Source organism: Triturus cristatus, chromosome 6, assembly GCF_964204655.1.
Source record: "Triturus cristatus chromosome 6, aTriCri1.1, whole genome shotgun sequence".
Classification (NCBI taxonomy): Eukaryota; Metazoa; Chordata; class Amphibia; order Caudata; family Salamandridae; genus Triturus; species Triturus cristatus.
In genome coordinates, this window is record NC_140589.1 from 1,911,012,358 (window position 1) to 1,911,154,925 (window position 142,568).

General features: G+C 48.3%; 1 pseudogene across 1 annotated transcript; it reads right to left on the reverse strand.

Moving 5' to 3' along the window:
• Positions 1–52,066: 52,066 nt before the first annotated feature.
• On the reverse strand, positions 52,067–121,651 carry LOC146822430 (uncharacterized; annotated as a pseudogene). Its single transcript, XR_014963300.1, has 2 exons — positions 121,471–121,651; positions 52,067–64,462 (listed from the first exon to the last, which is right to left on the reverse strand). The product of XR_014963300.1 is annotated as an uncharacterized LOC146822430 (transcript).
• Between the last annotated feature and the right edge of the window lie 20,917 nt (positions 121,652–142,568).

The window sequence follows — 142,568 nt, forward strand, 5'->3', positions numbered from 1 at the left end:
AACCTGCTCCCTCCGTTGGCGCGCCTGCGGCGGGACGTGGCAGGCTGGAGGCGGCTGCCGCTTTCCCTCCTCGGTCGTGCGGCGCTCTTTAAAATGATGTCGCTTCCCCGCTTTCTCTATGCCCTGCAGAACACCCAGGAGCTGGTCCCGGCCAGTTACTTTCGGGAGGTTGAGAGTCTACAGCGTTCGCTGCTGTGGGACGGCCGCCCGCGTATAGCGATAGCAAAACTAACTCTCCCTTGGTATGACGGGGGTATCGCGCTTCCCGACATCCGGAGATACTATTGGGCCTCCCAACTGAGCGCAGTCAACCACGGAGTCTACGGTCCTGCGCTTAGCCCCGGCTTCGCTATGGACCGGTGGTTGTTGCGGGGTGGTGGCTACTACAGAGCACTTTATTCAAGGGCCCCGGCTGGATCCCTCACGGGGCCGACCGGGGTGGCTGTGCACGTGTGGAAGGCAGTCACGAACTCCCTGGGGTGGAAGGATAGACTCACACTGGCCACTCCGCTGTTTGACTCGGACATGCTGGGGAAACTCTGGAACTCTAAGGGTTTCGACAAATGGGACCTGATTGGTATCTCCAGGGTGGGGGACATGCTGGCCAAGGGGCGGATTAAGTCGTTTACAGAGCTGCAGACGGAATATGCGCTGGAGGGCACGGAATACTTCCGGTACGCGCAGGTACGTCATGCGCTGCGGTCGGTCCTCGTTGAGGGGGAGAAGGTGCCCGAATCCTCTCCGTTGGAGGACCGGATCTTGGACGGCCATGTGCCGGAGAGCACAATCTCTCTCATTTACAAGAAGCTGGTGAACGTCCGTACCGATCTCCTCCGGGGGGTGCGGGACCAGTGGACTAGAGACGGTCTTGAGCTGGACGATGAGGACTGGCAGTGCGCTGTCTCCTCCCCGAAAGAGGTTGCCATCCCCGCCAGGCTGCGGCTGGTCCAGCTTAAGATACTCCACAGAGTCTATGTCACTGGCCCCCGGTTGGTCCACATGGGTTTCTCCGAGGACGGGCTGTGTAAGAGGGGCTGCGGGATGGTGGGCACCTTTCTGCACATTATATGGGAGTGTGGTGTGATTGCGGAATTGTGGAAGCGGATTCATGTTGTGATGCAGGAGGTCACGGGTATTGTGTTGCACTCAGAGGCGCGGCGCTGTCTCTTGAACGTGTGGGGCCCTACAGACTACGATGCTGCGCAGACTCAATGGGTGACCCTTGGTAATATGGTGGCCAAGCGGGATATTGCACGATTGTGGGGATCCCCTAGCCCGCCCACCCTGGATGCATGGAAGAACAACATGGACTGGTGCATGTTTCAGGAGAAAACAGTGTATTGTGCACGGGGGAGGCCCAAGAAATGGCACAAGGTGTGGGGGGGGTGGAACCAGTATAGGGGGTACATCTGCCTGCCTCCTGCCACTGACCCACCAGAGGAGCATCTTTCCCCCTAGCCCCACTTCCGACTTGAGTTTTGCGGATGAAATCTGATAGAAAGTTAGTGCCTCTGCCTCTCCCTCCCCTCCACACTTGAGGGCTGATCTGATGGTGGATATGGGGCCGCCTCATCGGTGGGATCTGACGCGAACACATGATGTATATTGCCTTGCTCGTTATATTTTTCTTTAAAAATTGAAACCTTTTTGCTCTCCTGCATGACAGCTATAGAAGACTACATATGTTGATTGACGAGCTGCCGAACCTCCGGGTTGTCGGCTGAATAGCTGTGTATCTGCAATATCCGAATAAAGGTTTTTAAAAAAAAAAAAAAAAAAAAAAAAAATAATTATATGATAAAGATTGTTGGCACTTGTGAGAGTTGTGTGCACGTGTCTAGTAAATTCTTTATTAGCATGGTGCTCTCCTCCTGTGGTGTGTTTGTGTACAATGAAGTGATATCCTCTGTAGCAAGCCCATCCGTGTCGATGCTGAAGGGCATATCTTCAACCAGGTTTCTCATAAATGTGCTGTCTTTCACATAGGTTTCTTGTATAGGTACAGAGTCTTTGAGAATGAAATAGATGTATGGGCCAATTAGTTCGAGAGCTGACCCACAGCCTGATAGTATTGGGCGACCTGGTGGATTGGTGACACTTTTATGTATTTTGGGTAAGTTGTATAAGACTGGGGTCCAGGGTGTTTCAATGTTGTGGTATTCAAATTCTTTCTTTAAGAATCCCTGTTCTTTGCCCTCAGTGGTCACTTTCAAAATTTTATTTTTAATAGTTGAGTAGGGATTTGATGTCAATTTCCGGTAATGTTTGGGGTCTGCAATCCGTGTCATACTCTGTACGATCTTGGATAGCGAACCCACCCCCTTTATCTGCTGGTTTTAGAATTATTGAATGGTCGTTTTTTTAGATTTTTTTAGTCCTTCTCTTTCGGCTAAATAAATATTGCTAGGAATGAAGCTTTGTTCGGATTTTAGTTTATCTATGCCGCTGAGAATCATTTTCTCGAAAGTTATTATTTCCGGTGGCATCATGGCATTGGTAGGGTAAAAGGTGGATGGTGGTTTTAAACCAGAGACCGAGTCTTGTTTAGATTAATCGTTATCCATAAAGTAAAGTCTTAGCTTTTGGAAAAATAAGCGCTAAATGAGCCATTCACAATGCCTTCTCCCCCTTATTGCTGTTTTGGCAGTTCAAGTCACTTTCCCAGATCACTTTATTCCAGGTGTTCCATATCATAAGGTGCGGATGAGACCCCCTCATTGCTCGTGGCATCAAAACGTTGTCAACACACTCTACAAACAAACCACCTTCACAGACCCTTAGCATTGTTCTAGAGGACCGATTGATGATCTGAACATATTGTATTGTGGTCGTTTGTTGTACATAGAAACCTTCTTAACACTCAGTCACACCCTTTTCAATTATGAGGTTCTATTTCACTTGGGATACCGCACACTTATGTACATTTTTTGTGAAAAATATCACTCAGTAAAACAGTCTGTTTTAATAACTATATCAGTATGTGACTGATTCCCCTTCTGACATTCACCGCCCGCACAAATATTTGCCATTGGCCGTCCTACCTATAAAGTATCGGATTGCAGAAATAATCAAAACATTCACCCCCAGCCAAGAGATCGGGTTTAATTCCATAATTCCTTTGCTCACCATGCTACCCCAGTTTAGACCCGGCCATATGCAAATCAGTCTTGACCCTGCACCCAATAAGAAGAGTCCAGCTCGAACTGCCAGGCCAGGTGCTCCCTGGACTGGAAACAAGCATCCTAGGACCGGTTTTGGGCTTTCAGTCCACATCAGCCAGGATGGCGCTGAGCAGGTGTGAGTGTAGCTTAATCTAAGGCTAGTGGGACTACTCAAAAGGCCAGGTCTTCAGTTTCTGCAGAATAAAAGAAGTGAGGAGGCTCTTATGTGCAGTGGAAGGTCGTTCCACTCTTCAGGAGGGAGGTAGGATCTTTGATAGGATCTTTGGGGCCCGCTACATTGGCCTGTCGAGATGGGTGCTCTCCCTCGGCCTTCTTTTGTTGAGGTATTGAGGTCCTATGTTGTGGAGGGATTTGAAGGCATGAGTGAGGAGGTTGAAGGTCACTCTCTTTTCGACAGGGACCCAGTGGAATGCTCGTAGGTGCTGGGTGATGTGGTGTTGTCGTGGGATGCCGAGGACCAGTCTAGCTGCGGAACTCTGGATTGTCTGGAGTTTGAGGAGTAGAGATTTGTTTATTCTGGCATAGAGGGCTTTCCCATAGCCCAGTTTGTTGGTTATGAGTGAGTGGGTGGCGATCTTTCTGGATCCGGGGGGATCCATTTGAAGTTCTAGCAGAAGATGCAGAAGGTGTTGAAGCATGCAGAAGATATGGCATTGATCTGTCGGTTCATGGGGAGGCTGGAGTCGAGTATAATGCCGAGGTTGCAAGCATGGTCTGTGGGTGTGGGAGGGTTGCCAAAGGTGGTGGGCCACCAGGTGTTGTCCCATGCGGAGGGGGTGGATCTGAGGAGGAGGACTTCTGTTTTCTCTGAGTTGAGCTTTAGGCAGCTGTTGCTCATCCAGGAGGTGATGTCTTTCATACCTTCCTGGAAGCTGTGTCTGGTGCTTTCGTGTTCGTTGGTGAGGGAAGAGGATGAGCTGGGTGTCATTGGCGTAAGATACAATGCGGAGTCCGTATTTTCTGGCGATGGTGGTGTGAGGAGCCATGTAGAGGTTGAAAAGCATGGGGCTGAGTGAGGATACTTGCGGTACTCCGCAGCGGATACCTGTGGGTTCGGAGAGGAAGGGCGGGAGTCTGATTCTTTGGGTTTGGCTGGTGAGGAAGGAGCGGAACCAGTCGAGGGCAGTTCCCCGGATGCCGACTTTGTGGAGTCTGGCGGTTAGTGTGCAGTGGGAGACAGTGTCGAAGGCTGCTGAAAGGTTTAGTAGGATGAGGGCAGCCGTGTGGCCCAGGTCGAAGAGGGTGCAGATGTCGTCCGTGGCGGCTAGGAGGCCAGTCTCGGTGCTGTGGTTGCTGCGGAATCCGGATTTTGCTGTGTTGTAGTAAAACATAGTCCACTTTCCACAGGGGACACAACCTTATAGATAATTGCGGTGTCCACAATCTGTTGGGTTGTAATTGAGATTCAGAACAAACAAAATCTGTTATTTTATTTCTTTTGAAATCATTCCCGGGCCAACCCTGCCCACTTTTTCAGTATTTCATGTTTGCGCACTGAAGACCGGCCAAAAAAGCCATGTGTCAAGGTATTTTTAAGATGCCAAAAGTCTTCAGCCTAAATCAGGGCCGTGGGGCTGGGGGTGTGACTGGGGAATTATCTGTGGTATTTCTAGTGTCTTCCCACATGTAAACACTAAAATCCAGTTTTAAGCAGGCACTGTACTCACAACAAACCTACAGACAGAAGTCTGGTAGTACAAAAAGCAAGGGTCTTCAGCAACCAAGCAGGGGCGCCACAAAAATTGTCTCGGCATCCACTTCTGTCACTTTGAAGTGTACTCCGAGTGTTACACTTAGTACAACAGACCTGCCAAGCAGGATTTAATACTGAGCTGGCAAATCAATAGGTCCAGGTGGCACTGCGGGTTTACACTGCAGCAGTCAGTTACATGGCATAGGCCTGTCGCGATGTTTACTGCCATGTTAGTAAATGGCACAATGGGTACTCCAGTCCACATATGCCACTTACCTTCCAGGCCCCAAGTGCAATTTTCTACATCATACACTAGTGGCTTACAGGCAAGTTAAATGCGCCAATTGTGAATAAGCCAATTTAACCAGGGTTAAAGGGGGGCCTACTGGTTTCGAGTGTATTGTGCACAGAGTTCTAAATCCAACAAAGATATAGAGTCCGGCAAAAGGTTAAAAGATCATGCAGAAAAGACAGATTGCCTTCCATGTTAAGTTCCTCTTCTTTGTGGTTACCCAGTCCTTCACGCTAACATTGTGAGTGTATTAAATGTGCTGTTTATGTGCCCAGTGTAGCACATGAATGCTGTGCATGAGTGAGACAGAGAAATGGATGGCAGTGGTATCCGTCTTGAATGCTCCTGGTCTTGCACAAGATGGAATAGTGAGGTCTCTGTTACCAGACAGAAGAAGTGTATTGCTCACACCCCTGTATCTTGGGTGAGGAGACTGTAGTATCCTGTGTGCTGCCTTTCCCTGTGTGTCTGAACTGGTGTCTGGAAAGCTAAGAGTGGAATACTGAGAGTGAATGTTGGTGGGTGGTCTGCAGTGGCAGCTGCGGGGATAGGCACAGTTGGTGAGGGATCGAGCCCCAACTGGACCTGCCAGGTAGTAACAACCTAGTTGTCTTGTTTCTTTCTTTGGTATGAGGTGTGTAGATCCTCATGTCTTAGTCTGTCACACATTTTATACAAATGCCATTGGTTGTTGTGGAGTCCATTTTACTAATGACTTGCTCTGTGATACTCAATGATGGCAGGACATGCAGAACGTGTGCAAAAGGCAAGTGACCTTCAGTGAATCCATGTACCCTTTCGTTATAAACAGCTTTTACGCAAGGCTAGATAAGAAAATGTAACTTATGACACACCACATTTAGACAGCCTAGCACCAGCTATCAGTCGCACCATATATAGACTGTGTTTAACATTCCTCCCTGATTGGGTAAAAGAATGTGGCACAATATGCTATTTTTAAAATACTTTGGAAAGTACATGTCTGAATCATTGAGCATGTGGAAATCACGAAGGCCACCAATTTGTAGCATGCCGGTGGCACAAGCCATTGCCTTTCTCTGATTGGTTATGTTCTTGATAATCATGCTGAACTATTCTCCTGATCAACAGCATAAGATGCAATTGTGCATGATATGTAGAAATGCTCCTTGTGTCTGTATGCTCATTGGATGTATATTAAAATGCCCTTTGTGCTTTACAACAATAAAAGACCGCACTGGACTTCTGCAAACTGGAAACTGGGTTGCTTAGCCTATGGTCCCCGTGTACACGTATGTAACATTTCTTGATAAAGTCTTGGTCTATTTTTATTCCAGCTTCTACATTGTCATTCAGTGTCTTCATGGGTACTGCAGAGTTTTAGAGATTGGTGTTGGGTGAATGTGTAAACGAGACATGTTGGAGATGGAGTGGTTGTAAATGATCATTAGAGTTGCTTTTATGCAATGGAATAGCTGTTTTTTGTTTTGTTAGTAATGAAGAGAGGTCTCTTGTATCCTGTGCTCCCTTTCCCTGTATGGCTGAGCGGGTGTCTGGAATATGTGGCGTATCCTGTATGCTCCCCTTCTCTTTATGTCTTATCGTGGGTCATGAATGTATGTTGTATCCTGTACACCTATTCCCTGTATAGCTGAGCTGGTGTCTGGAATGTGTGTTTTATCCTGTGCTCACATTCCCTGTAGGTCTAAGCTGTTGTCTAGAATGTGCGTCGTATCCTGTGCTCCCATTCTATGTATGTCTGAGCTGGTGTCTGAAATGTGTACCATATCCTGTGCTCCCACTCCCTGTATGTCTGAGCTGGTGTCCAGAATGTGTGTTGCATCCTGTGCTCACATTCCCTGTACGTCTCAGCTGGTATATAGGATTTGTGACATACCCTGTGCTCGCATTCACTGTATGTCTGAGCCAGTGTTTGGAATGCGTGCCACAATCTATGTGCCCATACCATGTATGTCTGAACCGGAGTGTGAAATGTCTTGTATCCTGTGCTCCCTTTCCCTGTAAGTCTGAGCAAGTTCCTGAAATGCTGTGAGTGAAGGTTGTAAAAGAATATTGGTGTGTGGTTGTGAGGAAATGGGGTATATTCTATGGTATGGTTGTGTGTCTGTGACCTCACCATGTAATACACCTACCAACCTGTTAGAACCGGCGGTCTCTAGTTGGCAGAGGTATACACTTCTGACAAATAGGGACCAACCAACTTTAGTCAGGGAAAGGGGATTACACACTCAGATAACCCCTGCTCACCCCCTTGGTAGCTTGGCAGAGCAGTCAGGCCTATCTCAGAGGCAGTGTGTTAAGCATTTATGACCACATACAGTATTAAGTGAATACACTACAGATGGACACGACACAGAAGTTATTATAAAATTGTATTTTTATATAAGGCTTAGCACAAGACCAAATAACGCCAAAAATAAACCACAGTCTTAATAAATACTCTTTGGAAGGAAAAATAACAGTTCAAGTAAGGTTTCTTCTTTAGGCAATAAGTCTTTTAGCAACAAAATAAGTATTCTTCTGAAACACAGTTCTTTGGCAACAATGTGACCCCCACAGGAGTCACACGACGTCGAGTCTACGATATTCCCAACGTTCGGCGTCGACCGCGAGGAGCGCTACGTCGAGCCTGGAGTTGCAACAGACCCCACAAACACAGTACCTTTGGAAATGAAGAAAACGATGATCCACGGCGTCGAGATGTCGGCGTCGAGGTCGGCGTCGATCGTGCCTCGGAGTCGGGTCGATCCGCAGCGGCGTCGAGGGCCGGAGCAGCGCTCACGGTGTCGAGATCGGTGTCGAGTCGATGCGATCAGCAGCGGCGTCGAGACGGGGGTCGCTTGGAGCTGGAGCCGAACTCGCTACTCACTGGCGTCGATACCGGCGTCAAGACGGGGTCACTTGGAGCTGGAGCCGAACTCACTACTCCTGGCGTTGCTACTGGCGTCGATCGGGCCCGGCGGCCGGCGTCGAAGGCTCGGGACACTGGAGCCGTTACTCACGATGTCGAGCTGGATACGGCGGCGTCGGCAGCGTCGACGGCGTCGAGACTGCAGATTTTCCCTTGTGTACTGGAAACAACACTTTCCAGCAATCAGCAATTCAGTAGAGGGTGAAGTCCTTTGGCCCTGTGACTTCAACAGGAGGCTGGCACTCTTCCAGCCCTTGGAGATTTTCTAGCAAGCTTTAGAGAGTACACACCAAGTTCCTCTCTCCTTGTTCCTTGGCAAAATTAAAGAAGCAGCTTCAGGTTCCCCACAGCAAACAGCACACTGGCAGAAGGGGGAGGCAAGTCCTTAGATCAGCAAGCTTCTTGTCCTTGGTAGAGGTTTCCTTGTCAGAAGTGATCTGAGTTCTTGGTTCAGGGGTCCTTCTTTTATACCCCATTTCTCCTTTGTTCCCTTTGTCCAAGCAGGGACATTCCCCCCATCCCAGGTTTGTTGTGGGTGTTGCCAGGCAGAGGCACCTGGTCTATTCACTGAGCAGGGCAGGGTCCTCAGCCGCCCAGCAGGGGGCGGAGCCAGTATTGTCACTGGCAGGAGCAGGGCTATCAGCCGCCCAGCAGGAGGTGGAGCCAGCATTGTGTCAGGCAGGGCAGGCTACTCTTCCCTCACTCTAAGTGTAAATGCCTCATTCACCCCACACTGACTCATTCAGACCTCTGGAGCCACCCAGCCCCTGACACACACACCAAACCAGCAGAGACCGGTGGATAGTTGGACAAGAAAATAGCCACTTTCTAAAAGGGCTATTTTCAAACATAGAATTTAAAAACCATCCATCCTAAAGGATGTGTTATTAAATTCTGAGTTCAGGGATACTAAACTCGACCTGCTACCATGCTCCCTGAGTCAGATAGATTATAATGGAGTTAATAATCGTTCTGCCCATTCTGGCCTATGGGAGGCAGGTAGCCCTTCAATAGTGAAAAACGAAAATGGCTGTAATTCACTATTAGGTCATGCCACACACATCAGGGCATGACCTACCTTTTACCAACAATGCACCCTGCCCTAGGGCCTACCATAGAGGTGTCTGAAATGTGGCAAAGTGAAGGTTTAGAGACTGGCAAGTAGGTTTCCTTGCCAAGTCGACATGGCAGTCAGGGACTGCACGCAGGCGCTGCGGTGGCAGGCCTGAGACACATTCTACAAGCTGCTTCTGTGGGTGGCACAACCAGTGCTGCAAGCCCACCAGCAGCAGTCAACCTACATGCCCTTGGCACACGCAGTGCACTAGACTAGGGTCTGAACAGTAAGTCAACCAAGCCAATCATGGTAATACCAATCAATGTAACAATTTAACATAGGGAGCACTTGCACTGTGGCACTGATCAGCAGTGGCACAGTGCCCAAAGCAATAAACCAGCAAAAACATCGTAAACAGAGGAGGCAAACATAAAAAAATGGAGGAGAGACTCATGCCAATGATGCCAGGTCTAACACAACCCTTTTAGGATCAGTAGGTTTAGTTTGTTAAATGTATGTCTCAGCTGGTGTCTGAAATGTGTATCATATCCTGTGCTCCCATTCCCTGTATGTCTGAGCTGGTGTCCGGAATGTGTGTTGCATCCTGTGCTCACAATCCCTGTACGTCTCAGCTGGTATATAGAATTTGTGACGTATCCTGTGCTCGCATTCACTGTATGTCTGAGCCAGTGTTTGGAATGCGTGCCGCAACCTATGTGCCCATACCATGTATGTCTGAACCGGAGTGTGAAATGTCTTGTATCCTGTGCTCCCTTTCCCTGTATGTCTGAGCAAGTGCCTGGAATGCTGTGAGTGAAGGTTGTAAAAGAATATTGGTGTGTGGTTGTGAGGAAATGGGCTATATTCTATGGTATGGTTGTGTGTCTGTGACCTCACCATGTAATACACCTACCAACCCTTTTAGGATCAGTAGGTTTAGTTTGTTAAACGTTAGCTCAACCGTGGGTGGCTGTGGCTCTTAACAGCAAGGTTTACACACAGGTACAAGTGTGAAGCATTTAAGAAACCACCAAAACAATTGAGAAAGAAATAACTTTTTTATATTTTATTATATTTTTTATATATTTGTAGAAACCGCAATGAAAAAGATCCACTGGAGGGATCTGGAATTTACAAGGCACAGTAAATCAGAAAATATGACTTAATCGCAAATAAGCAATGGCAAATCTAACGAATTAGGCACTTTTCACCAAAAAGTTGAACTAGTTGTAATGTGGTCAGTTAGAGTTACTTTGGGCAACGAACTTCAGCAGGGAGCCAGTCAAGGGGACCTGCAAGGCCCTCAGAAACCGTTCCCTTCACAGAAGAAGCAGTCTTCTGACAGTCCCAGGCACTTTATCCTCATTGCAATGGATTCCTAAGGCAGTGGTTCTGATGCGAAGGATACAGCATGCTGAAAATGCTCAAGGGTGGTGTGGATACGATGTGGTTGAAGGAGGTCTTCCTGCAGCTGCTCCCTGGCCTGCAGGTTTGGTGAGGTGATCCTGGCTACACGGTCAATGTCCGTTGAGGTCTTCACGGGCCTGGCAGAAGTCCAGTTGCCATGAACTGCCAGCTGTCCTGTGTCACTGTCAAGGGCAAATCCTTCCCTGGGCTGTAGCTTCTCCAGCAACCTTCCCAGGTCCAGCAGACTCAGATGCAACTTCTGACAGCCAGGTCCTGGTCCTTGGTCCTGCTCAGCGATGAGGAGCTGCGATCAGGGCTATCACTCGCCCTTAGCAGACTTCTTTAACTGTTGTGTCACTATGCTGCGAACAGGAGGTCTGCCAGATGCTCCTTCGAGTCTCTTGCCTCGGCTGGGCCCGGAAAACAACTTCTCCACTAGCAGGACACATCAGGCTACCTTAGGATGCACCATTCAATCCACTCCCAATAAGGCAGAACCCTTTTCTTGGTGCCCAGAACTTCTTAGCCCAACTCAGAGGAGTGGCTACCAAGGGAGCTAAATTCCCCATAAAAACTGGTTTGGCAACTGGTTCTCCCTTTCCTGTCCCTGGTGCAAGCCTGTCTATCCAGACAATGTAGCAGCCCCTCTCCAAAGTGGTTCCCATTTGCCCTTCAAAGGTGTTTTCTGCGTTGAAGCTCGACTTTTGGACCAACATCCTTGCGACTTCCTAGAGGAGGGAGAACACCTACTTCCAGTGAAGGCACCTATTGTATCCTTTCCTGGGAGTCGTTAACACGTCTCCCCAGGAAAGTGGAAAGCTGACTCAATGACAAGACTTCAAATGCAACTGTTAATGGCACAGGGGATTAAAGGCAACATAGTTGTAGCATCGCGCTACAAAGAACCACGGACACTTCTGGTGGTTTAACAGGAGCTTTATTCATCAGCCTCTTATCTCTGCCTTGTCCCTACACTAACTAACTCTTCCTATCGTGACTCCTCCTCTTCCCCTCACTCTACTCGCTCCGCCCCCCCAACTACTAGACTGCTGACTTCATTACATCTCCCCTTTTCTTGATAAAACAAACAAACAAACAGTGCTTCAGTCTATCTCTACAACGAGTCTCTTTGGTGGCTGGATATCGCGACTCGGCCGCAACGACGTGTTCCCAGTGGACACGCTCGGCACGGACTCACTCTGCTGACCTCTGCCCCCTGTATCACTAGGATCAGGTTCTTCAGGTGTGGGAGTGTCAGTCGGGTCCACCCCAGGTCCTTTTATGTCTCGCGGACACCTCTTGAAGTGGGATATGTTCCTGGTGATTCTGCATTGTTCAGATTTTGCCGTCAGCATCGTGCCCTTCTGCTGGGTAATTAATAATGGCTCGTCCCAGAATCGGGAATCAGTCTTTCTCTGCTGCTCCTGTCTAACGAAGACATGATCCCCTTCGTGCAAGAATGGAGACCTCGCCCTCCTTTTGGCATCGGCATGCGATTTCAGTCTGTCCTTGTTATGCTTGTCAGTCACAGCTATTTCCTGGTGCATGTACTTTGGTGATACCGCTTGCAGAGCACCTTCCTCTGTCGGGAAACGATTTCTCGCTGGCCGCCCTAGCATTAGGGTTGCAGGGCATTGTCCGGTTGTTGAGTGGGGAGTTGTCCTGTAGGCTCTGAGAACTTCATTCAGAGCTGCTTGCAGTTCTCTCCTCCCAGCAGTGGCTTGCTGAAATGTCTTTTTGAGCGTGGCCATAAATCTCCCAATGGTGCCATTCGCTTGTGGCCAGAGTGGTGTAACTTTTCTGTGCTCAAAGTCCATGTGTTTCGCGAAAGCACTGAATTCGTGTCCATTGAATGGGGGCCCATTGTCTGTTTTGACTTTCTTGGGGACACCCCATGTTGCAAATATCTCATCTAGCACCTTGAGAGTGCAGGAGGCGCTTGTAGACGATATTATTTGTGCGATGGGAAATCGTGAATATTCGTCAATTATGGCAACCACATATTTTCCAGACTGCAGCGGTCCATAGAAGTCCATGGCAACTTCTTGCCACACTCCACTGGGTAGGGTGGTCATCCTGGGTAGGGTGGTCATTTGTAATGGTGCCGGTGGATTGCTTTTGCTGGTCAACTGACAGAGATGCTCCACAGCAATCGATGGTTTGGATTCTGACAACGGTAGAGGGTGGCAGGGCATGTAGTCAGCCGGGTTCTCCGCCTTCCCCCGTTTGGGAAGTAATTTGGGAAGCTTGCTGACACAGTTCTTATTGTCGTTGACTGTGGATAAGACTTCCACCAGATGAAGACGCTCCGCAGTGGGGAGGCTAAGTAGGCAGTCGGCGTCAGGCCCCTTGATGACATGTATGACCGCCGGTACAGTGATGTCGTCATGGGTGAGAGTTGTGTGGAATTTACCCAGACAGGGGAGCGGTTTTTTGGACATCCACGTAAAGACACGGACTGGTGCAAAAGTTAGTGGGGGTTTCGGGACCATTTTTTCGTGTTCCGTAACTGAAATATAGTTCAGCGAGGCCCCGCTATCCCATATAAATTTGGTGTCATGATTCCCCACTCTAATATCTAGACGTGGATACTTTTTTAGTTGATCAGGGTCCGCAATCAGGTTCAAGTGTTCCACAGTGTAGGTCGAGTCTTTGGAGGAAGATGATCTCGAGTCCCGAGATGGGGATCTGCGTCCCCAGCGTGACCTGCGTGATTCCCGGCTGGAATGTGATGAACCTGGAGACCACCTGGGCTCTCCTTGAACAGCTCTAATGTGATGTTTTCTTGTGTCAGAGCGGGACGATCTCGTTGTCCCACTTCGCCTTTCTTTGTGATAGTCCCCACACATGGCTTCGAAGTGATTGGATCGCCCACATTTCCTGCATCGCTGACCCATGGCCGGACAAGTGTCTGTATGGGGATAGTCATAGCCACACCGATAACATCGGCCAGTCCTTTCCGGCTTTTGGTCCCTTCGCCCTGTTTCTCTTCTCCTGTACTCCGGGCATCGTTGGTGAGACGACGGTCTCTGTCTCCATTTATTCTCCCGCGAATTCTTCCTTCTGCTACGAGGTCGGTCTTGAACACGGTGCGCTTGCTCATGACTGACGTTGTGGCCTGTTTCAATGGTGATAGCGTGTTCCTCCGCTTGGTCATATATGCGGGTCATTTCTTCAATCTCTTCTAATTCGTGGGGTTTCCTCAGTAGCCGTCTCCTGAGTGTTTCTGAATGGCAACCGGTTATGATTTGCGATTTGATGGCAGCGTCAGGCGAGAAGGTTTCAAACTCGCAGTATCTCGACAGCCGTCGTAACCGGGTGATGAATGCACTCATTGCTTCCTCCTTCCCTTGGCGTGCCTGGTGGAATGCATGGCGCTCATAATCTACGTTTCTTTTATGAAGGAACTTTTTGTTCAGTGCCTCACGCACTTTGTCATACGTCCCCGTTTCAGCAGGCGAAAGATCCTTGATGATTTTGCTTATTTCCCGGCCTGCCAGGTTGCGGAGGGCAATTAACTTCTCTTTGTCTTCCGTCACCTTGGATCCCTCAATATAATCTTCGAAGTCTTCTAACCATTCTTGCCACTTGGGGCGCATACTCCCTCCTGTGGTCACTGTCAGAGGTTCCGGAGCTCGCAGGTGTGATCCTCCCGCAACAAGGAGCTTCCGCTGTGGTGAGGTCGCCATTGTGTCGTTGTCTTCTTTCCACTCCTTCGTTGGTGCTTGTTTCTTTATGTGTTCTCGCCAATGCTTGTTTACTTGCTCTCGTCAATGCTTGTTTATTTGCACTTGACAATGCTTGTTTGTTTGCACTCGACAATGCTTGTTTATTTCTTCTTACCAATGCTTGTTTGTTTGCACATATCAATGCTTGTTTACTTGTACTTGACAATGCTTGTTTACTTGTTCTCGTCACTGCTTGTTTATTTGTACTTGACAATGCTTGTTTGTTTGCACTCGACAATGCTTGTTTATTTCTTCTTGCCAATGCTTGTTTGTTTGCACATATCAATGCTTGTTTACTTGTACTTGACAATGCTTGTTTTACATCCCTTCGCCAATGCTTGTTTATTTGCACTTGACAAGGCTTGCTTATTTGCTGGGTGCCTGACTTCAAAATGGCCGCTCTGCAAAACTCAAGGGGACTGTCTCGAAAGCTGCCTGCCTCCAAGATGGCCGCCGTCCCTGCACACACACGAGGCTTTCTCTCCTGGCTCATTCAGTCCTTTCCATGCTGGACTCACCGGCGGGCAGCTTCAAGGGTGGCACTCTTCAGGCTCTGCTTATTTTCGACGGCGACAGCTATCAGGTGAGGTCGGGGTGGGCTCCCGCCTTATTCTGCAGCTTCCCGCTTTTCCCTCGCGACAGCGTGCCAAAGCTCACGCATCGGGCGTGAGATCAGCTGGCATCGACGGGCTTTCAGCTCGCATTTCAACGCGCTCAACGGTGCTCGCTGGCAGGCTTTCGGAGACAGCGTCTCCGATGTAGAGGCACTCCTCTCTTCGCTCTGGGGGCACAAGGCAGGGTCGGGGTGGTCTCCCGACTTCTGTACTCACTGGTGGCATTCAAATCTCACGCATCCAGCGTGAATCGCGCTTCGGAGCGATCGGTCACTTCAGGCAGGTCCACACCTGTTCCTGTGGCTGCTCCCGGCTCTTCAACAATCTCTGGGGCTCCTTGGACAGTGGGGCTTGCTCATCCCACCCTCGTCGCCAGTTGTAGCATCGCGCTACAAAGAACCACGGACACTTCTGGTGGTTTAACAGGAGCTTTATTCATCAGCCTCTTATCTCTGCCTTGTCTCTACACTAACTAACTCTTCCTATCGTGACTCCTCCTCTTCCCTTCACTCTACTCGCTCCGCCCCCCCCCAACTACTAGACTGCTGACTTCATTACAACAGTGGGTTCAACAACTGCCATATTCTCACTCTAGCAATGATATCTCTTGCTCTGGGTGTGACATTGTACCGCTCAGCAATATTAATATCCTGTGACTTTAGGTATGTATTCACCCCTAATCACTCTTTAAACACTTCCCACAACGTAGCCACAGAGGTAACAGAGCCCTGGTTCAACATGTAGTAGGATAAAATCCCTTGGTGGGTTTCTGTTTAAAGACTGGGTCTAACAACTCTGATGGTCGCAGCTGCTACATTATAAGTATCCCTGCATTGCTGGCGATGGTCAAAGTCATCAGAACCGGAGAATGATCGGACAGAGACCTAGGTAAATGTGTTAGAATTTCAAAATTACAAAATCCCAGAACTTTGGATGACGTATAACTCACACCGGCGGACCTCTAGGATAACAGCACCCCTCTGTGGGTCGGAAGGATCACCACAGACAACGTAGGTGAATTTTCCTTGCCTGCATGATTTTGCAGGTATTTTGAGGCAGATTAAGGTATGGACACAATAGTGATACTATCTTGTCTTTCTCACAATAGGGATAGATTAACGAAGAAGAAAGGCAGATATAGACCTGACAAATGTCTTCTTTTGGGATCTATACTTCCACTAAGCACTGTCACTTCGTAGCCATCACGCCCCACTAACTCACTTGATGTTAACTCATGGCACGCACAGCGTATAGGTGCGGACACTAGGAGCATTATAATTTTTCTTATATATACTTATTTTCTCCCCACATGTGATTCACTTCTCTCATACCATTTCCACTTGTGGTCTTTGGGATTGGATTCTTAACCCCTTCAGCGCTGCGCGGATTCCCCCGCGGTGTTGAAGGGTTCGAGCGCGGGCAGGGCCATGACGGAACGGTTCCGTCATGAGCACAGCTCAACCGATGCTCATGACGGAATCGTTCCGTTGTTGTAAATTGAAACAACGATGTGATTAAGCATTTACTAAAGACATTCATTCCTTTTCAATAGATCGTGTTTTCTCTGTTATGTTGACCGAAGCTTGGACTCCATTTTGTATTGTCATGCCTCCACGTGTTCCTCACGAGAAGAGTCCAACCTCTGTGTTAGTTGCCCTCGTAATCTGCCTAGTAACAGTCTATAAATAGCTCCTTTGTCCATCTGGCGCATGCCCAGACTTGACCACATCTGTTATCAGTTAGCCTTGCTTGACCATGTTTTCGCGGGCTCAAGGAGTGCGTTAGCTCCGCCCACATATTGTTTCAGTATCGAAAATGACCATAAATGGTAATGTTCTTCGTCTTCATGTTGTATCCACCCACTTATGAGCCCCTCTACTGTGCATAAAAGGGGACCATGTACGAATGTTCTTTGTGCTACTCTATGCAATACTGAAGAGTGTTGTGTGGATTGTAGGACCACCCTTAAGGGTTAATAAATGCTGTCTTTGTACTTTGCAGTTTCCGTGCCAACTTCCTTATAGATTCCACTACAGGAGAGCGAACCCTTGTGTCCTGCGGGCCTAGCTGGGGCCTGTATTCGTCAATTGGCGCCCGTCACGTGGGGCTCATCGGCGACTCGGATGCTCGAAGGATTGGTCGCGACGAAGGTGAGGAATTGGGCCGGGGACGTGATCACTGCCAGCGGCGTCTTAGCCCTGGCATCCCAAGGTTTTTCTTCCTTCCCTTCCGAGCTGACCGTCTGGGTGGCGCCGGTCCTCGACTGAGACCTCTTCTGTCGGTCTTGCCGTGAAAGCCGTTTGGGCGATTGTGGAGCTTGGCAGTTGGAATCTGGACTCTTGATTGGTAAGAACCGGTGTACGGTACTTGCTCCGAGTTTTGAAGCCTGATCTGGCTATTTGAGTTTGATTTGTGATGACTAGTCATATTTTGGATTTGTCTTTGTGAATATATATGCGTTGCAACACATATAGGCAGGTAATGTGGAGAGATTTCTCCAGAGCTGTGTAACTTCGAACGGCGCAACGATTAAGTGCCATTTTTTTTATAATATTGCATATTTTGCATTATTTCTGAGCATGCCTGCTTTTAGCGCACTCCGTAAGTGGTGCTGCTGTTTCGGAAACCGGTTGAACCTCGAGGAATCTACTCCAGCTCCCCCAGAGGGGACTCCTAATAGGGATATGTACGTGAAGCATGGTCTTTCTTCCATAATGTACAGCACAGTATGGAGGAAATATACAAAAAAAGATCCTGAGTTGCGATGGCCTTTGTATGGATCGTTTGATATACGTAAGATTGAGTATGTGGAACAGTGTATGTGTAAGCGGCGTGCTCGTCAGGATATGTTTGAGTGTGTGCGGTTGTGGGTGAAGGAGGTGCGTGAGCGAGAGAAGCGCGAGAAAGCGCTGTTTGATAAAGAACAACGGAAGAATGATCATGTGCGAGCACAGGAAGCGAAGCGCCGGGAGACAGAGAGCAGACGGACAGGCAAGAGAAGGAGCGTAGGCTACAAGTTTCGGGTCAATACGTTGTTCGGCAGCCACTTTATCCTGTCCTTAATAATCTTGATGATGATTTTTCTTTACTAGATCGCCCTCCGCCCCCTTATGTCGGCGCATCTGCTCCGAGGCCGCAAGATTCTGGCCCGGGTCCGGGTAAGGTAGATACGCGGTCCATGCTATCAGCTGACCAAATGGCTGAGCTTCGGCAAGTTTCCTTCCGTGCACTTAACGGCAAGATATCTATAGAGGACTTATTTCATACCTGGGGGTCGTGGCAGGAGAGAGATAAATTGTATTTTCTGAGTCATTTCGCGGATGAAGTGATTGATGCTTTCCGGAAACGTTCTGGTGTTTTTGAGCCCGACGAAGTATCGTCGGATGCTAAAGCATTGCGTAATGGTGTTTTCTCTTTTTCTAAGGCTCCAGATACGGCTCGGCGGCTGTTCGCCTTGCGGGACGAGGTGCTGGTCTTTAAAGAGAAAGCGCGTCAGCGAGCAGGGAAGGAGACGCAGTCGGATTCGTGCATTGCAGAGGGCCACTCATCCACCTCCCAGTCAGATAAGGATGATATAGTGCATGTTAAACCAATGCGGGAGGCAGCGCCTTTGTATGTTCCTCCTAAAGGAGCAGGGACTAGCTCGGACATTACCTCCGCCGATGCTAAGGGATATTTTGTGTATAATTGGGTTTACACTCCGTGGCATAGGGCTGATGTTATGGCATTGAAGAACGCGCTGCCCGACCCCCGCAAGAATCCAGCGGCCTTCTATGAAGAAGTCGAGGGGGCCTTGAATTCTTGCGTTATGACTTTAGCAGATATAGACCTGTTCTTTGGCCTTATTCTACCACCGGATATGTGGCGATCTGTACGAAAGGTAGATGATATAGTTGCCTTTAAGGCCCGGTGGTCTGACCTTGAGGATGAGGATAGGGAGCGGAAGCCCGCGCAGAAACCGCCGCAGAGTATTTTAGATCTCCCTGCTGCTATTGTGACTAAGTTGAAGACGATTATTCCCCCTAAAAAGATTGACTGGAATATGTTAGCTGCATGTAAACAGAAAGTTGACGAGTCAGTTGCGGACTTCTTTACGCGCTTTGAGGAGACGTTTCATGATTTTAGCGGACAGTCGCTTACCGACGATACGGGGCGCCACCTTTTTGCGGATAAATATGTAGCTAATCTGCTGCCGGCAGTTGCGGCCCGTCTAAAAGCGAGTGAGAGTTCCTGGTCCTCCGCTACGCCGACGGCCCTCCTGACTATCGCTCAGTATTATGAGCGTCAGGAGCAAGAAGCAAAGGGCCAGGAGGAAAAGAAATCGAAAGATTTGAAAACGAAGGTGATGTTGGCGCAAGTCTATGGCCCGCCTCGACGGGGTAGTAATAGAGGTAGGGGAGGATCCTATGGTCCTCCCACGGGCCGGTCTGATTTGAATAGGAATCAATGTGCGTATTGTAAGCAATCGGGTCACTGGGCTAGGGACTGCCCGGTGTTGCATGCATCGCGCCAGGGGCACACCCACGGTGGCCCGCGAGGTAGAGGGGGTTTCTCGAACTTTCGAGGGAATTCTAACGAACAGGCTCGTCTTGAGTCTGCTGGGCAGCACCGAGATAGATCAAATGTTTTCGATCGTCAGCATCAGTATCAAGCGTCAGGAGTTGACCGGTCGGGGTACCATGACTCTCAGCATGCATAGGATTGCGTTGGATGGGGGTTAGAATCAGTTGAGGTGCCGGTCGATCAGAAGGGCCCTTATGTATCGGCTCAGGTTTTGGGCTCTACTGATCAGTTCCTAGTGGATACTGGAGCGACACGTAGTGCGCTGTCTAAGCAATTGGTTCCGGGGGCTCCCCCATCCGGCTTAATGGTCACATCGGTAGGGTTTGATGGTACACTCTCCCGAAGCCCTCTTTCACAGCCCCTCATGTTTAAGGTTGATTCTTTTTCTGAACCCTGTCCGTTTCTGCTTGCCCCGTACACACCGGACAATATTATGGGTCTTGATATGTTAAAGCACTTTAGGGCTACTATCCGCTGCTCCCCTGCTGGTGTGCGAGTAATATTGAATGACAATTACCCCCGATCTGAACGGATGTGTACGATATCAGAGGATGCGCTGTTAGCTACCCTCCCTCATGCTTTGTGGGCAACTTCGGATACTGATGTGGGACAAATGGTGATTCCACCGGTCCACATTAGCGTCCAGGAGGGGGCGGTGTTACCACGCCTCCCACAGTACCGTATTTCCCAGGAGGGTGAGGAGGCTCTCATACAGATAGTGCAGGATTTGATAACGGTTGGGGTAGTTGAGGAAGTCCCCTACAACATTTGTAACAGTCCGATTCTTCCCATATTGAAAAAGGATACGGATGCCAGAGTTTATCGGTTTATAATTGATTTGAGAGAAGTGAACAAGATCGTGATACCTCAATACCCAGTGGTTTCCGATATCACGACGTTGCTTACCTTGGTCCCGCCTACGGCGACCATGTTCTCAGTGATTGATTTGAAGAATGCCTTCTTTTCCATTCCCATTCACCCTGATAGCCGATATCTTTTTGGATTTACACTGAATAATAGATCTTATCGTTTCTGTAGGATTCCCCAGGGCTATACAGAAAGCCCTAGCATTTACAGTCAGGCTTTGAAACGACAATTGGATTCTTTTGTTCTGCTCGAGGGTGTCGCCCTCATTCAATATGTCGATGACATCTTGCTGGCGGCTGACACCCGAGAGCTGTGTGAAAAAAGTACGTTATCCTTACTTTCCTTTCTAGCATCCCGCAATCATAAGGTATCTAGGAAGAAATTGCAATTCTGTAGACCAAAGGTGACTTATCTGGGTCACCTTTTGTCTAAGGAGGGACGTGCACTCACACCGGATCGTATCCAAGTCATTTTGGATACACCAAGACCGTCCACACAGAAGGATGTGCGTGCATTTTTGGGCCTTGTTTCTTTTTGTAGACAGTGGATATTGGGGTTTTCACACATAGCTAAGCCATTGTTAGCCCTCTTGACAAAGGACACGCCTATCCCAATCCCTTGGTCAGATGAGTGTGATACTGCCTTTCAGCAACTACGACAGGCCCTTTGTTCAGCACCAGTGTTAGGGACCCCTGATTATGCAAAACCCTTTTCGTTGTATGTGCATGAGAAAGATGGGTGTGCATTGTCAGTTTTAGTGCAGATGCACGGCGATAAGCAGCGCCCTTGTGCATATTTTTCGGCTGTACTTGATCCTGTCGCCCGAGCATTACCAGGGTGTTTTCGCTCGGTTGCGGCGACAGCTGTGTCAATACGCCAGAGCGAGGGAATTGTGTTATCTCATAAGCTGTTGGTATTAGTCCCCCATGCTGTTGATGCCCTGCTTAATCAGACAAAGACGCAGCATTTGACCAGTGCCCGTTTAACGGGATATGAGCTGACGCTTTTGGCTCCTCATATTACGTTGAAAAGGTGCGTAACGCTAAACCCGGCAACATTGTTGCCATACCCCGAAACCCAGCCTGAGGCGCGGAAAGCGCATGATTGTATTCTCGTGACTGAGGAACAGACAAAGGGTCGTATTGATCTCCAGGATACGCCCTTCCCAGATGTAGATGGAGAACTGTGGGTGGATGGATCCTGTCTGAAGCTACCAGATGGTACGGCTTCAGCAGCATATGCAATTACTACATTACAAACGATAGTGGAGACAGCACGCATACCACAGAAATCAGCTCAAGCAGCGGAACTGATAGCATTAACACGAGCATGTGAGCTCAGTACAGGACTATGTGTGAATGTTTATACAGATAGCCGTTATGCCTTCGGAGTAGCGCATGACTTCGGCCTACTCTGGAAGGAGAGAGGGTTTTTAACGTCACATGGAGTACAGATAATGCACGGAGAGTTAGTTCATAATCTTTTAACTGCATTGACATACCCAAAGAAAATTGCCATTGTTAAGTGTAGCGCCCATAGGAAAGTGGTTGATAAAGTTGGAGAAGGGAATGCGTTAGCGGATCGAGTAGCACGGGAGACTGCGATGCAGCCCGGTACTACTGCTATGTATGTAGTAAAGTCACAGGTGGAAAGATGGCGCGATGCGAAGGAGGAAGTGCGAGAAATGCAAAGGACCGCTTCTGACAAAGAGCGGGAACAATGGGCTAGCGAAGGAGAACTGGATGACGAGGGTTGCTGGAGAAATAAGCAGATGGATAGATGGAAATTACCCACAGCCTTTGTACAGCCTATGGTTCAGATGGCACATGGGCTAGCACATGTTGGAGCTTCCGCAATTGTGAAATTGCTTACCCAAGTTTGGGAGCATCCAGAGATTGCTAGCACGGCAAAGAGAGTGGTGCAGACCTGTATGATTTGCCTGAGGTACAACCCAGGAAAGGGGACTCGAACTCCAGCAGGAGGGTTTGTGACACCCACTGCACCCTTTGAGGTTCTGCAGATGGATTACATCCAGCTTGAGCGCTGTAATAATCTGAAGTATGTTCTAGTAGTGGTCTGCGCTTTCAGCAAATGGGTTGAAGCGTACCCTACGAAAGACAATACTGCAATGACTACTGCGAAGCTGCTGCTGAAGGAGTTTTTCCCCCGATATGGCGTTTGTAGACTTCTGTGGAGTGATAATGGCCCTCACTTTGTAGCGGATGTTATAAAGTATGTCTTGAAGGGTCTAGGCATCACCCAGAAGTTCCACGCCGTGTTTCACCCCCAGTCTGCAGGCCTAGTTGAGAAGTATAATGGTACACTGAAGCTTAAGATCGCAAAAATTCAAGCTTCGACATCTTTGACTTGGCCAGACGCTCTGCCACTGGCGTTATTGTCAATTAGATCAGTACCGCACTCTCGAACTGGCCTTACGCCATATGAGATCGTCTTTGGACGCCCAATGAATATTTGGGGTCCACCAAGACCTAAGGTTGTGTATGATGTACCTTGTGTAATGATGAGCGATTATCTGGCACAGTTAACGGATAACTTGGTTTCTATCCATCAACAGGTCCGAGAGGCGCTCCCTGATCGGTCTACCGGCGAAGGACATGGTCTCCGGCCTGGGGACCATGTCATGGTGAAAGTCTTCGACAGAACGAACAGCTTGGAACCGAGATGGGTGGGCCCTGAGCAGGTCCTCCTTGCAACGAGGACGGCTGTGCGAGTCTCCAACCGAAAGAATTGGATCCACTCTCTGCACTGTAGGAAGGTGCCGCCCGGATTGGTGGAACCTGCCGTGTTGACCGATCAACGAGATATTTTGGCTGCAGAGACAGGTCGTGCTGCGGAGCCAAACGCCACTGAGGAGCTCTTTCCGGACCACGCGACTTCTGGAGGAAGGCGATATCATCTTCGACCACGGAAGTGAGTTTTCCAGTACCGGGACACACTGTCAGAACGGCCCTTGGGTTAGTGAAACGGAGAGCCGATGAGGCAAGGGGGGGGGATCAGCCCTGCATTAGTGTAGCGACACCCGTCTTGGCCCGCTGGTGAAGAAACCAACCGCTGCCCAAGGGGAAGAGTTCTGACAGACTCTTAGTTTCAGGAAGATATTAGGTTTCATTTTTACTTGATATGGAGAAAAAGAAAATCCTTTGTGCATTAGGGTTCATGTTAACAGTAGCCATTGTTGGGATAACCACATGGTTCGTGGAGGATGTAACTCCCGCTCGGAAGATTCTTGTGTTGACAACTCCGGTGCCTGAGGAGCACTATTTTTATACATTACCGTATCAAGAGTTGAAGCATCGACAATCCTACTTGAATAACACTTTCATCCAGATGCTGCATCATACCCACGTTGCTACGAATGCAACGAACTGTTGGATATGTGGGATGATGCCAGCTCATCAGAAGAAAGGAGGAACGCCATTTATACCACTTCCTTTCTCTCATAATGGCTCTTGTAGAGCATGGTATACTTTGCTTTTTGCCACGCGGAAACCGACAGTGGGACGATTGCTTTTTAGACTCAATAAAGAATGTCATCAAGACAAGAATGGGTATCCACAAGCGAATGGGACAATTTGGGAGTGGGAAGAGTACCGACCAGACAATGAATCCATTCCCTACATCTTTACGAACACAAGAGACACTGTGGGAAAAGATAAATTTGTAATTCAAGTAGCACAAGCTCAAGCGGACCTGTGTGTCCAGAGTGTGGGTTTCATCCCTGTTGGTGTCAGTGATTGCATTACTGTTTTAAATATTGATGGGTTGAACAACAGTACCTTTTTAGCCTCCCATAATACGTACTTTGTGTGTGGAAATAAAGGTTATTACCGTCTGCCGGCTGGGTGGTCTGGGGTATGCTATGTATCATTTCTACTACCTCCTGTATTCTTAGCTCCTGCATCTTATCATAAGGATTTGAAATTATTGAATAATGTGACTGTAAATAGGTATAAACGTACTTTATCAATTGATGATGTAGATCAGACCGACACCAGTCTGCAACAGTATATTGATTTTAACTTAGGATTGTTTTTCTTTGTTGGAGCTGCTCTGAACAGTAGGAAGATCCGAAGATTAACAAGAGTGGTAGAAGCTGTGACAAATCAGACTGCTGCTGCTCTTGGGAATCTTACGGAGGAATTGCAGATCACGAGAATTGTTGCATTGCAGAATCGTATGGTATTAGACGTTATGCTAGCTGACAGAGGAGGAGCATGTAAAATTATTGGAAGTAGCTGTTGTGTGTTTATCCCTGATCATACGCCATCAGTTTATAATGCCATCAATAAACTGCATAAAATTGCAGCTGAGATCCATACAGAAAACGGCACTTGGTCTTTTTCTGGATGGTTTTGGGCGTTAATTACTGCCTGGGGATGGAAGGTTCTAACTGGTCTCTGTATTATTGTAGCGGTTCTGTTCTCATGTTGTATTTGTATCCAATGTGGTCCCTTACTCTGTTCATTATGTGTATCATTCTGTATCCCTGATAAGAAAGCTATTGCTGATGTTGCCCACCAAAAACGTTTAGCTAAAGAAGTTGAAGAAATGATGACAATTGATATATATGATGATTATCCTAACAAGCCGGATGTCTTCAGTAAATGCTGAAAGGGTCGTCTGTTGTAAATTGAAACAACGATGTGATTAAGCATTTACTAAAGACATTCATTCCTTTTCAATAGATCGTGTTTTCTCTGTTATGTTGACCGAAGCTTGGACTCCATTTTGTATTGTCATGCCTCCACGTGTTCCTCACGAGAAGAGTCCAACCTCTGTGTTAGTTGCCCTCGTAATCTGCCTAGTAACAGTCTATAAATAGCTCCTTTGTCCATCTGGCGCATGCCCAGACTTGACCACATCTGTTATCAGTTAGCCTTGCTTGACCATGTTTTCGCGGGCTCAAGGAGTGCGTTAGCTCCGCCCACATATTGTTTCAGTATCGAAAATGACCATAAATGGTAATGTTCTTCGTCTTCATGTTGTATCCACCCACTTATGAGCCCCTCTACTGTGCATAAAAGGGGACCATGTACGAATGTTCTTTGTGCTACTCTATGCAATACTGAAGAGTGTTGTGTGGATTGTAGGACCACCCTTAAGGGTTAATAAATGCTGTCTTTGTACTTTGCAGTTTCCGTGCCAACTTCCTTATAGATTCCACTACAGGAGAGCGAACCCTTGTGTCCTGCGGGCCTAGCTGGGGCCTGTATTCGTCACCGTCATGAGCATGGAAGGGGTTAATCCCTCTTTCATTTTGGACATTCATCTTCATCACTTTGTACAGTCCTTGTGCATGTCTGTAACTATACACATGTTGTATCACCAACCACAGGGTGATGTTTTAAATGAACAACTTTGCACAATGAAGCAAGTCACTAGGTGACACAACATGTTTCTCATTTTATCCACACAGCCTTGATAAAGTCGCGGGACTATGTCCCATGTTAGTGACGAAACACGTGTCGGCTGTTTGAAGACCTGAGGAAATAATAAAAAAGAAAGGAGAACAAGAATCCATATACTGGTGTCGAATTTGTGCTCACACTTTGCACTAAGACATCTGTACCATATTTTAATCATGTGCTGGGGAGTTTGTAATTTTGTATTGAAGTGACCCGGATCACTGATTTGGGGAGACGGGTGGTTCTCCCTACCTTGCAGCACAGAGATCAAGATATTTCTCGATGTAATACCAGTGTTACTCTCCTGAGTGGCGCCACTAGCCCTATCAAACAATACCACTGAAGCGTACTACAACGTGTTAGAATTTCAACCCAGCCCATCGCATCTCTAGATCCTAACCAGAAATCGATTCTGGAAGATATTGCATCCTCTCCGTAATGGAATGTGTACACTCTGGAATAAGGGCATTCAACATAGTACAAGTCTAGCAGTTTGCACTGGTGCCTAATATCCCATAGCTATTCCTGCGCTTAGGTGTGTCAGCTGGACCTGTGGACGGTGATAGCCAAATCAGCTTGCAGCATTAAACTATTTTCCATATATTACAAAGTGATGGGTGGTGAAGCGTCCACAAGCCTGTTTCTAACATTAGTGGAAAAAAAAAAAAAAAAAAAAAAGCAGGGTCGAAGTTCGGCTCATATGTACTGATCAGCGTAATGTGCACCGAACCCAACAACCCCTGTACAACCACACACCGGTCCTCTTCATCACAGAACATGTCACAGGCCTGAACCATAAGCCTTGTTTAACCAATATAGCCACTTCCGTAGCGACCGAGGAAAAGAAATGGAGGTACGAGCTCCAGATTTTGGAGAAATGATTAACCCCCACATAACCAGCATGCATCTCTGGAACTAATGAAAAACACACACCTTAGGCCTAATGAGGTATGCAGTTACCAGTCGGACCTTGCGATGGTCATTCACCCCTCTCACATTACAGAAGAGCAGCCTAGCCTTACATCCAGAGCTTGCCCCAGTCATGTGTGTTGTGTCTGCAATTTTGACCCCCTCTTTCTTCTAAGCTTTTCTGTCAAATCAGAACTATTTGATCAGAAGTATTTCTACCATCAAAACCCTGTGTCACCTGTGTTCTTGTAACAGTAGCCCAAACGGCCCTCCCAACTAACCTCTATCCACATTGTATGAGTAACCTTAGCAGAGCTTTACAGTCTAGCCTCAGGGTGGCTAAACTGGCATCAATCACATTGATGCCCAGACTCAAGTGATGCTCCGTTGTGTTAGATTTAACAGCAGTGTTACAATACTGTCCTTCTTGCATATCGATGAGAGATATAACTTATCTTGACACTGGGTGGTTATTCGAGGATTAGTAGCTGGTGAATTGTGGGCGGGGGAGACCTTTTCTAACTCTCACACTCCGCATACCCCAGTGAACTCAAAAACTACTGGCCAATCTCCCTGCTCCCATCCCCAGCGAAGGTAATGGGAAAGATCATCAACAATCAACTCATGACTCACCCGGAGCAGAACCAGCTACTTGACTCCTCCCAATCCGGCTTCCACAGCAATCACAGCTACGAAACTGTCCTGATCGCAGCCACTGACGACATCCAAACCCTCCTCAACCAAGGGGAAACAGCAGCTTTGATCCTCCTCGACTGCTCAGCAGCCCTTGACACCATATTCCACCACACACTGATCTAAAGATTCCACCATATCGGCATCCAAGGAGACGCGCTCAGATGGATCACCTCCTTCCTCACCGGATGAATCCAGAGGATCCACCTCTCGCCTTTCACCTCTGGACCCAAGGAGATCACCTGCGGTGTCCCCCAGGGCTCATCCTTCAGCCCCACGCTCTTCAACACATAAGACCCTGCTGGTCAACATCGTCAGATCCCATAGTCTCAACATAATTTCCTACGCAGACGACACCCAACTCATTCTCTCACTCAACGATGTTCCTACCACCACCAGAACCAACTTACACACAGGTATGGCAAAAATCGCCGACTGGATGAAGAAAAATTGCCTGCAGCTAAACGCAGAAAAAACGGAAGTACTGAACTTTGGCAACAGCAGCAACACATGAAATGACTCCTGGTGGCCATCAGACCTAGGACCCGCACCCACTCCTTCCAACCACGCCAGAAATCTTGGAATCATCATGTACAACAACCTCATCACGAATCAATGCCACCTCCTCTGCCTGCTTCCACACTCTGTGCATATACAGAAGATGTTCAAGTGGCTACCCCTCCACATGAGGCGCACCGTGACACAGACCCTCTTAACCAGCCGACTGGACTATGGCAACGCCCTCTATGTAGGACTTGCCGCACACCTCCTACAGAGACTTTAAACCATACCTAATGCCATAGCCAGACTCATTCTCTGCCTTCCCCGACAAACCCACATCACACCCCTCCTCAGGCAACTCCACTGGCTCCCTGTACAGAAGAGATGAAAATTCAAGCTACTGACCCACGCACACAAGTCTCTACACAACCAGGGACCCATATACATTAACCACTGCCTGAACTTCCACACACCGTTGACAAGACTACACTCTGCCTCCCTTTCACTTACCCATACTCCCCGCATCTACCCAAGCAGAAGTGGAGGACCCTCCTTCTCAAAACATTGCAGCAAACACCTGGAACAGCCTCCCCACACACACACCTCCGGACCATCACCTCACTTCCGAAATTCCAAACAGCCCTCAAGACCTGGCTGTTTGAATAAGCCTACGGGACCTGCAAGTGCCTGGACACCCTATCGGGTGATTAGCCATGCTTTATAAATCCTGTCGACTGAAGCCTTGATCACTGTGGAATTAACAGTTAGCCTTTCATAAACAACTGAAGCAAAGCTTCCAGTTTTTTATAGCCTCTATCCAAATATCAATGTCTTCAGGATGATAAAACACTGACCTATCAATTGCCCCTTCTGTCCATTCAAGGACTGAGAATTTATTTTCGTATACTTCCCACTGTTGCTCTTCGGTCACCAATTGGGCCCATACAGTTCAGTAGTATTATGTTTTTAATAATTGTTACTTGGTGGGAGCCCAGTCGGAGAGGAGCATGGTATAGAGCTATTGCCTTTGTCATGACAATTTATCATGGTAGACTCTGGAACAGGAAAAGGGCTTTGTCAAGCTGCGTAGTGACCATGAGTCGGCTTTGTAAACAGGACACATCACTGGATGTGTTATACCGTCACCACAACCAGCAGTGACATCGAAGACCACCTCAATCTAAGTATGCGGGCATAGAGTAGATAAAATTGATACAATGTCTCTTGCGTTTTGTTGCTGGTTTAAAATGTGTATTGTTCTTATATACGTAATCAAAAGAAACACAAATGATAGATGGAATTCGGAATAAATCAAACATTCACCCCCAGTCTGTCGTATAGTTCCTATTTCCCTAAATAGGTTCTGCGTGTCGGGATAACATACACTACAGGTTTGACAGAGGACGGAGTCAGTCTGCCCCTATCGAGAATGCTAACCTTGCTTACCGTGTACCAGCTAGCTCAGAGTCCACTAGAAACTTCGTGACGACAAGAAGGGAATAGTTTCTGGCAACCACATGAACATGAAAAACCCTGATCCCTCAGAATCGTGGAAACACTGAATAACGTTTTGCTCAGCTAATCGCGCAAGCTTGGTTTCTGAGAGTTACACAGAAATAACAGACGGGCGTTTCAATAAGTATTTATTGAACAGTCAGTTTTCTCGTGTAAGAGATATGAGCTGTTACAATCAGAAGACAGTATGCGAGATATATAATCATAGCGTGATCAGCATAAAGAAATATAATAGATCTAGCATTGTTCAATACTTATGAATACATTCGTATACATAAAAACATGTAGCTAAAAGTACGGATACTCATGAGATGCGTTCCTAATTCTACCCAAGTGTACCTAACCTAAGTGTAGGACAAGGAGAGAAGTAGGTGCTGTATGCTATAGGCTGATATGCTATAGTATAGGATGCCAAGAGTCCCCTCTAGGTTCTAGTCAGCTCCATACCTTAGAATGAGAGAGTTGTGGAATCTCTTCCCTGGTCTCGAATTCCAACACACCACGAAGGGAGTCAGAACACAGGGAGCTGGATCTCTGCGTGCAGGATGGCAGTGTCTCTGGTCAGTGCGTCAGGCCGGGAATAACGGGCTCCTCTGAAGTCGAGCTCTCCTCTAATTTGCTTGGGCAAAGGGTGAAGATTTATACCCAAAAGGTGCTATTGTTTGTTAGCATTGACGTAATGTTGTGCAGAGGAAGACGTTAGGAATGAACCCTAAGGGATTAGTGGTTCATGCATAATATATGAGTTCTTGTAGAAATCAATAATCCTGTGCTGGGGAGAATCCCTGGAGTGTAAGGGTCTGTTTCCATGAACTAGTTGTCACGTGGAAGGTGGTCGAATATAGGTGAAAGACCATGCCTATATTTGGAGTGCATGGCTCATGCCTAAATAAGGGTTGAGATTTCTAAGCCTAAATAAGGATAATATGAGTTATGCCTATATAAGGGCATGTTTAGATATTAGGACCCTTATGAGGGATACAACAGCCACTCCTCAATCGAAGAACGATATATACATAAATGCTATACAGAAAATAAAGTACCGTACAGGTAAAACGTAACACATGTAAAAGCAGTTTAAAACAATTCTAAAAACCATTTCAAGCAAGTAATTTAAATTGTAATGCAAACATGTAAAACATTTATCTTCCCAATAATTTCTAAACCATTATAAGTGAAACGATGTATAGTTGTTTCTGAATTCTATTAGGAATATTTGTTTCAGTTCATTTTATAAGAATTGTTCTACTGTAAGCAGATAGCTGTGCCATGAAAAAAAGTTGTTCATTTTGAAAATGTTCCAAGTTTCTGTTCTTTTGTTTTGAGAACATGGAAGCCGAATTCTTGTCTTTTTTTTTCCAGTACACTGTGAGACAATTCAAAAGTCAGTGTCTGGGCTAGGGGTAAACATGAGATCATCTACTGTTGCAGACATAATATCGTCTACTGTTGGTGACAGTTGGAATACCTCGTTTAGTAGGTCAACCACACATAGATGTGAGTCGTTGCTCTCAGCATCGGATGCTTCAGCAAGTTGTGCAGTCGTTGTTACCTGTGTGCCTGTTGATCCAGCTCGTACCTCAGCAGCAGGACATGGCGTTCGTAAGGTCTCAATGAATGCCATCATCAGTATTGGAAGCCATTGGGAAAACACAGAGCATGGGCCATAAGCGGGTCCAGCAGAGTATCAACGTCCATTGGCGTGACCGATGGTAATGTCAGACAGATGTCCAGCACGCATTCTATACCACAAAACAGGCAGCAGAATACAGGTATGATGCAATCCTGCATCCTTGGTCAAAAAGTCAGGACCCAGTATTTATTACGCTCCCATAGTCGAGGTGTTCCCAGCTGTTGTGCTATGCGCTTGTGGCACTTCCGTTCCAGGAGAGCTTTCTCCATGTCGCTGAGAGTGACGCTGTTCGATAGGCCGTCCATAGCGTAGCAGTAGGAATAGAATCAGAACCCCTGCAACAATAGCAAGAATTAAGGGCAGTCCACCAAACACCGAATGGACGAAGTTTGGAATGATTCCGAGGACTGTCTGGAAAGTGTTTAAGAGTCCGGAAACTATGGTCTTAAATACATGTACAATTCCGCTCGTATCAGAAATGTTGAAGATACGTACCATCATTTCTGCGAAATGTGTAGGGCAGTTTGTACGTATCAGAGCCTGTATCTCAGCCGAAGTGCTTGCGCCTTGAAGATCATAAGTTTCTCTGGCGGTGGTCAAAAATATGCTCTGTTGAAAAAGGATGGCTTTCATTCTGCTTAGAGTATCAAAACGTATAAATGAAGCATTCAGTGAAGGCCATTGTGGTGACTCCCTGACTGTGTTTGTTGGTGGAAACAAAACGTGCATACAACAAGTAACCCTGGAGTTGACGGTCACTAGATATGGGATGCCTGGTAACATGCCACAGCAACCTTGATCATTCAACATGAGGTAACTCCCTTTAGAGAGCAGGCCGAATGCTGGATTAATCACGGCAGCTGGTGCGCCTTGCAGGTGGCAGGACAAGTTTGCCACAGAACCATTATAAGCCCCGTGTAAAACAATGTCTTCACATATAAGTGAAGAGCTAAGTGCATTTTTACAGTTGGTACCGCTTAGAAACACTTCACGTCCCCCATGCCTACATCTGTAAGTATAAGGTAAAACCCATGATGTCCTAATGTACTCCTTACCCAACCTTTCATATTTGCCTGCTTGCTTTTGGTTAAGGCAATACTGAAATTGGAAAGTTGTGACCGGTAAATTGATACGGCCATGAATTAGCCATTCAATAGCTGAGTTTTCTGCTACCGTGAATGGTAATTTTTCCAGTTTTTCAATGCGCAGAATTGTAAACTTTGCTCCCCCTTGTGCCATTTCGATCTGTTTATCTGTGAGATTGTATTCAGAGAATAGAGATTACGTGTTGATAAAACGCCAAGGCACATAGCCTGCACGCAATGATTGCAGCATCCAGCCTAATAACATTACCGAACGTAACAGGGACTTGCCTTGTTGTAGCATGGCTAAATCCTGTTTGAGTATGTCAATGGCAGAGGATAAAATGTTGCCTAGAGAGTAAATTCTGGATGACAGAGTTGTTAAACCATTATCGATCACTGTGAGAGATTTTTCTAAATTAATACGATCAAGTTCACATATTCTCTCTGCGGCCTCTGCCTGTGAAACTCTCCAAACTCTATTATAAGCCGCATAGATGCCAGCATATATGAAACATTTTTGACGTGGTTTTCTTGGACCTAGCAAGAAATCCCTAAGGTCTGCGTCTTCTTTAAGTAAAGATAAGTGTTGTTTCACTTTGTCTAGTGTGGATGTTTGTAACCAATCTAGGCACAATTTCCCTACACTGTATGTTGTAACTACCCCCGGGTGCTGTCGTTGTAAATAACGGGGATCCGGCCTGTGGATGGTAAAACCCTGTGTTTTATTCAGGAATCTTTCCTGACAGCTGTTAGTGTCTGTGGACCAGATTAACCATTTTTCCCAATCGGGGTCTGATCTGTTGTATTGTAATACTGTATCTATGGTAACTGTTCCCGGCGTAGTGCTATTACTCTTGGAATATTGCAGGTGTTGGTACACTAGGCAAGTTCAGGTCTTTGATTTTGGCTAGGCCAAGGCAAGATGTTTGTTGCACAGTGTCATTCAAAAACATTATTTGCTGTGGTATGATGCAAGATCTAAATAACGCTTAATTTCCCTGCACTTGCCAGTCTCTAGAACCCCAGACAGATTTTGTGTCAACAGTGTCTTTCCAAAAGTCAAACCCTTGTCTAGACAGCAGGCAATAAAGGCTGCAGAATAGATCTGTTTGGTATTAGTTAACATATTTTTCTGTGCAGTTTTGTTCACATTTCTATAGTAATAAGAAGCTGGATCTGATGTAATAAATCCTGAAAAATATGGAAACTTATTTACAAAAGGTTTTGAACTGCCCTTAGGTGGTGTTGGACAATGTTCCCATTGATAAAACAAAAATTTCCAGGCATTGCAGATCTATGCAAAAAAAGATGACCATAGTGGTTGTGACAGTACATTTGATCATAGTCTGATGAACCTTCCAAGTTGTCATATTACTGACAGTCTCAAAGTGCCAATCATCAGAATAGGTACTGGAGGTAATAAAATCACTTAATGAAATTTTGAATAAATGTGGAATTTTTCAAAGTTCCGTCGGGCCAAATAAATCAAAATCGACTTTGTCCCAAACTATACCATCTGGTATAGGAACGGCTTTGATGTTCACTGCAGACAAGTCTCTTCTTTCACAATGTGACGATTTCTGTGGTTTTAAAATTAAGTTCACCTTTTCACTTGCAAAGTCTTATGAATGTATTTTCCATTTACAAGCATGCTCATAGTTATTACTAAAACTAGCCAGAAAAGAAAGAAAAATATCCCGGATATTATCCATAGTTTTGTCCATGGTGAAACCAGATAAGTCTCTTTCAGAAAGTGAAGTAAGTCTTGAACTTGCTGTTGAACTTGCTGTTTGTAAGTTGTTTTGGCTGGCGTTGTTTCAGTTACACTTGGATCCTCGGAAAACGTATCAAAGTCAATGAAATAGCCAGAAGCAGTACGATCAATTGTTGGAATTGCAGCTGAATTTGATGACAGTGTCCTTGTTTTTAGGTCTCGCATGCGCTGCGTAGGAAAGAGACCTTTAGTAATCGGCACAGCTTTCCCAGCACAAACATTCACGCGTTGTATTGCTTCCAATGGCAACGCGTGCACATCTGGCGATTGACTTGCGGGAGCGAGCTGCTGGCGCCATTTGTTATCAATTATCACGCGTTGCTGCCCGCTCCCGCAAGGGAATCGCGCAGGCCCCCTCCTCTCTCCCCTCCCCCTGCTACCATGCGAGGCGCGCACGCTTGTGCTTGTTAAAGTTAACTATTTCCTTTCCTGCTGCCCAGTAACGATTTACCACCGTATTATGAAAGCAGCTTTTTGACGAGGGTAATAATAATCATGCGCGGCATGAATGGTTGTGACTACATGTTCTTGACATTTACTTCTGATATTGCATTCTTTTGTGTTTTTTTTCTGTTGCTGCATACCTTCCTTACTGTAATGTGATGTACTGTGGTTGTTGTGATGTGCTCTGTTTTAACTGTTTAATGTTGTGTTTTTTAAATTGCGTTGCTTTGCTGCATTACGAGTTATTGTGTTGTGTTCTCTTTCTTACTTTTAATATGTCTACAAATGATGCTACATTTTCAGTCAGGAGCAGAACATTCATTTATAACTCCACTGACAATTCTTTACCTCCATCTAAGGTGATAAGCTGCTCGAGCTCTTCAGCTGTTTAACATACCTGTTAGGCTAATATCGAGCAGAAACCTGTGTTAAATTAGCACTTTCAGGGCTTGCTCTGTGTGTTATGCCTCCTATTCCCTAAATAAGGTTCTCCAATTGACCCTCCTTTTAGGCATCAGGAGATTTTCAGAGGCAGTTAATGCCTCAGACCTAAGGTTGCCATCAGGAAAGCAGCTAGCTACCCACTCTGTGAAAGTGCCATATGCTCCAGTGACAGAAACAAACACAACTGTCTACCCCGCGGACATTTCTGTAATCACAGGGCAATAGGCTACTTAAACACACACATTCCTAAATTGGGAAACTATTAGGGAGGACTTACATCAAGAGAGCTATTGTATTAAGTTCTGTGAAAACATGCGAGGAAGGGGCGGGGCTACTGTGGTGTCTGAGGATATACACTGGGATTAGACTGGTGGCATTGGTATTTATTTATTTTTTGCAGTTTATTATAGCGTGAACTCGACCCGAAGGTATTCAAGCGCTTTACATGAGTGCCAGTTACATTGAACAAGGACAAAGACTGGGGGAGGGGGCCATGTGCTGTAATCATATTCCAGAATCAAACTGATGCAGCGTACTGCATTAGAGTTGCCACTGTGTTAAGAACATTGTATCTTCTTCTGTGTGATACTGGAGTGTGCACGTGCCAAGATTTCATTAAAATATGTTCCGGAATTTCAGATAGGAGTGGATTTTACTTTCAGGGTAACATAAAAAGGAGGATCATTTGTAAAAAAAAAAAAAAAACTGACAATAGTATGTTAAGTGATCAATAAAAAGAACTAGTTTTACTTGACACAAGTTCCCTGTTTAGTGTTCACACAAACCTGCATGAGGGAGCCATTTTCGTAATAAGTTGTAACAAGAGATTCCCCAGACTATACATGAAACGCGGCTACTGATGATTTACATCAACAGCGCTACTGTATTAGTTTTGTGAAAATATTTGCGTGGTAGTGGAGGGGCTACTGTGGTGTCCAGTGAGATGTGCTGGGAACAGACTGGTGGCATTGCTTTCACTAAGATCTCAGAGCAAGAGGTTAAGGTTCCACAGTTGTAGTTACTGTGTTTAAAAGTTTATTATGAAAGCAGCTAGCTATCCATTCAGTGAAAGTGCCATATGCTCCAGTGCAGGGCTTTAAGAGGGATGAACAAGCTGGGGAGTCTCTCAGAGGGGTGTGACCGATGTAGTTAAGGGCGTGGCTTAAAAAGACATAAGCTAAAAATGTGTGCTTAGCATAGTGCGCCGCCCGAATTGTATTTTGCTGTTTCTGTCATTGCATCCAGATATATAATGCAACTAGTCACATCATACCTACAAAAAATCAGGACTATTGGCTTTGTCAATGGTTGTTAGTTGCTTAAGATAAATTAGCAGCAACTATGGCTTGTATATAATATTGAAAAAGCTTCCACTTAAAGCCCAGGTTACATCCCAACAATGTTGCTGCTCCTGAGTCTCAAAAAGAGAAGGGAAATCCAGTAAGAAAATGACTCTGTAAATGATTTCCCTTTTTCTACAACTTCAGCGGGCATGACGTCATGCCGTAACTTCCCCACTAGTGAGAAGTGAGCAGTGTGAGCATGCGCACATCAATGTGCCTGTCACTGCAGACCGGAAAAAAATGGTCTTCTGGTGCCAGGCCCCCTTTAAAAAACTGCCGATGCTCAGCACCGGTGAGGCCCAGACCACTTAAAGCTCTGCTCCAGTGACATAACCAAACAATTGTGTTCCCCTGCAGACATTTTAAACAAGCATTGGAAATGCAATAGGCCTCGCCTTTGATTAAGTTAAAGCCATTTGCATTGCTAATGGTATTGTATAGCAAAGCAAATGGCTTTAACTTAATGAAAGGCGAGACCTATTGCATTTATAATGCTGGTTTCATTTTCTCGCTGAATCAGATTCACTTGTTACATTTGTGGAGACAGGTGTGTCTGGACGAACGGTCACTTGAGTTTCAAGAGGGAAAAGTTCCATAGCATTGTTGCTTAGTCCTTCATTTCTCACTGGTGACTCTTCGATGGTGATAAGTCTTTCAGTTTGAACCTCTTGGATAGTAGCGAGAGGAGGGCGCCTGCTACTATGTTGGAGACCACGAGGCCCACTATGTAGTATGGGCCACATAGTGTGGTTTGATGAGGTCGATTAACACAAATCTTTTCTCCTTTCTTCCGGCAAGGGCAGGCAGAAGTACTGTTCTTGTTCCATGGATTGCTAGTACAGGTACTGGCTTTCTGTAGGAAGGGACGAACTCCTTATCCGCGATCTTCTCTCAGACTTGATCCCCAACTTTTGGGATCCAGACAGGCCTTGCCGGGACTGCCGATTGTTCCCCAGTGGCGATTGGCTTCAGGTCCACGTTGCTTAGTTTCGATCTTAGTTCATTCAGGTCCTGTAAAACAGCCAAACGATCTTTGATGTCAAAGGGTTTATTATCCGCCACTGTGCCTTCACATTCTAGATCAGATACCCACATTCTTGTCCCAAAAAGAACCTCATATGGAGTGACCCCCCTAGAGAAGCTCTTGGCATGTTGTTAAGTGCACGTTGAACCCCGTAAATGTGTTTGACCCAGCCATCTCCCGAACCTAATACCCTAGCTGTTATCGATTGCTTTATGTCCTGGTTTTTCCTTTCCACAACAGAATTTCCCTCTGGATGATATGGAGAGGAGTACCGCAATGCCGCGCACATTCCTTCCATGGCCTCCTTGTAAGCCCGAGAGCTAAATGCGGGTCCATGGTCAGAATGGATCGTGCCTACTGCGTATGCGCCGATAAAGACTCGCAAATCTTTTATTACAGTTTGAGCATCAGCCGAGCGCTGAGGCCACATCCATAGGAACCTTGGGCACGAGTCCACTGCAACCATTAAGTATTAATAATGGCCATCCCTTTGCAAGGGACCGCAGTGGTCCAGATAAACGCAAGCTAAAGGTTTGTTTGAAATTAACAGGGGCGTCTGCGCAGGATGTTTCACTGTGGAGAATTTCATCTGCTGGCATACATCACATTGCAAGACATAGTTCTTGGTCTGTTTTCTCATGCCTGGCCACCAATATCGTTGTTTTAATAGTGAAACAGTTGCAGAAACACTTGCATGAGCAGAGCCTATCCCCTCGTGTGCTGCTAGGATCAGTCCTAATCTACGTTCCGCGTTTGGAATTACTCTATCCACCACTCCTGGGATTCGAGCAAAAGGAACGTTGTTTGCATTAATTAAATAGGAGTATTTGAGTAGAAATTTCTTTGGTAACATTGTGCCACTGCCTTTGCTTGAAGCATTGACAGCCAACATTATCTCACTGTCTATTCTCGCTTTTGAATGAGTGATTGCAGCTACGGAAGCCGTGCAAAATGCCCCCTTTGCGGCTTCATCAGCCAATGAATTTCCTGCAACGTGAACGCCATCATGCTGGTGACTCAGTGTATGGATCACGTGAGCCTTTGGTAGTGCGTTTTTCAACAAAGCTACCTGTTCCCAAAGCGTTTTATGCTTAATTGTACCATCTTTGGCATCTTTCAATCAATTTTTAAGCCAATTTTGTAAATATTCATTGTATGACTGGACACAGTAATACGAATCACACACTAGGAGTGTGGGAAATTCTCGATCCGTGCTTACTAGGGCCAATATGAATGCTTTTAGTTCAGCTAACTGAGCTGTGCAATCACCTAGAGACTGTGTTTTAGTGATCATGGGACGAAATTTACCATCGCGCATGCGACCTTAAACGATTGCACACACCACTATAGGCTTGCTTACTCCCCGTTGGGGTTGCGCTGAGCCGTCACTATAAATTATAAATTCATACCGATCTAGAGGCAGGATTTCAGTGGGCAGAGGATATTCTTGTTTATATTGCAGGAATACTTGCGGTTTCAAATTTGGATCAAATCTGTATTCTACATCCGTTGCAGCAAGAGAATTAACCCATTGTATCCATCTGGGATGTAAGGTTTTTGCATTTGGAATGCAAGCCTTTGTAACAGCCTCTAAGGCTGGTTACGACAATAATACATTTCCCCTGAGCCAGAGCTCTTTCTCTTGCTACTGCGGTCTGCTCTGCTGTCAGAATTTTCTCTGTTGAAGTGAAATGTATTTCTGCTGTTGTGTACAAATGTGATTTGTATGCAATAGGTACTGTTTCCCCTTCATTGAAAGTTAAATATGTGTACCCGCATTGACCCGGAATTATTCGGATCACCAAATTGCATACATTTACGCGCGTTTGTAAATGATTTGTTGCTAACATGTTAGCTTGAAGTGAACGCAGGATTTATGTGTGTTCCTGTGTCCAATGATTTGCTGAGAAATCAGATTTAATTTGCTCGTAGAGAGGTTTAACACTTTCTGCGTAATCCAAAATGTATGTTCTGCCAAAATTCAGGAATCTCAGTATTGATTGCAAGTTCTTCAACATTTTTTGTGATTGTAGCAGCGCACACTTTTCTAAAAAGTTAGCTGCCAGGCTCTTGCCTTCATGTGAAAGTTCATATCCTAAAACTAGGATGCTAAGGTGGGTAATTCGTGATTTTTTAAAGTTGAATTTGTAACCCTCAGAGGTGATTCCCAGTATTACGGTGCTCACTCTGTTCAAGTGCCTATTTAAGTCATCGTCTGTTAGGTATATGTCATCGACATATGACAATGCCTCATCATCATAAATTTGTATTAACTGTGTTATTCTCACTGAGAATAACCCCGGGCTGTTCTTGAACCCTTGAGGTAAATGACAAAATTGACCCTGAGTCCCCATTATTGAGAATGCTGTTAAGTACCTACTTTCACACGCTATGTTTTGGCAAAAGAATCCATTTGAGATATATTAGAATTGGGACTCTCTGGTTGGCACAGGTATGCACCGGTGACAACCAGGGACTCTTACTTCTAAGTCAGGATAAGGGGATCACCCTTTCAAATAACCCCTGCTCACACTTTAGGTAGTGTGGCGCAAGCAGTCAAGTCTATTCTCAGGGCGTCATAGGTTAAGCATTTGTGAACACATCCAGTAATACAATGACACACCACAAATGGACACCAGTCAAGGTTATATAAAAATAGTTTTCTTTATATCAGGCTTAGCACAAGACCAGAGTAACGAGTAAAAATGACCACAGTATTATTTTAAAGTTCAACGTTCTTGTGGAAAGGCTTAAAAATACAAAAATAGGCTTCTTTTAGTCAATTCTGCTTCTTTTCAGGCTTTGTACGGTTCGTACCTGGGTGTGAGACTTGTCCGCATTAAAAACAAGGAAAGTACGAGTCAAACAATCGGTGCGGACTCCGGGGTCCGTAACATGCACGCTGCGGTGCGAACAAAACAAAGTACCTTAAGTTCGTGGGGTCCGCGACGAACAGTGCGGGACAAGTTGATGCATCCGGGTCGTAGTTCGGCAGCGTATTCAGATGCTGGTCGGGTCGCAGCGTCGGGACGCGGTGTTGGTACGGGACCTTCAGGGATACGTGCGGATGGCCCGGATCAGCTTGCAGAGTCCGTGGCGTTCGGCGTTTGAGCCGTACCTTCGGTGCGGATAGGCGGCGACACTTCTCGGTGCCGTACAGCGTACGGGGAGGATCAGCGTGATGCGGCTTCTTGGCTCTGAGTACGGCACGGTGCAGTACGTTAGCAGTGCACGGACCGTACCTGCGGGACAGCGAAGCTTGGGTCCGGCGTACAGGATTAGGCAGCCAGGGTTGTACGTCTCGAATCGGCGGGGAAGGTTAGGTGCGTGCGGCCGGGAGGAGTACGGTGCGTACTAACGCTTTTGGATCAGTGTAGACACACGGTGCCGGGCGGCAAAGACACGGCTTCGCGGGGGATGGGGTACGAGTCATACTGGGGCCAAATCCAGCAGGAAACAAGCAAAAATTGTCCAGGCAACTCAGTTTTGGAAGGCAGATGAGTCCAATGGTCCTGGGACTCAGTTCAGGGGGCAAGCTCTTCTTCCAAGCCCTTGGAGATTGTTGAAACAAAGTGCAAAGTCTCTCTTAGTCTTTTCCTCTCCTTTCTCAGCAAGGCACCCACTGCAGGTCAATCCCCCAGGTCAGGGAAAGTTTCTCCTCCTTCAGCTTCTTCCAGGTCCTTCTGGTCAGGCAGAGTTCCTTCGTGGATCAATCAGGATCTGATTTCTTAGGAGCAAGGCTCCTACATTTATACCAAGTTTCTTTTGTCTTTACAGGCCAGGGGGGCCTTTGCATAATCCCAGTCCAGTTCTTTTCAGTGAGGAGCACTTTGTTTTTGGGACTCTGGCTTCTTCTTTCAGCAGGCAGGGCAGAGACATCAGACGCTCCCCAGGGGGTGGAGCCAGCATTGTGGTGGCAGAGCACTGCCCTATTCAGAGTCAAGGTGCACTCCTCCCACCCATCCTGGTGTAATCTCTATTCACCACCTGGTAGCCCCAGCCTGTCTCCTGGAACTTCCCAGCCCTGTCACTCAAGCTACACACAAAGAAGATAGCCCTCCCCTCCAGAGGCGGACTGAAATGGTTAGGCACGCAAAGGCTAACTTTCTAAAAGTAGCATTTGCAAACCCAGGATATTAAAATAACCTTTGCTAAAAGATGTATTTTATTATTCTGAGTTCAGGCATACTAAACATGAATTTCTACCATGCTTCCTGAGCCTGCTAGGATTATAATCTAGCAGCCCATTCTGGCCTATGGAGAGCAGGTAGCCTTACAATAGTGAAAAACGAAAATGGCTGTAATTCACTATTAGGACATGCCACACACCTCAGGGCATGTCCTACCTTATCCTTACAATGCACCCTGCCCTAGGGCCTACCATAGGGGTGACTAATATGAAGGTAAGGGAAGGGTTAGGGACTGGCAAGTGGGGACACTTGCCCAGTCAGCATGACAGTACCAGACTGCATGCAGGTTCTGCAAGGGCAGACCTTAGATACATTTTACCAGGCTGCTTCTGTGGGTGGCACAACCAGTGCTGCAAGCCCACTAGCAGCATTTGGATATACAAGCCCTTGGCACCCCTGGTGCACTCTACTAGGGACTGATAGTAAACCAAATAGCCAAACATGGAAGTCAATTCACATAATACATTTTCCCATCGGGAGCACTTGCCCTGTGGCACTGGATAGCAGTGTCACAGGGCCCTGAGCAGCTAACACCAGCACAAAAATACATTGAGGCACAGACAAAAATGGAAGGGTGACCCACGCCAATGGTGCCAGGTCTAACACGTGTCCCCTCCAGCTGAAATGTGGGGAGAACTACCCTACCCCAGGGAGTTCTCATCACTAAGGCGGAAAAATCTGGAAAGACCATCAGCGTTGGCGTGGTCTGTACCGGGGCGATGTTCCACCGTGAAATCCATCCCCTGTAGGGAAATGGACCACCTCAACAACTTAGGATTCTCACCCCTCATCTGCAGCAACCATCGGAGGGGCCTGTGGTCTGTTTGAACCCGGAAGTGAGACCTAAACAAGTAGGGTCTTTGCTTCTTCAATGCCTAGACCACAGCAAATGCTTCTCGCTCAATCGCACTCCACTTTTGTGCCAGGGGAAGTAACCTCCTACTTATGAAGGCTACAGGTTGGTCCCAGCCCTCCTCAGTCATCTGTGAGAGAACAGCCCCTACACCATGCTCTGATGCGTCTGTCTGCACAAGGAATTCTTTGGAGAAGTCAGGAGCCAAGAGCACGGGCGCCGTGCACATGGCAGTCTTCAGGGTGTCAAAGGCCTTCTGACAGGTGTCAGTCCATATCACTTATCTGGGCTGCTTTTCGAAGTCAGCTCTGTCAAGGAGGCAACAATGCTGCCATACCCCTTGACAAACCTCCTGTAGTACCCTGCGAGTCCTAAAAAGGCCCTCACCTCTGTCTGGGTCTTTGGGGGCTCCCAAGCCAGGATGGTTTCAATCTTGGGTTGGAGGGGCGCCACCTGGCCGCTCCCCACTTGGTGTCCCAAGTACACCACTGATCCCTGCCCGATCTGACACTTGCTTGCCTTGATCGTGGGGCCTGCCTTGCGCAGTGCCATCAACACTTCCCAGAGATGTTGCAGGTGTTCTTTCCATGTGCCACTGAACACTGCGATGTCATCCAGGTAGGCGGCGCTGAACTCGGTCAGCCCAGCCAACATCTGGTTGACCAACCTCTGGAAGGTGGCAGGGGCATTCTTCATCCCAAAGGGCATAACCGGGAACTGGAAATGCCCATCTGGTGTGGAGAATGCGGACCTCTCTTTGGCCCCATCAGTCAAGGCGATCTGCCAGTACCCAGATGTTAAATCAAACGTGCTGAGGTACCGTGCAGCCCCTAACCGATCGATGAGCTCGTCAGCTCTGGGAATGGGGTGCGCGTCAGTCTTAGTGACTGAGTTGAGTCCTCTGTAGTCCACACAGAACCGGAGTTCGGGTGTGGCACCCGGCGCAGCAGCCTTTGGGACCAAGACCACTGGGCTGGCCCAAGGACTGCTGGAGGACTCAACCACCCCTAGAGCAAGCATCTTTGAGACCTCCTCTTTGATGCAGGCTCTGACCCTGTCAGTTACCCTGTAAGCTTTGTGCTTCACAGGTAAGCTGTCTCCTGTATCCACATCATGGACGCACCAATCTGTGATACCAGGAACCAGGGAGAACAGGTCAGGAAACTGCCCCAGCAGCTGGCGGCAGTCATCCTGTTGCTCAGGGGTCAGGGTGGGTGAGAGGTTAACTCCATCCACTGACCCGTCTCGCTCTGAGGCTACCAGGAGGTCAGGAAGAGGCTCAGACTCCTCCTCCGTCCCATCATCTGTGGCCAAGAGCATGCCCACTTCGGACCTCTCCAAGTGGGGCTTTAGTCGATTGACATGTAGGACCCTCAAGGGGTTCCTAGGAGACTGCAAGTCCACCAAGTAGGTGACAGAACTCTTGCGCTCCACAATCTCAAAGGGTCCTGTCCACTTGTCCTGGAGTGCACAAGGCTCCACAGGGGCCAGGACCCATACTTTTTGACCAGGTTGAAGCTCAACCAGAGTGGCATTCTGATCGTACCACCGCTTCATTTCCTCCTGGCTGGCTTCCAGATTTGCCTCAGCAAGTTGCCTGAAACGCCTAGTCTGGTTCCGAAAGGCCAGCATGTAACTATATACATTCTGGGGAGGTTTCCTGGGAGATTGCTCCCAGCCTTCCTTGACCAGACTAAGAGGTCCTCGTCCTGGGTGGCCGTACAGAAGCTCAAAGGGACTGAACCCCAGAGACTTCTGTGGCACCTCACGGTACGCGAAGAGAAGGCATGGTAAGAGGACGTCCCACTAATGCCTCATGGGCTCCTCAAGGCCCATAATCATGCCCTTAAGGGTTCGGTTGAATCTCTCAACCAACCCGTTTCCTTGGGGATGGTAAGGGGTGGTGAGCTTGTATGTCACACCACACTCTTGCCAAAGGGATTTCATATATTTCGATATGAAATTGGTCCCCCTGTCAGACACCAGCTCTAGAGGGAATCCTACTCGTGAGAAAATTCCCATCAGTGCCCGTCCCACCAAGGGGGCCGTCACTGTCCTCAGAGGGATGGCTTCAGGGTACCGGGTGGCATGGTCCACCAAGACCAGGATAAACCTGTTGCCCATGGTGTCTTGGGGTCCAGTGGCCCCACAATGTCAATCCCCACTCGCTGGAATGGGGTACTGACCACAGGGAAAGGTTGGAGTGGAGCCCTCAGCTTCCTTCCACTCTTACCACTTGCCTGGCAAGTCTGGCATGTCCTGCAGTGAGTGTCAGAACTCCTGCACATTTGAGGCCAATAAAAGTGGGTGACAAGCCTTTCGAAGGTCTTGACCTGCCCCAAATGCCCTGCTAACGGAACGTCGTGAGCCAGCCCCAGTAGGAAAGCTCGGAACTTCTGGGGTACCACCAGCGCACAGGCTGACCCAGGTTCAGAAACCTTAGGCTCTGAGTACAGGAGGTCGTTCTCCCAGTAGATTAAGTGAGTACCGGACTGATCACCATTGGCCTGGGCTGCAGCCTTCTGCCGCATACCCACTAGAGAGGGGCACTCTTTCTGCTCCCTGCAGAATTCCTCCCTGGTGGGGCCTCCTTCTTGCTGCCAATGGGTCAGCTCAGGCAGGTCCCCCAGTTCGGCTATCTGTTCCCCGGTAGGCTCCAGCGCATCCCCCTCAAGGTCTGCTTCCTCCTGGGCCGAGGGAACTTCAGGAGCCGGTTTCCCGTGCCTCCTGCGCCCTCTCCCTAAGGCCGGTTCCTGGGCCTCTCCTTCAGGCTCCAGGGTCCCTTCAACACCCCTACTGGCTGCCATCGACCGGGTGGTCACGCACGCCCAATCAGGTAAACCCACCATCCGCAGGTGAGTTGTCTTCTCCACCTTTTCCCAAGGGGAGCTCTCCAAATCATTCCCTAGGAGACAATCAACAGGCATGGCAGTTCTCACAGCGACTTGCAGAGTACCAGAGATCCCCCCCACTCAAAGGGAACTTGAGCCATTGGACAATGACTCTCTGTGTTGTCAGCGTTGACAACACGGCAGAATGCATGTGGGACCACCTGCTCTTGAGACACCAGGTGTTGCTTGACAGCAGTCACACTGGCTCCTGTATCTCTAAGAGCCCCCACCCTCTTGCCATTTATGGTCACCCACTGCCCATACATTTGAGTATTGGGGGCAGTTGGGCCTCAGCGACCATCTCACTGTCTCCTAATGAGACTAGGGTCATCTGTACGGGAACCCCCTCCCCTTGGACATCTACCTCCCTCCCAAAGGCTACACTAGCCACCTGCTTGGGGGGTGGAGCACCAGGGTGTGCTGGTTTACCAAACATGGGGCACTTGGGATCCATGGAATAGTGCCCCAGGTTGTTACACTTGTAACATCTGGGGGCCCCTCTTTGAACAGGGTTACCTGTCGGGGCCCCGGTCTGCTTCGGGGGTGGGGGTGGCTGAGAACCTTTCCCTTGGTTCCCCTGGGAATTACTTTGGGGCCCTCTGTAGAACTCCCTCTGTTTACCCTTGTCCCCCCCACTCTTCTGCTGGGGACCCTGACCACCTTTGGCGGGGCCTCCCACTGGACCCTTGTGGACCCTGGTGCTGATCCAGCGGTCCGCCTCCTCAGCTAACTTCCTAGGGTTAGTCAGCTTGCTATCGTTCTGGTGCTGGCGTAGCTCAGGAAAACAATTATCAGACAAGTGCTCCCATGCAATTAGATCAAACAGCCCTTGGTAATCATTTACTTTGCTACCCTTAACCCAACCATCTAGCGCTCTGGAAAAAAAAGTCACATTCTACATAAGTGGTACCAGGTTTCTTGGTGCAATCCCTAAACCTCTGCCTGTACAATTCAGGAGTTAACCCATACCTTGTCATCAGAGCTTCCTTCATGTGTGGATAGGATGTGGTGACATCAGAGGGGAGATCCAGCAGTGTGTCCCGCTACTCACTCAGGAACCTTCCCCACAACCCCGCTCCCCAATCTCTCTCAGGGACCCGGTGGGAGGACATGGCTACTTCATAGGCCCTGAACCACTGCCCAATATCATCCTGCTTGTAATACTCTTTCACTACATCTTTAGGAATGTGCACCCTTGACTCTGTTAAATTCCTGCCACCAGAGGGAGAGGGGTCTAAACTCTTGGCCTTGAGATTCAACTCCCTCATTTTTACCTCATGCTCCATGGCCAGCCTTTGTCTTTCCATTTCCATTTGCAGTTTTGCCATCTCCACTTCATGTGCTCTTGCAGCAATCCTGTCAGCCATCTCCTCTGGCGACAGGCCTCTGCCAGGCTCAGAAGCACCTTCTGGGGGTATCACCTCCAGCACATTCTCTGGGAACTTGGATTCGTACCAGGCCCTCAGCGCCTTTGTGTACTGCTCCTTGTTTTTCAATCCAGTTTGGTTAATTCTGTACTTGGAGAGGTATCCTTTCAAGACTTAATTTGTGCACTTCAGCAGTGCCCTCTCCTCCCAATCTATGTCATCAACCCCAGAGAATATAGAGGACTCCCCGCCTCCATTGACTGAGCTAGGCATGGTTTCTTAAAGTGGAGATTCTTCAGCAAAACAAAAATCAATACTGTGTGGCTGCGTTATCGGTCTGAACTCACTACGTGGCGTTCACTCAATCACTGTACATGAATCACAAATGAAAATTCAAATCCTCACCGCTGACCACCAATGTTAGAATTGGGACTCTCTGGTTGGCACAGGTATGCACCGGTGACAAGCAGGGACTCTTACTTCCAAATAACCCCTGCTCACCCTTTAGGTAGTGTGGCGCAAGCAGTCAAGACTATTCTCAGGGCGTCATAGGTTAAGCATTTGTGAACACATCCAGTAATACAATGACACACCACAAATGGACACCAGTCAAGGTTATATAAAAATTGTTTTCTTTATATCAGGCTTAGCACAAGACCAGAGTAACGAGTAAAAATGACCACAGTATTATTTTAAAGTTCAACGTTCTTGTGGAAAGGCTTAAAAATACAAAAATAGGCTTATTTTAGTCAATTCTGCTTCTTTTCAGGCTTTGTACGGTTCGTACCTGGGTGTGCGACTCGTCCGCATTAAAAACAAGGAAAGTACGAGTCAAACAATCGGTGCGAACTCCGGGGTCCGTAACATGCACGCTGCGGTGCGAACAGAACAAAGTACCTTAAGTTCGTGGGGTCCGCGACGAACAGTGCGGGACAAGTTGATGGGTCCGGGTCGTAGTTCGGCAGCGTATTCAGATGCTGGTCGTGTCGCGGCGTCGGGACGCGGCGTTGGTACGGGACCTTCAGGGATACGTGCGGATGGCCCGGATCAGCTTGCAGAGTCCGTGGCGTTCGGCGTTCGAGCCGTACCTTCGGTGCGGATAGGCGGCGACACTTCTCGGCGCTGTACAGCGTACGGGGAGGATCAGCGTGATGCGGCTTCTCGGCTCTGAGTACGGCGCGGTGCAGTACGTTAGCAGCGTACGGACCGTACCTGCGGGACAGCGAAGCTTGGGTCCGGCGTACAGGATTAGGCAGCCAGGGTTGTACGTCTCGAATCGGCGGGGAAGGTTAGGTGCGATGCGGCCGGGAGGAGTACGGTGCGTACTAACGCTTTTGGATCAGCGTAGACACACGGTGCCGGGCGGCAAAGACACGGCTTCGCGGCGGATGGGGTACGAGTCGTACTGGGGCCAAATCCAGTGGGAAACAAGCAAAAATTGTCCAGGCAACTCAGTTTTGGAAGGCAGATGAGTCCAATGGTCCTGGGACTCAGTTCAGGGGGCAAGCTCTTCTTCCAAGCCCTTGGAGATTGTTGAAACAAAGTGCAAAGTCTCTCTTAGTCTTTTCCTCTCCTTTCTCAGCAAGGCACCCACTGCAGGCCAATCCCCCAGGTCAGGGAAAGTTTCTCCTCCTTCAGCTTCTTCCAGGTCCTTCTGGTCAGGCAGAGTTCCTTCGTGGTTCAATCAGGATCTGATTTCTTAGGAGCAAGGCTCCTACATTTATACCAAGTTTCTTTTGTCTTTACAGGCCAGGGGGGCCTTTGCATAATCCCAGTCCAGTTCTTTTCAGTGAGGAGCACTTTGTTGTTGGGACTCTGGATTCTTCTTTCAGCAGGCAGGGCAGAGACATCAGACGCTCCCCAGGGGGTGGAGCCAGCATTGTGGTGGCAGAGCACTGCCCTATTCAGAGTCAAGGTGCACTCCTCCCACCCATCCTGGTGTAATCTCTCTATTCCCCACCTGGTAGCCCCAGCCTGTCTCCTGGAACTTCCCAGCCCTGTCACTCAAGCTACACAGAAAGAAGATAGCCCTCCCCTCCAGAGGCGGACTGAAATGGTTAGGCACGCAAAGGCTAACTTTCTAAAAGTAGCATTTGCAAACCCAGGATATTAAAATACCCTTTGCTAAAAGATGTATTTTATTATTCTGAGTTCAGGCATACTAAACATGAATTTCTACCATGCTTCCTGAGCCTGCTAGGATTATAGAGCGTTATAATCTAGCAGCCCATTCTGGCCTATGGAGAGCAGGTAGCCTTACAATAGTGAAAAATGAAAATGGCTGTAATTCACTATTAGGACATGCCACACACCTCAGGGCATGTCCTACCTTATCCTTACAATGCACCCTGCCCTAGGGCCTACCATAGGGGTGACTAATATGAAGGTAAGGGAAGGGTTAGGGACTGGCAAGTGGGGACATTTGCCCAGTCAGCATGACAGTACCAGACTGCACGCAGGTTCTGCAATGGCAGACCTTAGATACATTTTACCAGGCTGCTTCTGTGGGTGGCACAAACAGTGCTGCAAGCCCACCAGCAGCATTTGACTTTACAAGCCCTTGGCACCCCTGGTGCACTCTACTAGGGACTGATAGTAAACCAAATAGCCAAACATGGAAGTCAATTCACATAATACATTTTCCCATCGGGAGCACTAGCCCTGTGGCACTGGATGGCAGTGTCACAGGGCCCTGAGCAGCTAACACCAGCACAAAAATACATTGAGGCACAGACAAAAATGGAAGGGTGACCCACGCCAATGGTGCCAGGTCTAACAAGATATCTAATGTTGTTTTGTATTTTTTCCGCACAATGTTATTCATTAATGCTGCACTGTGTGCATTTGGCAGGCAAGTGTTGAACATGTGTTTAAATCTCTGTAATCCAAAACTAGAAGCTATGTATTGTCTGGTTTTGCCACAGGAAACAAAGGATTGTTCATTGATGAGGTGCAAATTTCAATCACCCCCTGGTATTCAAATTGATCTAAGATCTCCCTGACCTGCTTTTTAGCTTCTTGCTTCATTGGGTACTGCCTTTGTGCAGTTGGTTCATTTTTTAATGATATTATGTGGTGGGATGAATCCTCATCCCATCCAACATGGTTTTTGTATTATGCTAGGGCCTGGGCAATTGCCCATTTCCTGGCATGTGTGTATTTAAGGGAATTGGGATTAGGTCGGAGAAGGCTGGCACAATTATGTCCTCGCCATGTGGGCACTCCCTGACAAATACTGGTGGCCAATCACATTCAGCTAGCAGGATATTATAACCCTTTGATAGTCTTTCCCAGAATACCCCTTTAATTTTCATGGGCTTTCTCCCTCGATTCGGAGTGTTATTTCATATAACCTTTGTGGAGCAGTAACCCTGGTATCAGCAGTATCTACTGTGACGTATTCATTCAGGTCCACTATCTCCAGAAGTTCCTTCAGGTTCTGGCGAGCTATTGAGATTTCTGCCACACTGTCCAGCCTCGTCTGAGCCCATTCCCCGTTCAGTAGCTGTGTCCTCAGGATTCTCTGCATGTCTGATTTTCAGACCTGCTACCTTTTTCCTGATGAATTGAGGTTTTGTTTTATTCTCCTGAACGTGCTGTTTGTCTTTCGACTCGGTGTTTTCTCCTTTGTGGTCTGACTTTGCTCTTCTTTCGGATAAAGGAATGAGAAGAACGTGTATCACTATCCTGATACCTGTCCGGTTTCTTCAAATTATCCCTATTCCTGAGGTTATACCTCTTTCCAGAGGGCTACCTTTGAGGAGACCAACCTCGGGATTGAAATCTTATCTGTTTAGTATTTTGTATATAAGTTTCCCACTTCTTTTCAGAAGGTGCAGTATTTTGTTTAAAAATGTCCTTCTCAGGACTTTCTGACAATTGTGGTTTTGATGCTTTTCCACCCAAACAGTCTCTTCCTAATTCTGCATATGATTGTTCTATAATTCTGGGTAGTTCTTGTGGTTGTTCGATTAAGTCGAACTCCGTTAGGCGTTGGCGGATTCCCACTGATGCTTCTTCTCTTTTAACCCGTTGACCGCGGCGCGAATTCCGCCGCGGTGTGGGTGATTTATGAGTGGGCGTGGTTAGGACGGCCAGGGGCCCTCCTCCGCACACGCCCACCGTGACGTCGGACGGCCGGGGTCCATCCGACGCACGCAAAGGGTTAATATTGGATAATATTATGGTGGATACCTGGTCGAAATTATTTAGTAATTTCATACCTAAATTCAGGGCAGGTTCTGCCCTGTATTTGTTTTGAATTTGGTTTAGGACATCTGGTATCATTGCTAGAGAGGGTATACCATGAGTTTTAGTATATATTGCGGCAAAGACTTTTCCCCAAATGGTGTAGTCCTGCAGATGTGGTGTGAGCCCCATTGGCAAGCAGATTGTTAACATTCTGTGTTTTTCATAAGGGCTGGTATTTGGAAATACAGCTTCAATCTGTGTAATTTTTTGGGCTATTCAGAATGGAATTTGTTCACGTGTTGTGGGGATTTTACCCATGACTGCGTGTAAAGTCTGTGGAGTCATTTTGAGTGTACTCCCCTATTGAGGGGCAGCATTTGGTATAACCAATGGTGGCTGAACTGTTAATGTCCTAATGACATATAGTACTATTTGTCTATAGATTTTTATTAATTCTTTCATTTGAATTAGTAATTCACCTGGTGTAATTGTTTCAATGTCCGGATGTGGTGTATAGCCGGCTACAATCGGCCATGTAGCTCCTGGTCTTCCTAATAGACCGAGCCTTGTTATGTCTTTAGTATGTGTTAGGGTGCCATTAAACCAGGTAAAATGTTCCTGGTATGTAAGTGGAACTTCAATATCCTCGTAAGGAGTATATTCCGCGGGTGCTTCATCCTCTTTGAAGTGATGAAAGCAATGTGTTACTGCATTCCTCTGTCTGAAATGCCTTGTGTGCCTCTATCACAAAGACTACTCTACCACCCCTAGATGATAAGACCATATTTTATAAGTTTAACCGTAAGGGCTTTTCTTTTATTTTGAGGTATTACTTCCTACCCATCGTCTCCTTCCTCTAAACTTCTGTCTTGTGCGGCAGCTTGGAGGATCGGATCTGTATTTTCCACCCCTGACATTGTGTTTAGTACACAAACTGGGTTTCAAGGAAACAAAGATAAGGTTTACAATTTTTGGAACACTGTGTCCTTCAATATTGATAAAAACCAACAGCCAATACATAGGATTTTCCCACTAAGCTGCGGCGGACCTTTCTTTACCCACTCCAGATGTCTTTGGAGTATGTGAGTAAGGGTCTCTGAGAAAAGCCCGACTGAGCTACTCAGTATCTTCTGTTAAATTGGTGCCTTCCCAAACGTTGACGTTGGACGCCATGTCGTGTAGTTCCTATTTCCCTAAATAGGTTCTGCGCGTCGCGATAACATACACTACAGGTTTGGCAGAGGACGGAGTCAGTCTGCCCCCATCGAGAATGCTAACCTCGCTTATCGTGTACCAGCTAGCTCAGAGTCCACTAGAAACTTCTTGACGACAAGAAGGGAATAGTTTCTGGCAACCACAGGAACATGAAAAACCCTGATCCCTCAGAATCATGGAAACACTAGATAACGTTTTGCTCAGCTAATCGTGCAAGTTTGGTTTCTCAGAGTTACACAGAAATAACAGACGGGTGTTTCAATAAGTATTTATTGAACAGTCAGTTTTCTCGTGTAAAAGATATGAGCTATTACAATCAGAAGACAGTATGCAAGATACAATCAGAAGACGGTATGCAAGATACAATCAGAAGACAGTATGCAAGATATATAATCACAGCGTTATCAGCATAAAAAAATAGTATAGTTCTAGCATTGTTCAATACTTATGAATACATTTGTATACATAAAAACATGTGGCTAAAAGTACGGATACTCATGAGATGCGTTCCTAATTCTACCCAAGTGTACCTAACCTAAGTGTAGGACAAGGAGAGAAGTAGGTGCTGTATGATATAGGATGATATTCTATAGTATAGGATGCCAAGAGTCCCCTCTAGGTTCTAGTCAGCTCCATACCTAGGAATGAGAGAGTTGTGGAATCTCTTCCCTGGTCTCGAACCCCAACACCACGTGAAGGGAGTCAGAACACAGGGAGCTGGATCTCTGCGTGCAGGATGGCAGTGTCTCTTGTCAGTGCGTCAGGCCGGGAATAACGGGCTCCTCTGAATTCGAGCTCTCCTCTAATTTGCTTGGGCAAAGGGTGAATATTTATTCCCAAAAGGTGCTATTGTTTGTTAGCATTGACGTAATGTTGTGCAGAGGAAGACGCCAGGAATGAACCCTAAGGGATTAGTGGTTCATGCATGATACACGAGTTCTTGGAAAAATCAATAATCCTGTGCGGGGGAGAATCCCTGGAGTGTAAGGGTCTGATTCCAAGAACTAGTTGTCACGTGGAAGGTGGTCGAATATAGGTGAAAGACCATGCCTATATTTGGAGTGCATGGCTCATGCCTAAATAAGGATTGGGATTTCTAAGCCTAAATAAGGATAATATGAGTTATGCCTATATAAGGGCATGTTTAGATACAATCTATATTAGGATCCATATGAGGGATACAACAAGTCAAGAGATCTGGTTTAAATCCATTGTTCTTTTGCTCACCATGCCACACCAGTTAAGACCTAGCCATATGGAAATCATTTTCTTTGCTCCTCATGGGAACAGTCCAGCTCGAACTGCAAAGCCAGGTCCTCCCTTGACCATAAACAAGCATCCTGGGACTGGTTTCGGGGTATCACCCCTCATCAGTTAGATTGAATCCAGTGCAAAGTGAGCCCGGGACCCACAACTGGGCATACCCATGGCCCTTTATATGGTTCCTCCCCAGGGTGGGCTTTCCTATGGTACATTGGCTGTGCGGTGCCCTTCTAGTAAATGCCTCGTCACTTTCTGTACATTCATACAGTTACTTCATTAAGAACACTGTCACATTCTCCAGGAACTCACCCAGGTTCTGCAAAGCCATTCCTTGCTTCATCACCCAACTCGCCAGAGCCTCCGAACACTATATATTCTTAGCAGATCTCAACTACCACATGGAAGACCTTAGCGATGCCAGCACTGACAACTTAATAGAAAGCATGAGCAACATTGGCCTCATCCAACTCATCATCGACCCAATGCACATCGTAGGGAACATGCTTGACTCCAGCTTCATCTCCAGCAAAACAATCGAGTACTACCATGTCACAGAACTCACCTGGACTGACCACTCCATTGTCTACTTCGCCATCACAGGTCCCAATGCTACAGAAACCAACGCCAAACCACCCAGCACACCTCAGCGCAACTTGAAAACTGTCTCAGACGAGAACTGAACAACACTCTCCATGCCAACTGACCGGACACAGCTCCAGACCTTAAACAGGCCATCAAGAATTTCACAGCCTGGATCACCGACTATATAACCCTCGCTGAGCCGAACAAGAGCAGAGAATCCGCAAAGTGTGTCAACTTGTTTACCCCGGAACTTCAGACATCTCAATGAGACTGTCATTGGCTAGAAAGAAGATGGAGTACCAGTAAGGATCCAGTGCACTACACCACCTTCAGGACATCGATCAACCACTACCACCTCCTCCTTAAAGAAGAGTGCCCTCACATGCTGCATAGAGATCAGCTCAAACCACAGCAATGAGCTCTTCACCATCGTTAGGGAATTCAGCCACCCTGCGTCCACCGAGAATATCATAACTCCCTTCTGGGATCGGTGCGACATGCTTGCTGACAACTTCCATTAGAAGATCGCCATCATCTACAGGAATTTTGAATCTCAGCTCTCCGCCAGTGACAGCCTCGACCTCCTCACACACACTGGCACTAACTCTGACCTCCAGCCGGTTCCTGGGACCTCCTCATCGTACAAGACACCACCTCTATAATTAAGTAGATGCACTCTGGGGTACCCACTGATCCATGCCCCCACCTTATCTTTAACCTTAGGAGCAAGGTGATCAGCTTAGCGCTCACAAAACCACTGAACAGATCCATCGCCATGGCCTCCTTCCCAGAAGAGTGGTAACACGCAGAAGTGCAACCCCTCCTGAAAAAACCTTCAGCAGACCTAGAGCAGACTGATACCCCTGCTCTTGTTTCCGGCCAAAGTCTTCAGGAGGTCGATCCAGAGGCAGCTGACCAGACACTTGGAGCACAACAACCTCCTGGACTCCTCCCAGTTTGGCTTCCGAGCAAATCAAAGCACAGACACCGCCCTGATAGCAGCCATAGATGACACCAGAGCCCTCCTGAACCGCAGTGAGACTGCAGCCCTCATCTTCCTTGACCTCTCAGCTGCCTTAAACATGGTCTCCCACCAGATCCTCATCGACAAACTCCACCACATCGGAATCCAAAGAAATTACCTCAAATGGATCTGCTCCTACCTCACCAGAAAAACTCAATCTGACTATCGCCCTACTCCTGAACCCAAGGACATCATCTGCGGTGCCCCACAAGGATCCTCCGGTAGCCCCCCTTCTTCTACACTTACATGACACCCCTAGCCAACATTGTCAGTTCGCACGGGCTGAAGGTCATCTTCTACACCGACTAGACCCACCTCACCAACTCCAGACAACTTACATAGGTGCACTGCCAACATCACCGACTGGATGAAGCACAACTGCCTAAAACTGAACACGGACAAGACTTCAGTACCCATGCATCTCCTTGAAGCAACGCATGGCTCCAGCATTGTCCTGGACAACAAGCTCTTCATGAAGAAGCAAATCAACATGATCTCCGCCATCTGCTTCCTTACAATGCGCATGCGCACCAAGATCTTTAGATGGCTCCCCACCAGACACCTGCATTCCGCCTCCCTCTTCCTCGCTTAAACTTCTAGAGTCTAAAGCACCCGGCACGGAGGCCGCTCTTACTATCACCTGGCAGCAAAGACCTGGAATGAACTCCCCTTGCACCTGAGATCTGCCTCATCACTGAATCTGGAAAGGTCAAGACCTGGCTGTTCAACTGATCGGCCACTCAGGACAACAACTCCTCACCCAGCGCCTTAAGAACCTCACTGATGATTTGCCGCACTTAATACCCATTGATTGATTCTGTACAGTCATATAGATTTTTCTCAGTGGAGACTTTCTGATGCGGTTTTAACTCACACTTGCCAATAAATGCCTTGCTAAATTCAGTGCGGTCTTCAGGGTTGACTTTTGATGTCGAGTTAGTTCTCAATTTATGAGTGCATGGTCACATTCACTACATTTATAGAGTTTCTTCCCTGTGTGAACATTCTGACATATTACATTTTGTTTTGTCATCGATCCCTTGTCACATTATATTCATTAATAGGGTTTCTCCCTGGTGTGGATTTGTTTATGCTGCATTAGCTTATTTTTCCTGTGGAAGTCTTTCTTAAACTCTGTACATACATTGGATTTCTTGCCATGTAGATTTTCGGATGTCACTTCCATTTATTATAAATGCTTTGTGGCATTCAGTACATACATATGTTTTCTCCCCTGTGTGAACTTCCTGATCTTGTATTACATTTTGCATTCTAATGTATCAATCATAGGCTTGTTGAGCGTGACTACTCACCCGTAAGGGTCTCAAAGGCGCTGGGGGTACAGGTTCCAGTCTATCAAGGAGGGGATAAGTCAAAGAGCCAGGTTTTGAGGTTTCTTGTAAAGATGGGGAGTGATGTCTATCTGAGGTGGAGCGGAAGAGCGTTCCAGGCTTTGGCCAAGAGGAAGGCAAAACAGCGGCCTCCGAATCTGGCCTTTCCGGTGCGGGGGACCACGGCGTAGGAGAGCTGGGCTGATCATATGGTCCTTTGGGGTGAATGGAATTTGAGTCGGCTGTTCAGATATGCTGGTCCAGTGTTGTGGAGGGCCTTGTGTGCATGGGTGAGCATCTTGAAGGGGACTCTAGCCTCGATGGGGAGCCAGTGGAGTGTGTGCAGGTGCTGGGAGATGTGGCAGTGTCTTGGTAGGTGGAGGACCAGTCTTGCAGCAGCATTCTGGATGTTCTGTAGCTTGCAGGTGAGGTTTTTGTTTATTCCGGCGTAGAGTGCGTTGCTGTAGTCGAGTCTGCTGGTGACTAGGGCATGAGTGGCAGTCTTTCTGTGTTCGAGGGGGATCCATTTGAAGGTCTTACGTAGGAGGCAGAGGGTGTGGAAGCAGGACGACGAGACGGAGTTGACCTGGAGGTCCATTTTGAGCTCAGAGTCCAGGATGACTCCCAGGTTGCGTGCATGGTCCGTGGGGGTGGGCGGGCTTCAAAGGGTGGGAGGCCATCAGGTGTCGTTCTAGGCATCGAGGTTTGGGCCCATGATGAGTACTTCTGTTTTGTTGGTGTTTGGTTGTAGGCAGCTGTTTTTCATCCATTTGGCGACGGCTTCCATGCCTTCTCGAAAGTTGCGTCTGGCGGTGTTGGGTTCATTGGATAGGGAGAGGATGAGTTGGGTGTCATGTTCGTATGACACAATGTTGAGTACGTAGGTTCTGATGATGGGGTGAGTGGAGCCATGTAGACGTAGAGCGTAGGGCTGAGGGAGGACTCCTGGGGCACTTAGCAGGTGGTTGGTGTAGGGTCAGGGAGGAAAGGGGGGGTGGGGAGTCCAACCCGCTGCGTTCGTGTGGACAGGAGCGGATCCAGTTGAGGGCCTTGTCCTGGATCCCTGCGTTAGAGAATCTGCATATTACTGTGCGGTGAGACTGTCGAACGCCGCTGAGAGGTCACGGACTACTGTTTCTCCTTTGTCTAGTAGGGTGCGGATGTCTGTTGCGGCGAGGAGGGCGGTTTCCATACTGTGTTTTTTTCTGATGCCGGATTGGGAGGAATCGAGGTCGTGTTCTTCGATGAATGTGGCGAGTTGTCTGTTGATGGCTTTCTCAAGGACTTTCGCTGGGAACAGGGACAGGGAGATGGGTCTGTAGTTTGAGGTCGGTGGGTCAGCCGAGGGTTTTTTCCGGAGGGGGTTGATCTCGGCATGTTTCCAGTAATCGGGGAACGAGGCGGTCGCCAGGGAGCGGTTGATGGTGTGGCGGAGCATGGGTGCAATGGTGCCGGTGGCTCTGTTGAAGATGTGGTGGGAGCAGGGGTCTGTGGGGGCTCCGGAGTGGATTGACTTCATTGTCTTCAGTGTGTCTTCAGTGGTGAGGGCTGTCCAGTTGTCAATCGCTGGCTTTAGGACATCGGGGGTGGTTGGTGAGGGTTCAGTGTGTTGGTTCTCTTCGTCTAAGTTGTCATAGATGCTCTTGATTTTGTGGTGGAAAAAGGTGCTGAGTTTGTCGCAGAGGTCTTGGGAGGAAGGGATGTCGGTGGACTCGCTGGTGGGTTGGGCGAACTCCTTGATGATGTTGAAGAGGTATTTGCTGTTGTGCGCATGAGTGGAGATTCTGTCTTCAATCGCATTTTTCCTCGTTTTTCTGATGAGTTGGCAGTGGGCGTTGTTGGCGGCTCTGAAGTCGTTGTGGATTTGGTGTTCCTCCAGGCCATTTCGAGGCGGCGGCAAGTGCATCTGGAATCTCGAAGTTTGGTGGTAAACCATCTGGCTTTCTTGGCATGGGTGTTTTTCTTGAGGGGGCTATGGTGATCTATCTGTGCAGTGTTTGGGGTGCGATGTTCGGGTCGTCGTTTTCCACGATGGTTGGGGTGGAGTTGCTGAGTGAGGAGGTGAGCTGGTCATCTGTGATTCTGGTCCAGTTTCTTCGTGGGAGGAGAAGCTGGTGTCTGTGGATGGTGGGTGTTCCGAAAGTGAAGTGGATGCATCAATGGTCATTCCAAGGGAGTTCGGTGGTTTGGCTGAAGGTGATGGATGTTCCTGTTGTGAAGAGGTGGTCGAGGTTGTGTCCTGCTGAGTGCGTGGGTTCGGTCACGATCTGGCGGAGTCCGGTGTCACATTCTGTAAATTCATGTGGTTTCTCCCCAGTGTGGACGCTGATATTGCTTTAACTCTCCCTTTATAATACCTTGTCACATGCGATGCAGTTGAATTGTCACCCTCCATTTGGAATAAATGCTTTGTCACATTTTGTACAATTATATGGTTTCTTTCATGTGTGAACATTCAGATGTATTTTTAAACTTCGCTTTGTAATAACTGCTAAGTCACATTCAGTACAGCCATATCGTTTCTCACCAGTGTGGAATTTCCGATGTAGTATTTATCTTTGCCTAGTAATAAATGTCTTGTTGCATTATGTACATTATTATTATTATTGATTTTGTTAGGCGCGCAGCTACCCTATTAGGGTTTCCCGGCGCAGGTAAGTCTGAATCAGACTAAGTAACTAGGCCAATTGCTGAGTGAAGAGCCAGGTCTTAATGTCTCGGCGAAATTTTAAATAAGAAGGTACCTGCTTCACATGATTAGGAAGGGAATTCCAAAGTTTTGGTCCAAGGTATGAGAAGGAGCGTCCGCCCATTCTTGTCAATTTGAACCTGGGAAGCGTAAGGTTACCCTGGGCAGAGGAGCGCAGAGCGCGATGCGGTGTGTAAGGGCAGATGAGTTCCCGTAAATACACTGGAGCTGCACCTTGCTTTATTTTGAAAATATGACAAAGAGCTTTGAATTTAATGCGATTGCCAATGCAGAGCCAATGGAGATCCTGCAAAAAAGGAGTAACCGAGGCTCTCCTTGCAATGTGGCAGAGAAGGCGTGCTGCAGAATTTTGGACCATTTGCAGCCTCCTCAAAAGTTCCTTATTGCAGCCTAAGTAGAGAATGTTTCTGTAGTCGAATCAAGACATGATAAGGGATTGGACTACGGTTCTTTGTGTGGAAAAAGGAAGCATCCAAATTATTTTGCGCAGCCATTTTAGTATAGAAAAGCAGGTACCCACAGTGCTCACTGCTTGTTGCCGAATGGAAAGTTGGCTGTCAATAATGAAACCTAAATTACGGGCTTGGGTTACCGGCTGAGGAAATAGACCCATTTCTTGAGGCCAATGAGAATAGTCCCAAAGATGTTTATCTTTCCCCAAGATGATGACCTCCGTTTTGTCCCCGTTTAATTTAAGGCAGTTGGTATTCATCCATTTCGAAACTTGAAGCAGACCATTCTTTAGAGAAGATATCGTATTGTCTTTAGAAGAGGATAAGGAAAAAATTATTTGAGTGTCATCTGCATAGGAGTATAGGGTGAGCCCTGCGTCCTCAACGATGGAAGCAAGGGGACGCACATAGATATTAAAAAGTAGTGGACTCAAAGTAGAACCCTGTGGGACCCCATATGCAGAAGCTCGAGAGGTGGAAGAAAAACCAGAAGAGAATACCTGAAAAGAACGGTCGCTAAGAAAAGAGGACAGCCAGAGCAAGGCTGAGCCTTCCACACCTGCTAACTGAAGAGATTTCAGCAGGATAGGGTGAGACACGGTGTCAAAAGCTGCGCTCAGATCTAATAAAATGAGCGCCATGGTCTCACCCTGATCTAAGCAATGTCGTAGTTTTTCAGTTACTCCCAAAAGGGTAGTTTCAGTAGGGTGGTGTGTTCTGAAGCCCGATTGAGAAGGGTGCAGATAACCAGATTTTTCAATGTGAGTGGATAAGTGAAAATTGACATGTTTTTCCAGAATTTTAGAAAATACTGGTAGAAGTGAAATAGGGCGGTAATTCGCTAGGACCGAGGAATCGGCGTTGGGTTTTTTCAGGAGAGGAATCACCATCGCATGTTTCCAATCCATTGGAACATGTGACTCACATATTGAGGTTTTTAGGAGGTCTCTACAAAGTCCCAAAATGGTAGGGGAAAGTAGTTTTAAAATATTAGCTGGTCCTGAGGGGAGCTGAATTTACCTTGGATAGGCAGTAATTAAATGATTCCTCATTAAGGAGAGGCCACTGTGAAATTTTCACTGTGTCAAAAAGGGAATCCATTTGCACTGTGTCAGGGGGGGAATCCATGTACATCGTATCTGTGTCAGACGGATTTGAATCCTGAGACAAAGTAGGAACACATTTATTATATATTGTCTTCACCTTCTCAGTAAAAAAATTGGCAATGTTGTTGTATTTGGTGGCATCTAAGGCCTGTGGTACAGGAAGAGTATTTGCCCCTGACAGTTTTTTAACCATTGAGAACAGAACTTGAGGTTTGTTCAATGAGTTAGTAATGGTTTTGGAAATATGCATTGCTCTTGTTGCCTTACAGGCAGCATGATATTTATGAAGAGCTGTCTTATAGTCAATTTTACAGTTAGGAGCATAACAGTTTCGCCACTTTCTTTCTAAGACTTTGCATTGTGATTTTAGAATCTTCAAGTCTTCATTAAACCATGGAACTGGGGTGCGATGGGAAGAACAAATTTTTGACGAGGGAGGCAGGCAAAGGTTTATAGAGGAGAGTAACCAGTCCGATATTGCCTTGTTTAAAGCGGTGAGTGGAAGTGTCATATCTGGAAGATTCCCTTCAAGAAGATCATTTAACGTGTCTAGTTTCAGCTTGTGCCAGGGTCTCTTACTCCCCGAGTTAAATATAGGCCGAGACACTGGAGAGTCAAGAACCTTAAGTTGGAAGTGGACCGCATAATGATCAGACCAGCTTAGGGGCAGAGCAGGGCAGTTACATACAAAGGGAAGATTTGAAAAAATAGGGTCTAGTAAATGGCCTGCTTGATGTGTAGGTCCCTTATTGTGGAGAGACAAGCCAAGGGCTTCCAGATCGGCTAGAAGAGTAGAGTTGTCCGAAATCGTTAGGTCTTCCAAATGAAGGTTAAGATAGCCCAAAATCAGAAAATTAGCAGCGTGTAGAATGAAAGGGCCAATTAAATCTGGCAGGGAGGATGACCAAAGTTTAGCATAGCCAGGGGGGCGATAAATGAGTAGGCCAGAAATGGTAAGTTGCGAAGAAATAGCAAGTTTAAATAAAGCGGACTCGCAACCTGGGAGGGATTGGGACTCAAATTTACAAGAATAAACAGATTTAAAAATAATCCCGATCCCGCCGCCTCTTCCCATACTCCTATCGCTCCTGACAATGACATAGTCAGAGGGGAGAGCCTCAACAATATCCGGCCCAGAGCCATCATGGAGCCAAGTCTCAGTAAGAAAAAGGGCGTCAGGTTTATAATAAGGTATATTCATAGGGTTTCTCTCCTACGTGGACTATCTGATGTTGCATTAGATGAGACTTCCTAATAAATGCCTTCGCACATTCAGTGCAGTTGAATGGTCTCTCTCCGGTGGGGATTTTCTAATGCTGTCTATATTTTATAAATGCTTTGCCACATTCTGTACATTGATATGATTTCTCCCCTGTGTGGATTTTCTGATGTCGCTTTAGCTCTGTATTGGTTATAAATGCTTGGTCACAATCTATACATTGATATGGTTTCTCCCCAGTGTGGGTTTTCTGATGTCGCTTCATCGCTCCAATGGTTATATATGCTTTGTCACACTCTGTACATTTATTTTATATGGTTTCCCCCTGTGTGTAAGTTCTGGTGTCTTATTAGGTTTCCACCAGTAATAAATGCCTTATCACATTCCGGACATGTATATAGTTTCTCCCCAGTGTGGATTTTGTGATGATGTTTTAGCTGTTCATTTCTTACAAATGCTTTGTCACATTCTGTACATTTATATGGTTTCTCTCCAGTGTGGATTTTCAGATGTTGCTTTAGCTCTCCTTTTGATATAAATGATTTGTCACATTCTGTACATGGATATGATCTCTCTCCAGTGTGGGTTTTCTGATGTCGCTTCATCGCTCCAATTGTTATATATGCTTTGCCACACTCTGTACATTTATACGATTTCTCCCCAGTGTGTAAGTTCTGGTGTCTTATAAGGTTTCCACCAGTAAAAAATGCCTTATCACATTCCGTACATTTATATGGTTTCTCCCCAGTGTGGATTCTGTGATGTCGTTTTAGGTATTCATTTGTTACAAATGCTTTGTCACATTCTGTACATTGATGTGGTTTCTCACCAGTGTGGATTTTCTGATGTTGCTTTAGCTGTCTATTTCTAATAAATGCTTTGTCGCACTCTGTACATTTATACGGTTTCTCCCCAGTGTGTACTTTCTGATGATTTATTAGGTCTCCACTAGTAATAAATGCCGTGTCACATTCTGTACATTTATATGGTTTCTCCCCAGTGTGGAATTTCAGATGTCGTTTTAGGTTTCCATTTGTTACAAATGCTTTGTCACATTCTGTACATTTATATGGTTTCTCCCCAGTGTGGATTTTGTGATGTTGTTTTAGCTTTTCATTTGTTACAAATGCTTTGTCACATTCTGTACATTTATAAGGTTTCTCTCCAGTGTGGATTTTCTGATGTAGCTTTAAGTTCGGCCCCCATCTGAACACTTCATTACATTCTGTACATTTATATGGTTTTTCTCCATTGTGGGTTTTCTGATGTCGCTTCAGCTCTCCAATTGTTCTAAATGCTTTGTCGCACTCTGTACATTTATACGGTTTCTCCCCAGTGTGAATTTTCTGATGTTGCTTTAGCTGTCCATTTCTAATAAATGCTTTGTCGCACTCTGTACATTTATACGGTTTCTCCCCAGTGTGGATTCTGTGATGTCGTTTTAGGTATTCATTTGTTACAAATGCTTTGTCACATTCTGTACATTGATGTGGTTTCTCCCCAGTGTGGATTTTCTGATGTTGCTTTAGCTGTCCATTTCTAATAAATGCTTTGTCGCACTCTGTACATTTATACGGTTTCTCCCCAGTGTGTACTTTCTGATGATTTATTAGGTGTCCACTAGTAATAAATGCCGTGTCACATTCTGTACAATTATATGGTTTCTCCCCAGTGTGGAATTTCAGATGTTGTTTTAGGCTTCCATTTGTACCAAATGCTTTGTCACATTCTGTACATTTATATGGTTTCTCCCCAGTGTGGATTTTGTGATGTTGTTTTAGCTTGTCATTTGTTACAAATGCTTTGTCACATTCTGTACATTTATAAGGTTTCTCTCCAGTGTGAATTTTCTGATGTAGCTTTAAGCTCGGCCCCCATCTGAACACTTCATTACATTCTGTACATTTATATGGTTTTTCTCCATTGTGGGTTTTCTGATGTCGCTTCAGCTCTCCCATTGTTCTAAATGCTTTGTCGCACTCTGTACATTTATACGGTTTCTCCCCAGTGTGGATTTTCTGATGTTGCTTTAGGTGTTTATTTCTAATAAATGCTTTGTCGCACTCTGTACATTTATACGGTTTCTCCCCAGTGTGTACTTTCTGGTGATTTATTAGGTCTCCACTAGTAATAAATGCCGCGTCACATTCTGTACATTTATATGGTTTCTCCCCAGTGTGGAATTTCAGATGTTGTTTTAGGTTTCCATTTGTTACAAATACTTTGTCACATTCTGTACATTTATATGGTTTCTCCCCAGTGTGGATTTTGTGATGTTGTTTTAGCTTTTCACTTCTTACAAATGCTTTGTCACATTCTGTACATTTATATGGTTTCTCCCCAGTGTGGATTTTGTGATGTTGGTTTAGCCGTCCAATTGTTATAAATGCTTTGTCACATTCTGTACATTCATACGGCTTCTCCCCAATGTGGATTTTTTGATGCAGCTTTAGGTTCTGCTTCCATCTGAACACTTTATTACATACTGTACATTGATATGCTTTCTCCTCTACGTGGACACTCTGATGCTGCATTAGGTCTTTCTTTGCAAAGAACACTTTTTCAGTCAGTCATTGAAATATGGTTCCTCTCCAGTATGATTTTCTGATGTTGCACTTGCTCTTTCTCTCCCTAATAAATGTGTTGTCACTTTCTAGATATTCATACGGTTTTTCTTCTGTGTGTTCTTTCTGATCCAGGTTAGCTATTCCTTCGAAATGAGAACCTTATCAGACTTGCTTCAGTATGTCAGTGTGTTATTTCGTCAATGTAGATCAGGTGATCCCTAAGAGCCAAGTACAGACCACATTGAGCAGTTTGGGTTTTCTGCTTTAGAAACAAACTTTGGCGAGGCATTAGCCTTCAAGGGAAGAAATTTCGAGGTGCACTGTTTTTACATCACTTCCTACACAAGCGATGTTTAATGCCTTCACCTTTTTTGTTCATTACTGCATTTATTTCACCTGTTGAAAAAAAAAACCACTGGATAAGCTTAAATGGTGGGTCCATCACGAAACTCTATTGGCATTTAATGAGACATTTAATTGACTACATAGACAAGTGCACTGAAGAAAGTCTAGATTGCACTTTCAATGTAAAGATGCAATAGGCAGAGCAAGGGCATACGATCCTTCCTTGACGCCCTCCTATCGCGGAGTGTGGACTCAAGGAGAAACCAAGACTCCAGTTGAGTCTTTTGTGCAGCACCACAATTCTTCTGACAGCGGCTCTATGTAGATCCATAAGTGTCGGATTTGATGGGGGCCAGAGACTCAGCACTTACGTTTAAATGTGTCTTTGATGTGAGCAAAACTTCAAAGAGTGGTTTTGAAGTGCACCAGTATCTCTTTGAATCCCAGCACTCACTCCAGACTATCAAAGGGAGTTAACATTCCTTTGTATGGAGTCAGTCTACTACCCTGTGAAGGCTAAGAGTGGGCCCCTTCCTCCCATCTGCCCTGAAAGACCCATCGGGATGCAGATAAGTGCAAAATCACACTCCACCCTTGCAGTGTCTGTGGCTTTCTAAAATAGTAATGTTAACTCCGACTTTACCAGGAAAGAGGATTTATCATTACCATAGAAAAGATATGAAACATGAAAAGGCTACTCCTTTCCAATCAGGAATTACAGCTTAAAGGTATTCTAAGGAATTCCCAGTTCTAGCCAATGAGAGGAGTGGGCCTTACAGCAGTGAAAAAGTCATTGAGCTGTTTGTCACTACCAGGACATGTAAAACATAGAAGTATATGTTCTGCCTTTTACTCACATAGCGTCCTGTCCTTTGGGTTACCAAGTGCCTTCCTTAGGGGCGACTTATAGGTAATAAAACGGGAGTTTTAGGCATGGATAGTAGTTTTAAATGCCAAGTCGATGGGGCGGTAAACTTCACACACAGGCACTGCAGTGGCAGGCCCGAGACATGGTTTTAGGCTGCATTTGTGGGTTGCAGTCAGTCTTGTAGCCAACTAGCAGCAAATAATTTGCAGACCCTGGGACTATGTAGTGCACTTTACTAGGGACTTATAAGCAAATTAAATAGGCCAACTGCGTATGAGCCCATTAGGGGAGAGAGCAAAAACACTTTAGCACTGATTAGGAGTGGTAACGGGTGCAGAGTCCTAAAGCCATAAAAAACAAGCACAGAAAATGGAGGGAGGCAGGTAAAAAGTTGGGGAAAGACCACCCTAAGACTGTCAGGTCTAACAGAGCCTTTTCCAGTGAATGGACCACACAACACAGAGCATCACAATAACAGTGGGAAACATTATCAATTGCTGCAAGGGAGTCCTTTATACTATCAGAGCCCATGATAGGACCGGGACAATAATCTGAGCATCTTTCACATAGTGTAACTCCAGAGATCAGAGGCTCTGATCAGATCTACACAAGAAAAAGGAGGTTTACAGCCTCAATAAACACACTTTGGCAAAGTCAAGAAGTCACACCTTTTCGACATATAGGCTTTCCCAATGCTGCACAACATCAAGAAAGAACAAGCATTTGCAATGCAATAGGTCTCGCATTTGTTAGAGTTGGAGCTATTAGTGTAAATATTTGTTACTTATGCGTTTAGTAGTGGATGGATGTGATGGCAATTGCGTGTGTTACAATTAATTTATAAGCAATCGTATCAATTGTGTTTCTGGTGTATGGGGCATACTGGGATACAGTTTAAAGCAATCCTGGATTTGTTTTAGCAAATGAATACTATACAGTTAATAAGGACACAACAAGAATGCTTTATTACATAAAGGGAAATGCTGGGTATGGACATACTGAACAAACCACAATAAGGAGCTGAAGGGGCAGAGAACAGGTCGTTCCCCACTCAGAAATCTGTATACAATAAAGGACCTGTTACATCATCTGTGCTACTAGTAGCACAGATGATGTAATCACTTGCTTTACAGACTGTCTAAAATATATGACAACTGCAATGGATGTATGAATTATGTGCTCACTGTGTGAACAGGTCCTTTATTGTATACAATGGACAGACTGAACCCCAGAGAATAAGTCACCTGATTATTTTATTTGTTGGTTTTTAATAAACGCTAAGCAGTATGATGGTGCTCATTTTACCTGGTTTTTAACACCCCGTTGAATGTCTGCTATGAATCTGGTGCGATTATCCCTAGGGGCCCACAACGAGCAGAATAAAGAGAAATTTCAAGGTTGTAACTGGTAGGTTTGTGCACAGACTAATGAAACATAGCTAGAGGTAGTAAAGATAGGATGAGCATGGAGACAGAACCCTGGAGATGCACTGAATGCATAGGCACGGGGAGCAGAGACACAATGAGCAGGGCTACAGTAGACAATGTGGGCTGAAGCAGAAACAGGAATTACAGGTTATGAAGGCAGCCAAAGGGGGTGCATATGGGGGGTGGACACACACACATTGGAGCACGCGGTATCAACCAGGCACAAGGTAAGAAGAGGGGGATGAACACCCGTCAAGGCACAGAAACTGGGGTTGCATGCAATGGACACACAGTGGGAGCGAAGATAACTAGTGAGAGCATATTGCAGGGAGGCAGGGATACAGTTAGCACATACAGCTGAAGAAAAACCGAAGTGATGTATCTCTGTGAGAACCCATTAAAAGGTAGCAAAGAAGTGTCCTGAATTTTTACTCTCATCGTCCTAAATTTACACCAATGACAGTTGGTCACCCTAGGTGATAGAGATGCATAGAGTGCCTTGGTGGGCCAAGGAGAAGGGGCAAAGGCTAGTGCCCGAGTGGAGGGAAAGGAAAGGCAAGCAGAGTGCTTTAGGTGAAGGAGACAAAGAAAGTGCTAAGGGGAGAAGGGGCAGTGAGGATTGCTTCAAAGGAAGGGCATTGCAAAAGAAAAACCCAGTGCTGGTGAATCGCATTCTCAATGACATGGAGTCATCATGTAAACCTACCTGGTCAGTAAAGCCTTTGAGGGTGGAGCCATGCCAGGTTTTCACAATATCCACCTGAATCGTATTTACATGCGCTAATGAAAATGGTAACCAGAATGGGTGTGTAGTCTGGCCGTCATAAACCTGCGTTGGGTGACCCTAATTTATAAATGTTAGAAGGTGGTTCTGACACTATTGGCCGCCCAGATTTTTCACTTTTTGAGCACCTAATTGTTGAGCTTTTACTGTGGGGGAGCCTCATAAGTTGGGACTCACCCACAGTGAACTCAGGATGTAGGAGACTGCATGGGGATTTTACTTGTGTTCCCCTGGCTTGACCAGGCCACTGCGCAGCAGCTGGAGTAAGGGACACCGGGCTGGTTACATGCAGACACGTGTACATGTGTGTGCACACGTGTATGGGCTGCACAGGGGAGATTCCTAGCGTGCGCAGTCCAGGAGCAGCTACAAAGTGAATGGTGTGGCAGGACTTATGCAGTATTGGGTGGGGACATGGAATAGGCTTTATACGCTGGAAAGAAACATGCCAGGGAAAGTCAGTGTGTTTTACTATGTTTTCACTTCATTATTCCCCTAAGGGAATGTGGGGCCCATGGCTAGATTAACTTCCACAAGGCCTACAGTTTCCAAACACGCACTAAAGTCCATTGTATTGGAGGTGAAAATAAGTATTCTGCAGAGTCCAAAGTCATATTTGTACTGCTTTTGGGTCGTCCTGAAATGTCATATTTCTCTGAGTCTCTGGCTGGGGTCTGGCCCTGGCAGGTTAGATTAATGCCCTTTCTTCCCTGAGCAAAGATCTTCCCTCCAAGGAAGGGAGATAGATGGAGCTACAAGCCAATCCATCAACCACTGTCGGTGGGTGCCAGGCAACAAGCTGAACCCAGGTGAAGGCAGCACTGGGGGAAGGGGAGCATGTGGCCAGAGACACTGGATGACGCCATGTTTGAACAAACCCAGAGGCTGGACAAGAAGGAGGGAGCAGGGGCAGGGACGTGATGTGGCGCTGTTTGATAGGACCAACAGAGACTTCCTGCCAGCCCCCTACTCAACTTTTAAAAAGTGCTTGCACAGGAAGAGAAGCTCTCTGGGGTGTGGTCTGCTGAGGCTGAAGGTGCTGGAGCCTGGCGCAATGGGCAGTTGGAAGGAGAGACCCACTGACTGCCCCAGGACCCTAACAGCACCAGAAGAAGAGCCCAGGACCGGTGCGCAGTGGCCTCTGCGCAGGGAGAAGAGAGGCCACGGAGGAGAGCCAGGCGAAAGGCTGGCGCAGGGAGCCAGTGAATACAGCACCCTGCTGAATCAGAGACCCTGAGGGCGGAGGAGAGTGTTCCCAGTGGCTGGGGCTGGTAAAGAGGAGCATGAAGCGCCCCATAATGCCTCGCCAGGCATTTGGAAATCTGCCGTTTTGGTGCTTTGTGGCCCCCAGAGAAGGGGGGGTCACCCTCACTTGTGAAAAGGTGCTGGGGGAGCTGCTGGAGTAGCGCAGTCTTTCCCCAGCATAAAGAACAGTCAACCCCTAAGTTTCACAGGGCATCTGAAAGAATAACCCCTCAAGGGCTCAGCCAGCCTTTAACACCTTCTAGGCTGGAACTTATGTTCTACAGCTGAGGGGGTACTATGAAGTGCATCATGGAGTGAAGGGCTGAGTTGGGGATGTCTGGAGAAGGGCATCCCCTGGAGGTGAAGTGGTGTAATTGCACCGAAATGCATTTGATATTGGTTATTTCTTTTTAGGTGGACTGGAAGTCACATTCCTGCTAGGGGGTCTGGCTGTATTTACGTAATCCCATGCTTTTACCTGTGATTCCTTTTAAAGTGAAGAGGCGCACTGCAGGAGAAGTGTAGTTGCCAGGAGTACTTCTTTTGAAGGGGCTGTAAGTCACATGTGTAAGGAGATGTTATAAGCCAAGGGGGGCTATGTTGCCAGACAGTCCTGCTAGGGTGTCTAGCTGTATATGCGCAATCCTGTGATTTCATCTGTGACGCCCTTAGGGGCTGTAATTGCAATGCATTCAATTGATCAACCAAGGTGATGAGTACTGTCATTCTAAAGTGTGCGTAAACATGGATTCTTGCTGCTGCGCTTAGGTGAAGTCCCCAGACTGCTAGCCCTTAAGATATAGAGGTGCATACTTTATGGTCAGTAGGAGATGCTCAGTCAGGGTCATGTGTCACCAAGGCAGGTTTACCCCTTTTTAATGCTTGTTGAGGTAATGGGGTGGGTCGCCACTGGGATGGTGCCAGTGCGCAGGGCCCTCGCTCCAGGTTATGTTCAGCTATCTGCATTGGGGGCAAGTTGATGTGCATACATGGGAGTGGTGGTACTAGACCCCACCCCCCCTTTGCGGGAGGGGTGGAGAGGTTATGCAATGTCACAAAGTAATTCCAACAGCTTATATATATTTGTAAATTGGTGCATAGTATTGAGTAGTGTGTGTGTTTAATAAATGTACTCTTACTTTTATAAAGCAAAGTACAGACTGGACAATCAATTATTGAGCGTTATTTTTGTGCACCTGCAAATGGCGATTACCAGCCCACACCACCTCCCTTGAGTACGCCTCAGACTGCTCTGCAACGCTACCCTCTGAGGGTCATGCGCTACAATTGGGTGTTTGGTTCCCAGTGAAGGACAAATGTAGTCATGTTATTTGTGCAGGCCTCACAGATGCTGCTTCGTTTCCCAACAATAAACAATTAGAAAGCATTATCACAATGCTTCCACAAGAAGAGCAGGCATCATTTTGATGCTAATAATCATATCCAAAATTAAACTCACATTTATAAAAAATAAATGCTCTCTAGCTAGGAAGGCATGTGTTATTGATATGTATTGAATTACTAGATTATTGTCTTATTAAAAATACAAGCATTTTGAGAAGACAAGCTGCCTGCCAAGAGTGCTGGTTATTCTTTCCTCAAGTGTCACACATGGCTTGCCAGTCAGTCAGTCAATTTGGTCTTTCTTACGATTACCAAAATCATTAAAGACATCGTACATCAATAATTCAAAGTCTAACAAGTTCATATAAAACCGTTTGTTACATTCATAAAAACTTGTAGCAAAAATAGATCACAAGAATAAAACAGCGTTAAAACTAGTCAAGCGGAGGAGGAGCCTAGTGCGCAACCAAGATGGCCGCGTAGGTGCGAGGCTCCGGGGGACCTCCGCAACCTCCTATGACTATCCTGAATTTATCCTGTCTCGGATGAGGGGACTGTGTTGATGAGCCTGAGCTGAGGTGGCACCCGTTTCCCGTTTTCAAATCGGACCTCGGACACCGGAGTGAGCACCGATTGAAGTTTGCGGCCTTCTCCTCGCCAGACCCCGTATTTGCGCTGAGGGGTGACCCAGTGACAAAGTGAACAACAGCGGCGGGCCGGGCCTGGAGAGTCGCGTACCCCGCACTTTCGCTTTCGCACCCCCCTTGCCGTCTCTGCAGGGCTGGGTCGCGGGGCTCTTGGTGTTAGTGTGGCCTCGCTGGGAGACCCTGCCTGCCCGCCGGCTGTGACCCGCCCCGCCGACCTGAGGTGGCCCCCCCGGAGCTCGTGGCCCTGATTGTTAGCCCTTTACGACGTGGCTGGTGCGACTGGGAGACTTGTGGCCATGGCCACGAAACAAGATGGCGACCGGGCAAAGACCAAGTCGACCCGGCGTGGCACCGTCCATCAGGCCAACAGTATGGACCGCTATACCCTCCAGAAGGGATCTCCCGGCGGACCGCACAAGTCCCCTGAGGGCCCTCCTGATGCCCCGGACCTGCCCGCGGATCTGACTCTACGGGATGTCATGGGCGCCATTGCCGAGATGAAGGCCTCGGTGGGCCAGCGGTTCGACACACTGGCACAGAAGATCGACTCGGTCCTCGTGGATGTTGGTCTTGTGAGGGCCGATCTTTCTAAGACCAACGACCGAGTGGATTCTTTGGCCCACACCGCATCGGGCCTCACGACTGAGGTGGCGGCACTACAAACAGAGGTGCGCCGGCTTAGTCAGGCGAGCGCGCTTATGGATCGGCGCCTGGAGGAATCCGAGAGTCGGGCCCGGAGGAATAACATCCGCATCATCGGGGTGCCCGAGGGACGGGAGGAAGCGGCAGCGGACCTATTTGTGGAGGACCTGATCGCCACCCATCTCCAGCCACGGGGGCTGAGTAAATTCTTCGCCGTGGAGAGGGCCCACAGGGTTCCCGGGGGAAGGCCGAAGGTCGGAGCCCCTCCGTGACCTCTCATTGCCCGGATTTTCAACTTTCGGGACAGGGACGCTATCCTGCAAGCCTCCAGACTGCATGGGCCGGTTAAACTTGACAATATGGAGGTGAACTTTTACCCTGATTTCACCCCAGCGGTCCAGAAGCAGAGACTGAGCTTCCTATGCGTCAAACGCCGTCTTCGGGACCTCAACCTTAAATACGCTATGCTCTTCCCAGCCAAGCTGCGAGTGGAGGTAGAGGGTCGCACGCACTTTTTTGATCGTCCCGAAGCGGCCGGGGACTGGCTGGACACTCTGTCTGGGGATCGTGATCGAGGGGGCGGGGGGGGGGCGGCGGGGGGAGACGGCACGCTGGATCGAGACTGAGGGGTTCATATTGGGCCTCACTCTGGACAAAAATGATGCCACTTTCGCTTAGGCGTCTGTCTGTATAATTTCCCCTCCTATAGAGGTTGTGTGGGGTCTACTGGGGGTTCTCCTTCCTCCTCTAGGGGGTTTAGCTAGTTTTACTGTATATGGGGCGACAGGCACACTGCACGTTGGGGGGGCTGTCCGGGCTCATGCAGGGGTGCAGGGAGGGGGGAGTTTTGTTGGGGCGGGTGGGTAGGGATGGGGTGTGTTTCGTTTTTACCACAAGGCAAAAGTATCATTGTGTTAGCTCTATAGTGCTCTCGGGGGGACGATGGATGGCTTCTGTCTATGATGGGGGGTAGGGAACTAACTTTGTTGTCCTGGAACGTGAATGGACTGGGGGACAGGATTAAACGTGGTGTGGTCCTGCAGTTCTTGAAGCGAATCTCGCCCGATATAGTTTTTCTGCAGGAGACACACCTCATTGGCAACTCCTTCTGCGCCATGAATCGGCGGGGTTATCGCCTAGTGGCCCATTCGGGCTTCACGTCTGGCTCAAGGGGTGTGGGCATCATGGTTAAGAACTCGCTCCCGTTGGAGATTGATGAGGTGCTCCATGACGACAGGGGACGTTACACGGTCTTGGTGGGAAGACTGGAGGGCAAAGTGGTTGTTTTTGTGTCAGTATACGTCCCGCCGGGGCTGCAGTCGACTACCTTTGCGGACCTGGGGTGCCTCCTCCTTGGCCTCCCGGGGGGGATTCTAGTGGTGGGGGGGGATTTCAATGCGGTGGTTTCCGGGACTGTGGATCGTCACCCCCCTAGGGACCTCCCCCGGGCCCAAGCGTGGCTATCTGGCCTCTTGGATACTTTGGGATTGGTGGATTGCTGGCGTTTAAAACATCCCATGCAGCTCCAGTATACCTTCCATTCGGGGGCCCATGGTAGTCTCTCACGGCTAGATTATGTCCTGGTCCCGGCTGCCTATGTTGGGAGGGTGGGAGAGGTGCGCCATTTGGCGCGGGGTATCTCGGACCACTCCCCGCTTTTGTTACACTTTGATGTTTTTCCGAGGGGTGAGGGTAGGGTGGTCCCGATCAATTCCTGGTACCTGCGCGACCCCACCATTCGCGCTGAATTGATTAAATCCCTCCAGCGCTATTTTGACGAGAATGTGGGGTCCGTGCCTTCGGCTATCTCACTGTGGGAGGCATTCAAGACAGTACTCCGAGGTGAGGCCCTGTCCCTGATTTCCCACACCCGGAGGCGCGAGAGGGAGGAGGTGACCCGGGTGGAAGCTGAGATAGCCGAGTTGGAGGGTAATTTAGAAGATGGGGTGACGGAGGCCGCATTACATGTTCTCCAGCTCAAGCAAGCGGCCTATAGGGCCCTCGTCACGGAGGCGGCCAGGGGCCTCAGTAGAGAGCAACAGGGGAGACTGTATGATGTGGGTGATAAGGCTGGTAAATTGATTGCGTGGCTGGACAAAAAAGAGAGAGCGAGTCGTGTAGTTCCGCTGATTGAGAAAACGGACGGTGTGTGTGTTACTGAGCCGGAAGAAATTGTCTCCTGCTTCGCGGATTATTTCCGTGGGGTGTATTCCCCGGTGTCTTCCCGCTCTGAAGAAGATTCCCGTGCCCTGCTCAGGGATATCGCGCTGCCTTCCCTTTCGGAGGAGGACAGAGTGTCGTTGGACGCCGCTCCAACCTCCGACGAAATCGCCCTCGCCATACGCTCGGTCGCTTCCGGCAAGGCCATGGGTCCTAATGGTCTCCCCATCGAGTTATACAAGTTGCGACCGGATACGCTGGCACCACATCTCCGAGCTATGTTCCTGGCGGCCCACTCGGTGGGCTCCCTCCCGCTGGACCAGCGTCTGGCTACAATCGTGGTTATCCACAAGGAGGGGAGACCTCGGGACCGGGTTACATCCTATCGGCCCATTTCGCTACTGAACGCGGAGCCCAAAATTCTCGCCAAGGTACTGGCCAATCGGCTGGTCGGCGTAGTGGGCGACTTGGTTCACCAGGACCAGTCCGGCTTTATTCCCCATCGCAACACAGCCCTTAACTTGCGGCGTTTGCACGGGGTGCTTGCACGTGTGCCGTCCATACGGGAACCGGCCATTTTGGCGTCCTTGGACGCCACCATGGCGTTTGACACGCTTGAATGGCCATACATGCTTGCGAAGTTTGGCTTTGGCGCAGGATTCATCAGTTGGGTCAAATTGCTGTATTCGGGCCCATTGGCACAGGTGGTGGTGAACGGTAGAGTATCGGCTCCGTTCGAGTTGGGCCGGGGCACGCGGCAGGGCTGCCCCTTATCGCCGCTCCTTTTTGCGCTGGCCTTGGAGCCCCTGGCGGAGTGGCTGCGGTGGCATCCTTCAATTCGTGGTCTCCGTTGGACCCCCGAGTATGAGGACCGCGTATCCCTATACGCTGATGACATCCTCTTGTACCTAGCTTCCCCACGTAAATCACTCATAGTACTGGTTGATGTTTTGCATTCATTCGGTCGTAACTCCGGTCTTGTCATCAACTGGGCTAAATCGTGTGTGTATGTTCTCTCCGGGGAGGCTCCTATCCTCCCGCGGGGCTGTCCGATCCAGATCGCCCCACAGGGATTTAGGTACCTGGGTGTCTTCATTACTCTGGACCCGGAGGCCCGGTATGATCGGAACTTGCTTCCCCCCCTCCAGCGCCTGAAAGAGGATGTCGCGCGCTGGCGGCGCTTGCCGCTTTCGCCGCTCGGCCAGGCGGCATTGTTTAAAATGATGTCGCTGCCGCGTTTCCTGTACGCGTTGCAGAACACTATGGACCTCGTCCCAGCGCGCTACTTCCGTGAGGTGGAGAGTTTGCAATGCCGCCTGTTCTGGGACAGAAGGCCGCGTATCGCCCTGGCAAAGCGGACGCTCCCATGGTATGACGGAGGGATTGCCCTCCCGGATATCAAACGGTACTATTGGGCCTCCCAGCTGGCTGCGATTAATCACGGCCTATACGGGCCCGCCTGTACTGCTCGATTTTCCCGGCCTTCTTGTGTTGAAGGGTGATTAATGTGACTTCAGTCTCTTACCATCCAAGTCTAAGGGTTAGAGTAGTGAATGGAGTCTGTTTACTAGGCACTTCGACATGATCCTGTGCTCTTCCCCATGGATCAGGGCTTGCACACATAGCCTAGGGGATAGATTCGTTAGTATTAGGGATAACCTGTCCTGTAGGGAGGGTATTTCATGGAGCCGTGCTGAATTCAGGCCTGGTAGGCCTCAAACGGGAGAGACTCCATCTTTCTTTCTGCTCCGGCAGCTTGGGATGCTTCTAGGTCAAATGTAATGTTTTAGTTATGAGGTGTTATTCGCTTGGAGAGAACCGGTTCAGGCCGGCCCTTATCGAAGGATTGTATTTTTCTTCATGCCGAAGACACTACATCAGGCCGGCCGGCTGGGAACGTGTCCTTGGTACGGGGAGGTACAAGAATTTGGTGGGCGGCAGGTTACGGGCCGGAATTTTCCATGAGGCAATGCACCTCTATATTAGTGAAAGTCCGAGGCAGATACTTGGCACTTGCTTCAGTCCGTAGGCGGCATCTAGCCGTTAGCAGTAAAGCTACTACTTATTCCAGGGAAGACAGACGCCATCTTGAGGGCGGAGAAAAACCGAGAGACAGATACTCTCCTAGCAGAATAGCCATGAAAGGAGAGAGTAGCCGATAAGGAAGAGGTCCCAGTGACTCGGAGAAGGGTGACTTCCAGGCGAGCCGAGGCACAGACGAGAAGGGAACCTAGATGACCACGGAGTGCAGGCTACACACTACTAAGGTGATGTCGACCCTTTCTTATTTGAGTGTACAACTTAACCTTTCACTTTTCTTCGCAGGTTATGTGTTATATTGTAATGTTATGTGATTGAGTATGTAATGAGTAATAAAGTATCCAGTTTGTAGTGAACCAACATGTGCTGCGTGTTCTTGTATGAGAGGGTAGCCTATTCTTCTAGTCAGCTGTGACTTGACATGAACAGATGTTAACCCTGATCAGGTAAGTGGTAACTGAATAAGGGAGAGAGGAGCCCCTCGAACCAGAGAACAGGTCGTGCTCGAACTGGCAATTCTTGTGTGATCTGATGAATAGTGAGACTGATTCCCTTGTTGTATGTTATGGTGATCATAGGATGAACTTGTGCTGATACTGCCGTCTGGGTAGGAAGTCCTGGATCCGTGTGGGATCGCGAGGCCGCCACTTGTGTCTGAGGCTGCCGTCTGGGTAGGAAGTCCTGGATCCGTATGGGATCGCGAGGCTGAGGCTGCCGTCTGGGTAGGAAGTCCTGGATCCGTGTGGGATCGCGAGGCCGCCACTTGTGTCTGAGGCTGCCGTCTGGGTAGGAAGTCCTGGATCCGTGTGGGATCGCGAGGCTGAGGCTGCCGTCTGGGTAGGAAGTCCTGGATCCGTATGGGATCGCGAGGCTGAGGCTGCCGTCTGGGTAGGAAGTCCTGGATCCGTATGGGATCGCGAGGCTGAGGCTGCCGTCTGGGTAGGAAGTCCTGGATCCGTATGGGATCGCGAGGCTGAGGCTGCCGTCTGGGTAGGAAGTCCTGGATCCGTGTGGGATCGCGAGGCCACCACTTGTGATACTGTCGTATGGGCAGAGAGGTCTGGATCCGTATGGGATCGCGAGGCCGCCGATTATAAGAGGTCTTGGTATATATAGTAGGAATTCCCTGTCCTTAGGTGGTATATACATGTGGTTACTTATTGTGAATAGGCCCTAGGGAGGGGGTAACGTTCTGGCTGGGTTAGAGAGGCTCTGATGAGCGGGTTCTATCTGATCCGAAAACCCAAGCAGAACCCGGCATTCGAAATGGATAAGATGCTACTCCCGGGTGGGGACTATAATCGAGCGCTCTACTCCAGCGCGCCCGACGCTCGGCTGACCGGCCCAACGCGTGTCATGGTGAGAGTGTGGCACGCGGCTAATGTGGCGATGGGGTGGAAGGACCGTTTGACCCGGGCGTCACCACTATACGCGTCTGAGCAGTTGGGCTCCCTGTGGACCTCGAAGGGCTTCGAGAAGTGGGACATGATAGGCATCAGCAAAGTGGGGGATCTCTGGACGAGGGGAGGATTTAAAACGTTCGAGATGCTGCAGACGGAATTCCAGTTGCAGGACAGGGAGTACTTTCGGTACTTGCAGATCCGTCATGCACTATGCTCCGTCTTCCCGGACGTTGCCTCCATCCCGGAGTATTCCCCCCTGGAAGATAGAGTGCTGGATGGACACGTTCCGGACAGCACGATCTCACTGATCTACAAAAAGCTGATCAATGATCGCGTGGGATTGCTGACTGCCCTCCGTGAGGCTTGGGTGGCCGATGGACTGGAGCTGGACGACGAGGACTGGACCTCTGCGGTGGCCTCCCCGAAAGAGGTGGCCATACCGGCCCGCCTTCGCTTCGTCCAGCTCAAGATACTCCACAGGGTCTACATGATGGGGCCAAGGCTCCTGCGTATGGGCTATGCTGTGGACGGGTTGTGTAAGCGTGGGTGTGGTGCTTTGGGGACCTTTCTGCATATCTTGTGGGAATGCCCGGATGTGGAGCGATTCTGGCGTGGTGTGCATGAGGTCCTGCGAGTGGTTACGCATGTGGCGCTGCTGCCTGAAGTGAGGAGATGCCTGTTGAATGTGTGGGAACCTACCGACTACTCGGCGCCACAGACGTGGTGGGTGACTCTGGGATATATGGTGGCCAAGCGTGATATTGCTCAACTGTGGGGATCCCAGAGGTCCCCGACTGTCTCGGCTTGGAAGGAACATATGGACTGGTGCATGTTTCGGGAAAAGGTGGTGTATGTGGCGAGAGGTAAGCCTGGGATGTGGGTGAAAGTATGGGGCCCCTGGAACGCCTACTGCGGGGGAATCTGTGCTCCGCCGTTATTGCCTGATCCGTCGCCTGCCCCGTCCCCTTAGCCGACTCATCTCTCCGGTACCGGGCATTGAGTTTACCCAGCCCTAGTCCTGATCTCTTCCCCTTCTTGATACTCCTATGGACTGGTAGGGTCCCCCTTCCAGGGGAGCACATGCTGCTATTTCAGATTGTGGATTGCCTTGTGGGTTTGTTTTTCTGGTTGTTCTTTAAGCTTAAAATGAAACCGTACAGTGGGGTCCGGATGGTGTGGCTATCAACGCTGCTAACTCCTGTGCATCTTCCTTGCCGCAACATGCGCTTTATAATGTGTATCATATGCTCTTTTTGTTTACTAGCGGCCGGCCGGAAGGTTGTAGGCCCATCTTTGTAATTTTTTTGAGTCTTGTAATAAACGGTTTAAAAAAAAAAAAAAAAAACTAGTCAAGCAAGATAAATATCAATTTACATGAGCCACTAGTGTGCCACATAAGGGGGCTTTCACAATTTGGAAAACTACAACACTCGCTTTTTAAGTAGAAGGAGAATTTATATAAATGAGCAGTAAGATTAAGTGATTATAAACTCATATGTATTAAAGCTATCGTTAAAAAAAAGTTGTCACGACTATGGTGCCCTCAATTTTTGCTCAAATGAACCACATCCATCCCAAAAATGTAGCAACGGCAATTGATATGGGCTCACATGTGTCTGACATTAGAATCCTTGGCGCCTCTACGCCCGACCTTGTGCCGAGAATTGAACAGATTGGTTTGAGCCATCTCTTCCTGGGAAGCTGGGAAGCGGGCAAACAAACAGAACATGTGCTATTGTTTCCTTCTGTAATGGACACACAGTGCATTTGTCTTCATTCATGGAGTGCCATTTGCAAGTGAAGAATTTAATAGGAGGGGAACCCACACTAAACTGATGGTATAATTTCCTATCGTTAGGTACAGTAATAAAATCCCAATAGCATTCATACTTGTGCTCTTGTTTATGCTCCAGAAATTCCCTCGTCAGCATAGGCCTGGTTAGAGTTGAGATTCGCTTCAGCATAATCATGTTCCAGTAGGCAGCCTTAAATTCATTCTTAGATGGAAAAAGGTTTCCTGCGGGATTCTCCCATAAGCTACTCATCCCCATATCATTCAGGGTATCTTTTAACCTTCTTAACCAGGTGATCTTAAATGAGCTATCAGACCCCTGGTTTCAAGAAGTGCTTGGGCATACAGGGACAGTTCAGGAGTAACCCAGAGCCTCCTCCAATATGCCACGGGTCTGTAGTGAGCTATATCCTCGATTTTATGGCAGCCCAAGTCTAGATAAAGAGGCATCAAAGGTGTTGATTGTGGGAGACCTAACAGGGCCCTCAGAAATTTGTTTTGGGCCGCAATCAAGGGTGCTAGATCCTCAAAACCCCACAAGTCCGCCCCGTATAATACAGAGGTGCTGATTTTGGTTTTATAAATCTTTATAACAGGCACCACTGGCTTTGTATGGGAAAGTCTCTGCTCCTTCATGAGTACTCCTGTCAGTTGGGCGTGTTTAAGAGCCAGCATATCGATCTGGGGTTTCCAATTTAGTTTTCTTCCCAACGTGATTCCCAGTAAAAACGTCAGTCTGCTCTAGTTGATCCTTGTTCATTGAGACACTCCCTTTGATGACTTTACGGTTGTGGAGAACCATAAACTTGGTCTTCCCCACATTTACCACAAGGTCATGATCGTGGCAAAATACCTCAAACCTAGTAAGGGCTGACTGCAGCCCCTTCTGGGTCTTGGAAATTATCAGAGAGTCGTCCGGAAACATTAGTAGTGGTATCTTCATGCCTGCCAGGTAAGGGGCATCTGTGGGGTAGAGTTATACTGCACGACCTTGTTAATGAATAGAGAAAACAGGGTAGGTGTGAGAACACACCCCTTACGGACCCCCTTTGAAATGGGGAACTTGTCCGTATCTTCCCCATTTGTTCCCCAGCGAACCTGAGCGAAATTGGAATCATGTAGGGTGATTAGGATAGCCAGTATTTCCATAAAAGCTCTCCACATTTTTGCACAGGACACCAAGTCGAAAGCCAATTTAAAAATCGATGAAGGCTGCGTACAATGTACCCCATTCTATAATAACCACCCGCCAGTAAATAATCATAAACCTAAAAACCTGGTCTATAGTGCCAGTATGTGGCCAAAACCCTGCCTGTAATGGTGACACAATCTCGGTTTCATCCATCCACGTCTGGACTCTACATAGTAACAGCCTGGCTATGATTTTTTGGATGCAGTCAATGAGGCTTATTGGCCTGTAGTTCCCAGGTTTAGATCGAGCCCCCTTTTTAAAATCGGGATGATCTCTGCTCCAGACCACGTTTCCGGGATGGGGGCGCCTCTAGCTATAGCATTAGCTAGTAGCTGAAGATAGGTCACCCAATTATCCCCATCGTGCATAAACAGATCCGCTGGTATGCAATCTAGGCCAGGAGCCCTGCCTTTCGGGATTAATTTGTGGGCATTTTGGACCTCTAACCTAGAAAAATGCAGATTGGCGGTAGGGTTGGACATAATGAATTGGTCGCTGCTATCATCACTAGCAGCAAACTGGCCCTCAAAATGTGAGGTCCATAGCTCGGGAGCAACAGGATTGGCGGGGGCTTGGTTTGATACGCCACTGCCCCATTTGACAAGATGCCAAAAGTTAGCCATATTTTTTTCTCTACTGGCCCTAAGCTGATCTTGACATTGGTTTTCATCCCAGGTCCTTTTGGCTCGAGTTACCGTTAGCTTGTACCCAGCCCTTGCCTTTCTAATGGTGCATATGCTCTTTAATTTAATTTAATGGCTCTTGATAGTGTCCTGTAGGCCTCTCTGCAGGATTTATTGTACCACGGGGCTGCCTTTGGGCAATGTTCTTTCCTAGATGTTTTTATCTTTTGAGTAAAAAAAATGTGAGTTTTGTGAACAGCTCATTGTGAACCTGTAAAATGGTTGAATTTATGTCCTCCTGGGTATTGCTATTAAGGAGGGTGGCTGTCGAGCGCTCAACCAGCGCCTTCATCTGTTCTAGGTGCCCTTCGTTAGCAATGACCTTAGCCCTTTTGAATCTCCTGGAGTCATTAGTGAGCTTAACTTCAACAATAGCCTTCACAGTTCCGTGGTAGTTGTAGATTGGAAGACCTGGAACCTGCAGTGATAGGACTAGGGGATTGTGGTCACTTTCAGTCCGTTCCTGTACTACCATGTCTTGTAGGGAGTACCAGAACTCCAGGTTAAGAAAAATATAATCAATACGGCTGCTCCTCAACCCATTATTGAAAGTATGAGAGCCCCGCCTGTCTGACTTAGACCTCCCATTCACTGCCCCTACTCCCCATTCCAGGCATAACCCTTTCAACTGCAATGCAGACTCAGTCCATCTTTTTATAGGCAGGAGATCAAGGGACAGAATGTGCCATTGTGCGTCCTCCTCAATACTGAGGTTGCCATCCTCGTGGTCAAGGGGCTCAAAGGTGCAGTTGAAATCCCCTACTATTATCAAATTACTGCGTCCCCTGTGCTGATCTAAAAAGCTATCTAAGAGCGCCAATGTACTAGAACATCTACCCCCTGGGGTCCCTCTAGCGTAGACATTGATAGCCAATATATCCGGAACATTAGCCATCCGGAGTCTGCTGATTATTATATCCCTACTGTCGATCTGGACTTCCTCCACTTTGTAGCCTGCTTGCGGTCTGACCCAGAAGACGAGTCCCCCTATGGGTCTACCCCTCTGTCCCTCCATGGACGGTTTATTAAAAATGAAGGAACCCTGGGTGATAAGTTTGTTCTAGTGCCCAGGTTTCCTGAAATGCCCAAATGTCGTGGTTGTCAATAAATGCTGACCATTCAGATGAGGATTTTTTAGAAGAAAAACAAGCATTATTCCAACCAACTAATGATAAATTTGGTTTATTTGGCCCTTGATTTGCAATGTTGGGAGTAATCAAGGGGTTGGGAGCGTAGGCATTATCCAAATCAATCTCACCAGATCCGCTAATGGGCATGGGAAACTCTGCTTGAAGAGATGTAAAAAATTGGTCCACCATCACTGCACTACTCCTGTCCACCCTACCTTGTCCTTTGTCCCCCGAGATGTCAATGCCTCCCACATATCCTATCCCTACGTGTTTAGTGTTCCTGTTTGGAGTAAATTCCATGATGTTCGTAGAATTAGGTTCTAAAACGTTATCACAAATTTCCCTTAGATCGTATGTGCCTGTGGAGGATAGACCAGTATTAGAACCAAGTCAATCGATGTCATCTAAGAAGGCAAAAATGTCAAAACGGTTATATGTAGGGACTGAATAATTATGTTTGCCATACACTTGTAATACCACCCCGTGTGCTGCACCTGTTACCTGAAGGTGGGTGATGAAAAAAAGCCTAGCGGGAAGATGTTAATATCATTTGTCTTGATTTCCTGCCCTTTCCATAATATGTTGAACCAGACCCGGAGACCCAAAACTTAGAACCACACAGTCCCCAGCCAGGGACTTGTGTGATTTACCGATCCATGGTACCTTTCGAGCCATTTTAAAATTGCGGAAGAGGTCTTGCTTTATACTTGTCCCATTCGTCAACAGATGTAGTGCCCTGTTCCTCAATGTAGACCAGTGTTCCTGCTTGGTAGACGGTAACACTGGGACATTGGCCAAGACAACTGTGTAGGGTGTCGAGTCCGGAGGGAGATGTAAGGACATGTTGGCATTGGTATTGCTAATAGCACATTGCAGGGGAGCCCAAATACATGAATCACCCACTGTCTGAGCTAATGGAGGAGGTACACTGCTATGAGTGGGATGCAGTGATAGGTTGGCCACAGATACTGTAGCTGCGGGGGTTACGGGGCAATGAACAGTATTTGTGAGGGCCCTGGTGTGTGATACACTCACCAGCTGGGAGTCTGTCCCTTACCCCTGCCGCACATTGGGATTGGTTAGCAGGGTGCTCGAAATACACTGCTCTATTTTAGCCAGCCTTCCTTCTATCAGATTAAATTTGTCTAAGAGCGGGTTGATCAGGGCTAGGAGTTTGTTTTCTATCCGTGTTCAAAATGCAGCCTCAGTTGGGCATGATAATAGGTCAGTTATTGCAGAAGTGGAGGTGGTTATACAAACATTGCTGGGAAAAGTATTGGTCTTTAAACTTGCTTCTCTCCCATTTTCACCCGCCTTACGTTTGGTTGCTCTAGGTACCTGCTGGTTGGATTCGATAGGACCTCAGACTTACCTTTATTTTGAAGGCAGTCCCCCGCGGACCAGACTAGTCTTCTGGCTCCTCGTGTGTACCATGGGGGTCTCCGAGGTATGGGCTGTGCTCCCCAAGATGGAGAATGGAGAATGTGGTGGTGCCAATGACATCCGACTAGACAGTGGATTTACATAATCGGTGGCAATGCAGTCAGGGAGAGACGATGGCGCTGTACCACTCAGGGGTAGTTGGGGTTCCAGCGACAATCTGCGTTCGGTCAGCTGAATCTCATGAATCAATGCTGATTCAGCCCTAGAAAAGAACGCATCAAGTGTCTGCACAACACCAGAACTCACCCACGCCTTGCGCTTATTCATTATAGCCATAGCTTGTAATTCAGAAATGTTAGACGTCGACCTCAGAGGAGTCCGGAAAGGGGGTCCTGACTACCCTGAGACCCACCCTCGAAGTATCGTAGCCGGGCACTGGCGGGAGACTCCTCAGGGGGAGGAATCTCGTATCTAGGATCGTACCCCTGGCACCACACAGAGACACCACACCGTGCGTTCTTAGGAATCAATCTTTATCAATCAGATTAGCACTGCAGATATGTACAAGGAGAGCGCGGGCTCAATGAGTCTCGGAAGGGGTAGGGGGTAGCGGGACAGTCTCTGGCAAAGGTTCAAGGCAGGGGCGTACCCGGCGCACAGCTCACAATCCTTGAGCTGGGGGATACGCTTGTTGTAGTTGGGGGTCCGGCGGGACCGCGAGAGTCTGTGGGAGCCGCGAGTCACTCAGCAGGGCTCTGGTACGAGTTCGGAGGTCTTACGATCTTCAGGGAGCCGCGAGTCACTCAGCAGGGCTCAGGTGGTTCCAAGGTCCAGGAGCCGCGACCACGTCAGCAGGGCTCTCGTTGTTCCAGCGTCGAATCTGCCGGATAGTCCCCGAGCACCCCTTGTTATAGGTCGACCCCTCTTTGATGTCTGGAGTCTGTGCAGGCAGGGGTCTTGTCACCTGGGGGTCGCTTGTCGGGGTTTCCTGCCATTGTCTTTTGATCCTTTCAGAGCCGGGTCGGGAGGAGTCCCAGACACCCAGCAGGTGTGGAGCCAGCCCTCAGGGAGGCCGGAGGGCCGATCGAAACCCATCGTCCCAGGGGAGTTCAGAGGTGCGATAGAAACTGCTCCTCCCTCTCTCATCCCCTGGAAGCGTGATGTCCTCCAGCCGGAGTGGCGCCTCTAGGCCCGGGTCGCGTTGGGGCCGGGCGGCCATCTTGGTGCATGAAGTGGGCACGCGGGCCCGGCGTGTCCGAAGGGAGAGAGGCCATGGACGGGGACGTCCGGGTCGGGTGCGTGTGTTCTGGTGGGAAGGATCGGCTAGGCCGTGTGCTTGGGGCTGCAGGTACCAGGTTAGGTGGTGCGGGGACAAGTAGAGCCATGCCACGAGGCCGGGTCCAACACGCGTCCCCCCAGCTGAAAGCCGGAGAGAACTGCCCATCATCTTGGGGGGTTCTCTTCGCTGAGGCGGAAGAACCAGGAGAGGCCGTCAGCGTTGGCGTGGTCCGTACCAGGGCGATGTTCTACGGTGAAATCCATCCCCTGGAGGGAGATTGACCACCGCAGTAGCTTGGGGTTTTCTCCTCGCATCTGCATGAGCCATCGCAAGGGCCGATGGTCGGTTTGGACTTTGAAATGGGTGCCGAACAGGTAGGGGCGTAGCTTCTTGAGTGCCCAGACCACGGCAAAGGCTTCGCGCTCAATGGTGCTCCATCTCTGTTCTCTGGGCAACAGCCACCGGCTGAGGAAGGCGATGGGCTGGTCTAGGCCTTGGTCATTCATCTGGGACAGGACGGCCCCAATGCCATGCTCGGAGGCATCGGTTTGGACTACAAACTCCTTGGAGTAGTCGGGAGCCTGGAGGACGGGGGCCGTACACATGGCCTTCTTTAGGGCGTCGAATGCCTCCTGGCAGGCCGTCGTCCACTGCACTTTCTTTGGCTGTTTTTTGGACGTGAGTTCTGTGAGGGGGCCGACAAGGCTGCCATACCCCCGGATGAATCTTCGGTAGTAGCCAGTGAGGCCCAGAAAGGCTCGGACCTCCGTTTGGTGGTGGGTGGTTCCCAGGCTAAGATGGCGTCGATCTTCGGCTGTAGAGGGGCGACCTGGCCGCTCCCGACCTGGTGCCCCAGGTAGACTACTGATCCTTGCCCCATCTGGCACTTGCTGGCTTTTACTGTGAGGCCTGCCTGGCGCAGGGCGGTTAGCACCCTCCGGAGGTGCTGGAGGTGCTCACTCCATTCGGAACTGAAAACGGCGATGTCGTCTAGATAGGCCGCGCTGAACTGTTCCAGCCCGGCCAGGACTCTATTCACCAGTCGCTGGAAGGTGGCCGTGGCATTTTTCATTCCGAAGGGCATTACGCGGAAGCGGTAGTGCCCATCTGGGGTGGAGAAGGCGGACCGCTCCTTGGCTCCCTCGGTGAGCGCAATCTGCCAGTATCTGCAGGTGAGGTCGAAGGTGCTGAGGAACCGGGCTGCCCCGAGTCGGTCAATGAGCTCGTCGGCTCGTGGAATGGGGTGGGCATCGGCTCGGGTGACGTCATTGAGTCCCCGGTTGTCCACGCAGAATCGGAGCTCGGGGGCGACACCCGGGGCCGCTGCCTTTGGGACTAGGACCACGGGGCTGGCCCAGGGACTATCAGATGGCTCGATCACCCCCAGGGTCAACATCTTCGAGACTTCAGCTTGAATGCAGGACCGGACCCGGTCAGGGACTCGGTATGCTCGGTGTCTCACCGGCGGGCTGTCCCCGGTGTCCACGTCATGGACACACCAGTCGGTGACTCGGGGGATCAGGGAGAAGAGGTCGGAAAATTGTCCTAGGAGCTGGCGGCAGTCCTCTTGTTGCTGGGCAGTGAGGGCCGGGGAGAGGTTCACTCCTTCCACGGAGCCATCCTGCTCCTTGACACACAGGAGGTCCGGGAGGGGATCGGACTCATCTTCGGCCCCGTCATCGGTGGCCAGCAGGAGGCTCAGTTCTGTCCGCACGAAGTGAGGTTTGAGGCGGTTCACGTGAAGGACCCGAAGGGGATCCCGAGGCGACTGGATGTCCACCAAGTATGTGACTTGACTCTTCCGCTCAATCACTTTGTAGGGCCCGGTCCATCTGTCCTGGAGGGCGCCAGGCTTCACGGGGGCCATGACCCATACCTGCTGGCCCGGCTGGAGCTCGACCAGAGCGGCATTCTGGTCGTACCAGCGCTTCATCTCTTCTTGGCTTGCCTCCAGGTTGGCCTCGGCCAGTTCTCGGAACTTCCTGGTCTGGTTCCGGAGGGTTAGAACGTATTGGAACACATCTCGTGGGGTGGTCTGGGGTGCCGCCTCCCACCCTTCCTTAACCAAACTGAGGGGACCTCGGACGGGGTGTCCATAGAGTAACTCAAACGGGCTGAACCCTAGGGACTTCTGGGGGACTTCCCGGTAAGCGAACAAGAGGCAGGGGAGCAGGACGTCCCACTTACGCCGGAGGGGCTCTTCTAGGCCGGTGATCATCCCTTTCAGAGTCCTGTTAAACCTCTCTACTAGGCCGTTCCCTTGGGGATGGTACGGGGTGGTGAACTTATAGGACACTCCACATTGTTGCCACAGGGACGTCATGTATTTCGAGATAAAATTAGTGCCGCGATCGCTCACGACCTCGCGGGGAAAACCCACCCGGGAAAAGATCCCCATCAGGGCCCGGCCCACCACGGGGGCCGTGACGGTGCGTAGGGGGATAGCCTCAGGGTATCGGGTGGCGTGATCCACTAGGACCAGGATGAAACGGTGACCTTGGGAGGTGGGGGGATCCAGGGGCCCCACGATGTCGATCCCGACTCGTTCGAATGGGGTACTGACGACCGGGAAGGGTTGGAGGGGAGCCTTGCGCTTCCCCCCACTCTTCCCACTAGCTTGGCACGTGGGACAGGACTTGCAGTGGGCTTCTACAGCGGCTCTCATCCTAGGCCAGTAAAAGTGGGTCACGAGACGGCTGTAGGTCTTGTCCTGACCCAGGTGGCCGGCGAGGGGGGACGTCGTGGGCTAAGCCCAGGAGGAAGTCTCGGAAGCGCAGGGGTACCACCAGCACCCGGCCGGATCCCAGCTCCACCGACTTCTGCTCACTGTACAAAATGTTATTCTCCCAATAAACTCGGTGCGTTCCGGTTTGGTCGCCTGCGGCTTGGCCCTCGGCCTGGCGCCGCAGCCCGACCAGGGAAGGACAGGTGGCTTGCTCCCGGCAAAATTCCTCCCGGGTGGGCCCGCCCTCGTGGCGCCATTGGGCCAATTCGGGTATATCGCCTAACTCGGGGACCGGGGCGGTGTCGGACGGTGAGGGTTCGTCGCGGGCGACTGACCCTTCCGATGGGGGGACGGGAAGACCCTCGGCGGGGACTGTTCTGACTCCTTCGGTCGGGGCGTCTTCGACTTCTCCCAGAGGGGTGAGTCGGGCTGACATAGATCGGGTGGTGGCGCACACCCACTCGGGGAGTCCCATCATCCCTAGGTGGGCCTTGCGCTCGACGTGCTTCCAGGGAGAACTCTCCAGGTCGTTCCCTAAGAGGCACTCGACCGGCTGGGAGGTTCTTACGGCAACCCTTAGTTTACCTATCACCCCTCCCCACTCAAACGGCACCAGGGCTACCTGACACATACTCTCTCTATTATCTGCGGAAATTACCGGGCAAAAGACGTTGGGGAGGATCTGCTCCTCGGGGACTAAGTGCCTGAGAACACCGGTGATGCTGGCCCCGGTGTCCCGCAGGGCCTCTATTTGGTGGCCATTGATCTTGACGAGCTGCCCGTATTTCTTCGTGTTGGAGGGCAGGAGGCTACCAGGGACCATCTCTCTATCTCCCAGGGATACTAGGGCCATAGCTGCGGGTTCCCACTCCCCGGTTTCCTCAACCTCCTCCCCCAGGGCTACGTTGGCTATCTGTCTAGCAGGGGTTGCCGCAGGGGGGACTTGGGTGGCCATGGGGCACTCCGGGTCATTGGCGTAGTGCCCGGGCTTTTGGCAACGGAAACAAGTGACGGTTACCCGGTGTCCCCGTCTCCCGGGGGGTCCGGATACTGGTGGGGGGGGCGCTGGGAAAGGTGGAGGTTGGGTCTTTGGGGGGCTAGGCTGGGACTCTCTCTGCCCTCCCTGGTTCCCTCCCCCTCTGTGGCGGGGTGGTCCCTGACTGGCTCGCGGGTATTCTCCTACCATGCCCCGGGGGACCCGGGTGTTGGTCCAGCGGTCTGCTTCCACCGCCAGCTTCCTGGGATCGGTGAGTTTGCTGTCGAGCAGATGCTGGCGTAGTTCCACAAAGCAGTTCGCAGCCAGGTGTTCCCACAACATGAGGTCGGTGAGTTCCTCAAGGGTGGTGACTTTGCTGCCCTTGATCCACCCATCGAAGGCCCGACTGAAAAAGTTTACATACTCCACCCAGGTGGTGCCCGGGATCTTCCTGCAGTCCCGGAATCGCTGACGGTACATCTCGGGGGTGAGGCCGTACCTTGTGAGTAGAGCCTCTTTCATGTGGCTGTAGGAGGTCTGCAGGGAGATGGGTAGGTCGAGCAGGGTGTCTCTTCCTTCGCTCAGAAACCGTCCCCACAACCCTGCCCCCCAGTCCTTCTGCGGGACCCGATGGGAGGTCATGGCGACCTCGTAGGCCCTGAACCATTGTTGAATGTCATCGTTTTTATAATATTCTTTGACCACGTCCTTGGGGATGTGGACCTTCTGCTCCGCCGGGGAGGCCGCCTCTCGGTTTCCCGGGGGCCTCCCTTCCTCGCTTCTGGCCTTGAGCTCTATTTCCTTCAAGCTGCGTTCGTGCTCTAGTTGGAGCTTCCTTCCTTCGTGCTCCCGTTGGAGCTTCTTCTCTTCTAGTTCGCCTTGTACGCGCATTTGCTCTACTGCTAGCTTTTTTTCCGCTAACTTCAATTCGCCTTCGATTTTGAGTTTGGCTAACTCGAGTTCGTGATTGCGACTTCTCTCTCTGTCCGCGAGTTCTTCCGGGGATAGGCCCCCGTCTGGTACGATGCCTCGCACCTGATTGCTGCTGCTTCCGCCTTGGGGGGGTTCGGCTTCGTCGGGGCGCTCCCCCGTGCCTTCTGGGTGGGAGGCCCCGGCATCCACCTAAGCTTCCAGTGCTTTCTGCAAATCTTCTTTGGTGTTGAGACCGGTGGTAGCGATTTTACGTTCTTTGAAGAATTGCTTTAGTTCTTTGTGTGTGTATTCTTCTAGTTGTTCCACCTGGAACACCCTGTTGGCGTTGGTTTCTGCGGGGCTCATGGCGCTTCCTTCTGTCATCTTTGTCGGTAGTGCGTCCGTCGTTCACGGTACGATCTCTTGGTTATGGGCCCGAATCCCGTCGCTTGCCACCAATGTTAGACGGCGACCTCAGAGGAGTCCGGAAAGGGGGTCCTGACTACCCTGAGACCCACCCTCGAAGTATCGTAGGCGGGAGACTCCTCAGGGGGAGGAATCTCGTATCTAGGATCGTACCCCTGGCACCACACAGAGACACCACACCGTGCGTTCTTAGGAATCAATCTTTATCAATCAGATTAGCACTGCAGATATGTACAAGGAGACCGCGGGCTCAATGAGTCTCGGAAGGGGTGGGGGTAGCGGGACAGTCTCTGGCAAAGGTTCAAGGCAGGGGCGTACCCGGCGCACAGCTCACAATCCTCGAGCTGGGGGATACGCTTGTTGTAGTTGGGGGTCCGGCGGGACCGCGAGAGTCTGTGGGAGCCGCGAGTCACTCAGCAGGGCTCTGGGGCAAGTTCGGAGGTCTTACAATCTTCCAGGAGCCGCGAGTCACTCAGCAGGGCTCTGGTACGAGTTCGGAGGTCTTACGATCTTCAGGGAGCCGCGAGTCACTCAGCAGGGCTCAGGTACAAGTTCGGAGGTCTTACGATCTTCAGGGAGCCGCGAGTCACTCAGCAGGGCTCAGGTGGTTCCAAGGTCCAGGAGCCGCGACCACGTCAGCAGGGCTCTCGTTGTTCCAGCGTCTAATCTGCCGGACAGTCCCCGAGCACCCCTTGTTATAGGTCGACCCCTCTTTGATGTCCGGAGTCTGTGCAGGCAGGGGTCTTGTCACCTGGGGGTCGCTTGTCGGGGTTTCCTGCCATTGTCTTTTGATCCTTTCAGAGCCCGGTCGGGAGGAGTCCCAGACACCCAGCAGGCGTGGAGCCAGCCCTCAGGGAGGCCGGAGGGCCGATCGAAACCCATCGTCCCAGGGGAGTTCAGAGGTGCGATAGAAACTGCTCCTCCCTCTCTCATCCCCTGGAAGCGTGATGTCCTCCAGCCGGAGTGGCGCCTCTAGGCCCGGGTCGCGTTGGGGACGGGCGGCCATCTTGGTGCATGAAGTGGGCACGCGGGCCCGGCGTGGCCGAAGGGAGAGAGGCCATGGACGGGGACGTACGGGTCGGGTGCGTGTGTTCTGGTGGGAAGGATCGGCTAGGCCGTGTGCTTGGGGCTGCAGGTACCAGGTTAGGTGGTGCGGGGACAAGTAGAGCCATGCCACGAGGCCGGGTCCAACAAGAAACAACAAGGATTGGCAGTTACAATGCTTACAGTGGAACATTAGGGGGGTGGTCCAGCCCAGGCTCTGCCAGTCTCTGACAGGCAGAGATGGGCCTGCCCTTGGGCCGGGCTTTGTCCCGCACGCATCACGTGTTGCGGGTGGAGCAGCAGTGCTTTTATGCGCAGTGACCACGCCTTCCCCTCACTCACGGCAGGTGCATTTTTTATGATGCACCCTGGGGGTTGTAGTCTTCTTCCAGGGTGATCAGGCAGTTCCCAACGTGAGTGGCGGCACACGAGCGTCCCGCGTGCCGAGAAACGGCAATGGAAGGTCTCCCAGTGGTGCGGATAGCAAGGTAAAACAGGGGCAGCTGTGAGAAGGTGGCCTGATATATGCTTTCCACTAGTTCTAGTGGGCACCTTGTATCAGTCCAAACAACCCCTTATGGTGAATGGTTAAAGACAACCTTATTTGAAAGCTATCCTAGTGGCAGCTATGGAGAGCAGCCTTCAGGCGAAGTCTTGAAGGAATGTAAAGCAGCTTGTTTTACCCGTCTTTAATCTCTTGAATGATCAAATGAAAAAAGGCAACCACAACAGGTATATATTTAAAATATATGTATTTAGGTTAACACACACCCCCTCTAGTCTTTTAATGAGACTGGAGTTCAAAGTACTTAATTTACAAGATAGCAATCCTCAGTAATAGCACAAATACACGTTTGGGCCCTAGGGGCGTACCAAACCATATACCAAAAAGTGGTATAAGAACCACGACTGGGAGAGACACTAGGCCTATAGCCTGTAGAATTGCTGGGACCCCAAGGAACCACCCAAGGTAGTGACACAGATAAACACAACCGCGGGTTCCCGTTATCTTCTATGGGCAAAAATGTAAAAATTAGGGACACTTCTAATCGAGTCAGGACCAAACCCTTTTGGACTTAAGAAGTTCTAGGGCTAGCACCCACGTGAGCACCGGAGTACTCGAGTTACCTCACCCAGGAAAGCCGGGTGCATAGGTGTCTTTTGGTGTCTGGTCGCGTCGATTTCAATGGGAGCCTGCAAAGAACTGCTGCTGCCGTGAAGAGGAGAAGTGTCTGCAGAGATCCAAGCCTGGATCTGGGATGGAAGGAACCTGAAAGCAGAGAGGACAGAGTCTGGGTCACTTGCCAGTGACCTAGGGCAGGATGGACCAATACCCATAGATGTCGGGTGCTTCAGGTGAGTTGATGGGTGTCTTGACTCTTCAGCCACAGTGGTCCAGGAGGCGTTGACGAAGTCCACGAGCCGGACTCGAGCTGTCCCACAAAGTCTGTCGAGTGCTGCGGTGTCAGTGACCAGAATGGACCCAACAAACCATGGCAACGGTAAGTCACTGGAATTTAGAGAAAGGACTGCGGTGCAGACCAGCAAGGTCTGGGGGACTCACACAGCGAGGGTAAGTCAGGGCACATCTGGGGCAACCAGGAAAGCCCAAGCAGAAAAGGAGTTGCCTTTGTGGGGACCTGCTAGCCAACGGGCTAGTGATCGCGAAGGAGCCTCGAGAAGTCGCACTTTGAGCTGGCCCACGGGTCACTCGTGGAGTGGAGGCCAACAATCGTCGGTGCAGGAGGTGCTCAAGGCTGGGGTTACTCGCAGCCCAAAGCACAACTTCGAGGAGGACCAGGAAGATAGTGTTGCTGCAAAGGTTCATGGTGTCCAGGGGTCACGGTTCCACGTCACCCACTATAACCACGGGCCTCAGCTTTGCTGTGGACTCATGGTAGCCTCGGGGAAGTCTGGAAATCCACCTCTGGTGATGCAAAGACTTCGGATTCCGGCGGGAGCTTCAGCGATGCAGACCGGTCAGTTGCTTCTTTGGTGCCTGCCAAGCAGGGGAGTCACTCCTTGACCCCAAGGAAGATCTCTTCAGTCTTCTAGTCAGGATAGAACGTCAAAGGTCCAGGATGTATGTGGCAGAGTTTCGTCCAGGGTAATCTAAAGTCCTAGGTACTGGATTCCTATACTTATAGTAACTTTAGGGGATGAACTAACTCCAAGGCCCCACCTACGGGTGGGCCTGGAAAGAGGAGTGGTTACACCCATTTCCTTCGTCCAGTTTCGCGCCAGAGCAGGGGCAGGTAGCCCCTACAACCGGTTTGAACTGGGCTATGCACAGGGACAGCAAACATGCCCCTAGTGCAGGACTTCAAAGCACCAGAGAGTGCTCCCGCCCAGCCCCAATACACATCTGCCTGTCTGGGGAGCAGGTCACACCTCCCTTCGACAGGAAACCTATTGTCCAGGCCTCCCCTGCCGGAGTTTCGGTCAGCAGCAGGAGGCCAGACCGGTGTCTGTTGCAGAGGCATCCATTTTGCGATGCCAGGGCTCAGGAAAGTCCTACCGGGTTTAGCCAGTGTGAACATGTCTATCCCTCTAGAAGGGTGGAATGCTACCCCCGCCGCCAGAATTGGCGGCGGGGGTAGTATTCCAAAGTGTTTGACACCAAACACAACATGTTTTGATGCAGCCATCCCAAAGTTAGCATTTACCGCGAGGTTATAATGCACTTAAGAGTATCACAGAACAGCCATAAGGAAGTATTTCCGAAAGCTGCAGAGGAGCTCAGCTCATGCTTGGGCACCCTCTCACATAAAACCAAGCACTCTGCCTTCAGGATTGTCAAGGCCTGCCATAGGAGTGGCTTATAGGTTCATATGTGTCTGTATAGAGTAGTGCAATAGGTAGTCTATACCATTGCAAGGGGTGCAAGCACACCCTTACCCAGGCTGCAATAGCAGACCTGTGGTGCCATTTTGGAGTGCTTCCCAGGGGTGGCATAATATATGCTGCACTGGTAGGCCTCTGAGGTACCTATGTCCTAAGTACATAGTATACCATATACTAGGGGCTTATAAGGCACTCCGGAGTTCAATTAGTTATGTACCTAATGTACATGAAAACCATTTTAGAGAGGAAGCAGCTAGGCTGTGGTCCCGATTAGCAGGGCCACAGCCAGACTAAGGTCGAAAAACATTGAAACACCAGCAAAAAGTGGGGGTACCCATGTGAAGCAGATCCTACTCTCCTACAGCAGCTAATACTAGAAAGGTCTCCCACGCCGCGGGGGGAAGGCAGCGCTTTTATGCGCGGTGACCACGCCTCCCCCTCACTGGCGGCAGCTGCATTGTGGGCTGTAGTCCTCTCCCAGGGTGATCAGGCAGTTCCCAACGTGAGTGGCAGCACAGGAGCGTCACGCGCGGCCGACTGCCTGCAGAGCGGAAAAACGGCAATGGAAGGTCTCCCAGTGGTGCGGATAGCAAGGTAAAACAGTGGTAGCTAATACAAGAAAGGTCTCCCACTGTTGCCACTAATAGAAAAGTACCTGACTCCTGGAACTGGAAGGGATTTAGCGTATGACAACTCTACAGAGGGTTCATTTTTACAAAGTTGAGTTTTTAACACACCAGTGAGGTATAAGAGCCCACATCAGAGAACGGAGCATACTTCAGAGGTCAAGAGGCTCAAACGCCGGTGGGGCTGACTAAGACCCTCGTTTCAAAGGTCGTGCAAATTTAGCTATGATAATAATGCTTACATATCAAAGGGGGGGGGGGGGGAGTAGATGCGTTCTGGGGGCCCCACTCAGCTTCTGGATATATATCACTAAATCAAAAAGGAGTGGAGCCAAGAGGCCTCGAAGGATCTGGCACAAATATGTAGAAGACCCTCAACGGCCATTATCCGCCATTGGTATGTTTGTTGCCCTTGGTGTAATCTTGGCTGATAGCATCATCTTTGGGTCTTTCGTTGGCCTCCACCAGGAGGAGATCCTGAAAAACTGGTTAGGATCTAGTTTGTGCAGAATACAAAATTTAAAATGACCTCTTTATCATGTGGTGCAATTTATTCTAAAAAATGATAGGGTAAGATTAAAAACGGTGGATGTGAAATATGTGACGTTCAATGTGTCCTTCACATCACTTTGTCAACATGTTTCAGCCTGCAGGCGCCCTTGCCGGTTCAATGGCTTTCGTCAAGACCTTCTTGGGGAGAAAAACTAATCCCCCTTTAAATTTCTTACTCACGTCAGGTGGAGTGCTATCCCCTGGGCTTGGTGATACCACTGGTTATATTAATTCCGGTATCAACATTCAGTAAGTGGGAGAACGCACAGGAAGCTAGTGTCTGCGTCACAAGAGTGCAGCCAACGCCTCTCTCCAACAACCCTATAGGGAACTCCTAAAAATCTTAACAGCAGAGGAGAAATGCTTCCTTCGTACCCAAAGAAATGTGATACCGCAGGGTGCAGTATTTATTGGATGTAATATCACAACACTAGAGTGATATTTGGATGTATGAACGGGATAACTTATAAACAGCACACGTTTACCACTATTCCGAATTCCTCAGTCTCGGAGCTCGGGAAACGTGTCAATTCAAAGTCTAAAATAGGAATTCAACTGTTCGAGAATAACACTTATTTTACAAAAGATAATTACATTCTATGCACAATATAGATATGTGAGTAAACTCGGCATCTGTTTTTTTTTAGCTAGCCATAATTCACATTAGCCAAATCCACAGAAGTCGGTGCCGTAAAATAAAGATTTCATGAGAATTTTTATGCTTGTGGGAGAATGCACGTTCATCATATGACTGAGAAATAAAAACGTCATATTTGTTTTTTATTCTCGGAGTGACAGATTAAGGAATGAGTAAGGGCGTAATTACACAACGCGAGCTAATGGAAAAAAAATTTAAATTAAGAACATGCGGAAGACGGTCTGTAAATTCAAACATATGTTGTGCTGAGGTTTTTTTTCTGAAATAGAAAAAAAACACATCTGCGCGCGCATCCAAAAGGGGACCATTTTTAGAAAGTCCCCAAGGTTTTTCAAATTAAGCACAAAAAACACATGGATTGTGTTTCGATGCCACCCGGCATTTATTTGCGGTTCAATCTCGCCATTTCTCCCGTGCATTTTATGCCAAGGGAGAATGACATTTTTTGGGAACAGCGCTTGGTATTTTCACACTTAACTGCCACAGCCAGTCAGGCTTTTAACAGCCATTCATGGCCTCCAGATAACTGCGCGGCTCAGGGGAGGGTGATGCGAGCAGATCCCAGCCTTTGGTGGACTGGGAATGGAGAGGGGACCATGTGCCTGGAGCCCTGGCCCCCAAACTGCAGCCAGACGAGCCCAGTGGTAAGTCAGTGCAGGCAGACAGAGAGTACACAGTATACTCATCTGCTGCCCGTCGGTCCTGCAAGAGCAGCTGATGTCTAGATGTCTCTTCAACCCACTGCCAACTCACTGGGGAGTTGGAGCAAGGTTCATCCCTGCCGCAGCTCTCTGGCCAAGACTCATTCAATTTTAACTCACAAGGGTCATCCCTGCTGTATCTCTCTGGCCGAGACTCATTCAATGTTTACTCACAAGGTTCCTTCCCTGCTGTAGCTCTCTGGCCGATATTCATTCAATGTTTACTCACAAGGTTCCTTCCCTGCTGCTGCTCTCTGGCCGATACTCATTCAATGTTTACTCACGCTCTGCCTTGACGCCGCACATGTAGCGATCACCGGGTTTGCACAACTCTGCCGTTATCCCAGCTGAAGCGGCGGTGCTGCTCAAATTAAACAAGCATTTGCAATGTAATAGGTAACGCATTTGCGAGAGTTTAAGCAATTAGCATTGTAAATGACCGTGCCTGTTATTTATCTGTTTTGATAATTAACACATAAATAAAAGGCAGTGTCATTTAAAATGCCAATAGCTCAAACTCTTGTAAATGCGAAACCTATTTCGTTTCAAAGCAGCGGCCGCCATTATCCCGGGCTGCTTGGAAAGTGAAAGAGTGCATGGTTCGCTGAATGTTGCAGGAAAGCATGTCGTGCCTGCAGTAGGAGAAACTCATTAAAGAAAGTAGTGTTTACAGACTAAATAAGACATACCAGGTAACAACAGAAGTAAAAGGTTACAAACGAAGACAAGGCAGTACTTAGAAGGGACAAACAAGCCTGTTAACGAATCAGAAATCAGCACTTACGAGGAACATTGACACAAGCCAATGACAAATATTGGCAGACAGTGGGTAGTGCTTCACGTTTATTACTGTCTAATTGTGACCAACTGCAATAAGAAGACAACAGATCTACTCTACTGTAATAATGTATTAGATTCCAGCTGAGACGTCACGGTGCCCCCAGCAACATACAGTAGAGAATATGAAAGGCGGGTCGCTGGACAGAAATGTCGCTGCCATCTAAATAAAGTGAGACTTGACATATCCCGCTCTCTTTCTTCAGATCGTTTTCCCCTGGAAATTCTTCTTCAATAGCTAATAAGGATGCACTTATTGAAACAGGTTTACTCGCTGCACTGCTTTCATTTAATTTAATTTAATTGCGGGTTTATATAGCGCTAGGAATCGACTCCCGGGGGAGTATCTCCACGCTTCGACTGCTGGGGAACCCGTCCTGGCTCACCCTGAGAGATGGTCCCAGTTGGGTATCTCTAAGGTGCGACCAAGCATCCCCGGCGATCTGGGGGGGCCGTTGTGAAGATGAGGCAAGCTGATGCCCAGAGTTGCCGAGTGTGGTTTCTGACTAGAGTAGGCACCGAGGCGAGAATTATCGAGTCCGCTGACCCTGGTCCACGACCCTGCCGCGTCGGGAATCGAACCCTGGTCCCGGGCCGTTCTCTGCTTACGGGTCTGCCGCCTCTAACCAGTGAGCCACACTTCTTCACCTTGAGTTGCTAAACGACAACAAGAATATATCTAAGTCTTACCAGACATCATATACACGGTTTTGATACTTAAGCTACATAACAGGTTGGCTACAAGTGAAAAACAACTGATTGTTAATACTAAAGATCTCACATTTTACATTAAAAAGGTGCCACAAAAGTTTAAAAGAGCACTGAAGGAAAGAAGATTGAATGCATGACCAAGAACTATACATATGGTAGGGATAGATTATTTATGTTAAACAGTATATTGCAAGTCACTGGGAGGTCCATAACTTTATCTTGAAAAATCCTTATAACGTAAACCAGGGGCTAGTTTATACCTTAAATTATTCACAAAGTATTCACACATTTCTAAATACATCAGCAAATGTGTTCTGGTATATTCTGTTGCAAATTCCTTCACCGCAATAAGTAGTTTCCGCCTTCTGCATGGTACAGTCGTGTACAGCACCCAAAGAGATGAATGCCTCATATTAACAAAACCATACCACAGAATGCCTGAATCACATGTTGTTTAAAAAAAACACAGATAGGAATTCTTATAATGACAGCTGATTGACTCAGAGAGGAAGCTTCAGATCTTGAGGTAAAGCAAATGGACGTTAACCGTGTCAGTTATTAATGTAAGCAGGGGTGATTGCAGATGTGCCAGGTGGTCTATACACACAAGTAAATAAATAAATAAATCTGCAGGTCTTCAAGAACAAGGCTTGTTTTCATAGTTGCCCCTATTTATTTGCAAGACTGTTTTCCTGCTAGTGAGAGGCTGATTGCACAAATGTGTTAAGAGGGTGCTGTAATTAGCACACGCACACATGCAAATGCTATGTGGAAATCGGTCCTCATAGCACGCTAGTCCTCACAGTGGTGTGTGTCTTGTTTTGTCAGTGTTGACCAACACTGGGAGGAGCTACCAGTGTATGTGAAAAAAATAAAACACATACACACACACACACACACACACACACTAAAGATACTTAGACTTTGAAATGTACTGATTTATGCAAAGAAGAGGAATCCAAAAATGACCTGGGTGCAGGTTTGCATTTCTGCGCATGTTTAGAATATGTCATGTGGAAGGTCAGTGATGGCCCTCGAGGGAGTTAAACGCTGGCGAAGTATGTCAACAAGCAGCATCTCAGTCTGGCAGAATGAGTGACGTGCCTTGGAATTCCTGCCACGGATGCCTGAATCTCATGACCACGAACAGATGGCCCTCTGACCCACATATGAATGTGAGGGGAGGCTACCAGCAGCAAAACATGCGACAGGCAGGGAACCCATTACCAGAAGCTCCGTGTAAACAGGTCTGAGTGACGCTGCAGGAATGCGCCACAGCAGATGCCCAGCCTCCAACAAGATATCCCCACCCCAGTTCTTTTAATACTTGATTTTTTGAAAAATATTGCCCAAGGCATCAGATGTGTGCCAGGTTTCCCACAATGTACACCAAGCCAAACATGACAGCATTTAGACGAGAAGCAACACAGAGAGTAGCCTGTCCACATGTTGACAGAGGGCACACTATACGTCTCCCTGCTACAATTAGGTTAATAAAAAACGAGACAATGGTTACCTCTGGCCAAGAAATAGCGCAGAGAATTAAAGCAGAAAAATAACTGCAGAGATAAACCCTGGCGATTCCAGAGATACGTAGTGAATTAGACTCCATTATAGCTATAAACCAAAAAGGAAGCACCACGGAGATGAGTCGATCTTTACACGCAAGGCCGAGGCAGCAGTGACAGCATGCGGCCTCCTCTGAATTCACACAACTGAGAGGCAAGAGAAACTACACCCACCCTCCCTTCAAGCAAACGCACACAAGAAAAAGAAAATGAAGCTGTAGCAGACAACATTTATTTTATGTGAAAGTGGGACAGTAAATCTTCTTTTGATAAAAATGTTTACAAAATGCAATCACTGTATCTGTATTCTAATTTATATAGTGCTGAGTCTTGGTGTTGGGCGCTCCTTAACAGATTCGCAATAGAAAATGTAACAAAAAATAGAATACGGATAAGCGCCGCTAATAACCCTGATGGGTTATTACCAATAGTCTTCTCCACTTTCCCTTGCCCCCTCCCCCATCAAGCCCCTACATGTTGAAACAAGCACCCCAGTCCCTTTGAAGACCTTTAAACTATGGCTCCAGTTTGATCTTGAGCACATTTTAACAGCCATCTGATCTCTGTCGTTGATTGTGCTGCGGACATCACCCTCTGATAAAAACAGAGCCTGGCAAGGAATCAGAGCATTTCCTCTAAGCAGCGAGCACCAGTAACATTACCCAATGACATTCATGTGTTTTGAAGCCATGAGAAGATTAATCGGCAGCTCTGCTAAAGACAAGGAATGTCCTGAGCTGCCAAGTAATCTCCCATGTGTACCAAAAATATGAAACTGAAATGTGTAATGTAGCTGGTGCTTTTGCAAAGCACTACAGAATGAAACAACAAGCCCAAGAGCGAGCTGCTGCTAATGCGTGGCTTGAGGCGAACAAAGAGACTCCAGCAGGGATCCCCAGAGCGAGAGGACGTGGCTCAGCAGTCAGAGCTGCAGACTTCGGAGCTGGGAATTCGAGTTTGAGCCTCCGCAGTCGGTTCAACATCCTGTGAATGATCCTGGAAATGTTCTTCGCCCTAAAGTGCACTAAAAAAACAAGTAAAAAGCATTGATCGATATTGGAGGGGGTGGTGGGGGCCCACACAAGCACTATCGTGGGAGGGGTTGGGGGGTAGAGAGCACATGAATATTAAGTGCACAGGCGAATGATAAGTGAGCATGCAGCAAAAAAGTTTTTTTTTTTTTTTTAAATGCCAAATCCCACCTTAGAAGGAAGCCCACACCAAGCTATCCTACCAAAACAAAGCCCAACTGACGGCGAACTTCTAAAAGTCACAATAACAACGAGAGGGTGAGGGAAAATCACTCTTGATCCCCCTGGTTAATGATACATCAACAACAAAAGAGTGAACAATGTAAGGAGCAAACTAGGAGTAACAGCGTGAGCAAAAAGTAGTGTTTTTAAGAGAACCCTCACTCACCAACCTAGTTGGTGACATGCTTCATCATCGGGTTCCACCAGAGAGGCCGAATGCCTCTCTGGTGTGCTGCAACGCCTGAACTACAGCGGAGCTGGTTTTGATGGAAAGGGAAGTGAAAATTTAAAAGGTGAATGGTTTTAACCAATAACCAATTTAATCGTGGCAAACCAAATACCGAAATAAAAACAAGTGAGTTGGACAAGAGCCGGCCAATTAGGTGGGACAAGGCTCATCCAAAAGGGGGAAGGTCAACATGTTTCTGCTTAATGAGCCCAGTCGGCTAAGCATTCGTCAGGACCATGGGGAACACCACGGCGGTATGCACACGCTAAGGTGCACCCTAACCAGTGGTGTATTTGAGCGGTAAGACTCACTGTTTTACCGCGAAAGCCATCCTGTAATTAAGGGGCTAGTAACACCTGTAAGGGAAAAAAACAGACATAACACACATAAAGACATATACAGATAGACACATTGTGTCACTTGAATTGCTTATACTTTATGTGATTCAGGTGAACACAATTGGTAGGCCCATGCTGTGAAGCGGGAGTGGGTGTCAAATAACGTTATGTGGTTATCAAGACTCCCACAGTAAAGAGTGGTGCTCTGTGAGAGCTAGAGGACCTGTACTTATATCATTGTGTTTCGTTGTGGTCCTACGCACTAATTGTGCCAGTGAAAAAGATCAATAGAACAATGTATTAACTGGCCGGCCAGCGATGTGCTGTCGGCGTAGGCTGTATTAGCCGTAGTGTATGCCTTAAAAATATATACATATATAGCGGACTCGTGTAAGTGAAGTACATGCTGAAACGAGCACACATAGTATTTGCCAGGCGCCGTTGCTCCAGTGCATGACTATCAATAAGGTATGTTAAAAACAACAACAACATGGAAAAAAGGGGGCTGAACTCTTACTCTGTAAACCAGTATTTGTTGCGTCATGGGTCCGAGAGGGGGGTAGTGAGCTATAGTATCTGTGGGAGTAGATAAACAGGAGAGCCTTGTTTGTCTGGGTACTCGTAAATGAAACTCACTGGGACCAGAGGGACGCGATGGTGAAGGGAAACTACTTACTTCCATGCTCGCACACTCCCGTAAGATACCTGGATCAGTCCTGCTCGGCCCGGATCTTGGTGAGTGTGAAGCGAGAGCCGGAAGAAATACGAATGCCAACCCATCACGTGATGCGAAGACGCGTGTCACGTGATAGCAACAGCGTCCGTCAACGCGTGACATCATCATCAGGGGCGTGTATTATCGGACGTGCCCCCAGATCTAATCCCATTGGGATTGGTCATTTAAGATGGAATGAGGTGAGGGAGGACATGCCAGTTTTTTCCAGAGAACGGGACAAAATAATTGCGAAAACCCTCGTCCCGGTTATTTAAGTTTGGAAATGGCCGGTGACTGTTGACTATTTATAGATGCCACGTAATGCCTAAAAACCTTTCAAAAGATTACACATTGTGGGAGGGTCTCCTAAGTGACAGCTGTTTTCATGAGGACAATAAAGTGAGGCGCATTAAGTTTTACATCTATTGGTGACCAACTGCATTGGTCAGTTTAGATGAATGTTACAACAGAGGGGGTCTAATAAAATCCTAGGCTGTGCTACAAAGAGGCCATCAAGGTGTTTGTCCCATTGGTGGAAATCAACCCATATTTCAATTCTTCAAGACGGAGTTCCACGGGATGGTATCATTAAGACCTGTCAGGTGAGTGGAAAGGCGATAGACCCATCTTTGCTCTTTTTCAAAGAGTTGCTGCTGGGTGTTTTGTCCTGGTTTCAATTTTTCAATGATTGACCAAGTCATATCGTTCGTGGTATGATTGGCCAAAAGAAAATGTTCTGTCAATTTCGTGCTTAGTTTTCGACAGCGAATGGTACTGCGATGTTCGCATATGCGCTGCTTTATTTTCCTCCCTGTCATTCCGACGTATCTTAGTCCGCAGGGACAAGTAATGAGGTAAACAACGTCTGTAGAATTGCAGTTTGTGTGCGTTCTCTGCACCCATTGTTTCCCTGGTTCAAGTTCAAGGTATTTCGAAGGGGAAGTCAGGTGGCAGACACTACATGAACCGCAAGGGTAGTGGCCAACAATTAGGGGAAGGCCCCACGCACTAGTAATAGACTGATTTTGATCTTTGTCTGGTATCTTAGGGCGAGTATGGACCAAGGCATCCTTCAGACTCCTCGCTCTTTTGTAAGAAAAGAAGGGTTTTTCCCAGTTGTGATTATTGCTCGTCAGGATATTCCAGTGTTTTTTAATGGACTTACTGACTGCGTTTGATGCTGCATTGAAAGTAGTCACACAAGTGAGAGGTATGGAATCCTGGTCATCTCTCACATGGTCTTCTAATAGAGCGTCTCGATTTTGATTCCGGGCCCGCTTGTTGCTCCTGGAAAGGATCCTGTCAGGGTAACCTCGGGATTTCAATTTCCGTGTAAGTTCTTGTGCTTGTTTCTTGTATGTAGACACTTCGCTACAGTTCCGACGTAGACGCAAAAATTGCCCAAAGGGGAGGTTTTCCCTCAGAGGGCGGGGGTGGTAGCTGGAAAAGTGTAACAAATTATTTTTTGCCGTCGGCTTATGATGAGTTCTGGTTTGGAGGGTATCACCTGTTCTAGTGATTACCACATCAAGGAAGATCATCTCATCCTTGTTGTGTGTGTGGGTGAATCTGAGATGGGGATCGCAAGTATTTATCCATCCAAAGAAATCTTGGAGGCGATCCTCAGAGCCCTGCCAAATGATCAGCACATCGTCAATGTACCTTTTCCAAAAGAAGAGGTTTGACAGAAAAGGGTTGTGTGGAGCCAAAATGAATTTCCCTTCGAAATCGAAAACGTACAGCCCGGCTACCGAAGGCGCAAATGTGCTGCCCATTGAAGTTCCTGTGATTTGCTGAAAAAGGTCACCCTTATATTCGAAGAAGTTCCTTTTCAGTGCGAGAGTGGCACAGCTGACAATGAATTCTCACGGGGTCGTGTAGTTCCAGTCACTGGACTCAAGGGTGCGTCTCACGACATTGATGGTGTCATACTGGGGGATGCAGGTGTACAAACTTTCAATATCCATTGTCAATCAACAAGCACTTATCTCAAAGACACTAAGAGTCTGTTATCACTACTCCAAGGGATTGTTCTCCCGGAAGGTGTATCCTTCCTGGTGACAATGGATATTGAAAGTTTGTACACCTGCATCCCCCAGTATGACACCATCAATGTCGTGAGACGCACCCTTGAGTCCAGTGACTGGAACTACACGACCCCGCGAGAATTCATTGTCAGCTGTGCCACTCTCGCACTGAAAAGGAACTTCTTCGAATATAAGGGTGACCTTTTTCAGCAAATCACAGGAACTTCAATGGGCAGCACATTTGCGCCTTCGGTAGCCGGGCTGTACGTTTTCGATTTCGAAGGGAAATTCATTTTGGCTCCACACAACCCTTTTCTGTCAAACCTCTTCTTTTGGAAAAGGTACATTGACGATGTGCTGATCATTTGGCAGGGCTCTGAGGATCGCCTCCAAGATTTCTTTGGATGGATAAATACTTGCGATCCCCATCTCAGATTCACCCACACACACAACAAGGATGAGATGATCTTCCTTGATGTGGTAATCACTAGAACAGGTGATACCCTCCAAACCAGAACTCATCATAAGCCGACGGCAAAAAATAATTTGTTACACTTTTCCAGCTACCACCCCCGCCCTCTGAGGGAAAACCTCCCCTTTGGGCAATTTTTGCGTCTACGTCGGAACTGTAGCGAAGTGTCTACATACAAGAAACAAGCACAAGAACTTACACGGAAATTGAAATCCCGAGGTTACCCTGACAGGATCCTTTCCAGGAGCAACAAGCGGGCCCGGAATCAAAATCGAGACGCTCTATTAGAAGACCATGTGAGAGATGACCAGGATTCCATACCTCTCACTTGTGTGACTACTTTCAATGCAGCATCAAACGCAGTCAGTAAGTCCATTAAAAAACACTGGAATATCCTGACGAGCAATAAGCACAACTGGGAAAAACCCTTCTTTTCTTACAAAAGAGCGAGGAGTCTGAAGGATGCCTTGGTCCATACTCGCCCTAAGATACCAGACAAAGATCAAAATCAGTCTATTACTAGTGCGTGGGGCCTTCCCCCAATTGTTGGCCACTACCCTTGCGGTTCATGTAGTGTCTGCCACCTGACTTCCCCTTCGAAATACCTTGAACTTGAACCAGGGAAACAATGGGTGCAGAGAACGCACACAAACTGCAATTCTACAGACGTTGTTTACCTCATTACTTGTCCCTGCGGACTAAGATACGTCGGAATGACAGGGAGGAAAATAAAGCAGCGCATATGCGAACATCGCAGTACCATTCGCTGTCGAAAACTAAGCACGAAATTGACAGAACATTTTCTTTTGGCCAATCATACCACGAACGATATGACTTGGTCAATCATTGAAAAATTGAAACCAGGACAAAACACCCAGCAGCAACTCTTTGAAAAAGAGCAAAGATGGGTCTATCGCCTTTCCACTCACCTGACAGGTCTTAATGATACCATCCCGTGGAACTCCGTCTTGAAGAATTGAAATATGGGTTGATTTCCACCAATGGGACAAACACCTTGATGGCCTCTTTGTAGCACAGCCTAGGATTTTATTAGACCCCCTCTGTTGTAACATTCATCTAAACTGACCAATGCAGTTGGTCACCAATAGATGTAAAACTTAATGCGCCTCACTTTATTGTCCTCATGAAAACAGCTGTCACTTAGGAGACCCTCCCACAATGTGTAATCTTTTGAAAGGTTTTTAGGCATTACGTGGCATCTATAAATAGTCAACAGTCACCGGCCATTTCCAAACTTAAATAACTGGGACGAGGGTTTTCGCAATTATTTTGTCCCGTTCTCTGGAAAAAACTGGCATGTCCTCCCTCACCTCATTCCATCTTAAATGACCAATCCCAATGGGATTAGATCTGGGGGCACGTCCGATAATACACGCCCCTGATGATGATGTCACGCGTTGACGGACGCTGTTGCTATCACGTGACACGCGTCTTCGCATCACGTGATGGGTTGGCATTCGTATTTCTTCCGGCTCTCGCTTCACACTCACCAAGATCCGGGCCGAGCAGGACTGATCCAGGTATCTTACGGGAGTGTGCGAGCATGGAAGTAAGTAGTTTCCCTTCACCATCGCGTCCCTCTGGTCCCAGTGAGTTTCATTTACGAGTACCCAGACAAACAAGGCTCTCCTGTTTATCTACTCCCACAGATACTATAGCTCACTACCCCCCTCTCGGACCCATGACGCAACAAATACTGGTTTACAGAGTAAGAGTTCAGCCCCCTTTTTTCCATGTTGTTGTTGTTTTTAACATACCTTATTGATAGTCATGCACTGGAGCAACGGCGCCTGGCAAATACTATGTGTGCTCGTTTCAGCATGTACTTCACTTACACGAGTCCGCTATATATGTATATATTTTTAAGGCATACACTACGGCTAATACAGCCTACGCCGACAGCACATCGCTGGCCGGCCAGTTAATACATTGTTCTATTGATCTTTTTCACTGGCACAATTAGTGCGTAGGACCACAACGAAACACAATGATATAAGTACAGGTCCTCTAGCTCTCACAGAGCACCACTCTTTACTGTGGGAGTCTTGATAACCACATAACGTTATTTGACACCCACTCCCGCTTCACAGCATGGGCCTACCAATTGTGTTCACCTGAATCACATAAAGTATAAGCAATTCAAGTGACACAATGTGTCTATCTGTATATGTCTTTATGTGTGTTATGTCTGTTTTTTTCCCTTACAGGCGTTACTAGCCCCTTAATTACAGGATGGCTTTCGCGGTAAAACAGTGAGTCTTACCGCTCAAATACACCACTGGTTAGGGTGCACCTTAGCGTGTGCATACCGCCGTGGTGTTCCCCATGGTCCTGACGAATGCTTAGCCGACTGGGCTCATTAAGCAGAAACATGTTGACCTTCCCCCTTTTGGATGAGCCTTGTCCCACCTAATTGGCCGGCTCTTGTCCAACTCACTTGTTTTTATTTCGGTATTTGGTTTGCCACGATTAAATTGGTTATTGGTTAAAACCATTCACCTTTTAAATTTTCACTTCCCTTTCCATCAAAACCAGCTCCGCTGTAGTTCAGGCGTTGCAGCACACCAGAGAGGCATTCGGCCTCTCTGGTGGAACCCGATGATGAAGCATGTCACCAACTAGGTTGGTGAGTGAGGGTTCTCTTAAAAACACTACTTTTTGCTCACGCTGTTACTCCTAGTTTGCTCCTTACATTGTTCACTCTTTTGTTGTTGATGAACTTCTAAAAGTGCCACAAATTAAATAAAGCTAAATAAAATTCAAGCAACAGAGCGGGAAGCACGGCAGGGGAGGCAGCAGTAATATAACTGTGGCATTGAGAGGGGATAGGACTAACACATATTTAAATATAAGCAGGTAGGGAGCTGAAGTTGAACATTAACAAACGATAACAGGGCAGGAATCCAAGCAAAAAAATAGTCCCTCAAGAACAGATAAAGAACCATAGTGGAATGAGACAGTACTAATTCCCTGCTCTGTGGGAGGAACAGAAGAGAGAAAGGAGGGACAAAGAGGCAGGACTGACCGCTAGCAAGCAGGGATTTTTGAAGGACGCTGAAATAGACAAATGAAAAGCAATGTCAAGAAAGGGGATGGACTTTATGTCCACAGACCTATTACAGCAGGTCTCGAAGAGACAGCTGCGCTTTCTAGCTCGACCTTAAAAAAAGCATTGAGAGAGAGAGCGTTTCCTGCCTGCAACAGCAGGCAGTAGAAAACCAATTAAGAAAATAGTGCTCCCAGGCTCCAATTAAAGCATACGTGTAACAACTGAAGTAAAAGGGCCAGTCACCATGGGAAGTTACAATTGAGGACAAAGGAGGTACTAACAAGCCTATTAACCAACCAGAAGCCATATTAACGAAGGACAATGACAAATATGGTTGGGGCGTCAATTACATACAACAATACAGCATGCCTCCTGGAGCCGCGCATGCGCTGCCCAGGCTCGACCTAAAAACATTAAACATTTCACTGGGACTCATGCAAGATGGCTTCATCGCCGTGACCGTTCCTCATAATTCTGGTGAGATTTACTGTTTAATCAACACTACGTTAATCAGAACCTTAAACTCTAGTCCCAATCAGCACAACTTGCGGGAAACCGATTGAAGAATTTCTCCCTTCTAAATAAGGGGTGGGTAATTAATGAAGGAAACTTGGTCTAAAATTATTCGTTCTGGCAATAACATTTAGTATTTATTCTTCATTACAGATAAACAGGACAGTCTATGATTTCACTTACAATTTTCAGTAAACAAGTTTTCCCTGGGGGTGGGGAGGGCGGCCTACTTAAAGTAAACAAACTCAAAATAAACTTGACTTAACTAAAAAGCAAAAGACACGCAATTGATGGACTGAATGCAGAACAAATCAAAACATTCACCACCAGTCAAGAGATCTGGGTAAAATCCATCATTCTTTTGCTCACCATGACACTTCCAGTTTAGACCTGGCCATATGCAAATCAGTCTTGACCCTGTGCCTCATGGGAACAGTCCAGCCCAAACAAATAAGCCAGGTCCTCCCTGGACCGGAAACAAGCATCCTAGGACCGGTTTCGGGGTTTCGCCCCTCTTCAGCCAGGTTAGCTTGATTCCAGTGGCACAGTGAGCCCAGGACCCACGTCTGGGCATACCTGGCGCAAAAGGCACACAATTGATGGACGGAATGCAGAACAAATCAAAACATTCACCCCCAGTCAATAAAAAGGTCCCAAAGTGATGCCTCCATTATTAAAACAATGGAGTGTGTACACAACCAGCCAGGTGATGGACAACCGTCCAACGACACAAACAGCAGAGAATGCATGCAAGACCCGACAAGAACACACCCCTAGTCCTCACAGCCAACCTTCTGCCACGATCAATGTACACTACTAAGGCAATATATAGCTTGGGTGGAAGGAACTCCATTAAAAAAGGCTGACATCAAAGTATGTGCTCCGAGTGGGAGTAGGGTGCTCCTAATATGTGCTCCGAGTGGGAGCAGGGTACACCCAATGTGCTCCGAGTGGGAGCAAGGTACACCCAAAATGTACTCCGAGTGGCAGTAGGGTACACCCAATATGTACTCCGAGTGGGAGCAGGTTGCACACAATATGTACTCCGAGTGGGAGCAGGTAGCACACAATATGTACTCCGAGAGGGAGCAGGTTGCACCCAATATGTGCTCCGAGAGGGAGCAGGTTGCATCCAATATGTGCTCTGAGTGGGAGTAGGTTGCAGACAATATGTACTCCGAGAGGGAGTAGGTTGCACACAATATGTACTCTGAGTGGGAGTAGGTTGCACACAATATGTACTCCGAGTGGGAGTAGGGTGCGCCCAATATGGGGAGAGGATGTAGCCTTACGGCTAGAGCAGTCGACCTCAAAGCTGGGGAACCGGGTTCGAATCTCGGCAACGACGCTCAACATCCTGTGATCCAGGCCAAATCACTTAATCTCCCTGTGCCTGCCAAAAAATGAATGTGTCCTTCTGTTTTTTTCCTTTATTGTTAAATTTTGCCACAAGGTACATTTTGATCACAGAGAGCTTAAGTTCATTATTAACATTCCTTTCTTACAGTCCTTTAAGTTGAGTCACTTATCTTTAGCATACATTCAAAAACCTTATCATCATAGCAGGGCCGGTACACAAAACAATAACAAAGTCTATTACATTATATATATTATATACATTTATTTATTATTATTATTAGGAAAGTTTATAAAGCGCCTGGTTACGCAAAAGCGTGTCCCCGCGCTACACTTGCAAAACTCAGAACAGAGGAGAGGAGGGGTTCAGTTACTTTGAAAAGAGGTGAGTTTTTAGGTTCTTGCGGAAACTGGATTCCGAGGGGTCTAGGCGGAGATTAAGAGGCAGAGCATTCCAGCATTTAGCTGCCAGGTGGCGGAAAGAGCGTCCACCCATACGGGCCTTTCTGATTCTAGGGACCACCAATAGACCTTTATGAGAGGAACGCAAAGCACGTGAAGGTACGTGCTTGGTGGCTAGGTTCTGGAGCGGTACCGGCGCTTTCCGCGCAAGAATGCGATGGCATGTACAGAGGGCCCTGAATTCCACTCTGCGTCTTACAGGTAGCCAGTGAAGGCTATGAAGAGCAGCCTTGGAGTCTGATCTTTTGGGGAGTTTTAAGATGAGGCGGGCTGCCGCATTCTGTAATACCTGGAGGCGTTTTACTGCCTTACAGGTGGCACCTAGATAAAGTAGGTTGCCATAGTCCAGACGTGATGTCACAAGGGCATGTACCAGCGTTTTCCGTGCGGACATGGGGAGGAGGGCAAGGACCTTGCGTAAGATTTTTAAGACGCTGAAACAGACACCCGCTACCTGGTTTATTTGGGGACCAAAGGACAAATCAGCATCAAACCATACACCAAGGTTCTTAACCTCCTGACGAGGTACCGGAGCTTCCCCCAGGCAAGGGGGCCACCACGCAGACGACCAGGCGGAGGGGCTCCCCCCCACCACGAGCACCTCTGTCTTGCTTCCGTTTAGTTTAAGGCAATTGGTAGACATCCAAGTAGCAAGATCTTGCATGCAGGCCTTAAAACTACTTGAGGCAAGTCCAGGTTCTCGCGATAGGGAGATGACCAGTTGCGTGTCGTCTGCGTATGACACGATTTCCACACCATGACTAGCGGCAATCAAAGCCACTGGGGAGATGTAAAGATTGAATAGGGTCGGGCTCAGGGACGATCCTTGGGGAACGCCCTGTCCCAGATCCATGGCTTTCGAGTAATGGTCGCCCAGGCGGACTTGGAAGCTTCTTCCAGTCAGGAAGGATTGGATCCATAAGAGTGCAGCTTCAGATATTCCCCCATCATTTAAACACTGTAGCAAGTTGGCGTGAGCTACAGTGTCGAATGCTGCGCTCAAGTCCAATAAGATGAGGGCCATAGTCTGACCCTCATCCGCCCCCTGACGAAGAGCCTCCGCTGCAGTTACGAGAGCAGATTCTGTGGAATGACGGGGACGGAAACCGAATTGCGTCTTGTGCAATAATGCCGCTTTTTCGACGAAGTCCATCAATTGTGAGTTGACCAGTTTTTCGGCTACTTTGGCCAAGTAGGGGAGAAGAGAGATAGGGCGAAGATTCTCAAATCGTCCGGGCTTAACCGATTCCTGTCCTATTTACTGGCTCAACGGATCCTTTTTTAAACCAGTTGGTCATAGGTCCCCATATCGTACGTCCCTTCTCTCTTGCACGCCAACCCTTATTATATAATGCCATTTCCTGAACACGAATATTTAATACCAGATATAGCCAAGCAGTATATGGCAGGGGTTCTGCATCTTTCCATACTGAGGCTATCAAAAGTCTGGCTACTGTAATTGTAATAAACCCTAAATCTCTATGAATTGTAGATAGTTCAGCTCGGCGATCATACCCAAATAGCATCATAGTAGGGGTGATAGTAAGAATACGATTGGTTGTTTCTTGCCAAAAGTTCTCAATTCCCTTTTTTAATGAGTTGAGGAGGTTACATGAAAAAAAAACATATGGATAATATCAGCGGGGCCCTGGCAACATCTAGGACATTTATCCGATTCTCGTTTCCCCCACTTATACAGCTTTGCTTGGGTATAGTATCAATCAAAGATAGTTTTGTAATGTTGTGTCTTCAAATTGGCCGCCAAGAGAGTATTTCTCCCCAGTTCCAAGGACATGTCTGGATCTACCTCTGCGTCCCCGAGTTTCTCTGCCCATCGTGTCTGTTTTATCGAAATCATCTGGTACAGTTTCCAGCAGCATGTTACAGAAATCCCCAACCTGGGCGCCCCCCTCCCCCTCCCCGGTGTATTTCATCCAATATAGGTATTGTTCTTAGGCTAAATGATCCCCTTTCCAAGCTTTTTAAACACCCCTTCATTTGGATATACTTAAACAGAGTCCCTTTGTCGAATCCAAACTCCTCTACTAAATCCGAGAAGGGGATTATCTGTGCTTCGTCATTATATAAACACAAAGCCCGTATTATACCTGCCCGCTTCCAGTCCTTAGCCATATCATCCATTATTTCTGCTGTAAACAGTGATGAACCCCATAACGGTGTATATCTATTAAGTTTGGGAATTTTCAAAGTCTTACTGACTTATCCAGACCGACCTGGCTGCTTTGATACATTTAAAGCGGATGTTCTTATAGTAGCTCGACTCCCATGTCTAAGAAACAACCCTTCTGCTTCCTTTACTATAGCAAGCTGATAAATTGGAGGCAGGTCATCCTCTCTACCCGTCCTCTCCTCCACCAAGAGAGTACCCATCTGCTGCAAGAAAGCTGCCCAGCAGTAAAAAAAGTATGTTCGGGGCAGCCCAACCACCTCTCTCCCGAGGGAGGGTTAGTATTCTAAAAGCCCGTCTTATTTTATGATGGTTCCAAATGAAGTTCGAGAAAATAGCATTTATTTTCTGGATTATATTAGGCTGCAGTTCAAGGGGAATGGAACGAAACAGGTACAGAATTCTAGGAAATATTTTGTTAACACTTTTATCCTGCCAACTATAGTTAAATGTAATTTGTCTATTTGCCAAAGCTCCTCGTTAAAATCCTGAAGTATAGGATAGAGGTTATTTGCCCATAACATATCTAATTTAAATCCTATCCGTAACAGCAGGTTGCACCCAATATGTGCTCCGAGTGAGAGTAGGGTACACCCAATATGTGCTCCGAGAGGGAGTAGGGTACACCCAATATGTGCTCCGAGTGAGAGTAGGGTACACCCAATATGTGCTCAGAGTGAGAGTAGGGTACACCCAATATGTGCTCCGAGAGGGAGTAGGTTGCACCCAATATGTGCTCCGAGAGGGAGTAGGTTGCACCCAATATGTGATCCGAGAGGGAGTAGGGTACACCCAATATGTGCTCCGAGTGGGAGCAGGTTGCACCCAATATGTGCTCCGAGTGGGAGTAGGTTGCACACAATATGTGCTCCGAGTGGGAGTAGGTTGCACACAATATGTGCTCCGAGTGGGAGCAGGTTGCACCCAATATGTGCTCCGAGTGGGAGCAGGTTGCACCCAATATGTGCTCCGAGTGGGAGCAGGTTGCACCCAATATGTGCTCCGAGTGGGAGTAGGTTGCACACAATATGTGCTCCGAGTGGGAGTAGTTTGCACACAATATGTGCTCCGAGTGGGAGTAGGTTGCACCCAATATGTGCTCCGAGAGGGAGTAGGTTGCACCCAATATTTACTCAGAGTAGGAGTAGGTTGCACCCAATATGTGCTCCGAGTGGGAGTAGGTTGCACCCAATATGTGCTCCGAGAGGGAGCAGGTTGCACCCAATATGTGCTCCGAGTGGGAGTAGGTTGCACACAGTATGTGCTCCGAGTGGTAGTAGGGTGCACCCAATATGGGGGGGGAGGATGTAGCCTTACGGCTAGAGCAGTCGACCTCGAAGCTGGAGAACCGGGTTTGTGTCTGCAACGACGCTAAACAGCCTGTGATCCTGGGCAAATCACTTAATCTCCCTGTGCCTACCAAAAAATGAATGTATCCTTCTGTAACAAAACTGGTGCTGATGTAAAGTCCTCTGATACCTAATGTCTCGGGTCTAGTTCGCGCTTTATAAAACTCCAAAAAAAAAAAAAGGTACTCCGAGTGGGAGTGGGGTACATCCAATATGTGCTCCGAGTGGGAGTAAAGTAGTCACAACCTACAGTGTTAAGCACACTGACAGTCACGCGAGTTGCTTGATTATCAAATGAACGCTGCTCTGATGCTTAATGACAAAACCAACCCCAACATTACAGCCATGTTAAACATTTAACATCGAACAATCCAATGTACCTTTATTTTTACTGTACTTTCACTGCACTGTATTTCTATAGGTGCTGTGCATTTCTAAGCTACGGTCTATGTAAACACACCAATGTGTTATAATCCAGGGACACTGCCCCTAACTTCATTACGTGGTATACCAGGGACCACAATTTTTGGTGGCTCTGGGGGACACTTTTCCATTTCAGCCCAAATACCCAACAGGAGTGGAGTCTGAGCGGTGATATTTTTTTAATTAAATTGCTCCTAGACATCTATGTAAGATTGGTAATGTTACCGTTTAATAATACCCTTGGACTGTACTCAGAGCAAGGCGCGCTACTAGCACCGGATTAGAAACAAGTCCTGGATAGCAGGGTTAAAAACAAGCATTTGCAATGCAATCGGTCTCGCCTTTGGGACCTTATATGTATTAAGCTATGCAGCACATTAGCCTGGGCGCTGAAACATCTACTGTTCTTTAACATGGAGGGAAAGTAAGCACCAAACTGCGTGACACAACAGGTATGGGAACACATGGAGAGAAATATTGCCTTTCAGCGGAAAATGGCATAGACACAGTGCTGGCGATGCAGGCTGAAAAGCAAGACAGAAACAAGCGATGTGATATAAACACAGACGCAAAGCCTATTCCTTTAACACAAAGGCATAGAGCTATGGTTCTTAATCTGGGGCCTTAAACAACAATTTATGGGAGCCTTGACAGGTGAGAAATGAAATAATATTAGAAACATTGTAAAATTGAAAAACATACAACTCTGTACAAGTGTGGGGGAACATGAAATGGGAGGCTAAAATGTAAGTTGTCTCCTTAGCCTGATTAGTGGGAGCAGCACAAGGACAGCAAGCAAAATCCTGCTGGTATGGGTGGTCTCAAGTGAAGCATTGGTATGCGTCAACAAAAGGACAACATGCATCATGAGCAAGGAAACAGAGTGGTCTGCTAGTCCAGCATATAGCTTTGCCTTTTAGAAATAAAAACAGATTTTGAAAAGTTCCAACCTTCCCATTAAAATGTGATTTTTAGGTCTCGCCTGAGACAGTGCTTTAGCGCTGTCTCGCGAGAGCTTTTGTAAATGGGGGATCTGGAAGTGCAAACAAGTGCTTTCAGGCCTCCAAATACAGTGCATGTGCACCGGGCGCGCGCACCATTTGGCAGCCTGAAAGCACTTGTTTGCTTTCACTTTCGAGGCCGCACGGCCGCTTTGATGTTTGATCGCGATCACTTTCGCAGCCGCACGGCCGCTTGTTGACTCTGCATCTAGAAGTGATTAAGTACCGACGTGCGCCCAATGTAAGCAACAAACAAGCAATGCACTGTTGTCTGAGGGGAGCGACAAATAAATTGAAGGTTCGCTTTTTTTACTATTTAAGTCATCCAGTCACCCCAGAAATTACACGCCAGTTATTCCTCTTTACAATCCTGGTCAAGAGGATCTGCAAACACACACGATTATCCAACTGATCTTCATGCTGCTCAATAAGCAGAGTTCAAGAATGTCCCACGTCGGACCAGGAGCACCGGGACCCACGCCAGATTTTCAGCATAACCAATAATCTGATGTTTTCCACTGATATTAAGTGCAGGTAAATCTAGCTCATAGTGATGTTCGGAAAATCTGGCATTGTTAACTCTGGTGGACCACAACTGGGAACCTCCCATTAGAGGAGACACTCAACAGCACCAACAGACCAGGCAAACAGTGAACACTGCACCATAACAACAAGCATTTGCAATGCATTAGGTCTCGCATTTACGCGAGTTTGAGCTATTGACATTGCAAATAACAATGCCTATTGGCATTGTCATTTACAATGCCAATAGCTTTAACTCGTGTAACTGCGAGACCTATTGCATTGCAAATGCTTGTGTTAAACGGGGATCTGGGCAAACGAGTGCTTTTCAGTCCTCCAAATACAGTGCATGTGCGCCAGGCGCGCGCACCATTTGGCAGCCTGAAAAGCACTGCGTGATCACTTTCACGGCCGCTTTGATGTTCTCAGTGAGCCGCGCGGCCACTGAGAACATCAAAGCGGCCGCGAAATGATCACCATTTGCCACCCCCTCCCTGCTTGTTAGATACATGTGGCCCTAATCCGCCAGGCTGCACCACATTCACTGAATCACACAATCACTGCATCCTTTAGAAGCCGAATTCTTCACTATAATAACAGTTTGGATGCTACTGCCGAGATCAAGGCAGCAAAGACCACTGATGCACGCCTATGTTTAAAGTGCTGACTTCAAATTCTACCTAAACACAGCATCTCCGATAAGAGCTCACTGAAGCACGTAGTTCGGCGCATTACTGCTGAATTTGGAAACAGGCCTTGTAGGACTCTCCCTATCTGTGCCTTTGTTTACTCAATCAATCAATCAATCAAGCATTTGTATAGCGCGCTACTCACCCGGAGGGTCTCAAGGCGCTTGGGGGAGGGGGGTCCGCTACTGCTCGAACAGCCAGGTCTTGAGTTGCTTCCTAAAGGAGAGGTGGTCTTGGGTCAGGCGGAGGTGGATGGGGAGGGAGTTCCACGTCTTGGCAGCCAGGTAGGAGAAGGATCTTCCTCCTGTTGTGGCTCTTCGGATGCGTGGGACGGCGGCGAGGGCGTGGCTGTTTGATCGAAGCTGGCGGGTGGGAGTGTAGAAGGTCAAGCGGTCGTTGAGGTATCTTGGGCCTTGGTTGTGGAGAGCTTTGTGTGCGTGGGTGAGGAGTCGGAACACGATTCTCTTGCTGACGGGGAGCCAGTGTAGGTTTTTCAGGTGTAAGGAGATGTGGCTGTGTCGGGGAATGTCCAGGATGAGGCGTGCTGAGGCGTTCTGGATGCGCTGGAGTCGTTTCTGGAGTTTGGCTGTGGTTCCGGCGTAGAGGGAGTTGCCGTAGTCCAGTCGGCTGGTGACGAGGGCCTGGGTGACCGTCTTCCTGGTTTCGGTGGGGATCCACCGGAAGATCTTACGTAGCATGCGTAGGATGTTGAAGCATGATGCGGAGACGGCGTTGACTTGTCTGGTCATGGAGAGGGAGGAGTCCAGGACGAAGCCCAGGTTGCGTGCGTGGTCTGTTGGTTTGGGTGCACTGCCAAGGGCAGGGGGCCACCAGGAGTCGTCCCAGGCGGAGGGTGATGATCCCAGGATGAAGACTTCCGTCTTATCTGAGTTCAGTTTCAGGCGGCTGTTTGTCATCCACTCGGCTACGTCTTTCATCCCTTCGTGTAGGTTGGTTCTGGCGGTGGCGGGGTCGTTGGTGAGGGAGAGGATCAGCTGGGTGTCGTCGGCGTAGGAGATGATGTTGAGGTTGTGTTGGCATGCGATGGCTGCGAGGGGGCTCATGTAGACGTTGAAGAGGGTGGGGCTAAGTGATGATCCTTGTGGTACGCCGCAGATGACTTCGGTGGCCTCGGATCTGAACGGGGGTAGGCGGACTCTCTGTGTTCTTCCGGCGAGGAAGGAGATGATCCATTCCAGTGCCTTCGCCTGGATACCGATGTTGTTGAGGCGCTGCACTAGGGTGCGGTGGCAGACCGTGTCGAACGCCGCGGAGAGGTCCAGGAGGATGAGGGCCGTTGTTTCCCTGTTGTCGAGCAAAGCTCGGATGTCGTCGGTGGCTGCGATGAGGGCGGTCTCGGTGCTGTGGTTGGCCCGGAAGCCGGACTGCGAGTGGTCGATGGATCCGTTTGTCTCGAGGAAGGCGGCCAGTTGTCTGTTGACGGTTTTCTCGATGACTTTGGCCGGAAAAGGAAGGAGCGAGATGGGGCGGTAGTTTTTGAGGTCGGTGGGGTCCGCTGATGGTTTCTTCAGTAGGGCGCTGAGTTCGGCGTGCTTCCAGCTCTCTGGGAAGGTGGCGGTGTCGAAGGAGGCGTTGATGATGTCCCGCAGGTGGGGTGCGATGACGGAGTCGGCCTTGTTGAAGACGTGGTGAGGGCAGGGGTCGGTTGGAGATCCTGAGTGGATGGAGTTCATCGTGCGGATGGTGTCTTCGGTGTTGACAGGGGTCCAGGCGCGGAGGGTGGTGGTGGGGGGCGTTGTTCCGGTCGTAGGGTGCGTTGGCTGTGTGCTGAAACTGTTGTGTATGTCTGCGATCTTGCTGTGGAAGAACGAGGCGAGCGAGTTGCAGAGGTCTTGCGAGGGCGTGATGTCGTTGTTTCCGGCGCTGGGGTTCGAGAGCTCTTTGACGATGTTGAAGAGTTCCTTGCTGTTGCGGGCGTTGTTGTCCAGTCGTTCCTTGAATGCGGATTTCTTGGTGGCGTGGATCAGCTGGTGATGTCTTCGAGTGGCGAGCTTGAGGGTGGTCATGTTGTCTGTAGTTGGGTCTCTGTGCCAGGCTTTCTCTAGGGCCCGGCAGTTCTTCTTGGAGCTCTTGAGTTCGTCGGTAAACCAAGATGCTTTCTTGGTGCCGGGTCTGGCGGGGGGGGGTCTTCAGTGGAGCGAGGTCGTCTGCGCAGTTGCTGATCCATTTCGGGAGGTTGTTGGCGGCTTGGTTGGGGTTCGCTGATCTGGTGGGGGGGTTCTGGCTCAGGGATGTGGTGAGCTGGTCGGCAGTGATCTTGTTCCAGCTTCTGCGGGGAACCAGTTGCGGGTGGTGGCGAGTCGTGGTCCTTCTGAAGCTGAAGTGGACGCAGCTGTGGTCTGTCCAGTGGAGTCCGGTGGCGTGGCTGAAGGTGATGTCCTTGCTGGAGGAGAAGACGGGGTCGAGCGTGTGGCCGGCGTAGTGGGTGGGGGTGGTCACCAGTTGCTTGAGTCCGAGGTTGGCGAGGTTGTCCAGCAGGGTGGTGGTGTTGCGGTCGTTGTTGTTCTCCAGGTGGAAGTTGAGGTCCCCGAGGAGGATGTAGTCAGCGGAGGGGAGGGCGTGCGGGCTGATGAAGTCGGCGATGTCTTCGCTGAATTGTGTGCGAGGTCCCGGGGGTCTGTAGATGAGGGTGCCTCTGAGGGTGGTCTTGGGGTCGGTGTGGATCTGGAAGTGCAGGTGTTCGGCGGCTGTGAGGGTGTCTTCGGAGTTGGTCGTGATGCGGATGGTGTTCTTGTGGACGATGGCGATGCCTCCTCCATTCTGGTTGCTCTCCCTATCTCTCTAAAGGGTGCTTTTTTTTCCAAGACAGCTGGTAAATAAAGATAAATCAGAAATATAAAACATGGAATAAAACGTTATAGGCAAAAACTGACAACCTCACACACCCATGACAAACTTGCCTTCAGAAAATGAGTAAATGAAATTAGAAAACGTATTCTTTCCTCCTACCTATTTATAACTCTTGCTCACTCAAAAATGATTTCTTTGCTGATATTTACTAGGCCGCGCATCTGTATATAAATATTTGACAACTTTAGGAAACTAAATTTGAGCGACATGTTTCTCACAGGCTGCAATTCCATTTACATTCACAAAAGCAAACCAAAAACACCAAGAGGTTTCATAACAACCAAACACTACTGCAGATGAAAAGTTATTTCTATTCCTGGTTAGAATACAAAGGAGGCAGAGACGGGGGAAACGAAAACAACTTTCACAATGACGTCAATCAGGGGCTGTATTTGGTAGAACCCAGCGCCTGTTTTCTGTGCCTGCAGAGGATTCATTTAAGACGATATTTCTGAATTAGGCACTGATTTTCAGACATTTCAGGTCAGAAACAGTGAGCAGGGCTTGCCTCTCTCTGAGAGCCCTACAAGAATGCACTAAACTAAACAAAGAGATGGGAGGTTAAATGAATTCACTTTACACATGCGCTCACCTCTGTGCGGAGCCAGTCCAGCCCATCATGATAAGGCCTTGGAACTCAACCAAGTATCAATTCCGTCCAAAAATAATTCCCTATGGGGCGTTACAGTGGAAATATCTTTCCCGTATAGTTGTGATATATTTTTAATTTTTGCAGAGTTTTATATAGCGCGCACTTGACCCGAATCCAATCAGGTATCAGAGCGCTTTACATAGCACCAGTTACGTTACATGAGGACACACATTTAAATGATTTGCCCAGAATCACAGGATGTTCAGCGTCATTACCGAGACTCGAACCCAGTTCCGAGGTCGAGCGCCCTAGCCATTACGCCAACTCCTCTCCCCTAGATGTTCCCTAGCTTAAAAACAAGCATTGGCATAGCCAATAGGTCTCGCCTTTGGGACCTTATAAGTGTTTAGCCATGCAACAGTTGCATAACTAAACACTTATAAGGTCCCAAAAGCGAGACCTATTGGCTATGCCAATGCTTGTTATATATTTTTGGTGTGTTTATTAAGTCACACATTTCATAATTTTGCATTGTTTTTTGTATATTTCTCTCTGTATTTTGCGCATAGTTTTGAGGTTCAAAGCATAGCAATAGCTTCGGTTGGGGTCCCCGGTTTTCAGCAGTGATTCAGCGGGGGCCACAGAAGTCAAAGGGTTAAGAATTGAGCCCTGAGAATAAGACTGAAACAAAGAGACAACGTGTGTGACACTGGCAGTGCCAGGAAGGATTGCAATGCAGGGAGGGGGCAGCCACAGATATACAGCCAAATGTTGGGGGTCACTCTAGAGACCTGTCACTAAGTGAGAGGCACAAGGATTGAACCAATGCCCCACACGCAGGAACAAAGGTGATGGACAAAGTGCCAAGGAGAGCCTCAGAGGTGGAAAGAGAATGGAGGCAAGTGAGCGTGGAAATAAGACTCAACATTAACAAATGGAGCACAATTGTGCCAAAGACACAAGAGCAGCAAATAATACGTGTGTGCGAGCATGCAAGACTTGGAACAAGTGCCCCTAGTGATTAACAACCAACTAAAACCGCCCCCTCCTCAGCACAGCAATCAGACTCGAGGCCCCGAGATCTGCACAGACCCTGGCTTGTAAAGCCTGCCTGTGAACGGGCCCCTCAAACTCCGCTTGTGTTAGTGGGGGCACTTTTTAAGTGTGAAAGAGTCCCTCATACATTGAAATGAAAGTACTGCATGATGGGGGTGGAAGAGTGATAGAAGGCGGTGGCACTGCCATGCTTGCGGGCACAGCTGGTATACTTTATACACTCAGTGCCCATGGATGCATACGTCACTTGTGCCCTCATGCCAGACCAATGAAGAGGGGGGGCGTGCTCTCATGCCAGACCAATGAAGAGGGGGGCGTGCTCTCATGCCAGACCAATGAAGGGGCGGCGTGCTCTCCTGCCAGACCAATGATGGGGGGGGCGTGCTCTCCTGCCAGACCAATGAAGGGGGGGCGTGCTCTCATGCCAGACCAATGAAGGGGCGGGCGTGCTCTCATGCCAGACCAATGAAGAGGGGGGGGTGCTCCCATGCCAGACCAATGAAGAGGGGGGGGGCGTGCTCTCATGCCAGACCAATGAAGAGGGGGGTGCTCTCGCTCTCATGCCAGACCAATGAAGAGGGGGGTGCTCTCATGCCAGACCAATGAAGGGGGGGGCGTGCTCTTATGCCAGACCAATGAAGGGGGGGGAGGGGGTTTGAATAGGACGTGATGCCGCTCACTGGAACGAAAACGGACTGGCACAACGGAAGGAGCCCTCTGACACGAGGACGTATGGAGTGCAGAATCCACACATGTGGCACGGGGGCATCATCAATTGTAAGCAGAGGTCAGCAGCAGGGGTCGAAAGCGGACTGGCACAATGAAAGGAGCCCTCTGACACGAGGACGTATGGAGTGCAGAATCCACACATGTGGCACGGGGCATCAGCTGTATGCAGAGGTCAGCAGCAGGGGTCAAACGGTCAGATTGAATGCAAGAGAGAGTCCGAAGAATGAACTAAGACCACGACCCTGGCTCGCCTGTGAAAGGGGGGCCGTGGTAACCCAGTGCCCACATCTACAAATTAAAACATTACACTTCGGCTTGGAACACGCAGCTGAAAACTGCACGAAGTACAAGCGCAGCACCTCCGGGTGAAAATAGTCCGAGTGTGTGTGTCTGCCACCGCACAACCCACCTGCATCAGATCACACGGCGCGCTCACCTCACACAGCACCACAACTCACCTGCAGCAGATCACACGGCGCGCTCACCTCACACAGCATCACAACTCACCTGCAGCAGATCACACGGCGCGCTCACCTCACACAGCACCACAACTCACCTGCAGCAGATCACACGGCGCGCTCACCTCACACAGCATCACAACTCACCTGCAGCAGATCACACGGCGCGCTCACTTCACACAGCACCTCCGGGTGAAAATAATCCATTTGTCTGTGTCTCCCACCCCACAACTCCAATGCAGCAGATCACACGGCGCGCTCAGTTGACACAGCGCTTCGTGCGTTGAAAAGAACTCGCCTGCCGGAGTCTGGCATTCAGGACTCATGTGCCCCCCCCCCTTACCAGTGGCGTCAGAGGTGCGTCATACAGGGGAAGTGGTCAGACGGGGGGTGGGCAGTCCCAAAACACCACCTGGTCCCCCCACCCGAAGGATAATTGATGTTAATGGCTGTTTGTTATGCCCCTTGGTTCGGCGCCCCTCCCCCAAGGGAGGGGGATGTGTCTGGACTGGGCGGGGAATGGGGAGTGAAGGCGGGGAAGGGACGGGCAGCAGGGTTCAGCCCAGTCATAAAGTTAAGCACAGGAATGTGTGTGGGGGGGGTTATTTTTAGGTCTTGCCTGAGCCAGCGCTATAGAAAACGGGGATTTGGAAGTGCAAACGAGTGCTTTCCAGGATCCTAACTACAGTACATGTGCGCCGGGCGCGCGCACCATTTGGCAGCCTGCGTGTACATTTCGCGGGCGCTTTGATGTTCTCAGTGGCGGCTCAATGAGAACATCAAAGCGCCCGCGAAATGTACACACATTTGCCACCCCCTCCCTTATCCCACTTCCTGCTTGTTTCACAATGTTTTTTTTCTTTCTCAGTATTTTCTTTGGTTCTCTCTGTAGCGCTCTCTTCTTAGCACTTAGTCTGCCTCTCCCTGTCTCTTTCTCCCTGCCTGGCTCTGTCTTTGTTTTGCTTTCTCTCTTTGTCTGCCTCCCGTTCTCTCCCTAACTTTCTCTCATCTTTCTCTAGCCATCTGTCACTCTCTCGCTCTCTTCTTGTCTCTCCACCTTTCTTTCTCTGCCACTTCCTGTCTGTCTCCTCTCTCCCTCTCTCTGTATCTCTGTCTATCCTTGTCTCGTGACTTTTTTTTCTTCCTATCTTTCATTTTTCTCTTGCTCTCTCTGTCTGTCTCTATCGTTATCTCTCTCCCCCCCCCCCTTTATCTGGATTTCCTAATTTCTGTCCCTGATTTTCTTTCTATCTACCTCTCTCTCTCCCCCATTTATTTCCCTTTCTTCCAGGCATCCAGTTCTGGGTGTTCTTAATGTCCTGGACAAACTAAGAATGTTCGGTAATAAGTTTTATTTTTGGGGTGCACGTGTAGTGAAAAACTTCTGACACAAACTGATGTCAGTGACATGGGCAGTAACTGCAGAGCGTTCAGTGCTTATTTTGTGTGCCTTTCACACTGGAAAGCTTTGCTTGTGAACAGTCACCGGGTTTTGATGTTGGTGTTGCATGCTTCTCAAGCATTCTGCTGGATCTGCAGGACAGGAGTGTTTTTCGGGGTGCCACTGTTTGCTCTCTGCTTGTTGTAGATACCAGCCGATGTGTGGCATTGGCCACTAAATAACATTAATTCAAAACTCTGCACCATCGTATAACGCGTCTGTCCTTCATGTACCAGACTGCTCACATTGGGTCTGAGGCCTTCTCCTTGCACTTGTATCAAATATCATTTTCTATGAGCTTCTAGAGAATGGTTGTCACTGGCTGAAGTTCTTTCCTTACTGACTCTCGGTGGCCATTGGTCAAGCTCTGGTATTAATACACGCAGTCCCGCTCTTTATTCCAGGCCAGAAGGTCCCAGCAGCAGGTTCCTTTGAGAAGAGGCGGCATGAGATGGCACCAGCACAGAAGACATTTATTCGGAGCAGAGAACCATGTGCCATCGGCTGGATTAACGGACAGAAAAACAATACAATACAATGCATATCTACCCTGAGCACAAAAGGGCTACCAAATATTGTGATCCAAGGATGTCCTGTGCAATCACTGGCACCGCCTTAGAAGGGGGCGTCCCTGCTGCATCAGTCTTTGTTTAAGGTGCAGCGTGTGGTCTGAGCACCACTCAGCAGGTCACGAGCCCTTTGCGCCTCTAAAGGTGGATACGTATCTATCAGAAGGATGGCATCCTATTAATGTCAACATTTCACTCCGTTTGCAGTCGGTTACTTTGGGCCAGACGAGAGCGACCAGTCTGATCCCAGGTACCTAGCGCTCAAAGGCTGCTGGAAGGCTGTTAGGAGCTGTAGCTCATCGATGTTTGTCTGCATTTAAACAGCTGCTCTTGTCTCAAATACTTTCTGACCCTTGTTAAACTCAAAACGATGATACTTCGGACAGCAGCGAGGTGCCAAGTTTGCTCTTATCCTAATTTTACAAAGCAGGAGTTGTAGCATAACATTTTTAACTGCAGCTCTGACCGCAGCGCCACATCCTCTGCCTCTAAATATCACAGCACAAGAGACCTGAAACACAGTGTGAGGTGAGGATTGTGACATAATGACCCCTCTGCCCCACATTTCTCTGGGCCTTACTTTATTCATTTCGGAAGTGGGAATCACCCCGATATCCCTCCCGCTCTCTCTATCTCTCTCTTCTCTCCCTCTCTCTCTTTCTCACTCTTTCCCTTTCTCTCTTTCTCTCTCTCTCTCTCCCTCTCTCCCTCCCTCTTTCTTTCTCTTTCTCCCTCTATCTCTTTCTCTCCTCCCCCTCTCTCTCCTCTTTCTCTCTCTTCTCTCCCTCTCTCTCTTTCTCACTCTTTCCCTTTCTCTCTCCTCTCTCTTTCTCTCTCTCCCTCTCTCCCTCCCTCTTTCTTTCTCTTTCTCCCTCTATCTCTTTCTCTCCTCCCCCTCTCTCTCCTCTTTCTCTCTCTCTCTCTCTCTCTCTCTCTCTCTCTTTCTCAGTCTTTCTCAGTCTCTCCCACCCTCTCTTGCTCTCTCTCTCACACTTTCACTCTCTCCTCTCTATTTCTCTTTCTATGTCTCTCTCTCCCTCCCTTTTTCTCTCTTTCCCTCCCGCTCTCTCTTTATCTCTCCTCTCTCTCTCTCCCCCCTGTTTCTATCTCTCTCCCTCTCTCTTTCTCTCTCTCTCTCTCTCTCTCTCTCCCCCTCTCCCCCTCTCTCTCTTTCTCTCTTTCACTCTTTCTAACCCTCTCGCTCTCCCTCTTCCTCTCTCTAGCTCTCTTTCTCTCTCCCTCCCTCTCTCTCTTTATCCCTCTTCCCTCTCACTCTCGCACTCCACTCTGTGGCACGTAATAACACGCCACATAATTACACTCTACTAAATGCAACATACACTCCACATAATACCACTCAGTGCCACATAATTACATACCACATATTTACACTCTACTCAATGCAACATAAATACACCCCGAAACCACTCAGTGCCACACAATTACAAGCCACATAATTACACTCTACTCAATGCAAAATAAATACACTCCACAAAATACCACTCAGTACCACAGAATTACACACCACATAATTACACTCTACTCAATGCAACATAAATACACTCAACATAATACCACTCAGTACCACATAATTACACGTCACATAATTACTGTATTCAATGCAACATACATGCACTCCACATACCACTCAATACTACATAATTCAACGTCACATAATTACTCTCTACTTAATGCAACATAAATACACTCCGCATAATACCACTCTGTGCCACATAATAACATACAAGAGTTGCACTATCCCATCCAGGGTGGTGTCCCTCTATGCGCACAGCGTTGTGGGGTAACAAAGTTACCAATTTTCGTTCTGGTTAAACCAAAGTTCATTTATTCATGATTAGAAATTAGAAATTCATTGTTCCGTGTAACAAATTATCACATGTTGTGTCAACAAAGGTGCTGGTGGATATCCTCTATGCATTTCGGGTAAAACCCTTCATCAGGAGGAAATGGTTTAACCAGAACGAAAATTGGTAACTTTGTTACCCCACAACGCTGTGCGCATAGAGGGACACCACCCTGGATGGGATAGTGCAACTCTTGTTATTTCTTCGACCTTGGTTTAGGGGTCGCTCCTCTAGCAGCACGCCACTACTTGTTAAAATTCAACATACTCAGAGATTAAACGGGAGTGCGCGATATTTCAACACTTGTCTTTCTACATAATAACATACCACATAATTGCACTGAACTCAATACAACATAAATGCACGCCTTTGGGTCAAGTCGCGCTATATAAAAAAGCAACAAAAAAAAACTTTTGCAATGCAATAGGTCTCGCATTACTGAATGTTTGCGCTACTGGTGTTGCATCATTATTAGCAATGCCAATAGCTCAAACTTTTATAATGCGAGACCTATTGCATTGCAAATGCTTGTTTTTCTTTGCATATTTACATAGCGCGAACACGACCCGAAGGTATTGGAGCGCTACATGAGCACCGTTTTATATTACACATTCAGGCTCGGGGAGATTAAGGGATTTGCCCAGAATCAAAGGATGTGGACGCGTCCCCGAGGCTCGAACCCAGGCTTCCAGCACCAAGGTCGGCAGTCTAGCCCATGCGGGACGGCCCCCCCTCTTCTACAGAGAGAATGGAGGGCTAGGGATGGAGGAAGTGCAGATCATGTCCGCCACCGCTCCCGGCATGCATCAGTGGTCACGGGATGGTGTACCACTAGAGCGCTACACCTCATATCTCCCCCTTTTATAACGCCTTAACAACAAGTGCTGTGTGAACTGGAATTGCCAACTAAAGTCCGGGCTCTGGAGTTACAATGTGTGTCCGTAACTACTAACCAACAGACGGGTAGGGGAGACGCAGGGAAGGAGACAAACACCCCGTACGTTGTGATTACATGTCATATTCTCTGTATCTTTTGGGTAACACTGCTGCTCTGCCAGTGCGGGTGCGTGTAGTGGGTACCGGTGTTGTGCGTGTCTCCCTCGTACATGCTCTGGTTTCTCTTATACTCCCGTGCTGGTCATTATTGGGAGCTGTGGAGGTCTTTGGTCTGGTGTCTGATTCATGGACATTGTCGTCTTCTTGTGGTCTGAGTTGTCGTGTGTCCTCCCGACTCCTCTGTTCCTGTGCATCCCCCCTTTCCTCTCCATTGTCTCTTATGTCGGCGTTTCTGTGTGTGTCTGTCTCTTGTTCATACTTTGCCATCACTTAGTAAGGCAGAATGTGCGTAGGTTTCTTTGACTTGCAGGGGTTCACTGAACTTCCAGCACCAAGGTCGGCAGTCTAGCCCATGCGGGACGGGCCCCCCTCTTCTACAGAGAGGATGGAGTTGGAGGGCTAGGGATGGAGGAAGTGCAGATCATGTCCGCCGCCGCTCCCGGCATGCATCAGTGGTCACGGGATGGTGTACCACTAGAGCGCTACACCTCTTATCTTCCCCTTTTATTATTATTTTTTTTATTCAAATCATTTTTATTGAAAAAGAAGAAGAAAGAAAGAAAGAAATACATAAAATGAATTACATACGTTGTCATAACAAATAATAGCAAATAAAGGCGGGATAATACACTATTCCGTGAATTACATAAAACACATACCATGAGATCCGAATGTGAAGTTCGAATTGAAAACGATTGCTGCCTATACAATGTCCTTGTCCAGGTCCCTGGATTCAAAACCCTATTTGTATCCATTTCCGTGCACTTCATTGAAAATAGATCCCTTTAGGGATGAGGGCTCCACCCTTGTTCCCCCTCCCCTTACATTATAAAGTATACGACAAGTAAACTCCACTTCGCTACTGATTATTACACACGACTATAACACATCATGGAGGGTCAAATGAGAACGATGAGGCATCAAGAGATTTCCAAAGCTTCTTATGGGAAGCGCGCCATGGGGAGGAATGCAGAGCAGGGTTGTCAGCTCCTCTGAGAAAGGATAACCACTCTTGCCATATCTTAAAGGACACCTCCGAAGCGCCCTTCCATTTACATAAGACTACTTTACAGGCCAGGGTGAGCGATAGATCGAGCAATTGGCGATCATGTACGTTAAGCAGGTTCGGGTCGAGGACACCCAGTAGGACATAAACGAATTCCCTCGCAGGTTTGATACTGAAAATATGCTCTATGCAATCGAAAATTCTCTTCCAATATGTTTCCAGAGAGGGGCAGTTAAAAAGCATATGGGCCAAATCCCCTACTGCTGAGTCACAGTTCCAACACTTAGGGCTATCTCTCAGTTGGAGTTTAAAAAGTTTATCTGGCGTCCAGTACGTTCTGTTTAGTAACATGTAGTCGGTTTGGGATAATATCGGAGAGACTTTGTTCGAGAAAGCAGTGGTGTGAATCACGTCCCAATCTAACGTCAAGCCCGTAGAATTGGGTTCCGACACCCATCGAGTCTCACTTCGCCTGTGGACCTTCCTAGTTAGAGGGAGTAGAAGCTTGTATGTTTTCGAGACAAAGTGACCAGCCGCCATGATTCGTGTTATATGGGTCTTAAGCCAGGGATCACAAGGTTTAAGAGAGCGTGTAGATAAAAGGGCTTTTAGCTTCAAAAAGTCATAAAAGTCTATTGGCGCAAGATCATGTAGGGCCTGGAGCGAGGAGAACAGTAGAGGGTGTATCCCTTCATACAGGTCACTCACCAAATTGACACCTTTCTTGGACCAATAGTCCCATTGGAGGGGTTTTCCTTCAATCTTAAATGAGGGGTTACGCCACAAGGCTAGCAAGGTATTTTTTTTTTATTTTTAAGCCTGTTTTGTGGGCTTGATCAAGTCTTAGGAGGGCACGTCTTGTGTTTAGTAAAATATATTTTGAGTGAGGAAGATGGGAGAGATCCATAGTGAGTAGGGCAGTAAGGGGAACATTATCAATGAGGGATTTCTCAACATCCATCCACAGCGGGGTGTAGGCCGAATCCTCAATCAGCCATTGTGCGTCTTGTTTACACAGGAACGCAGTTTGATAATTTCTGAAGCAGGGGAGACCCAGGCCGCCTCTCTCTTTAGGTAGCTGTAATTTCTTCATTGATATCCTGGGTTTCTTCCCCTGCCACAGGAATGTACCAAAGAGCTTGTCCACCCTGGTTAAAAAGTCATCCGAAAAAGTCATCGGCAACATACTCGCCAGGTAATTCACCAATGGAGTTACCATCATTTTCAGGGTTTCGGCCCCGCCCCACCATGATAAGTACTTAGGAGACCAACCATCTAGTAATTTTGATATTTTCTTTAGGGTCAGGTTTTCGTTAATGCGTAGAGTTGAAATTAGGTCCTTATCAAAGTCCAACCCCAGGTACTTGAAGCAATCCGTTTGCCAAGTTAGACCAGAGTCCCCCCGCACATCCTTATTTCCTTGATTATTTAACAATTTAACCTCCGTTTTATCCTTATTTAATTTATACCCCGATACCTTCGAGAACTCGTCAATAGTAGACATGAGGGCCAGTATTGCCTCCTCCGCTTTTTCCGAGACAACAAGAACGCCATCAGCATATGCGGTTAGCTTTATGGTACAGTCTTTAAACGGAATTCCCGAAATGCCCTTATTATTCCGTAATGGTGGAGGAATGGCTCAATCGCCAGTAGGAATAAAGAAGGGGAGAGGGGGCACCCCTGTCTGGTTCCTTGCTGTAATCGGAATGATGAGGAGAACGAGCCTCCCGCTCTAACTCTGGCAGAGGGGCATGAATGAAGGGACATCACCATCTTCGTGAAAGACGTTCCTAGGTTAAATTTATTTAACACTGCCTCCAGATATGTCCAGTCTACTTTGTCGAAAGCCTTTTCGGCATCGAGCGTAATTGCTACAGTGGGGGTGGTAAGAAGCTTCGCCTTTTCGAGTACATGTGCTAATGTCCTGGTATTATCACTGGATAACCTATATTTCAAGAAACCTGCCTGGCAGGGGTGGATAAGCTTGGGCAGAACTTTCTGGAGGCGGTTGGCTAAGATCATGGCTAAGAGCTTACAATCAAGGTTGATAAGAGAGATAGGCCTATAATTTTTAGGAAGTATTGGGTCTTTCCCTTCTTTGGGCAGGACGGCAATGATAGATTCAGATAGTGTGCCTTTCGCTTCCCCTGTACTATTGATTTCCTGAAACAGGTGCAGGAGTGGATGTGATAGGAGAGAGGAGAAGCACTTATAGAATCTAGCAGTGAACCCGTCTGGTCCGGGGGCCTTTCCACTTTTTAACGATTTGATAGCCTTCTCAATCTCCTGGATCGTGATTGGGTTATTAAGATCGGTTTGATCGGCAAGGGAGAGAGACGGTAGCTCGCATTCCCCTAAGTAGTCCTGAATTTTGGTTTCCTCCACCTCTATGTTCTTTGCATAAAGACGCTCATAAAAATCTTTAAATATATCTGCGATCTTGACAGGATCCGAGTGTGCCACCCCAGATTGGTCTTGAATGGAGTTTATCGTGTTTTTCTGTACCTTACATTTGAGATAAGCAGCCAGACTCTTCCCAGCCTTATTTGATTCACATAGCTTAAATTGTTTCCTCCTATTCAGCCAGACCCCTGCTTTTTCACTTATTATTTTGTTGTATTCATACTTCTTATTGGCCAACTTATTCAGTGTATCTTCTTTCCTATCAAGCAGATGCCTATTCTCTAGGGCAGATATTTCTCTTTCTAGTTTATCTAGAGCCTTGTTATGATTCTTGTTCATAGCTGACCTAATTTTGATAATGACCCATCTAACAGTACCTTTTAGTGCTTCCCAACGGGTCAGATCAGTGGTGTCCCCCCTAATGTTATGTTCCAGATAATCTTTAATGGCAGATTCAATGGTAGACCGATGTTGCTCCTTTTCGAGTACCTCCTCATTTAGCCGCCAAATTGATTGACGGGTAGACGATTTCACATTAGAAATGGACAGTGATATACACGAATGGTCAGATATAACCCTTGGTTCTATTGTTGTCTCCTATATTCTGGGGATGCCATTTTTCGTAATAAATAAGTAATCGATAAGGGAGAACGAATCGTGTGGAGATGAGTAAAATGTGTAGTCTCTCCCATCAGGGTTTTGCAACCGCCATGAGTCCACTAAGTTAAATTGGGTACAGAGGTTAGTGAAGGCCTTGTGAGACTTATTGCCACAGAAGGTGCAACGGGAATCCCTATCAAGAGTTGTGTCGAAGGGTAGATTGAGAACTCTTGCAAGAATGTGTATAGCTGAGTCAGGAATGGTATAAATTTGCTTAGTGAGGTCTGACCAAAAACTTAAATCACATGTGTTAGGAGCATAAACATTCGTAACGTAGAATTCTGTATCATCTTTGAGCAACTTGGTTGTGACCCACCTCCCCTTAGTGTCCGCCGTGGAGGAGAGCAAGTCAACATTGGATTTTTTTGCTATTAATGTTAAAACGCCATTTTTCTTGCCCAATGCCTCCGATCCCACCACTTCGACATAGAATTTGTTCCTAAGTGTATTAAATGTTTAGCATCGATTTTAGATTCTTGCAGTAGGACAATATCCCCCCTTTATCTGCGTAGGTAATCTAGGACTTTCTGACGTTTAACAGGTTGATTAAGACCTTTAACATTAAGTGAGAGTATTTTCAGATTGTCCACCTTCGTTATGCCGAGCGATGTGTCAATTGTGGGTAGTGACATATACATTTAATGGAAGATCGTATCCATTCAAATAGGCAGAGTGCTCATAGGATCCGCGACCTGTCCTGACCACAGTACCGCGGTGTTTGTATGATGTAGATAACAATACCTGAGCCTGCAAAAACAGAGCATCAAAAGGGGTAAAGACAGCATTAATTTTGGAGCAATAGAGAACGTCTTCAAAGTGCTGACAATGTGGGCAGCCTGATCCCGGTATGCAGTAAATAATAAAAACATAGACAAGAAACAAGATAAATTCCAAATTCTGACCCCGCCCAACCCTCCCCCCCAACCTTCCCCCACCCCCCACCCCTCCCAACCCACCCCGAATGAAAGTAGTAGGCATGGTGACAAGGAAAAAACAGCGTCCCTCCCATGGCCTTGAACAAAAACCATATTGATATTTGGAAACTGGATCAACAATTGAAACATTGTAGAACATTGGTTGCCGGAAGCAGTGCATTCATAAACCATTATACTTAAGATCACATGTGGTATATGTTTAGCGAGTCATGTCATTCTTGAAAAACTTTGCTTACTTACTACAATCTTCTTGCTACAGATTTACTACATTCCCTTTTACCACAAACCTGTATAACCCATCTCCGAGAGTAACACATTACAAGTGGGGTATGGAGTGAGTACAGCTACTTTTAAAGGCCATTAATGATCAGAGCAGATTTGTAGGTGAATCTAGGACAATACACACAGCCAAAAATAACCTGTAAACATAGAGGCATAGAGGCATAGAGGCAGGGCTCCCCCCTCCCCACAACATCGTCCTACGTAGGACTAGATCATTATTAAGGACTTATCTTTGCAACATAGCAACTTAACAACTGAGCAATGTACATTACAATTATGCGGGATACAACGCAGACAGCTGGCAGCTGGAGGATAGAGAACTCTTTCAGCATATGATAACAAAGACCTGCTTAAGGAAAAGGATACTCATTTAGGAGCAGCTGCGGAGACCAGCGCCGTCGTGTCCATATGGAGAATTTCTGGGCCGTCTTAGAGCCCTCTGAGCATTTGCGGGTCCGTGAAGATCTGAGGAGTACCTTGAATAAGCACACGAAACCTTGCTGGACCTATGAATCCGAATTGGTGGCCCAGCGACCGTAGCCTCGGGCAAAGAGCAAGAAAGGCCTTCCTCACATCAACAGTCTCCTTACTGTAATCCTGCGAGATGAAGATCTTGCTTGATTTCCACAAAATGTGGTTGTTTTTGCACACAAAGGATAAAATTTGCTCCACATGCTGATATCTCAGGGGTTTACAGACGATGGGCCTGGACCTTTTTGGCTCGACGTGATCCTGCCGGGAACTCTGTGCGCCCTGTCGAATTCGAGCGGTTGATGAAAAGTGAGGTTGGTTGCCTGCGAGAACCATGACTCCAAGAAGGAAACACATGAGCTGAAGGCTTCCTCTGAACCTTCCAGTATTCCAAATATGCGGAGGTTCCCCCTTCGATTCCTATCTTCCAACTCGGACAGTCTCTTTGTCATCTGTTCTGAGGATATAGAAAGGCTTTTAAGAGTTTTGCAGATCTTTGTCTCTGTAACGCCCTGAACGTCTCAGGATCGTTTAACAGACACGATAATGAGAACGCAACCACTTGTGAAGGTTTAGTTATTTTAATGAAGGCAAAAATAATACAAGGAATAAACAAAGGCTATAGTCACTGGAATCCTCCAGGCTAAGTACGTTACCAGCCCACAGCACGGATGGTCCTAACCGTCCTCTGCATATACGCCGATCCCGGCGTATGCCAACAGAGGGCAGAAATGAAATGGCCGACAATGCCAATCGGTAGGCTGCGAGGAGCACGAAGAGTGTTGGGGAGAATCGAGGAGTCAGGGAAACACCCAGCCGGGGTCTCTACCTGAAGGGAGCAGCCGCTCAACCTCTTCCTCAGACTGCACCGGGACGCGGAGTCACCACCTGGTGATGCGTCACCGATACCCCAATCACAAGCAAAGAAGACTGAACCGAGAGCAGCCGCTCGATCGATCCTGTGGACTTCCGAGTCTGTAACGCGGCAAACACCTCCTGGTGTGCGTTACAGCTGGCAGTCCCTGTATCTCTGGTCGGGCTGGGAGTTACGACTCCAACCAGCAAAAGCGCTCTGCGCTTTGACTCAGCCGAGTCAAAAAGCGAAGCTCAATGGTTATCCGGTAGAGCTTCCGGGTCCTTCACAGGTGACGATGGGGCAAGACACGGCCCAGGGAGTAACGACTCGACCTACCTCCGTTCTTGCCTTACTGGAGCACCACTCCGGAACACTGCTCTTCACTAAGCAGGTACGTCGGTGTAAACACAATATCCGACAGCGTTGTACCTCCCAGTTCCTCCCTTTATAGGGCGTGTTTTCCTTGAGTTATGTAACAGCTCTCCTGTTTACATAAGGGCGTGTTTTCCTTGAGTTATGTAACAGCTCTCCTGTTTACATAAGGGCGTGTTTTCCTTGAGTTATGTAACAGCTCTCCTGTTTACATAAGGGCGTGTTTTCCTTGAGTTATGTAACAGCTCTCCTGTTTACATAAGGGCGTGTTTTCCTTCCCTCGCATGACAGGAATTCTTGACAGTACATCCTCCCTCTCAGCGGCTCCCCACGGGTCCAGCGCTGGCAGGAAAACGCCGATGGAACAAGGAGACCAAGCGCGGAGCATGAACCCCTTCAGCCGGTTCCCATGACTGCTCCTCCGGGCCATAGCCTTTCCACGCAACCAGGTACCACAGCTTCCCCCTGCGCCATTTGGACGCCTGTATGCCCGACACTTCATACTCCACCTCCGACTCCACGCATACCGGCCTAGGTGTCCCAGACGGCTTGGAGGGTGCTGGTTTGAGCAATGATACATGAAAGACAGGGTGTATCCGCAATGACTGGGGCAAGCACACCTTCACGTTCACGGGACCCATACACTTGGTAATTCGATAGGGGCCCATGTACTTGGGATGGAACACACTGTTCTTTCGAAACCTCATGTTTCTTGTGGATATCCAGACGTAGTCTCCAGTGCGGTACAGTGGCCCGGGCCTTCTCTTCCTGTCTGCCGCAGCCTTGTATCTTCTCTTGGCCTCTATTAGGACAGCCCTTGAGCGCATCAACGTGTCTTTTATGTGTGCCACCCTGTCCGCTGTGGCAGGAATCCTGTCCTCTCTGAACGGATGTAGAAATGGCAAGAACCTGGGATGTTGGCCATAGTTGCTATAGAACGGAGATGACTGTGTGGAGCTGTGAGTGGCGTTGTTATAGGCTATCTCTGCAACCCATAGCAAGTCGACCCATTCTTCCCTGCCCTGGTCCACAAAACATCGCAGATACTGTTTGAGCGTTTGGTTCACGCGCTCGGTTTGGCCGTCCGTTTGAGGGTGGTAGCTGGTGGACAGGGCGGTCTTAACATGCAGCGCAGTGCACCAAGTCTTCCAGAATTGCGCAGTAAACTGCGACCCCCGGTCCGAAACGATCCCCCGCAGGTAATCCATGCAGTCGTACCACATTCTTTAGGAGTAGTGACGCCAATTCCCCGGCCGTGGGGACTCTCTTGCAGGGGATGAAGTGCCCCATTTTCGTCAAGTAATCCACCACCACCAGTATTGCCGTCATCCCCTGGTCTACCGGTAGGCCCACCACGAAGTCCAGTGATATGCTATCCCATGGTCTATCCGGGGTCGGAAGTGGATGTAAGAGCCCGTGGGTTCGGCCATGGTCGGCCTTCATGGTAGCACACGTAGGACACTCCTGTCCCCACCTCCTGACATCCACTCTCATGGTTGGCCACCAGAAATGCCGTCCCATGCTAGCCACCGTTTTTTCAAAGCCCAAATGACCTGCGCATGGAGAGTCATGGCACCAGATGAATGCTTGTTTCCTTAGCCTAGGCGTGGGTATCAATAGGCACCTGCCCTTCAGGGGTATCCCGTCCTTCAGCTGCCATTCTCTGTGACTGAGGAGCCACCTCCGCCATGCGAATGACCTGATCCCTCTCTTTATTCCCCTCAGGAAAGTATCCGGTTGGATAACCCCCAATACCATCCTCGGGGAAATGATGGAATGCTTGGTCGCAGGCAATGGTTCCTTAACTGCAGATTGAAGGGACAGGGCGTCCGCCTTCCGGTTTTCCGTCCCCGGCCGATATGTGATGCGGAAGTTGAACCCCGCAAAGAAGATCATCCACCGCAGCTGTCTGGGAGAAAGGTGTCTTGTGGCCGTCATGAACTGTAGGTTCCGATGGTCCGTGTACACTGATACCACATGTCTTGCCCCCATCAACAAATGCCTCCATTCGGTGAAGGCGTCCTTGATTGCGAGAAGCTCCTTCTCCGCAATATGGTAGTTGCGTTCGGCGTCGTTGAGTTTGCGGGACATGTACGCAACGGGATGAAGCACCCCTGTGTCGTGGTTGCGTTGGGACAAGATAGCCCCCAGCGCCACATCCGATGCGTCCGCTTCCACCACGTAGGGGAGATCCGGATCGGGGTGAGCCAACACCGGCGCCTTACCAAAGGCGCTTTTCAGGGCCTCAAAGGCTTTGTTCGCTTCAGGGGACCAGACAAACTCCTTGGACTTCCTCAGTAGCTGTGTGATTGGGGCCACCAATCCTGAAAATCCATCTATAAACCGCCTGTAAAAGTTGGCGAAGCCAATGAAACTTTGGACGTCCTTCACGCTTTGGGGCACCGGCCATTCTTTCACCGCCTTGATCTTTCGTTCTGCCATCTCCTGTCCCTCTGGACTCAGCATCACTCCGAGGAATTCCACGGATGTGACGTGGAAGTCACACTTGCTGAGTTTACAAAACAGCATGTTTTCCCTCAGCTTTTGGAGCACAGCTGTGACGTGGTGTACGTGCTCCTCCACACTGGACGAATAGATGAGGATGTCGTCGATATATACGACCACGTAGATATCCAACTCCTCTCTGAATACCTCATTCAAAAAGTACTGAAAGGCTGCCGGGGCGTTGCACAGACCGAACGGCATGACGAGGTACTCAAAAAGGCCGAACCTGGTCTTAAAGGCGGTCTTCCACTCGTCTCCGTCCCTCATGCGCACCAGATGGTATGCCCCTTTCAAATCCAACTTGGTGTAGATACGAGCTTTCTTGACCTGTTCCAGAAGTACACTGATGAGAGGCAAGGGGTACCGATTCTTTACGGTTATCGCATTCAATGCCCTAAAGTCCACACAGGCTCTCAGCTCCCCATTAGCCTTCGGGATGAAGAAGAGTGGCGAGGCGGCCGGAGACTTGGACGGGCGGATGAATCCTAGCTTGAGGAGTTTATCCAGGTACCCCCGGAGATGCACGTTTTCAGGCTCCGTCAGGGCATACAGCCTGCCGCTGGGAACGCTGGCCCCTGGCACCAGGTCGATCTGGCAGTCAAACTGTCTATGTGGTGGTAGCACTTCCGCCTTCACCTCATCAAATACATCCTCAAAACTGTGATAAGCCTGGGGGAGAGCCACATCTTTTTCGGCCGCTGTAGCCACCGTCGGACTCCCGCTCTCATCTGCGTCAAGGGATTCCGTTCTTATTCCACAATGCAGGATGCAATACGGTGACGTCAGTTCGATGCGATGTGTTGGCCAATCCACAGAGGGGTTGTGTTTCTGTAGCCACGGCAATCCCAATATGATGCAAGGTTCAAGGTTCAAAGTTAGCTTTATTTGGTTAAAATTTAAAACCATCAAAGCACATAACAGAAAACAAAATGGAGAACAATGCATTACAGAAAAATTATTAACACAAATAATAAATACAAAACAGGTTGGCGCAATGTTCAATAAAATAACACTTAGAGTTAATTCATTCATAAAGCTAAAAACGTGATAAAATTTCATAATGACCTTAAAAAACATTTCAACTATGACAATGTAGTAGGTACGTTAATCATTATCAGATAACTATGTCAACTGGGCCCTATTTCTGACTCTCAGGGCACCAACTATAAAGCTGGCAACCCCAAAACAAATCAATGGAGATTCCAACATTTGTAAATAAGCCAAGGCGGGCCTAACTTGCTTAAATTGGCAATTTTTTAAAATCGGCAAGATATATTTTTTCCGCTGCACAGAGTAAAATTTACAGAAAAATATCATGTGCAATAAATTTTGTTCAGAAATATTATCACAGGGACAGGGCCCCAGAGTTCCCTCTTTAAAAAATCTTTTCGGGTAAGCCAAGAGCCAGGGAAGCATACCATGCTTAAATCTTATTAGCAAAAACATATGGAAAGGTTTGTTAATGTAGGTTAGGTAGGGCTGAATCTCGTTCCCTAAACTCAACATCACGAACCTCCTCACTGTCGGTTTCCCCAGCTCATCACTTTCTCTTGACAACATTACGTTTCTGCATCTTACCAGTGTTGTCCTGCTGCCTACCTGCGTGGTCTTGTGTGCCTGCTGGGTCTACTTGCCTCCGTCCATCTGGCCCCACGTCTCCCCCCCGCCGTCGCCTGACACCGCGACCGCCGTGTGGGGGGAGTCTTCTACGGGGACTTCATCTCCCAGGCCACTCAGCGACCCGGAACCACAAACTACGCCCTTTGCGCGCCCGGAGGCGCTACTTTACGGAGCCCGCCCTCGGCAGAGCGGGGGCCGTTTCTGCATCTTACCAGTGTTGTCCTGCTGCCTACCTGCGTGGTCTTGTGTGCCTGCTGGGTCTACTTGCCTCCGTCCATCTGGCCCCACGTCTCCCCCCCGCCGTCGCCTGACACCGCGACCGCCGTGTGGGGGGAGTCTTCTACGGGGACTTCATCTCCCAGGCCACTCAGCGACCCGGAACCACAAACTACGCCCTTTGCGCGCCCGGAGGCGCTACTTTACGGAGCCCGCCCTCGGCAGAGCGGGGGCCGTTTCTGCATCTTACCAGTGTTGTCCTGCTGCCTACCTGCGTGGTCTTGTGTGCCTGCTGGGTCTACTTGCCTCCGTCCATCTGGCCCCACGTCTCCCCCCCGCCGTCGCCTGACACCGCGACCGCCGTGTGGGGGGAGTCTTCTACGGGGACTTCATCTCCCAGGCCACTCAGCGACCCGGAACCACAAACTACGCCCTTTGCGCGCCCGGAGGCGCTACTTAACGGAGCCCGCCCTCGGCAGAGCGGGGGCCGTTTCTGCATCTTACCAGTGTTGTCCTGCTGCCTACCTGCGTGGTCTTGTGTGCCTGCTGGGTCTACTTGCCTCCGTCCATCTGGCCCCACGTCTCCCCCCCGCCGTCGCCTGACACCGCGACCGCCGTGTGGGGGGAGTCTTCTACGGGGACTTCATCTCCCAGGCCACTCAGCGACCCGGAACCACAAACTACGCCCTTTGCGCGCCCGGAGGCGCTACTTAACGGAGCCCGCCCCCCGCGACGCGGGATCGCGCGCGGGTCGGCGCCGGGAGAAGCCCGGGACAAGGGCGGGCCCTCTGAGGCCCTCAGAGGCACGAGGAGGACGGGACGGGGCCACCTCCTTTTATTCACCTATTCTTTACAACTTGAAGGTACTGGTCATTGGTCCACTGGCCATTCCTCATGTGGGAACTGTGGGTACTGCTATCATTTCCGGGACTATCTACTTTATAACTATAATGTTAGCTATGTGTCATTGATACTTCTATCTGTAGTCCTGCGTAACAACCCAAATTGCAGAACAGGGGTTAATATTTGTCAGCATGGCCCCAAGAGGCACCCGCAGCAAAACTGCTGCCGCTGTGACTGGCCCCATTGACCTTTTTATTTCTAAGGCCAATGATGCCATCAACCAGGGCATAAACCTACTAGAACGCAGGGTATCACAAGACTTGGCGCATGCCAAACGTTCTTCGCTTGGCCATATTGCTACCGCCACTACACCTGCACAAATTATGCCTAATAACATCAGACCCCTACTTGATGTTTGTGCTGACATACACACCATTCCTAGTGAGGTTAACCTCTCAGCCTCAATTCCCCTGTTAGACACAGATACCGACACTAGCACAGACCTGGAAAAAACGCCTGACTTATTAATTAACCCCTCTCCCAAAGTACAATCTGCTGATAACACCAGGCATGTTAGAGGTAGGCGTGAGGGGGCAGTTCAAAAACTGAAGTTACACGTACTCAAGCCCCGGGTAACTACGATCAGGAAATATGGCCGGGCACAAAGGAAATCTGGGAAAAATACTAACTCTGTCCCTGACAATAATCATAACGCGACTAAGGTTAAGGTAATACCCCAGAGGGATGATAGTGAAACTGTTCAGCAGGGCAGAACAACGAACACTAACGGAAATATAGACAAGGCATATGACCCCCTGTTGGAAAGACTGGGGGATTTATTAAGCATTTATCTATCCCCAATCGAAAACAGGCTTGCTCGATTAGAAAAACAGCTAGATGAATTGAGCAACCCTCTTAAGATTTTCCTAAAGGGAGGTCCTGCAACTAGTACAAAAAATAGTAATCCCACCAATATAGTAGGCCCCAAAACAATTATCCTACAAGTACCCCCAGCCGCCCCAAATAATGCAGATAAAGTTGTACCTGTTGCGCTGGCCAATGGCCCAATTACTAAACAAAAAACAGTAACATCACACACTAATAGCAAATTCACAGATAAAAGAAAGGATCCTGGCATCAATACCGCTGTGAATACCACACTCTCAACTGCGAGCACCACAGGTCACCCTTCAATTTCTACAAGCAATCCTATCTCGACCCAACCCATCCCAAAACCGCCTACACAAGTTCCGGTCCGTATCAATCTTCCTCCGGAATGCGGTGCATATGTATTAGTGTTAGTAAACGTTACTAAACTAAGAGAGGATCAGGATGAAAATCCTGTATCACTCAAAAACAAAACCCTGCACTGGCTAACTACTAACTGCAATTACCCGATTGATGGTGCAAGGGAGATTATTAACACACAGCGGGTGGGTTGGATTGGACCCCTTAGGAAAAAATTTGAGGGCGACTGTGTCATTATTAGTTTTAGAAAACCACATTGGGCAGAGAAAACACTAGCCAACGCCCCTTCACCATCGCCATGGGAATTTAACACCACGCTTCTTCCCTTAGGATATTTTTATAGACATCTGATACCTCCAGAACAAGCCACGGTTAACCCTCTCAACAATTTCCCCATTAACTCATACCAAGAGATGAATTTTGGTGCAAGGGTTAAATCACCCTTTTTTGCCCAAAACCAGAACCTAAATGCCGTCTTTTCCAACAACACCAATTGGCATCCACAATCTCTAATGCCAATTCTTACCCCCAACCATCCACAACATTTTCAAGCCCCAACTATGCGTCAGAGCAATCACAGGGATAGGTCTTACCCAATCCCTAACCCATTCCAGCTTGCACAGACGACACAAGCCAGGCCAATGTACAATATCCCAACTTTCAATCGGTTCGACTATCTATCATCATTAGACGAACAGGATTGACTGAACATACCCCTTAATAATGAATTATGCAAGAATGCAAAAGCCTGTAATCAAGAGGATGCCATAATCATAAATTCACTTGCATCACTCCATGTTAAAACAGAAGTTCCAGAAATCATACTGTCGGATAGCACTCCGGCCATTTCAAACGAATCAACTATCTATGATAATGGGAATATTAGGGGCACATTTATTAATCAGGGGTTCAAACACGGCCTATCAATCCTAAGCTGGAATGTTGCAGGTTTAGAATCCAAGCTCTCTGACCCTGCCTGGACCGAACTAATTAAGGACATAGACATACTCATGTTCCAAGAGACTTGGGCTGTTGATAACCTGTATATCGAAGGCTACCACTGTTTCAGCCTGACATCTCTAAAACCTAGTTTTGGCCGAGCGGTGGGTGGACTCTTTATGGGGATTAGAATTTTGGCAGGCGGTACAATTAATGTTTTGAAGTTAGATAACCTTGCTAATTCCAATATTCAAATTCTGGAATATAAATTGAAATCAAAGACCGTAATTTATTTAATCAATTTTTACAATAACGATTTTAATGGTGTACCGAACAAAAATTTTGTTGCTCTATCTAAGGTTTTAAAAACAATTGATTGTTCTATGTCAATAGATATTAAGACTAGTATTCTGATCGGGGGAGATTTTAACGTGAAACTTATAGATAACTATGGATCCACTAACTTTGATCACTGTAATGACCGCAGGGGTTTGGAACTGATTAGCATACTCTCTGATTTTAATCTTGTTGATGTAATGAGTGTAGGGTATGATATGAATTCTCCCCATGCCCCTACGTTTAAGGGCAGGGATAACGGTTCAATTATCGATTACATTTTTACATCACCTGTGTTAACGGACTGTTTAATCAAATCTTCTGTGGTGCAAACGTCCTTCAGCGATCATAATCCTTTGTTTGCTATTTTTAACCTCGCACCCAGTCCGATTTTTATGAACCTAAATGGAGCTAGGGATATCACACCCTCAATTGATGGCCTTCGCCTTAAATGGAGAGGAATTGATTGTGGGGCCATTATAGATACGATTCAGGAGGCATATCCGGATCTATTGAAATGCCTTTCCTCCCCCAGTACAAATAATGAAGAACTGATTACTGATTTTGAAGCTTTATGCACCAATATAAAAACTCTCCTGTCAGTCCCACTCTCTACTGACCATAAAGAGCCACGGTGGTTTGATACATCTTGCTCCGTGGCCAATAGAGAGTTAAGAAAGGCCCTTTCTGCCAATCCCAGGTGTAAGGACGCTGTTCGAGCCGCCAGGAAAAACTATAAAGATAAAACATCGAAAAGGAAGGCAAATTTGCTCTCCGATCACTGGGATAAGCTGGTTTTCAGCGCCAATCTGGGTGGCAGCGGCCCATTTTGGACGGCAGTTAGGAGAACGAGGGAAATGGGCAAAGAGCTTACTAAAATTAGTTGCAATATAACCAGTACAGCCTGGGAGACCCATTTTTCTAATATTTATGCTGCCCCCTCTGATGAGCAACCTCTCCCTAACCTGAACCAAACAGCAGGCTTAGAGATTTCGGACTTAGAAGTCAGGAAAGCTATCAAAGAGAGCCTAGGCAACAAGGCGCCTGGGCCAGACGGCCTCCCTATAGATATCCTTAAATTTAACGTTGATCTCTGGACACCAATACTTTTAAATATTTTTAATAGTCTTCCACATGTAGCCATGCCTGCCACCTGGGCTACTAGTATTATTGTCCCCATTTACAAAAAGGGAGACAGATCTGACCCAGTAAACTATCGTCCCATCTCCCTCCTGGACAATACTTTAAAAATACTAGGACGAATAATTTATAATAGGGTACTGGTATGGGCGTCTGATTCTGACTTTTTAGACCCCTGCCAGATGGGGTTTAGGAGTGGGGTAGGAACAGTCGAGCAATGCCTAAATTTAAAATTGATAATAGATAAATATTGCATTGCTCGCTCATCCCCCGTTTACCTAGCTTTTATGGATCTTTCATCCGCATTCGATCTTGTGAATAGATCCAAGCTATGGTTGACTCTCCTGTCAAATGGTCTCGATGCCACTCTTGTTAGATTCTTAGCCTATCTCCATACTGACTTGAAAGCTCGGGTACGTATTGGTATGGGCGGAGAGGTATCGGGAGCCATTAAGATAGGGAGGGGGGTGAGACAGGGGTGC